At 39.9% G+C, this 122323-nt stretch overlaps 10 protein-coding genes across 20 annotated transcripts; 6 read left to right on the forward strand and 4 right to left on the reverse strand.

The window, feature by feature from the left end:
* The first annotated feature begins 1969 nt into the window (after positions 1 to 1969).
* bace2 (beta-secretase 2) lies at positions 1970 to 13318 on the forward strand. The gene is made up of 9 exons (XM_020642848.3): positions 1970 to 2518; positions 6441 to 6529; positions 6782 to 6998; positions 8392 to 8523; positions 9120 to 9254; positions 9553 to 9654; positions 9995 to 10144; positions 10255 to 10423; positions 11824 to 13318. Exons 1-9 carry the CDS (start codon positions 2225 to 2227, stop codon positions 12063 to 12065), a joined length of 1530 nt encoding a protein of 509 aa, XP_020498504.1. The 5' UTR covers positions 1970 to 2224; the 3' UTR covers positions 12066 to 13318.
* A 132-nt stretch (positions 13319 to 13450) lies between these two features.
* On the reverse strand, positions 13451 to 20059 carry LOC114920746 (transmembrane protease serine 2-like). 4 transcript variants are annotated; one of them, XM_065960221.1, is made up of 13 exons: positions 19660 to 20059; positions 19360 to 19459; positions 18740 to 18832; positions 18491 to 18604; positions 18180 to 18309; positions 17972 to 18082; positions 17835 to 17878; positions 17056 to 17218; positions 16787 to 16959; positions 15985 to 16086; positions 15025 to 15167; positions 14212 to 14364; positions 13451 to 13752 (listed from the first exon to the last, which is right to left on the reverse strand). In XM_065960221.1, the coding sequence occupies exons 1-13, from the start codon at positions 19672 to 19674 to the stop codon at positions 13735 to 13737; spliced, it is 1359 nt and encodes a 452-aa protein (XP_065816293.1). In that variant the 5' UTR covers positions 19675 to 20059; the 3' UTR covers positions 13451 to 13734. The 4 variants fall into 4 exon arrangements, with proteins under 4 accessions (XP_065816293.1, XP_029134968.1, XP_029134969.1 ...); XM_029279135.2 differs by having other exon boundaries at positions 19360 to 19480; XM_029279136.2 differs by lacking the exon at positions 19360 to 19459.
* Positions 20060 to 20182: 123 nt separating this feature from the next.
* atm (ATM serine/threonine kinase) lies at positions 20183 to 45819 on the reverse strand. The gene is made up of 63 exons (XM_020642885.3): positions 45695 to 45819; positions 45337 to 45450; positions 45094 to 45212; positions 44474 to 44619; positions 44071 to 44235; positions 43773 to 43938; positions 43448 to 43680; positions 43017 to 43186; positions 42700 to 42878; positions 42123 to 42494; positions 41795 to 41998; positions 41479 to 41580; positions 41050 to 41284; positions 40834 to 40965; positions 40543 to 40668; positions 40347 to 40433; positions 40058 to 40244; positions 39109 to 39302; positions 38939 to 39018; positions 38583 to 38738; positions 38264 to 38339; positions 37807 to 37949; positions 37568 to 37685; positions 37292 to 37462; positions 36954 to 37129; positions 36613 to 36856; positions 36128 to 36243; positions 35867 to 35993; positions 35108 to 35307; positions 34833 to 35007; positions 34400 to 34558; positions 34092 to 34224; positions 33884 to 33979; positions 33619 to 33790; positions 33375 to 33516; positions 33117 to 33293; positions 32799 to 32976; positions 32564 to 32669; positions 32237 to 32395; positions 31997 to 32105; positions 31550 to 31638; positions 31330 to 31432; positions 31017 to 31165; positions 30791 to 30895; positions 30576 to 30695; positions 30173 to 30407; positions 29883 to 30053; positions 29596 to 29715; positions 27736 to 27956; positions 27407 to 27614; positions 27171 to 27296; positions 26880 to 27020; positions 26628 to 26766; positions 26190 to 26272; positions 25583 to 25723; positions 24774 to 24890; positions 24457 to 24606; positions 24145 to 24310; positions 22064 to 22150; positions 21647 to 21761; positions 21176 to 21239; positions 20931 to 21073; positions 20183 to 20844 (listed from the first exon to the last, which is right to left on the reverse strand). Exons 2-63 carry the CDS (start codon positions 45406 to 45408, stop codon positions 20664 to 20666), a joined length of 9276 nt encoding a protein of 3091 aa, XP_020498541.2. The 5' UTR covers positions 45409 to 45450; positions 45695 to 45819; the 3' UTR covers positions 20183 to 20663.
* A 341-nt stretch (positions 45820 to 46160) lies between these two features.
* Positions 46161 to 55159, forward strand: npat (nuclear protein, ataxia-telangiectasia locus). 2 transcript variants are annotated; one of them, XM_029279129.2, is made up of 17 exons: positions 46161 to 46352; positions 46545 to 46663; positions 46752 to 46812; positions 46896 to 46968; positions 47065 to 47105; positions 47416 to 47661; positions 47920 to 47995; positions 48598 to 48721; positions 48870 to 48961; positions 49107 to 49188; positions 49332 to 49428; positions 49548 to 49664; positions 50156 to 51559; positions 52054 to 52154; positions 52497 to 52590; positions 52732 to 54044; positions 54450 to 55159. In XM_029279129.2, the coding sequence occupies exons 1-17, from the start codon at positions 46316 to 46318 to the stop codon at positions 54528 to 54530; spliced, it is 4158 nt and encodes a 1385-aa protein (XP_029134962.2). In that variant the 5' UTR covers positions 46161 to 46315; the 3' UTR covers positions 54531 to 55159. The 2 variants fall into 2 exon arrangements, with proteins under 2 accessions (XP_029134962.2, XP_065816434.1); XM_065960362.1 differs by having other exon boundaries at positions 48598 to 48700.
* A 621-nt stretch (positions 55160 to 55780) lies between these two features.
* Positions 55781 to 73233, forward strand: vmp1 (vacuole membrane protein 1). 3 transcript variants are annotated; one of them, XM_020642889.3, is made up of 12 exons: positions 55781 to 55805; positions 56336 to 56443; positions 56791 to 56923; positions 57276 to 57366; positions 57871 to 57981; positions 64779 to 64946; positions 65209 to 65340; positions 66964 to 67044; positions 67259 to 67375; positions 69670 to 69731; positions 71356 to 71455; positions 72190 to 73233. In XM_020642889.3, exons 2-12 carry the CDS (start codon positions 56365 to 56367, stop codon positions 72331 to 72333), a joined length of 1218 nt encoding a protein of 405 aa, XP_020498545.1. In that variant the 5' UTR covers positions 55781 to 55805; positions 56336 to 56364; the 3' UTR covers positions 72334 to 73233. The 3 variants fall into 3 exon arrangements, with proteins under 3 accessions (XP_020498545.1, XP_020498544.1, XP_029134961.1); XM_020642888.3 differs by lacking the exon at positions 55781 to 55805 and adding an exon at positions 55860 to 56094; XM_029279128.2 differs by lacking the exon at positions 55781 to 55805 and having other exon boundaries at positions 56268 to 56443.
* A 979-nt stretch (positions 73234 to 74212) lies between these two features.
* On the reverse strand, positions 74213 to 77628 carry tubd1 (tubulin, delta 1). 2 transcript variants are annotated; one of them, XM_020642852.3, is made up of 8 exons: positions 77032 to 77623; positions 76809 to 76956; positions 76121 to 76337; positions 75806 to 76037; positions 75475 to 75639; positions 75241 to 75369; positions 74814 to 74997; positions 74213 to 74475 (listed from the first exon to the last, which is right to left on the reverse strand). In XM_020642852.3, exons 1-8 carry the CDS (start codon positions 77180 to 77182, stop codon positions 74370 to 74372), a joined length of 1332 nt encoding a protein of 443 aa, XP_020498508.2. In that variant the 5' UTR covers positions 77183 to 77623; the 3' UTR covers positions 74213 to 74369. The 2 variants fall into 2 exon arrangements, with proteins under 2 accessions (XP_020498508.2, XP_065816435.1); XM_065960363.1 differs by having other exon boundaries at positions 76809 to 77628.
* A 431-nt stretch (positions 77629 to 78059) lies between these two features.
* rps6kb1b (ribosomal protein S6 kinase b, polypeptide 1b) lies at positions 78060 to 87180 on the forward strand. The gene is made up of 15 exons (XM_020642863.3): positions 78060 to 78243; positions 79483 to 79526; positions 79625 to 79745; positions 79871 to 79939; positions 81418 to 81565; positions 82843 to 82900; positions 83010 to 83110; positions 84262 to 84352; positions 84514 to 84604; positions 84722 to 84829; positions 84934 to 84996; positions 85106 to 85183; positions 85429 to 85536; positions 85891 to 86003; positions 86208 to 87180. The coding sequence occupies exons 1-15, from the start codon at positions 78175 to 78177 to the stop codon at positions 86461 to 86463; spliced, it is 1518 nt and encodes a 505-aa protein (XP_020498519.1). The 5' UTR covers positions 78060 to 78174; the 3' UTR covers positions 86464 to 87180.
* A 1592-nt stretch (positions 87181 to 88772) lies between these two features.
* Positions 88773 to 93289, reverse strand: slc33a1 (solute carrier family 33 member 1). Of its 4 annotated transcripts, none has more exons than XM_020642856.3 (10): positions 93195 to 93289; positions 92871 to 92898; positions 92189 to 92624; positions 91918 to 92071; positions 91632 to 91827; positions 91325 to 91524; positions 91021 to 91205; positions 90803 to 90920; positions 90018 to 90233; positions 88773 to 89927 (listed from the first exon to the last, which is right to left on the reverse strand). In XM_020642856.3, the coding sequence occupies exons 3-10, from the start codon at positions 92581 to 92583 to the stop codon at positions 89760 to 89762; spliced, it is 1632 nt and encodes a 543-aa protein (XP_020498512.2). In that variant the 5' UTR covers positions 92584 to 92624; positions 92871 to 92898; positions 93195 to 93289; the 3' UTR covers positions 88773 to 89759. The 4 variants fall into 4 exon arrangements, with proteins under 4 accessions (XP_020498512.2, XP_020498513.2, XP_020498514.2 ...); XM_020642857.3 differs by having other exon boundaries at positions 93034 to 93260; XM_020642858.3 differs by lacking the exon at positions 92871 to 92898 and having other exon boundaries at positions 93195 to 93281.
* Positions 93290 to 96390: 3101 nt separating this feature from the next.
* gmps (guanine monophosphate synthase) lies at positions 96391 to 108152 on the forward strand. Its single transcript, XM_020642878.3, has 16 exons — positions 96391 to 96548; positions 97782 to 97954; positions 98070 to 98184; positions 98569 to 98666; positions 99786 to 99889; positions 100109 to 100302; positions 101025 to 101190; positions 101368 to 101519; positions 102192 to 102365; positions 102558 to 102663; positions 102754 to 102869; positions 103819 to 103944; positions 104869 to 104984; positions 105075 to 105205; positions 105902 to 106074; positions 106187 to 108152. The coding sequence occupies exons 1-16, from the start codon at positions 96522 to 96524 to the stop codon at positions 106286 to 106288; spliced, it is 2073 nt and encodes a 690-aa protein (XP_020498534.1). The 5' UTR covers positions 96391 to 96521; the 3' UTR covers positions 106289 to 108152.
* A 1414-nt stretch (positions 108153 to 109566) lies between these two features.
* vmn2r1 (vomeronasal 2, receptor 1) lies at positions 109567 to 117301 on the forward strand. The gene is made up of 14 exons (XM_020642873.3): positions 109567 to 109822; positions 110423 to 110714; positions 110793 to 111035; positions 111129 to 111320; positions 111436 to 111561; positions 111774 to 111958; positions 112514 to 112637; positions 112723 to 112950; positions 113175 to 113298; positions 113482 to 113642; positions 113752 to 113947; positions 114143 to 114378; positions 114464 to 114663; positions 116033 to 117301. The coding sequence occupies exons 1-14, from the start codon at positions 109599 to 109601 to the stop codon at positions 116352 to 116354; spliced, it is 2853 nt and encodes a 950-aa protein (XP_020498529.2). The 5' UTR covers positions 109567 to 109598; the 3' UTR covers positions 116355 to 117301.
* Positions 117302 to 122323: the final 5022 nt, after the last annotated feature.

Consider the following 122323-nt stretch of genomic DNA (forward strand, 5'->3'; position numbering starts at 1 on the left):
TGACAAGAAATACACCGGAAAGAAGATTTTTTTTGTGGTCATAGTCTTTCCCCACATTATTCAAGTTATTGTAACTATAGTGATTAACTTCAATGAGAAAGTGAGACAGAGAGAGAGGGAGATGGGATGAACATGTGACACTGTAACTGCGGAATTCAGAGCAAGACACTGGTAGTCTCTGTGTGAAACAGGCAGCATGGAGAAGGCCTGTGACATTGATCCCGTCTTACCACTGGGATCTTCTTCCTCTCTCTGTGCCCTGTCTAAGCAGAAAATGTGACTATCATGGCTGGAATATGAAACAAACAAAGAATTTCTGACTTTCTAACATATCAAATAAATGTTGTGTCTTTGACATCGCCTATATTATTTTATTATATCATATTATTATTATTACTCCTAACCAAAGCAAGAGCTGGAATTATTAAGCCTATTGTGCAGAACAATCGCGTACCAGCAGTTTAGGCTTGAGCAAAGAACAAACTACAGAGGCATGTGATTGCTGTGTGCATTAGGCTGATTTGTAATATTAGTAACTCATGCCAAGTAACTCATTTATTTGACTGTATTGCAAAGTCCAAACACTGCTGTGTTTGGCTTGGTAAAAAAAACAACCTATATCAGTTCCTAACATCATTAGGAGCTTGAGTACTGTCATCGAGTTTGCAGTAGTATTTTGAGACTTGAATAGTCTTTTAACGGTACTCGGTGGCATTAAGTAAAATGCAACTGAATGGGCATATATTTTAATTATCAGTGTGGCGAATGTTTGAAATATCAATATGGTTTATACCTTGTATTCGAAAACATTGGATATACTTTAGGATCCTCACAAAAATGGTCAAAAACAAAAAAACAATGCAACAATTGTAAATGGCACAAATACACAGCCTATTGTGCCACACATCTAAGAAAACTTTTCCAAATGACCCCAGTCCTGTAGAATTAAAGTTGTCTGGGAAATATACCAAAGTGTTATTGAGAATCATATTTTAAAGGGTGCAACTTATAAATTGTCTTCAACACTTAACATTATAAGGAGGCTAGGCCTACACAAAGCAAAACACACTGAGAAAACATCCTTGCCTATAGCCTGTAGTCTACAATGCTTACTATGAGAATCTTTGAAAACTATGATGTAGGCCTGGCCAAAACACAAGGGGATTTCCTTTTCTGTGACTGAACAGAATTGCAATACTAGACTACCATAACAAGGCAACCAAAGGCTATGGCCAAAGTATAAAAAATTGAATTTTCATTGTAGATGCACACAAATTAAGCGAATCAAAAACTGTGAAAAAGTGTTGATTTTTTTTGTCACACTGTTAAAAGGACAGACCACCACCCGAACTATTGCTGGTCTGGCGTGTTCACATCAATTATTGTAGTGGTGGGGGTTGTTAAAATTCATGGCTGGTTTAATTCTGTTCATCCAGGATGTTTTTGACAGAAACGTCAAGTCGCAAAAAGTAACACCACTATTAAGAGTAACACCACACTGCGTTACCTTAGAAATAAGAGGGAGTAAAAAAAAAAGAAAAAAAATGCATAGTATGGACACACACACACACACACACACACACACACACACACACACACACATAAAACCTATAACATATATATCATTATAATTATTATTTAATACAGTTGTGTCGTTTTACTTCGAGAAATTAAAAAAAATGTCACCTTCCACTTCACATGAAACAAGCACTACAAAAGGAAGTGTTCAAGTAGGCTAGTGGTAACACTAGGCAAAGTTATTTGCTTACCTTATTTGATTTGAAGTGTGTTTCTGAAATGTCCTATGTCCCATTTTTTCTAATATATAATATTTTCTTAAATAATTGTGTTTCTCGAAAACATGTTCCAGGCGTATGGATCCATACAAAAATCATATAGCCTACATTTACTTTGAAAGTTTACACAACCGGAAGCCACGCCGTTCGTTTCGACCGGCTTGATTCATTGTAGGAGTGGATGAAGGAACAACTCTGGAAAGTTCAGCGACTGTAGGCAAAGAGTTGAAGTCAGTGGCAGCAGGCTTTCTGTGAGAACATGTCAGCGTGTTTGTCTTTATTTGACGGTCAAGAGTCTTTGCTTCCATGATGAAGACCTCCGCGCTGTTGGTGATTTTATGATGGCTAAACTCAAAACTTAACTTAGGAAACTTTGAGCCTGGAGCTGCGACTTTCGCCACTTTCCCTGTCATTGCTATAGAAACAACATGGCAAACAGTAATTCTCTCGTGATAAGGGCATTTGCTTTAAGTTTATTTTTTGTAGTATCCAAGTGTTTGTTGTCTATACCGCTCAAAATCTACACAGGGAAGTATAACTTATCCTCGGCTGTGGATTTGACTCCTCTGCGACAAGTCCTCTTAATGTCTGATGGAAACGGCCTCTCTTTGGCCTCAGATCCAACCGGGACCGTGAACTTTCTGGACATGGTCAATAACCTGCAAGGAGACTCTGGAAGAGGCTACTACATAGAGATGTCCCTTGGTACTCCTAGTCAAAAGGTACTTTAAAGTGAAACACATTTGTTTGATAGGATATCTGCATCATACTGTACTGGTGAGGTTAAAAACAACTTTAATTCTTTTAACAAAATGTATTTTACTTTCCTTTTGAGTCATAGTATCCATAGAGTGTGATGGGGGGGGACCACCATGTGACCCAGAGAAGTAGGCAGAGTGTGAGAGTGGACTGGGTGTGTTTGTTTCACCCAAAGGCTTATATCTAACTGTCCATGCAATGTCTTTTATTGTGATGAATTAACAAGTCTTTTAAATTACCCAGCAGAAGAAAAAAAAAAAAAAGACTGGGGTCATGGGAAGAAGAGCCTCGATTATTTTTCTCTCTCAGTCATTGTTATAGAAAAATCAGCTGTTTATTTCCAGGCCTGTGGCAGGACAGTTTATTAGCTGTAGGGAGCAGCAGCTGGCTCAAGTCTTTTGGGCCCTGGGGTTCTGTAGACTACGACCCCGCTCACATGCACTCACATGATGCTGCCTGGGGGGGGGACTACTGTTGCTTACCAGGCAGCTGATGAGGATTATGAGGCTCCTGGGGAGCAAAGAGCAGCCCTGAAACTGTAAAAAAAAAAAAAAAAAGTTTCAGGGAAATTTTCTACCTTTTTTTGATTGGATGGAATATGGTTAACATGTTTCACTGCTCATTATGTGAAGTGCCCCAGATTTATTTAGGCTGACTAAATGTTTCTGGAATACTCATTCTCTATCCTCACAGTCACAAAAGTAATGCTACATGTTGCCATTGTGTTGTAAGTAGATGTGTTTGAAATGGAGCTTAAAGGCAGAGTTATATTATTAGTGACTTGACCTGCTAATTGTTGGCATCTCAAATTAAACTGATCGGAGCTTTTAAGACTTTGTATTGGCACAGCTCAAATTCTCATTCTCACACACAGGCTTATCAGAGCAGTCGGTCACTGTCCTGTGTAAACTTCTGAGAAGACAGTGTTGCCACATGGTCAGAGTAGTTCCTGTCTTATTTATTTTTTTACAGTCTATGGTTCCTACACAAATTAAAAAATCAGCCCAATGTTAACATATGGTCTTTAGTTACCTGTAGTTTTTTAATATGGTAAGATAGAGTTTTTCTTATATTTCACAGAGAGTAAGTAAGAGGCGATCTGATAACCAGTTGCAATTGCAGCGTCAAGGATGAGTCAACTGTTGATTTCTAACAGACCTTTTTCACAACAGGAGGAGAACAGGTGCAACAACTAAAACGTACAGAATGAGGTCTCTGATGTGTCTGTTTTTATCAACTGTGCCAAGGAGCTAAAGAGTGAACTAGCATGTATAATACCAAGGCACTACAACCATTTTAAAAAAAAAACAAAAAAAAAACATTATCATGGAATAGTAGTTTTAAATGACCCGCTGTGTGTTTCCCAAAATGACAGTTGAGAAAAATGTCAGTGTCAGGTGACTTGTTTTCCACACAGCCCGAGGAAGCTCAGCAAGAAAGTAAACACTGATGATTTTGAACAAACATTTCTTTGAATGTTGCATTTTTAGAAAATAATGAGTCTGTGCTTGCAGATTGGGTCATGTTTGTGGTATAAGTATCTGAAGATAAATTATAATATATTTTAATAAAGAAAAATTTGAATATATATTTCTGTATAATTTCATAATTTATAGATAATCTACTGAGACACACTACAGCATCAGAATCGTATGCTAATTTTTATTTCAAAGATTTTGGAATGGCAGGAGTTACAATGTACAGTAGAGATGAAATAGTTTCCCCTCATGATATTCCTCCCTCTTTGATATTCAAGCTGTTGCACACTGCGAAGTGAGCGCAGCACAGAACCTCTCTATTAGTTATTCATGACAGCAGCGCTCAATCCACATTGGTTCAGATTGTTACAACGTCCTGTAACTCAATGCTATTTGAGCAACCCTCTTAATATTATTCCAACCAAATGACGATGTGATTACAGGGCCGTGGTGTTAAATGAGGCACCATTCAAATGAGGCACTAATTGCCGCATCTGTTAGCATATGGCACAGCCAGACTGAAGTGTCGACTGGAGAGCCTCACATCTGCTAATTGGTACAAACAGGTAGCAGATGCACGTTGCCGCCATGGAGCCATTGCCAATTAGGCAATAAATGCTCAACTGCAGCCTGCCGCAGCAGCGGGGGGAGGAGATTTGCCTGAGGCTCAGCAGCTGAGCTAAGGGAGGAAGGTGTAAGGGAAAAGAAAGCTGGTGTGGATAAAGAAATGCCCCAACTCCCCCTCCTTGACCATTAGGTACAAGAATTTTCCAATAAGGCCTGTTCGCCAGGTTCAGGTCGTGTTTGAATGGCCTGATGCCATCTGCAAGACAGCAGTAGGTTTACACAAGGCACAGTCACAATGGTGGGGAACTGATAAGCCTGACTCACGCAGACAGACAAACAGGTACTTCCTGTGCTAACTAAAATACTTGATAAAGTATTTCATTATTACCACTTTTTGTTTCATAATGACCTGACCTGAGCATGACAGAAGTTTTTTTTTTTTTTTTTTTTTTATGAAGAAAAATTATGACACTTTGAAATTGAACAGTAAAAGGATAAAAACGTTTTGCTGTAGTTTGTCATGGTTTGTATGATAAGCTTGGGAACCACCGCTTCTTAAAATGATTGTTGGAATTCTTTGTTTGTCTTTTAAAACACTCTTATTTGTCTAACTAAACTTCTTCCTGCTGTTCTGGTTTGTCTGAAACGCCGCAAGCCACCGCAAGAAAAGTGTTGATGGATGATTTGTTGCTGTAATGTTTGTGCCTGTGCTTCCGAGCACACTCAGTGAACACATGGCGTTTTGATAGTGTGTGTGTTATGACGTCATTGAAGACCACTGTATAGATCTCTTTGTTGTGAGTCATCAGGTGGCTGTGGGGCATTAGGTTTATGGCCCGTCACGGTGGGGAATGCTCACTACAGAGTGTTAATGTGGCCCGTGCTCAGTAGTAGGAGGTGACAGAAGTCTTCTGGCTAATTAGTCCCCCCTCATTGACTTGATGCCTGGAAGACAACATTATCTAAGTGATGGTAGCTGGTGCCAACCATGCACATGACACATACCATGATGGGTCCCACAGTCATGTTAGCACTACAGGCTATGTTTGACTCATAGATCACACATGAGAAAGCTTTTATGATAGATGTGCATAGTCATTTTAGCTCCATATCAAAGCTTTTCACACCGGGAGGTGACACTGAAATGTTTGCAAATGACTCAGATTAGGTTTTTTTTTTTTTTTTTCATACCTAAGCCAAATTCATATTAAATGTCCTGCTAATGCCAAATCCCATGAGATGTTTACATAATCATATTATAAAAACAGCTTTAAGGTGAACACTTAACTTCAGTTTTGAGTTGAATATCCGTGACATTAAAGGCTCTGCATTAAGGAATAAATAGCTTGCGACGTAGCTGACAATAAAAGGTGTTAGTTCCCCTCTTTCCCATGTAATTATTTAATCAGGCTAACTCTTCAGGTGCATGTAGACTCTACAAGGTAAACATGACTACTTCTACGTTAGTGGATTATGTTAAGTTATGACGCATATGGGACAGGAAGTGTTGATTAAAGTATGTTTTAGCTCCACCATAAAGATAAACATGGAGACACCCCTAGAGGAATTACAATTCCCAACTATTTTGTCTGCTTATGTATTGATCATTTCTATGTTTTATTTCCTTTAAGCAAAATTGTTGCTCTCAGTTTAAGCACAAACAGAATTCAGACTTGTGTAAATTGCATTTTTTTTAAAGTCCTCTCATCAGTGTATCATACTGTCGAAAAGCTGTCATTTTGTAGGCTGAGCCTTAGTGGATCTATGATGTAGGTTGGGCTTGTCTTGTAGGGGATAACTGTAATGGTTTTTAAAAACCACTCTGCTTTGTGTCTTTCAGTTGAACATCCTGGTTGATACAGGCAGCAGTAACTTTGCTGTGGCAGCCTCTGCACACCCATTCATTACTCACTACTTCAACACTGCGCTGTGAGTGGCTGAACACTTTGTTTAATAGTCCAATACATCATCTGCTTTTATCACCCACTGTGATGGTATTTTTTATGTAAATGCTATGTATTTCATTTTCATTTGAATTTTACAAAAATAGTAAAGTTTCCACTCATAGATTTATCTGTTGAGGTAACCACTTTGTTACAGTCCTACTCCTTATTTGAAACATTTATCTCTGTATCAAAAGCCTTTATCTCTTCACATCTGGGCTTCTTCCATTGTGTTTAGTTCCACTACATACGAGTCAACTGGACGGACTGTGGCTGTCCGGTATACCCAGGGTAACTGGGAAGGTGAACTTGGCATTGACAAAGTCTCCATCCCCAAAGGCCCTAATGGAACCATCATCATCAACATAGCTGCCATCCTCACATCTGATGGCTTTTTCCTTCCTGGGGTCAACTGGCAGGGCATCCTTGGACTGGCCTATCCCATGCTGGCACGGGTGAGAGATGCTCAGAAATACAGAAAGAGTTTTGTCATCGCTATTTAGAAATAAGTTTAAATTCCTGTTTTAGTGGTTTTAAACTCACAGTCACTCTAAAAGAAAAGATTGTAAATAGGAACAAAAAGTACAAGTGGCACCTACGCGTGTTGATTGCCTTCAAAATCATTACAAATGAAATGTTGAAATCAGTAATCGTTGTTTTACTTAACAGGGTATTTCATTGTTTTTAAGTAAATTTACTTTATCGATTTTAAAAAAAGGTTAACAAACATGTCAACTGGAACAATGGATAAATGCTCACAAAGGGGGGAAATAAATCAGGTTTTATCAAGACAATCAGTTGGTTCTGCATTTCATTTAAAGTGCCCCACATCTTTCAATTGACTGAATAACTTTTCAAACTGCGATCTTATCTTGGTGTAGTCATGGACATCTCACATGACCTCTAGAAAGTTTCATGTTCATGTGTTATTTTTAGCAACCAGTGGAGTAATGTTTGTTTTTACTTTAGTTGCCCTAAGATGCTCTTCATGAGGTTACCATACCTTTAATACAGGGATATTTTTTATTTTGACTGGGTACAAAAATCATAGTTGTCCTTGGTAGCAGCCATCACATGCCGCCTCTCCACAGACAGTGATGAAACATTACAAAATCAAACTTCTTTAAGTGTTTGTATTGCTATTTCAATTCAGTAATAATAATAATTATAAACATACTATGTTTGTGTTTTAGATACACAGACCCAATGTGCTCAGTATCAGCTTTCCTTAATGTGATCATATTTTTGTAAAAAAAAAAAAAAAAAAAAGAAGACTGATGTCAGCTTAATCCTGCATAATAGATTATTTTATTCAAAGCTGACTAAAGCAACCTATTGGATCAATTACTGGTAATTAAGGAGCAGAGTTGCCCACACAGGTCACTTTGTGCTGCTGGTGTCCCCTGAGTTTTCAGATTCATCTTGCCTGAGGGCTGTTTGTCATGGTAACACAACACTGACATTAAAAACCCGTATCAGGACAAAAAGCGAAACAACATCCTTTTTTTGGAGAAAAGGTGAAGTGTTAAACATTCGTACACATGCACACTGGTCAGAATATCGCATCATTTCATGAAGATTTTTATCACTATAAACTCGGCTGCAACTTAAATATCTCAAAGGTGAGGCAAAAAAAAAAAAAAAATCTCTATACCAGTAACAGAAATATTTTTTTATATTGAAATATTTTTGCTTTATGAATTCTGCTACTTTAACAGACTGAAAATACATTAGGCTACACTAAGTCAGTCTTTGTATTCACACAAACTAAATGCTTGAAATGCAAATTTAAAAGTTCAAATTAATTGACTAGGGTTAATAATTACACATTTCCTGTCTCTCAAATAGCCTGACTCGTCCGTGGAACCTTTTTTCAACTCTGTGGTGAAACAGCTGGGAATTCCTGACATCTTTTCGCTCCAGATGTGTGGCGGTGGACTGTCAGCCAGCAGCACAGCAGACTTGGCAGGAGGCAGTCTTGTGAGTGGTTGGGAGAGGGTGCCTTGGGGAGGCTTTCTGATAAAATTTACATATACAGTAAAGTCGGTTGTAACTTTTCACCTTAACATACTTGTCGTTAAATGGTATCTGCTTCATGTTGTGTATGTTTATGATACAGTTTATTTAAAATGTCAGAAAGATAATTGTAGCATCAGTATTATTTGCTTCACTCATAGAGGAATGAGATGTGGCTGAGCAATGCTCTTCTCAGAAAAAATCTATTCTGTCTCTTTGGATCAGACATGCAGTAGCAGCTGAGCGCATTTAGAAACATAATGGCTGGCATCATCCATACCAATGTGGGTTCTCTATTGGAAGCCAAGTCTAGTTAGAATGACTTTAATTAAGCAAAGATAGTATCCTGCTGAGAGCAGGTCTGTCACTGTTACACAAACAGCCTAGGTGCCTCGCTTGCTAAGTCTTCACCATGTGTCGCCTGATACAGGCAGATGGATAAAATGGCAGGGTGCTTTTGTGTTTGTGTACGGCATGCATGTGTTTGTGTTTTGGCATAATAATAAAAGACGTTGACAGTTTGATATTTTAATAGTAATTGTGATCATATCCTTCCTCAGATCATGGGAGGGGCTGAACCAGCTTTGTACTTTGGGCCAGTGTGGTACACTCCTATAGTAGAGGAGTGGTATTACCAGGTTGAGGTTTTGAAGCTGGAAGTTGGCGACCAGAATCTGGACTTGGACTGCAGGGAGGTAAACTTCAAACCATGCTCACCCTTCTCTACACAGTCATAAATTATATCTTTGAGCTAGAAGCAGGAAATCAGTTCTGGTTGTTCAGTAATTTTTCTAGAATACTTTATTTTATCAATGTCACAACAAGGAAATAAAACACTAACTCAATATTAACAATGCAAGGGCATTAAGACATTTTTTTGTGGTTGTGTAAGAACTTCCTCATTTTTTATTTTTATATGTATGCTCAAGGTCTTGTGAAGGGGCCGGTTGAACTGAGACAAACCCTACCTCACTCTTTCTCCCTTTCTTTTAGTATAACATGGATAAAGCTATAGTTGACAGTGGGACGACACTGCTGCGCCTTCCTGTCAATGTCTTCAATGCTGTGGTGGCAGCCATCACCCGCAGCTCTCTGGTAGGCTGTCGTCTATCCACAGGAAGTGATGAAACATGTCAAAGCAGAAGAGTTGCAGGGGAGGATAAAAAACACACTCAATGTTCAATGACATCGTAGATTTTAGAGGAATGATAAAGAGTTCCCCTGATATAAAGAAGTGTGTGTATGTGTTTAAAGCCATTCTGTTTTCATGTTTTGTAAGTGCACACACGTAATGCTCAAGGTTAATTTGAACCTGTACCAGTTTTCATTATTGATTAGTCAGAAAATGACAGAGAACAGCAGAACCTGTATTGGTGCTGTGCTCACCGCCTTGTCTTAATACATGTCTCTTTGCCGTTTGTTCTCTTTGGTCCAGATCCAGGAGTTTTCTTTAGGGTTCTGGGAGGGCTCAAAGCTTGCCTGCTGGATAAAAGGAGAGACCCCCTGGAGATTTTTTCCAAAGCTATCCATCTACCTAAGGGCAACAAACACAAGCCAGTCCTTTCGCATCACTATCCTGCCACAGGTGCCTGAACACAAAATGAATCCTTCCCCTCGAGTTTCTACATCCACACGAAAAACATTCACCAGCCCTCTTTTGTCTGTTTATTTGTTTATTTGTTTATTATCTTACAGCTATACATTCAATCAATCACAGACGTGGACGGCACTTTAGATTGCTACCGTTTTGGCGTGTCTTCCTCCTCTAATGGCCTGGTCATAGGTGCGACTGTTATGGAAGGCTTCTACGTGGTTTTTGACCGCACCAAGCGGAGACTGGGCTTTGCGCTGAGCAGCTGTGCAGGTGAGGGTTCAAACAACGCAGACAGAAACAAATGAAACTTAATTTAATATCATGTTTTTAATTGGATGGTTACAATTAGTTTGCCAATTACAGAGGATATACTGGATTTCTGCTGTATTTATGTGTAAATAGTCGCACATTCTGCCTTTAAGCTGCAAACAGAAGGACAGAGAAATGATGCAAAAAGTTCTACAGGTTGTCGACATTTTCATCAGCTGCAAGGCTGACAACACCTTATTTTCAAATGTGTTGGTAGTCTCAATATAATCTATTTTTAAAGTTTGTATGTGTTTGACTTAAAAGTTCTGAACTTTAGAAATAACAGCAGGAAAGACCTTTAACACAGGTTTGCACATGACTCCATTCTTTATCAGTTTGGCTTCAGATCGATGTAGGCATTAGAGTCAGTAAAGTAAAAGTGTACAAAAAGAATGAAATTACAATATAAACATTCAAAGATTTAACCTACAGAGGAAATATGTTACTTTATGATTGTTACATGGAGTATTCACTTGACTCTCTTGCATGTTGTATCCACCTAAAGATCATTTTGGTTATGATAGGGCTCCAAGGCTTCAGGAAATGTAACTCTTTTAAGTGTTCTGATTCATTTGAAACTTACGGATAAAGAAACTTTGCAAAGTGCAATGTAGTATAAAGGAAAACTTGCAGGTTCACTGATTAAGTCCATGAGAACATTCTGCTCATTATGCCTTAAACAGGTTAAACAGCAACAGTGTTACTTCCTTTTGGTTCTGTGTAAATATGAGCTCTAACAAGGCTTCCCACTCTCATGTAAAAGTACAAAGATCACTTTTGTTCTGTATTAGGCCAACTTCCTTGAAGCAAATGTAGGCTGAAGGTTAGGGATAAAGGCTTGTGACAGTAGAAGTGCCTATTTCCTTGGATGGCTGGTAAACTCTAGACAGAGAACACTCCCAACAAGTAGAAAGATCCTCTTTATTAAGTCTAGTCCAGTCTAAGACAACTGGAGCTGCTACAACGCAATGAATATAAATAAACTGAACTGTAACACAGTGTACTTACATGTCAGTCATAAACTTTTTATTATAGGCAGAGTATTAATAAAAAAGATATCTTGTGAAATAATCTCATAAATTTAAAAAAGAGCCTTTTAATCTGTCAGTCTGAATGTTTTCATCCATTAAACTTCTAGATGTACTGTTTTATTCAGGACTGTTAAAAACACTTCAGAAAACAACACTTAAGAGGTATATATCCATATGGGTGACATACATTATTTCTGGGCTGGTGCATTATCAAACACATGAACACTAGGTGTGGGGTTTCTTTCACTTTATGTTTGAATTTCCACTTCTGATTTGGCTCACCAGGTCAAAACGTAGCTCTGTAACTCTCTGTCTTGTGTTTCTCTGCAGTGAATGGGGGGGTGGCTCTGTCTGAGATCGCAGGGCCCTTCTCAGCTGCAGACGTGGCAGCCAATTGCTCTAGCGGACCACTGAAGGAGCCTCTTCTCTGGGTGATCTCCTATGCCCTAATGGCAGTCTGCGCCTTTGTCCTCATCATCCTGCTGCTTCTTTTAGTCCTGCCCTGCCGACGCAGACACCACTCAGGGGAGATAACGGACGAGTCCTCACTGGTCCGCCATCGTATCAAGTGACTGAGAGGAAAGGGACAGGCAGATAGGGTGAACAGAGTGCAGAACCCATCCACAGCAGTGGAGAAAGGTGCTGGGCTTGGGCTGCAGCAAACAGTCACACTCGGTTCTGAATGCCTGACAGAGCTTAGACTGAACTCATCAGGTTTCCCCATGGAGGTAGAAACAGACAGATCAATGGCCTCTTGAAGGGAAATCCACCCTAAAACCACCTCCTAAAGTCAGATGTTGCAGTAATGTATTTACTATGTCAATGTATCTTGTTGCATATCTTTCTTGTTCTGTAATTCTGTTCACTGATAACTGGTTATATTTTACTCACTGGTGCATTTTCGAACAACATTTCTAAAAGGCATATAGCCTCTAAAATGTGCCTTTACAGTTGATAATCTTCCACCAACTGGTCTTTTTTTTTTAAAGATCTAATTTATTCCTGTGATTAGTTAAGACATGTATTTAGTGCCATACTGTATTGCAGAGTCAACCCTCACATCTCATATGCAGTTTAATGATTGCCTGTGTGTGCTAAAGTCAAGAGGAAATCTGCCCAATCAATCAGTCAAAATTGGAAGACCATCACTGGAAGTGAGAAACGGGTTTACAGCCCTGATTGTGCCTCTAAGTCTCAGCTGACTACAAAGACAAAATGATACACTGAACCAGTAGTATGAGGTTTACTCTGTTGAATTGCACTTTGTTTTTAAAGTCAATCAAAAGTGTAATATGAATCTAAAGATCAAAAATTCTGAATCTGTTATGAAATGTGTTGTGCTTATGTAATTTTGCTAATCCTATATACAACTAACTTTATATTTAATTCTCATGGAAAGTGATTGTATTATTATTGCGAATCTTTGTTTTTTAGCCACTAGACTTTGAATGATACATATTCATACTGTTCACTGTATAAGGATTATTGAAACACATGGCTCGTTAGCAAAGCTGACTGATACATTAGCACTGGGAAGTTAGTCTCTTTACACACTGTCAGCTAAAGTCAATAACACAGCACATAAAACCTGTTCCACTGCTGACACTGTGCTGCTCAGTGGAAGACTGTCAGTCCAATGAGTCACTGTCTGCCAAAAATTTAAAGTTGTAAAAATTGAAGGTACACTTGAATCGTTCTATGTTTACTTATTTCAAAGTGTAGTTTTTGTGCCAAAAATGTCCTTGTATTATAAACAAAGAAGTTGTGACCAAATCGTAGATGTAAATCATATTAAATTAATAAATATTTTTTTTGTGAAGGGTTACTCAGGACCAAAGCATTCTTTGGAGTCAGTGGGAATAAGCTTGATGTGGTTGGTGAGAGACATCTTGTGTTGGCACATGGTATATCATGTTTAGTTGTATTATAATAATATGGACACCGAATAACATTTTTACAGGTTGAAGTAAAGACTTTTTAATATATTTCACACAACGCAAACAGAAACAGTTACAAAGACACCATGTGAAAAGACTGTTCCTAAGCACTTTCTGAATGAGACCAAAGTCTGAATTAGCAGTGATTGAGATGAAGACAGTGGCCTACACAGTTACATCATGATGGACATGAGTTGTGTTGCTATTGAAGATATTGTTCAGGCATTGATATAAAAATTACTCTCTGCAAATTGTAGAAAATTGTAAACAAAGATCTCGTATAACACATTTGGACTTTTCGTCTTCATTCATCTTGATGCTTCTGTAAACAGAGAAACAAACAAATATACGTTTATTGTTTCATTTTTGCACATTGTTGTTTTGTGAATATCAGAAGATCACTTTATCATACTTAATGGTTAATACTGTGACTGAAGTCATCGTGTAAGAAGCTTCCTCACTTTGCTACAAATATGTAAAGATTTCAGAGAAGTGCTTTTTTACATTTGATGACTGATTAAGAATTTATTTCAATTAAAATTATTAAAATTATTTAAATAATTTTCTGTTAAATAACAAAAGTTTTGTTTTTCTTGTTATAAGTCAAAAGAAATAAACCAAAATTATGATTTTTTTTTTTTAACTAAATAATGAAGTGTGTCAGTAAAAGACACTCATATTTAAGGTCGACAAGATGTCAATATGTTAAATACAACCGCCACAATGTCACATGTAAATCCTCATAATGATCAGTATTTTGTTAGTCTGTATCTTTTATTACCCTCATCTGTTGGAAGATCCAGTCCAGGAAAAAGGGGATTTTGCCATAAACTCCCGGTCTCTGGTGCTCTGTGCAGTCTTGCCCCCTGATGCAGTCCCCTATGAGCCACCATACTCCATCCTTCAGGGCCACCAGAGGGCTGCCGCTGTCAGTCTGGGAAAAAGATTTAGCACTAAACTGAGAAAAGTTTTTTTATGAACTATAAACTCTATAACATTTATCAGATTCCCACATTCAAACACAAGTATGTGTATTTAACACTAAATATTAGTCATTCAGATTGAGGAGCATGTAAGGTCCTTCAAGGACTCTCTGAGTTCAATGAAAAGAGCTGTTTAGTTAAGCTCCAAAGTGGAACTGTTTGTTTAATTTTGTTACCATGCACTTAGCACAGTGCTCGCCTTCTTTGAATCCTCAAAGCAAGTTATCTAAGAGCATGTAAATGTTTTAAATTCTTTCAGAAAAAGGGGCTTAAATGAAATAGTTCAAACTATTGCAGTTATATCTAAATAAAAGGGTTTTTGCTGTTTATTTGAACACTGATTCCATTAATGTTTTTATAGGATCTCTGGAATCTGAATCTCTTGAGTCTGTATTGAAAGAATAGTTTGAAGCAAATGCTTAAACAATGAGCCCTGAAGGCGTTAAAACAGTCTGGTAGTCACTATTAAACATATAAACCACACACTGTGACATGTTTTAATATATGTTTATATGTATGTTTTAGTCAATACTATAACTGTATTAGCTGGTTTTAGCATTTCAATGTGATATTCACACCTCTTAGAGTAAGAGTTAGTGTGTTTGTCTTACACCACACATATTGCCTGACGCCTCCACCTCTCTGGCACATAACATGTCCTGTGTTATTCTTCCATTGTAAGCCGTGGAGCTGTTGCAGTCAGCTGCATCTACCAGAGAGACCTGAGCCTCCATCAGGTACGGAGAGCCAGAGTCTGTCAAGCAACAAGACATAACAATAATTTACTGAAATTAACACATTGTCCTGTATCCAGTCTGTCATATATTCTTTTAACAAGTTTAGTTTTTTCATATGGTCGTATGCTGAAATCTATGGCAGCCCATTTCAGCCAGTTAAAAAAATCTAATCAAAAACTTGGCTTTCTTTAGAAAAAAAAATGTGGCAATATTAAGTAATAATTTATGAGATAAAAAGTCAGAATTATCAGATGAGCAATTTATTTTTGTCACCAAAGCAAAGTTGTAGATATCTTTTTAAGTGGGCATCCATAGAGATCAGCAAATCTTAAGCAAAAAAAGCAAACAGAGGTTAAGTCCAAGAGTGCCATCTAGAGGTAGTAAGCTCTATGAAGCCCATTCCCATCAGTTAAACCAAAAACCAAAAACTTGGCTTTCTTTAGAAGAAAGTCTTGTCAAGTCTGACTTGACATTTTATCTCATAATTTCGACTTATTATCTCATAATTATGACTTTTAAAAAAAAATTTCATCATTATGACACAGCATGGGCTATTTCCTTTTGCCAACAAAGCCACGTTTTGGTTTTTACTTTTTAACTAGCGGAAATGGGCTTCCATGGAAATCAGCAAATCAGGAGCAAAAGAAAAACAGAGTTGAAGTTCATGAGTGTTATCTAGAGATAGTTTGCTAAAAGTGCTTATCACTTTCGAAAAATCACAGAACTTTTTGATGTTTAAACACTTTAAAACATTGAATCCTTATATTATATGAAGACTAGATTGTAGCCTTCATATTTATCTTGTTGTTCATCGTCACATGAAGCCTCTCTTACCTCCATTGACTGTGCCAGAAAATCGTGATATCCAGCCTTTCTGATCATCAGTAATGTTAACACCAACATTTGGGAGGCACACAGGTCCAATATGACTGGAGACTAGCAAAGAAAATAATATATATCTGTTAAAATAATACAAATGTGGATGCCCTGTGCACAGCACTGTCAGTCCTTGTAGCTTAGGATAGGATAGGATATATCTTGGTGCAGTTGATGGCAGGAAACATCATCTAGACAGCAACTGAGAAAATTAACCTCAAACAAGAAGGCTGAATTACTCATTTTTATTCAATTACATTCTCAAACCAACGCTGTTCGACCGTATGATGAAGCCATGCAGGCGTAAGGCGTTGTTTGTCGGATAATGTAACTAAATAAAAAGAAGAAGTAATTCAGCCTTCTTATGTGCGTTGAATCTTTTCAATTGCTCTCAATACATATCTGTTGTTGTTCTACGTCCAAGAAAGGAAACATGTGGTTCTTCATGACTAAAAAGGTATCATAAGTGTGCTGTTCTGTGCTCCCTGAACACATCATTACTGGCTGGTAAACACAGTTTAACAAATGGAATATCATATGGTACAACAAGATAAACCTAATGACATGGAAAACATCAACCGTTCAATGAATCTTCCCTTCATGACAAAACAAATGTTCACTTGTTGTTGGCATTTTTTCAGAGGTTCTGATTGATCGTTTCAAAGCCATTTTAGAGGATGAAGTTAAACTTACAGGTACTTCTGACATATTATCCACCTTTCTTTATTCAATAAGAGAAGTCAAGTAAGAACATGAGTACCTGTGTGGTCCAGAGGTTTAGACAGCCTCATCAGAGCGATGTCACTCTTGAGAGTAAAGCTGTTGTAGCCTTCATGGGCTATGACGTGGCTAACAGAGTAGGAAGGGTTAAACAGAGTGCCCAGCGGTTCCACCACCCCAGCATACACTGCCCAGTCTCCAGGGCTTGAGACACTGCAAGTGGACAGAAACAGCAGAGAGTAAATTGATCTTAGCTGGATCAAAACACAACCACTACTTTAGGAATTGAGGGGAAAACCAAAGCCTCACCTCGCCACACAGTCTGCTGCAGTGACTATCCAGTAGGGGGAGATGACCGCTCCTCCACAGCGGTGGGAGCCTGCAACCTGCAGGCTGACCTGCCACGGCCAGGACCCTAGGGAGGCAGGCTGGCCCCCAGAGGCTCTGCTGGAGTTCACCCCAGTCCCACAATCTGAGACGAAAACTGCTGTTAGAGAGGATATGTTCCACCGGTACGTGGCTTCTATAAGCAGGTATACAAGCCAAGAAAAACTACCCTTTATAACCAGGGAGAAAAAGCAAAGCAGTGTTGTGACAGACTGTACAAGGAGGAGTTTAAGAGAGAATTTGAAACTCAGGAGTTGTCTCCTGATGTTGGCTGGTGTACAGTTGTGTGTCCTTTTAAACAAATCAGTAAACAACACTCTCTCCCCCTGATTTCCATAAAAGTTGAAATTATTTCACAACTCAACATGCGTTGATGTTGTTTTACCCAAAACGTATAACAAATAAATTCAAAGGTAAATTAGGAAACATCTACAGGAAATTAATCAAATAGACTTACATGAACTACATCAAGCAGATCACAAGCATTATTGAGAGTTCAGCAAACAATTAGACAAAACAAAGGGTGAAATGTTTCAACATTTATTTATATTAAAAATATAAAAAATACCCTGTGAATACCAAAATCATTAAAAAAAGAAACAATGGAAAACTGAATACAGTCACATAGCCCACGAGTGTTAACATATATATATATATATACACCTAAATGTTATGTGTTCCTAGATTGTATAATTACATACCAGTACAAAACAATGTCACCCCACTGTTGTTTGGACAGGTATTGCTGCAAAAAAAAAAACATTTGAGGTGAAAGTAGTGTTCATATTTCATCAGTTTTTACAACTCTATACTTGTTCATTGTCACCATCTCACTAACCTGAGGACAAGCTGTTGCAGTAAGGATGCAGCAGGGTTGAAGTTAGACTTTACTATAAGGAATCCATCTTTGGAGTCAGTCTGTTGTTGGCCTGATTTAAAATATGTCTTCCTGCCAAACCACACAATGGAAAATCCAACTTAATTTAAACACCAACATTCTTTACATGTTTCATTTTTTTTTAGAAAAACCTGTCTGAGAATCTTGCCTGCTGTATCCGATCTGCCTGCAGCTCGCTTTACCCTGCAGGTCACTCCAGCCCCGAGAACAAACAGTCCTCCAGTTTTTACTCTGGGACGAATAGATCTGAAGTAGGAAACTTGAACCATGCACCCTCACTGACCACAGAAACAAACAAACAAACAAACAATCAATAAAATAATGACATTTTATTACAAGTTAAATGTATTTAAAAGAGAGCAACAAACAGTAACAGATAAACAGATGTAGATAAATGACAATGTAATGTTTACATACGCACGCACGCACGCATGCATGCACAGGGATTAGACTGTTTACCACAGTTAGCTTCATCTTGGCCTGCAGGGCAGTCCATCACTCCGTCACACCACTGAGACTCCCACACACAGCTCCCATCACCACATTGCATCCCGTGCACACAGGGAGAGGAGACTGGGAGACAAGAGGAGACAGAGGAAGTGACTGGTGAGGGATTAATGATACTGTGTGTGTATTAAAGGTAAAGGCGACATGATCATTGTTGTTGCAAGTGATATGTTGCATTTGGAGGGGAAATCCTGCACTCACAGTAGTAACCAAGGAGGACCCCAGCCAGCAGGAGGAGGAGCAGGAGGCTGATCACAGCAGCCACAGTGAACTTTACACACCTATGTTTTACATCTGGCAGGAGGAAACACACAACTGTGACTCAAAACACATTTTCACTCCACTTGTGCTTTTGTAAAACATGTTTAGAAATGAGTCTTCAGCATGTTCGAATACTAACTGGCATTTCAAAGCACATGTAGATAGATCTCATCAGTATGGTCATCTGAATGAACTAAAGTTGGGGTCTAACTTCACTTCACTTATTTTACTTCTACATTTACAGAAATGAATGAAAACTAAATGCACACAGCTATATTTGCTTGCATACTATTTCTTTAAGAAAAAGGTTTCTGTTTCTATGTTTAAATTAAAAAGAGACAGAAAAGTCAGCTCACAAATGTCCACTGAAGTTTACTTTATCCGGGTAAGAACAGCAAAACAACGGGCGCGTTTCAGCATTAAGCCTTCATCAGTCACTTTTTAGTCTTTTTGCAGTCGTGCACCTGAAATGGTGTTTACTGTCGAGTGTGCTCCTGTTTTGCTGTTTATGTTTAAATGACCAAAGCAGTATTGTGTTAGTAAACTGAAAAGGTGAATACCTTTGTGTTTGGGAATGGAGTGGCTAATCTCAGGAGGATTCAGGGCCAGATGATGCACATACTGAGGATTTACATCTGAACTGCTAGATGGAGGACATTTCTGAGGAGCAGAGTCCAGATACTATTGAAAAAGCATTAATAATGAGAACAATCGTTCATCAGAGATTGAATAATCCAAAAAATGTAAAATTGAGAATAAAAAAAATTGTATTCACATGTATTTCTTAACTAAACAAAATGTTTCATCCTACTATTAATATAGTATGAACTGATGAGAGTAAAATGTAAATGATCACTTACCAGATTGGTTGTCATTTTCTATTTAACCAGCAGTATTTTGAAATCCACAGAATGATGCAGTGGAGAAAACGTCTTCCTGAGATAATCAACACTAATCTCAATAATCAGACATCAATCTCATGAGAAGATCATTTATGAACGTCCACTCACAGATCCAAAAGTAATTAAGTTATAGGAGAGACTCTGCTCTTTAGGTCACTGGAAAGATAAAACTCATACATGTAGAGTCTCTGTTCACATTTCACCACTCTGTTCTCTGTATCCTCACACTGATGAAATGAAGGCGTTTGTTTGGGCTTAAGAGTTGCCCCTCCTCATGCCTCATTGGCATTGGTTTAAAGTTTCGCTCCTGAGCACACAACAAGTACAAAAAGGAGAGTTATCTTGTATAAACACCCAACAAGTGTTATATGCTGGCTGTCAGGAAAAGTGACTGAGTACTGTCCCTCTGACTACATCATGGAAAGGTACTACGCTTAATGAAATGAATACAAGACAACACAAAAAGCTTCAACACAAAAGCTTAAGAATCAGCTGAACCTCAGCTGGACGTGCACTTCAGCTGCAGTTTATTTTAAGGCAGATAATATGATACATTTCAAAGGAATATGTCATTGGTAAAGACCTTTGTGTATTTCTGGACAATAATTGTTTCATTCTATAAAACACCTACACATGTTAAAACGTTTACATTCAATCAGTTGTCAATAGGAAACTGTCTTGCCTTTACAGTGAGCATGTCTTCCCTATTCATTTCGGCGACACAGTTTTTGGTCCTTTCAAAAATATACAGAACTTCGAACAGTCACAGATTGCTCAAACAACCAAATTGGTGACCTCGGTTGTTGCAAAAATAAATGCATGCATTTGACAAGGTGACTTCATTTTCTGTTAAAGTGCAAAGCAGCAGGGTGACACCTGTAGACATTTCAACTTTTAAAACAGTTTAACTATATAACAGGATTTTTCTGGCGCAGGCAAAGCCTTTTGCATTTTTTCCAGGTTTACACCCAGGCCTGCCAGCCAGAAAAGAGTCTACTGAGGTTTTTGGGGTCCATGGCTTGTTGGATGAGAAGGTTGACCTGCCCCCCGACGCTGAGCACCGTGCCCTCCTCCACCCCCTTCAGCTTCTCCTGCAACCTCAGCAGCACCCGCTCTGCCACTTTGTTGAAGCTCTGACTGTCACTGTTGAAGGTAGAGAATGAGGTGAAGAGGCATAGCTTTGAGAGTGACACAAACAGTGACACACACACACACACAGACTTACACACCTGGATTTACGTTGGTTGTCGATGTCCTCTCCACCCAGAGTAGAGCCGAGTGTTGCGTTGAGCTCCTGCTGTTCGTCATGCTGCAGGTAGAAGGCTTTTAATGGGTTCATGGTCCAGTCGAATAAAGGGTCATACAGCAGCACCTACACATGAACACAAAGGCAATGAGGTAGGGCAATTTCAGAGATTTAAGAGCAGCAAGGAGATGTATGTATCTGAGTGACTGTCACTTGATATTTTTTTACCTCTACAATAGTCACCAGGGCTTCCTGAGAGCTCCTCATCACCTCCATTGTCTTCTCACAACATCTGGGCAGAGACAACACAGTGAGTTCAGCCAATGAAACATCGAACATTGACAGCAAAGCATACTGCAAGAAAAATCAAAGGCTTGAAGTATGTGTTTTGTAATAGCTTTAACAGATGTTTATTGTTACACTTCTTTCATTTGAATTAATTCACAGAGTCTGCAAACCAACGTTTTTTTTTTTTAACTTCTCCTACAGATTTCTTTTTTTTTAAAACCGTTGTCATGAATATTATTTATGATGGCTGACTGGAAGGCAGAGTATCAATCTTAACACACGTGGCATGATTTGGAAAAACTTCAGGACCACGCCAGGTAATTAAATATGTGCTTTGAGGTAACTTTGTTTGTAGCTTGATTAAGGTTATGATGTTAAAAGTTGTCCTGACAACAACGATCTTTTCCACACCTCCTGAAAACTCCCTCCACTCCTGTGATACCCATCCCGTCCACAATGTCTCTGGACAATCTGAAGGGGACGGTCTCGGGGGTGGGGAGGATCTTCCCCTGCTCAAAGGCCACACCTGAACACCAACAGCATGCAAAGAAAAAAGAGGAATGTGTCGGTTACAACAGTTTATTCTTAAAGCCCTGATATAAAAAAGTAGAGATTTGAACTGCGCCGGCTACTTCAACAAGTATTACGCTTCCCAGTTTAGCTCCCAATTTTCTTTGTCTTATAATGGTTTATTAGAATCACTATTGTCTCATTAAAAGATGCACTTTTATCAAACTTTTTCTAGATTTAGGATAGGTCGACTTGTCTTACGTAAAAAAACAGGAATAAACTTTCCATGTTAACAATTTAATGAGAGAATCGTTTTACCTAAATCAATGTGCACCAGCTCAGCAGTCTGCTCATCAATCAGAATATTCTGGATGTGTCTGTCTCCCAGTCCCACGATGTAACCAACTACAGGGAAATCAGAAAAGTTACAGGTCGTGTTCATTTTATACTCTCAGAATGTGTTCTTGTATCACCATGTGTCACCACAATCACAAATGACCTGACTTCAATAACTTATTAAATTAGTTGTCACAAGGCTTAAGGCTCATCACTGCATATAATAAACATGACTTTAGACTGACACCACCAACAAAAAAAAATCATCATTTCTAATTGAATGTAGGCCTGCCTCCATTACTGTCTAGTTTCAACTGACTCTTCTTAACACAAAGACTTCTTTTCATATTAAGTATCACTTTGATTTGACCCTTTTTATGTATACCAAGGACAGAGGATAAACATTGGAGAGGGGGGTTATGAAAAAAAAAAAATGTTATGGCAGGATCATGATCACGGCTCTTTTTCAAACTGATCTTAAAGACTCATTTACAAGTTACTGATCAGCTCAATATTAAATGCACAAATAAGCTGAGAAGTTGAGTCTATTTAAAAAAATGTCTTTTGTCTTCAGCAACATTCTGTTGGTCAACACAGGAAATAGTTCAATATTATCCAATAGTTGGCAACAACAGGAGTGGGGGTCTTGAGGTCTCCCTCAGAACATTTATAGCACCAAGCATGTCTTTCCATACATTCTAATATTTTTTAATGCATTTTATGAGCCTTTTCTGCACCACTTTAAAAGTATGATTGAGTATTGTGTCCTCTTTTGTGTCTTTAAATCTATTTTAGTGTTCATCAGGTACATTTTCACAGAGTGATGCATTCATTTGAAAATCAGTTCTTATGTTTCTGTTCTATTTTAGCCCTGCAGAATTCCTACAGCTTTAGCTTCATCAAAAGTATCCTTTGTTCATATGTCATTGTTTATGACATTACTGGATTTACTTAGGCACAATGTGATTATTTGTGACACATGGTCAAAGTAAGTTTTACTGAAATCTTGAAGTTTTATTCATAGAGGGGTCGGGATAACGCTGATTAACAGACACACAGTCACCATGGTTACTCACTCTCACCTGCCTGCTACACACTTGAGAGTAAAAAGAGACTGACATCACTTCAAGCAGCATGCATGGAAATTGATAATGAAATATTGGAAATAAATGATTGTACTTTGGCTCAGACCAAACTGATATCATTGCTTTCCTCCGTTTCATTTCTCCATTCCGTTATCACTACAGGTGAGCTTTGAGTGAACAGGCTTGTTAGTAACTTGTAAAAAACCAAGAGAGAGCAGAAAAACACAGACAGCTAAAGTCTAAACAACAGGATTATATCTCTGATCGCTGACTGTTTGTCTGAGCTCCACTCTCTGTTCGACTCGAAGCAAAAAGTTCACGATCACATCTTTTGGACTCATTAAAAAGGTTTGTTGTGTCGCCATCCACAGTGCAAACCTTAAAGGGGACATATTATGAGAAATTACTTTTACAGTGTTTTTGAACATATATTTGGGTTACCCGAGTGTCTACAGACCCACAAAGATGGATTTATTTCACATTTTGTGAAATAAAATCATCCAGTCCTTTGTTTGTAGTCTGCATAAGTCTTACAACACAGAGAAAAACGGAGCGTTCAGAGAGAGCTGGTTTATACAGGGTCACAAACCTCCTCTGGTGCTTGATTCATGTTATATTTTGATCAAAGCACAGCACAGATGTTTCATTTAGACCACAGGGGACTGTTTGAAAATGTAGAAAAGGGGGATAATATGTCTTTTTTAACTGTGTAAACTATGCTAATAACAGTTTCTTGAAACAGTTCCAAATAACTGAGATGGATCTCTTTTTACAGACTTACTATGAAGTTTTGTTTTTAATTTTTTGCCATGAATCCCGCTCTGCTACAAGGCAAAAGGGGAGGAGCATAGAAACGCTCTACGAAATGCAACAGATAGAATGTAATACCATATCTCTGCTTTGGAAAAATGTTCAACACATTCAAATCCTTTCACGATCTAAGATCGCACACCTTGATAAACATTCAGCTGTCTGTACCTATAGAGGAAGTGGCCACACTGCGAGTGTAAGCCAGACGTTTCTCCATCCACACAGCAGGGTCCAGGAAGCGTTCCATACAGAAATACCTGAAGACCGGCCTGAAGTTCTTGCACACCTCGCTGTAGGCCTGGAGCTTTTCATCAGACGATAGTCTCTGAGCTTCCTGTAAAGACAGCACAGAAGGAGGTTAACAGGATTCTAGTTTCTGTCAGGTGGGAAGATGCCACATCTAGCTCTGCATTTGCACACATAATAAAAAGGAAGGGAATAAAACAGATAGACAAATCATTTAAGAAACAAAGGCAGTACCTGCATCTTCTTGCGGCAGGTGAGATTGGGCAAGTCCTGAGGTCTGAAGCGTTTATGGGCTCCTTTATTAGGATCCGCCAGAAACTCCCCAATAGGCACAGTGCCTGAACACCACTCCAACAAGCCGCTCCGCTGTGAGAACGGCACCACCTGGGACAAATTTGATTTGAGGCAGTAATGGATTTTCATGTCAACCGCTTTGGTCACACAAAGAAACCAAATAAATCTCTAAGAGCACAACCAAGTCCTGATATATTATTCTTAAATTAAAGTGAACAAGTGAAACAACAGACGCATAAATAAATTATTTGTTCTACCTTGTATCGTCTGATGTTGAGCTTTCTCTTGCGAGTGTCTGTGTTGCGCTGCAGCAGCATGGAGCACATGCTGAAAACCTGCTGCATGACTGCGTCCTGTCGAAGGTCGTCTTGACCCTGGGCGCAAAGATCCCCAACAAACAAAACACATACAGTAAATTATAACATCCAGGAGTATTGAGAAACTTAATTTATATGACGTAGGACTTTATTAATGCTAATGCCATGGAAAGTATAAATACAATAAAAGATTTTTCCCTATCATGTGAGCTCTGGTTTTCAATTGTTAACTAGTTTTGACCCACAGCATTGCCAACAATATTTAAGCCTGTAAAATATCTTTGATATAGAAGACATCAGACCCTGTCAAATACCACAGAAAACCCCCACAAAATATCATACGGAGGTAAAAGATCAGAAAAGCTGTTCTTTTTCCACGAGCCTCTTGCTTGGAATAGGGTTAATTATTAGTCTTTAAGTGTCTTACAAGTGTTCCCACAAACACACACACTCACTCATGCACACAGTGAAGAATGTCCCCATTTCAAAGACGTGAAAGTCTGTTTGTGTACTAAAAAAAAAAACTTCATATCCTGGTACAAAAACAAAATGAATTATTAACAACAGTCAAACTGAACTGAAAAAGAACTGAATTTAAGGTTGGTCAGACTTAATTAGCTTTATCATCAAAGTGAGGGCTATTGTTTAGATTAAAAAAAACACACATGGGCGACAGAGAAAAATGTCTTTGCACATGTTTGTAAAATAAAGTCAACCTCACCAAAAGGCAGACAAACATCCACACCCACCTTCACCAGCTGTCTCCTGCTCTTGCCGTCTGAGCCCATACAGTCCAGGATCTTGGGCAGGTTGACTCCTCCAGCCAGGTGATAATGGGGCACAAAGGATCTGACAGTAACCAGGTTGTCATAGCAACCGGACGGATCCACCTATTAACACAAAATACACAATTAATAAACAGGCCTTAATATTTTGCGTGGGACAGGAACAAAATCATTCAAAATAGCCAACAAGTCTTACGCAACATGGACACAACAGCTGAGATCTTTGTTTTCAAATGACTGATGCAAAATAAATCCACAGATCATATTGATGTGAAATTCAACTGTTATATCAATCAAGTTCAAACAAATCAATTTCCTTTCAAGCTGATGTACAGTCTTTATCACATCTCTTGGAGCTTGCTGTGGCTCAGTGGTAAGTCTTTTCTTAACGAGAAGGTCGGGGGTTCCATCCCAAGCTCCTGCAGTACTGATGGACACCTTACATAGCAGCCTCTGCGATCACTGTGTGCACGTGCTTTGAGTGGTCTGACTTGAAAAGCGCTATACAAGCTCAAGTCCATTTACCTCATCTTAAAAATGATGAAAGTTGGGACGTTCATTAATGTTATACCTTGATCTCCATCGTGGGGATGGCAACTTCATCTAGGTCTTTGATTTGCATGATGGGTTGGTCCGCAGGAATGGCAATCGCCCCTACAATGAAACAAACACATAAAGATTTAAGTACCTGTTCTACTCAGACAAACTAACACAACGCATATATTACCTAACCTATATTCATAACCTGATGAAATGCCATGAAGAGTTTAGATGTGTGTAACGTCCTTAAATTCATTTGGCGTTCTTTTTCCAAAAGGTGAAGTTGGTCAACACCAGGGCTGGTTTTACGGTTTGAATGGGGCTCTCCTCAGTGAGCGTACACACATCACAGACAAAGAAAACAAGGCAAACACACACAGTGTCTGGATTCAAGAAGTTCAAGAAAAGAATCCTAGAAGCTGCGCAATCTGTTAATGTTTGTGTACATGGCTGGCTTGATCGTACTCACTCTTCTCAGTCTTGTGCTTGCTAGCGTCCATGTTAGCCAGGATGATGTAGGCATCGCACAGACGTTCAATCCCTCTGACCATCTCGCCTCTCTCTTTCTTGATTGCATGAATGATCTTCCGGGCCACATCTGTACGCTCCTGCACAAAAAAAAAACTGCTAACATGAGAAGAGGTGCTAGACCAGAGGTGCTTAGAGAGCCCTGCAGTCATTGCTTGAAGGGAAATGTAGAAGCATCTCAGGAAAGTCTAACCAAGTCAAATGGTGAGAGCTGCTGTGGAGCGCTCTTAGACAGCCGGGACCTGCAAACGTTCTGGTCTTTGTTGGCGTTTACCAAGGCGAGGATGATGAAGAGTGTGTGGTGAGGGTGCTCCAGAGATGCTCTGTAGATTAGCTGGGATGAAAGAAATCAACTTGAGTCGGGAATGCAAATCTATTGATCTGATTACTTGTGAATTGAGTAATACATGTTTGGACATATTTTCATGAGACTGATTTTATAAAAGGTATGTGCTTAACCAGAATTAAGAAAGTTTTCTGTTACTTTACTGAGGACATCATGGAAGCCTGTATCCTCAGTGTTGCCGTTTGCCATCTTGGTACCCATTCGAGCTGCCAGCTGATACATGAGAGGCAAAAACTTATAGGAAGGGATTTGCTTTACCCCTTTCTAGAAGACAAAAAAAAAACCAAGAATATTAAAACATTGAACTCATCTTTATTAACTGACTTTCATTGCAAACTAAAAAAATGAAAAATAAATCAGGTGTGATAACTAACCTTCATCATTGCATTTACCGCCGTAACATCAGCGTTCTCAAGCCAGAGGGAAGCCAGGCGGAACACCCAGGTGTCGTGCTCCTCACCTTGCCCCAGACATTGAATGTAGTTCTCCACCGCCTTACACAGGAAACGCTGCTTATCCGCCTGCAGGTTGGACAAGGCCTTCTCATCCATCTCTAGCTCTTTCTGTACCCTTATAACGTACCTGTGAAGTGAGATTGAGTTACCTCAAGGATTACTTTTTATATAGTCCAGCAAACTTTTTATAAAATGGTTATTCCATGATTTCAAGTTTATGGGGAGAAAAAAACTAACTCAGTACAGACCTGTTTTTTATTGTCACTTTACGCTCCTTGATTAAGTCCACTTCTTCTTTGGCCTTGTTCAGCAGTGCCTGCTTGTTCTCAAACTCAGAGGAGGTCATGTATGTGACGATGCTCTGGTACTGAGCGTCAGAGAAGCGTGCCAGAGACAGGAAGGCCTGAGTACGCTGAGCTTCCAGCCTCGAGTCCTGGACTCCAGACTCCTCCTCGATCACTTCCACTGCCTGATAGAACAGCACAGAATAATAATTTTACATAATTGAAAAGCTCAATCAGCTCATGGGACAGAGGGAGGTTGGAGTTAAAAAAAGTAAAGAAACAAGAGAACTACTTCTGCTACATAGTAAATATGGTAAATGGACTTGAGCGTATATAGCCCTTTACTAGACTTCTTCTGACTACCCAAATCACTTTTACACCACAGGTCACACCTACCCATTCACACAGTGACGGCAGAGGTTGCTATGTAAAGTGTTCATATAAAAATGTCAAAGAGGCATGCAGATCCAGGAAAGTTGAAGTACTGGGTGCTGGACAAAAAAACATCCAAACATAGAAAAGGTACTGAGTCTGTACACTAGATGCTGCTCCAATTAAATTGAATTTATGGAATATCACGACATGTCAGATGAAGGGCGAGGGCCCGAAATGTTACAGGTGATACTCAATTTAATTTGATTTAATTGGAGCAGCTTCTGGTGTGCAGACTCAGTATTTTGTCTATGCTATGTAAAGTGACCATCACAAGTAACTAATCCCATTCATACCCCGCCGACGAAGCAGAGGGAGCAACTACGGTTTAAGTGTCTTGCCAAAGGACACATTGGACATGTGGCTGCAGGAGCTGGGGATCCAACCCCCGACCATCCGGTTCAGAGATGACCGGCTCTACTAACTGAGACACAGCCGCCCCAAAAGCTGCTACATGCACTAGCAAAGTTCAAGAAATAGCACTACAAAACAATAAAAATATCTTTCAGTATGTCAGTGTATACAGGCAAAATACTGTAACGAACAGCGAGTCAATTAAGTACAGCTTGAACACAGATTCAGTCTTTGACTCTTTATAAGCAACTTGGAGAATGTACCACTAGATTCCAGTGCAAACAACTGTGGTTCAAACCATCCACATTGATAATAACAGCTTAATGACATTACATTTAAATTACCTTACGTCCATCATCCCATTACCCACAATTCCAGGTGTTTGAACTAACATGCCCACCTGCCGGGATGCTACAACAGATTAAAACCAACACTGGCATATGAGTTATTTAATTTCATCCAAATAAATGTGCTTTACATGAAGAACATAAAATGCAAACAGAAGAAATTTAATCTTGGGAGGCTGTGGCTCAGTTGGTAGAGCCATTGTCTCTCAATAAGAAGGTCAAGGGGTTCGATCCCCAGCTCCTGCAGCAACATGTTCAATGTGTCCTTGGGCAAGACACTTAACCCTGAATTGCTTGAGTATGAATGTGTATGAATGGGATTAGTTACTTGTGATGGGCTCACTACATAGCAGCCAATTCCATCAGGGTGTGAATGGGTAGGTGTGAAAAACGCTTAGAGTAGTCAGAAGAAGCGCTATATACGCTCAAGTCCATTTACCATTTCTTAACATCATTGTTGTTGAGTGTGTATGTAAGTGAATGCTGGCTGCCTGGTGATTGGTAATCATTTTACTTTTTTGACACCTTATTAGTTTCTGTTTCTGACTGTGACCCACAGCTGCTACAAGAAAACACTTCTGCACTCCAGCTGATTTATACAAAAAGAGAAATCTGTTAATACTCTCAAAGCAAGAGAGAGGCTTGATATCTGTCCATAAAACCAGCCTATAATCCTTTAACTTCCTCCTACCCTCTCAAGGTACTTCTCCAGAATAACTCCCGGGCTTTCCAGGCAGGTCTCAGCCAGCCAGTTCCCACACAGCCTGAGGCTCTCTGTGTAGACCGGGACCAGAGCAGGATTCATATCCACCTGGGAAAGAAATACTACATTTAAAAGACAGTTTAATGAAACTTCCTGAAATTTCAGATTTAATTGAAGGTAACAAAATGTCCAATGATAAAGATGGTTGGAGTGTAATAGCATTGTAACACACACCAATGTTCCGTTATAACCAAGTCAATGTGTTTGTGCATCACCTTCCCCTCCAAGTTGTGTATCATCTGTCTCAGCAGGCCCAGAGCAAGTCCCTGCTCGCCCTTTGCCCAGAACACCTGGGCTTCCTCCAGTTGCCATGACGACACAGGCAATGACAACCGGGACTCTCTGGTACCTTGCTGCTTCATCTGGAAGACTGCACGCTCTGCCAGCTGGACAATAATCACAACACCGTGAGAACTTCTGTGAGAAGTTTATTTTTTAACATAATGACAACTTAGAAAGGAAACATTGTCTTTAATCTGACCACACACTCAAGTTCACGTTCTACCTGTGTATTCCCAGCCTTGCGAGCAAGCCGGCAGAGCTCCATGAGGTGGTCAGTGAGCACTGAGCTGAGGTACTGAATGCTGTCGGGGTCTTCCACCCTGCACATCAGGGTGTGCTGGGCAACAGAGCGGGCGGCAAGAATGGGCTCAACCAGAGCAAAGTCACTGTCAACAAGCAGTTGCAAGTGCTGTCGCCACTGGCTGCAAACTTCCCTCAGGGTCACATCTGAGAAGGGCCTGGTTTAAAAAGTACATCAAACAAACATTCACTACAGCAGACAATTTTATCAGCCTACATCAATATGGGAAGGGAAAAGACTCAAATTTCTAAAAAGCACTATGAATCCTCAGGACCCTTTTCAGTAAATATGCTTGTTGTTACTCGTGTATGAATGCTTTTATCACCCAGAAAAGAGTTGTTTAACACTCTCCAGCTCCCTGATGCTCTGCAGGTTCCTGAGAGCGGGGTACAGAGAAGAGACAGCCTCGAGACTTCCTCTGCACAGTTCCTCCACCCCTGCACTCCTGTGGAAACCCGCAAGAACAGAGATGGGTGATTTATGTTGCCAGTGGAGAATTCAGATTGAGTACAAACTTGAGCACCTAAATGGCTACCATACCTGGCCTGTTTCATAGTTTCGTCAAATATGGAGAACTCTTTGTCTCTCAACGCTTGCAAGGAACAGAACATTGATTCATGGAAGCCTGGTTTTGATTTGTCACTCCTGAGAAACAAACAAACAAAAAAAAAGAAAAGGTATTTAGTGAGCGATTCCTTCTAAATCTTTGATGAGACGTCTCAGTTTTATATGTCTCAGCTGTAGCCGGCTTTCTGCTTGGCCCCACCTTTCTGTCAGTTCACAATCCCACTGCATGTTCCTCCAGGCAGCCTGAAAGCGAAGCTCGCTTAGCTCAGCTCCCCACTCAACTCCTTCACTCTCTAGACCCCTCATATAGGTGGCGAGGATGCGGCTTAGACCAAAGTTCTGCAGGCCCTGTGGGTGTGACGAGAGAGAAGACATCACCGGTGAAAAAAGCTACAAACCTGAAATGTCTCATCAAGTAAACAGAACATTCAACACAGTAACTTCACATTCTGGTTAACGTACTATATAAATGTGTATTTTTATCAACGGCTGATGCAGCTTCATCATCTTACCTCTACAATTCCCACTTGTCGCACGACGTCTGGCAGAGTAGAGTGGAGGTCATAGGAAGCCAGGGCCTTCCCCCACATAGCCTCATGCTCATATGTACGGATCCTATGAAGTGTGAAAGCACACGTTTTGTATGTCTGATAATGACTGACAAAAGCAGAGCCATAATATTAAAAAGGTGTGCAGGTTTTTACATATTTACAGTACTTATTGATTTCTCACCTTGTCAATGGACTGGTCATTGTCTCCCCACCACAGCCATACAGACTATCAGGCTCGCCGATGCTACGATACGCCCCGATCAGAAGCTCCTACAAGAGAAACATTACAACAACCCATTATAAATCCCAAACCAAACCCAGTTAATTTTGTCACAAAATCTCAAGTTTTTGGGCCTCTTCCAGTCCTTTAACAGCAGAGCTGTAACAATCTCAGTTAAATATTGTTCTAAAAAACATAGGACAAATAAGTACGCTAATTCCTTAGGTTGTGAATAGTGTTGCAAGTTTTCTTGTAGGCCAACCTGGAAGGCAACACCATTGCTCCTCTGATTAAAAGGCAATGGGTTGTTTTGCAAAATGCTAGCTAATTCATAGATTTTAACTCATTCATGCAGTGCTCAATTTAGATTTTGTATGGGCAAAAACACATGTGACATTGAAAACATACCTGCAGACTGATTTTGGTGTCCTCCATACTCTTCTCAGTCAGGCTGGAGATGGTGAAGTTCTGGCTATTCTCATCAAAATTGATCTTGCGTGTTGCTCTAGACTTGGTTCTGCAGAGTTTGTAATACATGCATTAAGAAAAAAAAAAAGTAGATGCTGTATTTGTACTATTATCTGGTTAATATCATCAAACTGTGCAAACATACGTATAACTCCTACAGTACAATGTCTTCTTGTTTACCTGTGACTTTCCTCCATATTAGCTTTGATCTTATCAACATAGATCTCCGTGTACAGCAGAGCGGTGAAGTGAGCTGAGCAGGACTGAGCAGCTTTGGCAACCTCCAGGTAGTTCAGTTCCAGCCAAAAATTGGAGTCACACACGGTGCCACAGGAGGAGCTGGAAGAAGCCAGTGTTTGTTTTAGAGACAGCCCAGACAAATCATGTCATTTAACAATAGTGAACACATATCAGTCTGCCATTGGCTGAGCATGTCCAAACTAATGCAGAGTTCCCTGAACAATCACTTTAATCTAAATCCTTTTTGAATAGCATAACATTGCAAACCTTTTAGCTTCAAGTGGTCTCTGTTGGTGTCTCAGATAGTCAACAACAGCAAGCATGGTGCGCAGAGAGGTCTTGTCGTACAGACTGTGGCTGGCAGTGTCAGGTTCTGTAAATGATTGGAAATGCTTATCACATAGATTTCTTCCATTAACTGTCAAAATGAGGGCAAATAACTGTGAATAAAAAAAAAAACAGTGATTAATGATAATTACTATGTGGCACACTTCTGGCTTACCAGAGTCAGAGTCGATGGGTGTGGCAGACCGACTTGAGGCCTGAGCAGTTCTGGAATAAAAGCTGAAGAACTCTTGAATGTGGGAGGACAGCAACTCCCTCCATGAGCCGTCAGAGTCCTCAAGAAGGATGGAGTGAATGATGAGGGGCAGCAGCCTCTGACAGCAGTCCACCCTTACCTGAAAACAGACAGAGGATTTGGGGTTATAGAGTGTTTGGAATTCAATTTTCTAAAAACAAATCAAACACAATCCAAGATTCTTATAATATAAGCGAATGGTTTACAGAGAAACACTGATGACACTGATAATTTGCTCACCAGACACAGAGGACGAGACAGCAGCAGAGCCTCACTCCTGACTCCTCCACTGTCGAGCAAGGATGTGCACAGAGTCTTCAGCCAGGCCTTGTGTCCACCTTCCTGGAGAATCCAAAACTCCTGGCTCTCCAGCTTCTCCCTGGCATCCGTCCTCTCCTCGGTCGACACAACTGCCACCTATTCAGCAACAACAGTTGGTGAATGGACCCAGTGGACAAGGAACTGTTTACAGTACTGTAAAAGACATCCCTAACCCACCTTTGTTTTGGCCTTTCTAAAAGGATTGAGGTAAGCGAGCATGGTGTCTCTGCTGTCTTTGTGTTGCTCCCAGAAGTCGACTCCAGACTGAGTGGCGAGGATATTCTTCACACACTGAGCAGCTGCCTGCCTCACCTCAATACTGAGGAAAAAAGAAACACACAGAAACAGTCAACACAATCTTGTTGCTCTTCTATGTTTATTAATGAAACCTTTAAACCCTGTGATTGAGAAGTAGCTGTACCGCTGCTGGGTGAGTGCATCGTTCAAGCAGTTGAGAATGATGTACAGACACTGTGACTCGGTACAGGTGAAGAGAGACACTGCTCTTTCAAAGAGGGGGTCTCTGCCATGAAGCAGGGCAATGGTGGAGAAATCCATAGGACCCAGTTCTCCCAGACAGCTGCCTGCTACCTCTGTAGAAGAGTTGTGGTTTTTAAAACTGAAAATGATGAAGCAATCAAGACTTAGCAGAGACTTTTTTTTTTTTTTTTTTTTTTAACTCATACCCAGAATTTCAGCTCCTCCGGGGTGGTTTGCTGCCAGTTTACAGAACTGCAGCAGATTGAGAACTAGCTTCACCAACACAGAGTTAGTGGGATCAGCTACAAGGAGAGACAGCAGTAGAAGAAAAATAAGCAGACGACATGTAGAACAAATCTCTTTAGGCATATAACAATACACAACTTTGAGAATTTTTGTTGCCTGCCATCTCACCGTGGCACTCTTTCAGCAGCTCTCCAATCTGTCTCTTGTTGTCACGCAGCTGTCTGGTCAGCTCCTTCAGACCCTCCAGCCTGGTCAGAGGTAGGCAGTCACAGGACGTCACAGACAGAAAATGGGATATCTCCTGTAGTTAAACAACATGGAGGATTTAGATAAGTAATGACATTCATTTTTAATTGATGCCAAACAATGACACAAACCAAACCAAGCCTGATTTACCAGGAAATAAAATCTACATATCCATCAACAGAACATATTAAAACAGGATACTATTACTTGGATTTTCAATAGAGCGTCACCTGTCGGAGCGTAAAGGTCCCATTGTTGTATTTGAGCTGCCGCTGAACAGACCGCAGCTCTTGGAAATCAGGCAGGTCAGGAAAAGGCTCCAATCTGCTGATGGCCCCTTTTAATTTCTGCTTATTTTCTATCACAAGAAATCGCAACAGACTGAGCACCTGGAAAACAGAGAAATATAAAATGCAGGGCGCACAAATGCTGAAAGCAGTGAATATATTTATCTCAGTCTAGATCTACAGTAAGTGTATTACAGGGAGCGAGACATGTGGAAAACCTGGGGGCTTATATCCACTATAACCTGTAAGTGCAACTTTTGCAAAATGCTGTCCTTCTTAATTATTAAGCATGTTGTGTTTTTTAAAAAATATATATTTTCTTTAAATCAGTCAATTGAAATACCAACATTTCTAGAGTTGGGTCACTGTGACTTACCTGCTGCGAGATGGCAGGCAAGCTGGTCACCTGAGCTGTCAGAGTCCCAATGATGACCTGTAGGTGGCAGTCTAGAGCATCATCACAGAACTGCAGCGCTGCCCCACACACAGAGGTCAACAGATCACAGCACAGAGAGAGGCTTCTGATCGAAACCTCATCACACTGAACTGGTCTGGGAACGGGACCGACACAGACACAAAATGATTCCACTTCAGGTGTGAACACAGTGTCTTCTATTGTGTTTGTAAGCTGTTCAGTACACGTGTACCAACCTGCTGTTGATATGGTGAATGAGTGTATAGATGACGTCTCTGAGGACAAAGGCCCATGCTCCTCCCAGACCGTCCTTCACCTCTCGGAGCAGCAGGTTGACAAACAGGTGATACATGAGGAGGATGCGATGGAGTTCATAGCTGTTGGTCGTCTCTGCAGCTTTTTCGCACACTGCCAAAAGAATCCTCTGGATGGAAATCTACAGTCCAGTAAAGGGACCACAGTCACAGAAATATTTTGTTAGATATGGGAAACAAAAGCAGTGAAACACTCTAGCCTTGTTCACACACAAACTCCTGAAGTTTTCAGGATGAGCTGCATGTTTGACCACGAACAAAAAATTTTTACTTAAAAAAAAAAAAAAAAAACTTTTTCGAGAGTTTCTCCTGCCAGCCCTGAAGTAATTTTACCACATGAAGCCTAAGTGAGCTGATGTTAGGACGCAGCATGATAGCATGATTTTTTTGCAAGTATGTTCTTCTCCACTTTTCAGTTGATATTGTGATTTTGTCGAATTACACATAGCACTGATATAAGGCAAATATTGTCATTATAGTGTCATTTAGTGGTCTCTGTTGCTCTGTCTGAAATTATTTTTAAGTCATATCTTGCCTCAGGAGTCCCCCTGCCCCCACTTCCCATCCAACAGGGATAGTCTCTATTCTCTATTAAATGTTTAGGAGGCTTAAGAAAGGTAAAACCATTCAATCAATGATTTGATAAGTTGTGTACAAGAGGTGATAACTCAAACCTCTTACCGGAGTTTTTGACAAAATGGTAACCAAAGACTTTTGGTTTGTACTGTGGCACATGCTTAGATAGTCCAGCGTAGCTTTAATGACATAGGAGCTGAAGTATGGTGGGTTTGGTGCAGGGTCCAGTTCCCTGAGGGATAGAAAAAGGTAATTCAGTCACCAGACTCTTTCATTATATAATAAATGTAAATGTATAGAAATATATAGACTACAGACTACATGAGTGCACCAAATCTTATGTTATATCTGCATAACTTAAGTCACCCTATAAAGCGTTTCAGGTCTCCTCCGTCTCCTTCAGCCCCACTTCCTTCATAAAGCGTCATCAGCAGCTCCACTACTATGTCAGCCAGGTTACTGTGGATCAGGTTGTCAATTTGCTGTGTAAACAAGCCAAAAAAAATTCAGACTATTAAGAAAATGAAGCATTAAAATACTTACAGACACACTACAGGGCATGCAACCTGGCATTACCCTTTTCCTATTTTTGTACCAAAAAAGCCCAAGTCAGCAAGTTTTATATAATTCAAATATTTTACATAAAGGCCTCTGTAACATAACATTATGACAACCTCACAAAAGCACTTTCCTTATATACTGAACATAAAAATGATGTTTTCTCCTTCCGTCTCAATTCACTATTTTAGAAGGTTGATATATTATTTTTTGTTTTGAATGTTTCATTATATGATCAAATAAAAATAACTGACTCAGTTCTCACAGAACATGAAGATGAGTCGGATGTTTACCTGTTTTCCCAGACAGTTGGCATCCTTAAGCAGATCGTACACTCTATGCGCCTTCTCTCTCTGCTGTGCAACATGAGGATCCTGGCCAGACGGGGCAAAGTATGGCAGGATATTCACCATGATCTTGGGGAAACAGTCAGCCAGCAACTGTTTCCAGTCCTTCCCAAGATACCTGCCGATAGACTTCACCTGCTCAAAGTCATCCAGGATGACCAGGTGGGGGATCAATACCTGGTAGGAAGAGCTGTGAGGGGAATCAGGGTGACAGGGGTGTCGGATGTTAACAACTAACCTTGATGATTGTGTTCATGTGGAAAAAAACAGGTGAGTAATTTACTCACTTGTAGAAATCTTTGACTGTGTCGTGGTCAAGGAGGGGGTAGGGAAAAGATCCAAGAGTGTAGCGGTCATCAGACTGTCTCTGCGCCAGCCACTCAGCCACCAAGTAGTATAAGTGAGAGCTGACAAATGTTTTCACACTCCTGTAGCCCAGCGACCTGGATACACTGCACAACATCTGTGGGGAGGGCAGAAAAGGTTCATCTTAAAGTGCTCTTCCATTGGTTATTTGTTTTATAGTCAAGAAGGCTACTGAAATAGAAAGCTCTATAAAGCGTTGGATTCTATAATAAAGCTGCGTTTAGTGTTTCCAACATACACAGGGCCCTTAAAGTGTTACCTTTTTGATGAACTGTTCCTCGACATTGTTCTCCTTGTAGGACTGGAAGAGGGCAAACAGAGCCTGCTTTTCACAAACTGGGCTACAACACAGTACAACAGACAAACTCTTCAGCAGGGTAACTTTGCGGTTAAATGCCTCGTCCTGCTGGTTCTCTGAAGAGCTGGTTCTCTGTGGAGGATCAATAAAAGAAGCATTCAGAAATCCAAACTGAGGCAGAGCAAAAACACAGAACCCTAGTTCTGATTTTGTATTATATCACATGAGTTAACTTACTGGGAGCCTCATTCCTTCCTGAGCCTTTAGGTAAATGGCCTCAAAAGCTGCCTGCTGTTGTTTGAGCGGCAGCATTTTCCTCTTATCTGGGTGCTCTGGGTTCCTCTCTAGAAACAATCTGGATAAACAGGAGGATAATTCTGACAGTCAGATCGAAGATTCACTTAATGACCTTCACTCTTTGATTTAATCTTAAACTTTTTCTAGTGGTGCTTAGTCCACCCTCCAGCTAAAACTACCTTTCCAATGACACGGCTACAAGCATGCGGACTTGGTGGTGGGTATCTGCAAGGTAAGATGGAAGGATAGCAGATATGGGATGGTCTTCCTCGTTCTCAGGCCCTCTGATGCTCAGGACCGCCCACTTACAGCACGGATCAGCCTATCAGAAGAAAGAGATTCCAAAAAATACAAGAAGGACTTAAAGAACGAGACATATATCGGTAATCAAGAGGATATATGTGAAATCTTGAGGATCTATTTTATCATTCTGCAGTGTACAAGTGTTTAATTATCAACTGCAAGATTTGATTTCTTTAACAATTGTTAAAGTCAAGACACAGTGAAAGTAGCTTTTCAATCAGAAAAACTCCAGCTTTGCTTCCAGCCAAACATATAAAATAGCTCACTGTGGCTTATATAATTGAATTCACAACATGTTGTTGTTCAGACCAATAAAACAGTAAGAGAGCTTACCTCCAGCAGTGCAACAAAACATCTCACCAGAGCAGCTCGCACAGTTGCTATGCATTTCCCGGTTTGGCTGAGGAAACTGAAACACAGAAAAGGTTTTAAGTCAGTATCAAAAGCCAGATAACATGCATGTAAATGTAACTTTTGTAAATGTATGAAGATTTGCATAAAACTACAACTTGTGTTTGAAGTCTTGTACTGTAGTTGTCAATTCAAATGAAACTGAAAGTAACTCGGCCATCAAACGTTTACTTCCTGCTACCAAAAGAGGATTTCATTAACACAATCAGTTGATGTTGAATAAAAACATAAAAACACTAACTAGAATCCAGACACCACTTGTAGCAGAGATCCCTGAACATGTCTCATTTCCTCTGCGGTGTGTTGGGTTTCTCCCAGGCTCTTTATGGAGGGTATTAAACCCAGCAGGACGGCAGCACAGAGCTGTTGGTCCTGTCGGTACTGTGAACACAGTTCCCTGTAAATACGGGACAACAAACAAAACAATTAGGTAAAGCACATGATTACATTTAAATTCATTTTCTAATTATGAAACAAAAAAGGATGGGTTTAAAACAAATCACTCACTCAGAGAGGCATGCTCAGAGTTAACATTTTGTTGATAACACTTCCATATCAAAATGAAAATAAGTAAGGGTCACAGAAAAATGTCCCTACGCTAGAGGACGAAGCAGTGAGTCAAATTCCTCGGGGGAGAGCGAGTCACCAGCTGGCAGCTTCTTCAGCAGGACCAGATACTGGAAGAGATTCACATACATAAGCATTCATCAGTTGCACCATTACTTTCTTGTGCAACCATGATTCTCAACATCAGCCGCTACACCCACCATGTTGAGGTGCACGGCTTTGCCAAAGTCAATTTGCTCCAACAGCAGCAGCAGCCTGCGCCGCACCTCCTGTGGTTTGAAGAGAAGACGCTGGACAGGCTGGACGGAACCGCATTCACACAGGAACTCCAGGACTGCAAGGAGAGCCAGGTCCTGGAGGGCCATATGATCATCTGCTAACATACTTTTTGCACCTGAAGTACAGAAGAACAAAAAGAACATCGTCAAAGAGATTATTGTTGCTGAAATGCGATTGGAAAACATTCTTAAAGCTGTATAGTAGTTTCTATCAGAGGGGAGGTTGATTGACTTGTAATGGTTTCCCCAATTTTGCCTTTAAAATGTCACAGATTGATACTGGAGATACATGATCTGCTGTTCAGGTAAGCTAATTCAAGGGTCCAATTTGTGTTGTAATGTCACTATAAATCAGGGGTGGGCAACTGGGGGCCCCCATCAACCCTCAATGTGGCCCTCAGGTCAATTTTTACACATGAATTCATTGGAAACATGAAGAAAACATGACAAAATCTGCCATGAAATTGTGAAAACCAGAAATATGTCCATAATAATATTTGATCACTGGTATATGTTGAGTTAAATTTGAGACATAATTGACTGTAATCGTTTTTGTATACTACAGTTTGACCCTCTGGCAATGAGAATTAAATGAATGAGGCCCTTGCTGTGACCAAAGTTGCCCATCCCTGTTTTTTTTTCTAATCCGAGGGATGACTCTGGTTTAGAGAGCGAGTGATGACGTGTGGTCGCAGCAGGGGTCTGTTGACCAATGAATCCTGCTTTGCTAAAGGTTTGTGCAATACCACCGTTGCTGAGCGCCTGCTCTTGTTGGATTAATGTTGTTACTCTCAAAAAGATGTAACACGGAGTATGTTGTACACCTGTTTTTAAAAAATAAAGTGATTGATAAGATGGAATGACACGTTACCTGGCCCGTAGGTAGTGTCACTGTTGTCTCCTGTCTGTCTCTGGGTTCCATTGGTGCTGCTGTGGGACTCTTCATCATCTTCAAACAAGTCAATGTTGTCCCCTTGTTGGGTTTTAGTCATGTCCCAGTCACCATCCATGTGAGTGTCTTCTTCCACAACACTGACTCTCTTAGAAGCACTGATTAACTGAAGAGACAATGTCGTAAGATTATATTACATTGTTATTTTGAAATGATGGTAAGTTCTTTCACCCAGGGTCACATAAATCATACATTTCTTATGACTAACCAACATTTTGCAGATCTCAGCCAGTTCACTCAGGAGACTAGCAGGCAGGATCATAAGGAAGAGACTGTAGGAGATGGAACAAACATCCTGCGGAACAAAGAAAAAAAAAGATGGTTGGGTTGTCTAGACTTGATTAATCTTACTGCAGCTGATATTTCAGCATGAATCAATCTGTCATGATGCAGGCGTCCTTTACCTTGTTTTTTCTGCAGGTGGACTCTGTGCAGAGCTTCATGACGGCTCTCAGTGTGCTCATCATACCTTCCTCCGTCATCTTCACTTTCACACTCGAAACAAAACCGCTTAAGTCCTGAGCCAGAACCTGGTAACAACAAAAAACAAAACACAACCAAAACAACAACATTTCAACATTAACAATGTTCTTCTCTGATGTAATGTTTTGGGGATTGTTTTGGTAATTAATCATCCTAAATCAAGAATGATAACCTACTAGAAATGTACATTTAAATGTTTAGATGCATGATACCTTGACTTTAGTGAAGAGCTGTGATTGGCAGGCCTTCTCCTCACTCAGACAGCCAGTGGAAATATAACCTGCTAGAACACCAGTCAGCAAACTGGAACAGCGCACCAGGCACTCCGGAGGGACGGACTGAGACTGCACAGAGAAACTCAGAATTAAAACCACAATTCTCTGAAACAACAACACAGACAAGTAAACTCAGTATGAACTTCCACTCACATCAGGAGAGTAGCAGTTTAGAAGGTTGTCAGCTACACAGAGCAGTGATTGTTCCAATTTGTTACTGAGGCTTGGGACATCAGAAAATTGGGCGTTAGTTGAAGCTACGTTCACAGAATCCTCAGTCTCTTGCATGTCTGAGGGCAGCATGCTGAAGCTGAACTGCAAATACAGCCTCTCGATCTCCTCCAGATTGTCTTTGGCATTGGAGGAGTTTTGTTCTTGGAAAAAGGAACTACAATAAAAGATAGAAAATGGAATACGTTAAAATATTGTCACAGTACAAAGAAGATGGAGAAAGTTGATACCAACACTGAATGTCTTTTAAGATACAAAAAACCATGATGCCAAAAGAAGATTTTGCAATAAAGGGGTACAAGCGGTACTTAAAAGGTAGGTAGTTTTGGTCTTAAGGATTATTTCCCTCACCTTTGTACTTCATCGATTCCCTGCAGAAACATCAGGCCAGTTCTTGTGTCTTTCAGGGTCAGGGAGACCAGGAGGTTTGCTATTAGATTGTAACAAAAGTCTCTGCAAACAAGAAAAAAACATATAATTCCAGACCTAAATCCCAACAATCAAAGAAAAGATGGCTATATCCCGACAAAGACTGTAAACGTTTTTTAAACTGTACATTTTCTGTTTTTATAAATGCAAACAAAGATTCCACCAGAGAACACCAGTATGTAATTTATAATGTAATAAGACAAATTAAGTTCACATGAAAAGGCAACGCAGCACCAACCTGCAAATAATAGGGTGTGGTCTTGAGCTTTCCTCCATCTCATCGCTCTGATCGGACATCAGCAGCCAGGCTGTGAGGGCCTCCTTCAGGGTAATTGACGCATGTCCATCTGTAACTCCCACACACTCCCACGCTGAGCCCATGGTTAGACTTTTAGGGACCTGGAACTTCAGCAGAGCCTGGGCTAGACAGAGAGCAGCACTCCTGTGTGGCACAGAGAAAAGAGGGCTACTAAATGCAAAGGCATGATGACTGTGTTATTAGGATGACTCAATTTGAGTATTAACAAATACTCAAAGTTGTATATTTAGAAATGGTGGACACTTACTGAGATGGTTTACACACTGATCCAAGATAAAGCTTCCAGAATTCTCTGTCTACATTGATGAGTCCTCCGTGGACTATAGAGCTGAGCAGGTCCAGGCTATCGACCACTGTCTGAGGTGAACTGACCCCTCGCAGTGCAAGAGCCCACACCCGACCCCACAGCCTGCCCAACTCTGTCCTGTGGACTTGGACCCTCTCTGGGTAGCGAGCCTGGCACAAGGCCAAATCCCTCAGACAGCGCATTACATACGTCCCCCTTTCTCCTTTCCGCTGCTCTGCCAGGAGCTGGTACAACACAGACAGCAGTGGGACCAGCTCCCGGCTGGGCACCATGGATGGGTACTTGGAGGTGAGCACTGAAGTGATCTGCAGCCTGACAAGAAAATATAAGCTGGGTGAAATAACTTGAAATGATCTTTGGTCATTCATTAGATCAATCAGAGAAACATCAGGCTACTTTGTGTTTTTCTGCCAAAAAAACAAACAAACATCAACAATAAAGACAACCATTCAAAATGTTGAACTCATTACATTCTTGTTTGCTTTTAAAGGTTCTTTTATTGATGTGATTTTCATACCATGGTATCACATCAAAGTCACTATGCTGAGGCTGAAGACTGTCCCTGAGGATCCCCCAGCCCAGTTCAATACGTCGTCGCTTGCTAGCTGCTCCATGCGTCGGACTGCCCATGGGGGTCGCTCTGAGGGAGGCCTGAGTCACCTCCAAGACGTGGGTGTCATCATCATCCCTGAACAGCTATATGCAGGAAAATAAGTGCGCTTTCATATATTCTGATATTTCTCTTATACAAAAGTGGCTATACCATTTCAAAATAATAACATGAATTAACAATATTATGTTCTCTCTGCACACTTGAGACTTGATCGCTGTTACCTGGTGACAGATGTCAGCTGTGAGCTCAGTCAGATTGTCTTTGACAGCGATGTGTCGTGTCCCTGTGACATACTTCCCTCTGCTGCCTATTTGGCTGATTTCTCTGATTAAGGCATCATACAAGTTGTAAAGCAGACATCGCCATTTGGCCCAGTCCTCTGCATAAGCATCTAAGATATAAGAGAGAGAGGAAACGTGGTTATTGCTTTTAGACAGACATACAGTATCTGTTTGGAAGCTTTAAGATATTTTGCTTTAAACCATGAGTTTACATTTTGATGTATTTTTGCAAAGAAATCCCTGATTTCAGCCACTAGTTGAATAGATTCAAGGTAAAAAGCTTTATACAGTGTTTTGGTTACTGCAGCTTGCAAAGATTGTTTTGGATGGGAATCTATTAGTGTGCACTCTTGGCTGACAGAGATTTCTACCTGTATCCTGTGTCTTGGCTCCTTTGGGGTGATGAACACAAATCTGCAGTTTAAAGAACTCCACGATCTCCTCTTTGAGAGCTGCGCTGGGCCTCATGTCTGCCCAGACATACAGTATGGAAGGCAGAAGCTCCTCTCCTAAATGACACACCTTCATCCGACAGTTCATAGCCGCGGATCTTAAAAAGATGTTGAGAGCTGAGAGGAGGTGAGCAGTCAAGTGCTTCTCTTGCCTTAGATTGAGAAAAAATATCAATGATAATAAAGAAGTGCATTGTGTTCGTATGTACATATTCAACTGGTGTACATCATGCTCATGTTGCACCTGGCATTCAGCAGTGCTTTGGAGAAGAAGCTGAACAGAGAGTTGTTGAATCCATCAGTCTGCATGCAGCAGCCCTGCACCAGCGTGTGAATGACTCTGCTAACCAACACACGGTTGATGGACTTGGATGAAGAGTTGTAAAAGCCACAGTACAAATCCAAAAGACCTGAGGATCACAACAATGAAGAAAGGGCATTCAGTAAACTAAGGCAAGATGGCATTACAATAGCATAATTGTTTATGACATTTTGCTTAAATTGTTATATAATCAATCTATAATGCAGATGAATATCCCAACCTTCCCACTGCTGTGGAGTGATGTCACACCAGTACTTGCGGACAGAGAGGACATCCTTCAATAGAATGCTGCTATAATCTTCTCCATAGGCTGAACAGCTGAATGAACTCTGAAGGACATCCATCACATGTCTCAGCAGCTCACTGCACTTTAGACTAGGCCTGCCTGCAGAGAGAGAAACACTCAACTGCAGCCTCAATATGTTCAAAATATTCATCTAGATTTTTTGCTGTATGCTGCTCTGTTACGGTTACAACATATATGATTTCAACATACTGTGTACAAGATACACAGGTAATATTATATGAAACAGTTTTATATCCATTCAACTTACAATTGTACTCTTAAAATTAGACTTAAATTTGCCGTTTCAAACTAGATCTTGCAAAGATAGTGTCCTTACGTTTGTTTGCATAACGAATGAAGTATTTGATCAAGCTGCACGTGTCAGCCATCTTCTTCTGCCGTATGGCCAGAGTAGTTGCACTGACATTGGATTTACTTGATTGCATACTTTCTGTCTCCTTCTGGACATAACGCTGCAGAAATCTGACATGGAAACAAGAGCACACAAAACAGAATAAAAAGTACATAATCAATCAAGAGGATTCTTTTTTTGACAAATGACTGAAGCCAAACAAAAACAAGAATTCTTCATCAAGTACTTAATTTGAATATGTAGGATTTACAGGTATGCATAACATTTTTGATTCCAGTTATAAAATGCCAATGACTATTTGGTTTCTAGGCACAATAAGGTTTGCCACACCTGGCATTAACCTCTCACATTAATCTGTGAATGACAAATACACAAAAGTTACAATAGATTAATACAGTGGAAACACAATAGACCCATTTTTTTTTTTATAGAAAAATAACATCAAGCCTAAAAGTCTAAGTGAAGATGTGCAAGAATAGCCCACATAATCACATAAAACCAATGTATGACCAGTATTGCAATGGAGAACTGTATTCGTTATATTTGTCACATGTGAAACAGTGCAAATATGCGTTGACAGGTACCTGAAAACAGCATCCCATGTGAGTTGCTTGGAGCCTTTAGCTTTAATACCAGAGGTACGATCCAACTCCTGTACAACCTCTGGAGTTTTAATGAGCCGCCTGAAGCGTTCAGCTTCTTTCTGGAGGCACAAAGAGAAGACACAACTATTACAGCATATGACTTATTAGTAGTGCTAGCAAAGGCTTAGAGCAAGAGATCTCAAATCTGTTTCTAAAATGCATTTAGAAAGCAGCTGTGATTACCTTCCTCTCTGTAACTTTGTCATTCTCCAGCCCTCTGCAGCAGACCAAGAGGTCATGAAGGACAAGACTCATGCTTAACAATGTATGGGGGACACAGCTTGCATCAGTAGACTCCTTTGCATGACAGGAAAGGATGTTGACAAGAGGGAGTTAAGTTTTTCACACACAATCGGCCAACAAAAAAACAAATAGCCTTGATGACATCTCATTTCAAACACAAACTATCTACATAACATGAGACGTGAAAATCAGAACTCACATTTGGCCTTGTAAACAGGCTGCTTTAGCAATAAAACAGTAGTGACAGAGTAGTTTAACTTAATTCACAAATGTTCATTCAAGCACTCAGTTTACTGACCTCTTATGACTGCATTGCATGTCACCTCGGACTTTTAAATAGACGCAGATGTAACATGTGGTCCTATGTTGTTTGAGTAGCATGCTGTTGTGTTCCTGACAACTTCTCCATCTTGCCGTGCGTTAGCAGACACACACCCACACACACGCGCACGCACACGCACAGCACGCAGGAAATTCCCGCCCCGGCGTCAACAGCAAAGAAGACACGTCACTTCCTGGTTACGGCTTGAAGCGAGTATGTCCTGTTACCTTGGTCTTAAAGTTATAATAACAAACAAACTGCTTTGTTGGATAAAATAATAATTAATTAATTACTAACACATAAACGTTATGTTCAATACGAACAGTTTAACGTGTGTATGAAGTGACGTGGGCGTAATGGCAGTGTGAGTTTCCACGTTGGACTACAACTACCACATTTCCCCACAGCATATTAGTTTGAAACTTCCGGGTTATACGTGCTTGAGTTCCCCGCCTTTTGAGTGAGCAGCAGCGTCGTCGGGAAGTCTTCACAATAACACCGAGGATGGTTTTAATTTGACGCTTTTCAACGGATTCGCGAGACTTTCTTTGAACATGTAGTTTAAAGTTTATTGTTGAGCACCAAACATCAGGAGTCATGTTGCTGCCGTCTGACGTCGCCCGGCTTGTTTTGGGTAAGAGCTGTAGCATTAGCCAATTATAATATTTGACGGTAAATAAGTTTCCAGAAGCTTATAATCGTTTATTTTGTACAAGCTGATGGTATACATGATATAAATGACATACTGGATACTTGCCTATGCAGTTTGTCCTTGAAGCTATGTTTTCCTCTAACTGGTTGTTCATAAATGCTCCAACCTTCACAGGGTACCTTCAAGACGAGGGACTGTCCGCTACGAGCAAAGCTTTCATCAATGAGAGCCCAAATCTGAAAGAGTATGCCGACCACACCACAGAAGACGGGACAATTCCTGCGTGTGTGTTTGTAAGTGTCCTCTCTCACAAAGTGGAAACGTCATAAAGGTCCACTTTGAATCTCACGACTCATTGTGTTTTCTCTTCCACACACGCAGTCTGTCTTTGGAAAAGGCCTCACAACCATCTTAAATGAGTATGTTGCTGCCAAAACCAAAGGTTAGTTTATCTTACCTTTACAGAATGACATCTGTAATGTATTGCTCAGTCATAGGATAAGTTTGTGTTGTTCTTTTGTGCAGAGTCCTCTCATGAGGTACCTGCCATGATGACTTCATTGTGGAAGAAGCTGGATTTTACACTCAACCAGATCAAGTAATGAGTTTCATCATCAAAGTGACTGCAAAATGTTAAGGGAGGCCACATCTATCAGTGTTTTCATTGAGGGTTTTATTCATTATTTTTCTTTAGATCTCTGCAAAACTCCCCAGCTTTATCTGCAAGTCAAAGAAGTAAGTTTGTTTCTTCTATTTTCATTTCATTTTTGTTTTTTTTCCCCTCTCATGAATACTTAATAGTGTACATTTCTGGTACATAAATATTCCCTGAATATTAGCAGGATTTGTTTGTTGTACCTTTCAGATGCATGTGTGAAAATGCAGTTGACAGTATCTAGTGAATGTAGATTAAGATCCTGTTACTATGTTGGCAAAATTAAGCCGTTGAATCCACTGTAAACAGAAGACTAACAGTCTGTCAGTAAGGTTGTTTTAAGTTCTGTGTTTTCTTGGCTTTTTATTTGACTACCTCTGTTTATTACAGCACGTTCACGAGTTGGACTGGCAAACATGGCTAGACAGCGAGCCTTGAGAGTGACTTCAGCCAGTGCTGTTGTCTGCTCAGCAGTTTCTGAATCAAGCTCCATCGTCAGCCCTTCACACATCTCCCACAGTATGCTGGGCCACTCCACTCCTGTGAGCTACAGTGCCACCTATGTCAGACCCACTACTGGCAGTGACTCCCACCAGCAGATCCAAGATGATGTCAGCCGATTAGTAGCTACTACCAGTCAGTATCAGAAAAACTTGGTTCATGTTGTTCATGTTTTATGTGATTTAGAGGTAGTTAAGGTGACCACTTTGGAGGCTGTGGTGTTTTGTTTACAACAAATATTCCCTTTTATTTTACTATCTATTATTATATTGCAAAGATGTAAATAAAAAAAAAAAAGTTAAATTAATTTGAGCTAAAGTTAGGTTTAGTATTTGTGCAATTCAAGCAGATTATCATGTATGTTTCCATAATGTGTGAAATGTGTTATTACAGGTGATTCACCTGTACAGATGATTGTCTCAGAACAACGGTTAAATCCAGGCTCGATGTCTCCCGGACGAAGGAAATGGTAAGATATTTGTTCATGATTTTATTTTATTTGTTAAAAGCCTAAAAAGAAAAAGTGCGACTCACAAATGACAGACTGTCTTTTTCAACTGCAGTGGCTTAAATATGCAGATTTCTCAGAACAGAACTAAAATGCAGAAGTAGGGTGTTAAGACATTGTTTTATGTTGTTGTTTTATTGTTATGGATGACATTTTGTGATGTTACCATTACTAAAACAGCAAAGAGTCAGTAATGGCTGAACTACATTTAGCTGCTTCTTTTACCAGGTCATTATATTACGCAAGCTGGCTCATTCTCAAAATGTCCATTGACTCATGCCAATAAAATCTGCTCTGAAATAGAGCTCTGTGTTGGCAGTAAAACGCGTTAAACCTTTTTTATTATGGCAAATCCTTATCCATGTTGATGAATACAGGGGTGTTTCTTCAATATAAACATTTACAACTAGTAGTAATAAAACAAACAGTTTTGTGTAGTGTTTGATTCTGTTTTATGTCAGAGAGGTGTGTTTTCTTGGCTCCCTATGAGATTGCCCTTAATATTGTTTATGTTTTTTGTTTATTTCACCTACTAGTACTCTTGTCATTTATGCTGCATTCAGGGACACCCCAAGGAAAAGGAGTGGTGCTCCAAGTGGGTCGAGTGGCCCCAGCAGAAGTGCCATGGCTGTGGGTGGTCACAGTGCAGAAGCCCAACCTGAGGAGGTAGTTGATGAAAATTTTCCTGTGAGTTGAGCTATATGTTGGGTGTTAGATGTTTATTCATTTATACACTAATGTTGGCCAGCTTCAATGGGACAAATCTCAGTGGTTCTTTTTAGTCATGATTCATCAATTTTGTAACTGTACATAAAACCAATGGTTATCTCCACAGCAACTTGTGATACAAAATGCACGTGACAAGATACTGGGAGACAGATCGTTACAAGAGAAGCTTGCAGAGAACATTAACAAAATCCTTGGCAGGTATGTGCTGAGTTAAAAGTGTGCAAAAAAGCAGTTGTGAAAGATTTCTTTACCACCTTGTCAGTTGCAGCCAAAGCTCTGTACAGAAATCTTGTGGCACGCTTGGATCATGTCAGTTTTTCTTCTGTTGTTTCTCTCACTTTAGTGACGCAACACCCCAAACATCAAAACCCCCTTCAAGTACAGTGGAGGCAGACCAGTCTATAGATGAAATCTTAGGATTACAGGTGCTGGAAACTTTACATACTAATGACAGTATATTTTCTTACTTTTCACTTAAATACTCAACAGTATTACTTTATTAAGCTGTTGTTATTTCCCTATGTAGTAAAATGTTGTTTTTTTTCTGACATACATTTATTCGCTGCAGGGGGAAATCCATATGAGTGACGACGCCATTCATGACATTTTGGAGCAAACAGAGTCCGACCCAGCTTTTCAGGCGCTCTTTGACCTGTTTGAATGCAGTAACTATGACCTACTTTATTTACATTTTTTTAACATGTTGAAGAGTCCTGTGTCTGTTTTCTTCAGCTGTGTAAAAGCACTTTGAAAAGCCAATTTAATGGCCTTTTTGTATTTACAGATAAAACGAAGTTCCCTGATGGAGAACCAGAAGATGGAAATAATAATAGTAGTCAACAAGACGGTGAGACTGCTGGACCTTCAACCACAGTCAGACCTTTTCAAAATGATGTACCAGGTATGTTCACAATCTAAAAAGAAAACAGAAGACACCCTTGGCTCTTCTCTTACATCTCGAATGTCTAAAACATTGAAGTGAGGTAAAGCTTCATGTTCTAACAATGACACATAAATGTGAAGTCTGAGCCTTGTTACAGTTTGGTTCTGATTGTTGTCAATCAAAAGTATAGTTGTCCAGACTGTCCACACGTGAAAACATGAAGAAAAGCAGAGAGGTGTGATATCTTCTAGTTACAAAGAGTGACAGACAAGTTGGTGTGTGAAGATGAAAGAAGAGCACTTTAGTGAGCAGACCTAAAAAAGTGTTTTAAAGGTGTGAAATGGATGCAAATGTCAGATGGACACTTTTGGAATGTTTCAGAAAATTAGAAGCACCTTGTCTCTGTTGTTTATTGCAGATCTCTAACAGCTTTTTGTGTAGGACTGAGCTACTTTGAATACACTGATAAGGGCAGAATTAATCATCCAATCATCTGTTTAATTTTTCAGACGTAACACAAAAAGAGGTTAACAACTTGGATCAAACGGCAATCGCGGTAAAGATGAGAGCGCAAGACCAGAAAGAGCGCAAGACCAGAAAGTCAACTGCTCCCACCTTGTTAAAGAAAACGTTTATTGGCCCCAGCAGCAGATCATCGAGAATAGAAAACAGCTCTGCCAGATTGCTAGTGAGTCATGGGCAGCACCGAGGTGGTTCTTCTGCAGGGAACTCAAACAGAAAATTACAGGCCTCACTTACCAATAAGAGTGATTTTGAAAAACCAATGGACATCGATGGACCTTTGAATACACCTCCTGCTCCCTTAAACATTATGGCTATTCTGGAGCCTGCTCCAAAGGACAGCGCTTTGACCACAGCTTCTCTCAGTGACTCAACTATAGTTACCTCGTCAAGAGCCTCTGCTGCATTTGCTCTGCCAGAATTCACATTGTCATCTTATGTGGACAAAAAACAGGAGTTTAAACAGACACAAGGAGCTAAAGAGCAACCTGCTACAGTCTGTGCATCCACTTTTAGTAATCCACCTGCGTGTTTGTCTACTGTACAAGATGAGATGAAAAACCCTCCAACACAGACTTCTTACCTACCTCATATGTCACTCTCAAGCAGTGGAGGAGACAACCAACCAGTGTTTACTCTCTCGACGTTAGAATCTGCCTCATCCACATCTGCTTCCAGCTTTACCACAGGTACAACTGTGTGTGCCGTGCCCTTATTAACTTCCACTACCCCATTACTCCAAGAAACAACCGGCTCAACCAAATCTGCTCCTGCGTTGCTTTCACCTGCTTCATCTGCATCACCCGTGCCCACCCCCTCTTATGCCCCAGTTGTTGCTGAACCTGATCCTCCAAGTGACAACCACACCACCCCAAGCAAGGCTGCCACTGATTCTAACATAGTTTCTTTGAAGATCATCATCAGTGATAACCAGGATGAGCATTCTTCCAGTGAGATGGTCTTGAATCAGGCAGTTTCAAGTATACCTAGTGAAAAGATACCCACCATATACCTTTCCTCTCCAGCTAAGTCTCCTGCAGGCCCAGTCCTTCCGAAAGCCAACTTGGACGAGGCAGCGCTGGCAGTAAGTGGCTTACAGAGCTCAGAAGGACATTTGAGTCCTCTCAGCATTAAAGGTGGGGCTGTAGTTGCCTCCCCATTAACTGGGACATCACAGGCTCAGCCGAACTACATTATTCAACTACCTCTGGACACCACTAACCATGCACTTCAAGGAGCCACCGCCAGCTATTACCTTGTGACTGATCCCTCGTCCACTGATGTTCAAACCGGACAGATGCTACTTTCTACTGGTGTCTCCAAGGGACAGCCTTTGCCCACCAACCAGTATGGGGTGACAACACCAACTTGCACTCAAGGCTTCACCGCGGGTAAGAGATCCAATCCATTTTTACTATGTTTGTAGTTTTTATTCTGATTTTTGTCTTTTGGCTTCACAAACTTTGAGTTACACATACAGCAGACATGCTTGCTTCATCACAGCTCGTCAGCAAGTGATCACATAGAGTTCACTCCTTGTAAAGTACAGTATACATTAACACAGTGTCAACATGTGATTGAGGTGACACTGAAAGAAACTTCCGCAAACACAAGGGTTGAGCAAAGTTGTCTTTGATCCATAATTGCGCTGACACTGTTAACTAATTTTCTACTGTTGCATTTCCAAAAACAAATTATACAGGCATTCATAATTTTAGAGTCATATCCAACAGGGCAAAAGGAGGGTAAAGGAGTCTACGGATTTAACAGTGTAGGGCTATCATTCTTCATGTCACATCATCTCTTGTTTCCTGGCTGAATGAGAGGTGGCTTGTCTTTATTAACTTTACAATTAATTTATAGAAACTGTGCTCTTTATGTGCAGGGTCGGCACTCATCTTACCATCACCTGTTAAGCCCATGATGCTTCCTGTTTCTGTCATGGGTCAAACAACTCTGGGAGCGGTCCAGGTGGTGTCGAATCAGGTAATATTAGTAACTTTATCAATACTTCCTGTCTTATTATTTCTACCATCATACTGGTGACATTCCTGATCATTTTGGTTTCCTTAAACTTCATCAACATTTGAGAACTTTTCTTTGAACAACACTTTGGAGTATGACAAAGTGTCTTGATACTGTATAAACTGTCATCCAGATTATGTACCATTATTAGGGCAATCATTTATTGCTTCACCATTGGTAAGGCTCACATCATAGTGAAACCAAAAGCACCTTTCTCACTCTACTTTGTGATTCTGTAGACCTTCAGAAACACCATTAAACATTTTTATTAACAATATATTATATATCATTATATATCTACAGCTTGTCGCCATACCAAACCCTGTACCTGTGCAGAAGTCACAAACTGTCAAGACCAAACATCCAACAGTAGCAGTCAAACAGTCCTCAACTGCAGGTATGTTACAGTTTAAATTGGAGAAGTGCCACCTGCAAGCAAAGGGCCTTTTATAATTGAAAATGCCACAATTACTTCTAAATGTGATTGCATAGGATGTTTCTTTACCTTTCTGTTCTGACCTTGTTTTCTTAATCCCAGGCACGGAGCAGCATCTGGTCGGTAAGTCAGTTCAACCTGTGTCAGCTGAAACCACAGGCCAGCAGAATACAGAAAAGGCTTCCAAACATAGGAGAATTTTATGTTTCGACTCTTCTGCAGAAGTTCAAAAACAGTCTGCGAAAAACACTTTACCTCCAGCTACAAATAGATCATCAGCACAACCTGTTCAGCCGACTGTGAAAGAAAAGTCACACCCAGCCATGCAAACAAAGCCTAATATATTGGGTGGCAACAAACCCAAGAGGAGGGTTCACCCTGTCAGATGTTCAACAGATCCCCAGCCTGGAGGAAGCTTTGTGAAGGAGGTGGAGATGTTAGTCACTCCACAACAGCACCAGAAGGAGAACCCTGGCAAACAAGGCAACAGACAAAACCAAGAGTCTCAAAGTGCAAGTACCAGCAGGGTGGATGAATCAAAGCTTGAGCCTTTAAAAAAGTCAGACCAAGACCGAAAATCACAATCTATTGATCGGAAACATGGTCACGACAAGGATGGTGAGGGAGCAACAGAAAAGAATCCTCATAGATCTAGGTCATTGTCCTCTGAAGATCCACTGAAATCAGGAACTATAATTGAGAAAGACGAGAGCAGCAAAAAAGAACTTGGAGAAAAAGCTCCTGCCAAATCACGTGAGGGGCATACAGAGAAGAGGACTTTCTCTCAAGAGGTGCCAAATGTGACAGCCAACAAGGAGAATGAAATTAAGGGGAGCACACAGGGGCAGTCAACACCTTCATCCTCAGCATCAAAAGACATTAGTTCTCCTGCTGTATCCCAGGCTACATCTAATCCACAGTCCAAGGCTACTAAGCCCCCCTCAAAGACCAGCTCTCTGGCCAAACAGGCAGCGGAGATGCTTCAGGACATTAAGGGGCAAACCTTCCCTTCCACTCCAGTAAAGAGACCTGGAGTTGGCCTTTCAGACCTTAATCTTCCACCAACCCCTGTTACTGATCTAAACACAGATGAATTGGCTGACTGTGCAAGGACTCCTTCTCGACAGAGGAAAGGCAAAGATAAAGAGGGGACTCCCAAGCATCTAATGCCTGCCAACACCCCTGACATCCCCACCTGCAGCCCAGCCAGTGAAGCTGGCAGTGAAAACAGCATTAACATGGCTGCTCATACACTAATGATTCTTTCTCGTGCTGCCATCGCCAGGACGGGCACTCCGCTAAAGGACAGTTTGCGCCAGGAGGGAGTCGGAGAAAATTCCCCCACAAGCTCAAAGAATGCTAAGAAGCGTAAACCGTCTTCTCCCACCGCCAGTCCTCCTGCAAAGAAAGACAGAGTGAGTATAACATGGATTTTTCAAATGCTTATCATTTTTCCTGTTATGTTCTGCTTCAGTAGTATTCTGATTTCAGGTGAAGTTAAATGTTGGGGTGCAACTGAGGAGTATTGTCATTATCCAATAAATGTGTTTGCAGTAGTAACAGTTGCTTATTGCTTTTCTGATAGAAAACAGATACTAAAAATTCTTCTTTAATTTTAAGTTTTTCAGAGATTAGTACTTAGAGAAGTTTTTAGTTTGTCATTTTGATCTGAATTTTCAACTTTCCTTTTAAATCATTATTCAGTCCCACAGAAATGAATTGTTGTTGCCTGTTTAATAACATCAAATCAAGAGGATTTTTTTTTTTGCCATGTTACTATTTTTTTTTTTAAATGTATGCATGTGTTTATATATTTGCAGGAACGGAAGAAAATGATGGATTGCTTTCCCCATGACTTGGATGTGGACAAGTTCCTATCTTCCCTTCACTATGATGAATGAAATGGCACTAAAACACGACAACAGGAAAGGGCTACTGTATAACTACCTGGTTAGGTTATGATCTATGAATAGAACAAGCCATCTGCTAAACCTGTGCCTTTGGTTCCTATTGGTAGCCTTGCTCAAGACTTTATCAGCTCCTTAGCCAATGAGTGGCTTGATTTGGTTGATTTGTCTCTGTTGTTTGTGATCTGCTTCAAATCATGTTCAATGTAGCACAGGGGCAGCCATGGCACTTTGTTGTATTTTATTATCTATATGCTCATTGTTTTGCACTACAGCAAAACAAACACACATGTTTGTGGGGCATTTAGACATAATGGGTGCCTGTCGTTGAAGTTAGCGATTCAAAGCATTTCTTTTGGTCAATATTTGACTCCAGTTTGAAGAATTCTGTACACACTGACAGGTTTTATGTGGAATACATTTTGAAATATGTTTCTTTAAGTTATACAAAATGAGGAGTTCTTCTTCTTTCTCTTTGATTTCAGGTTTAACAATCATAGAAGTCTGTTTTATTGTTGTTCTTTTTTCTCAGACTAAGGAACGGTTTATGTGACAATAACTGCAAGTGTTTGAGTTTGCATACTAATGCCACATTTCATGTTGCAATAAAACAAAGAAACAGTCCTGTGTGTTTTTTTACAGTTGTATATTCAGTGTAACATAAACTAGTGGCATTTCTTAAAACCTCTCTGCAAAATGTGTTACTGCTAAGAGGATGCAACAATAAAATATTTTTTCAACAAGGTGCGGGACAGTAAAAGGTGGTGTAGGAAAGTGCAGTATATATTATCTGATAGTGGAGTATTTACAGTGTGCAGGCATTGCATTCAGTACTGTAAGAACCTTCAAAAGCATGCCTGTCTGTTTACCTGTTGGACCATAATGAAACTTTATTACTTTATAAGTATTCACATTTTTTAAAAAGTAACATTAAAATCAGAGGTTAACTGTTAAATTGACAAAGTTTTTTTTGGCAAATCTGGCAACCTCTGATTGGCCCACCAAGCAATGTACGGAAATACGTCATTATTTGAATTTCACAATGAAGGTTGTTCGTCTAAAAGTTAAGCAGTATAAATTGAATCTGACGTCTAAATAAGTGATCATTTCTGCTTTATCTTGTTTCTACTTGAACAATAAGAAGTTTTTTTTTCATACCAATTCAATAATGAACGTATTAAAATAAAACCTTTGAACACCTGAAGAGAAATGCGTATTTAACTTTGACACGTCCGACGTTTGTTTCCGGGTGAAGAAGACAGGAAAGAGGTACGAAAATCATGTAATGTCATCAAACATCGCTTTATTTTAATTCTGCTCAGCGTATTTGTTTCTTTATTGTAACAGCGCAGAGACACGGGAAGTTTTTAGACAACACGAATCACAAGGCCACACGTTATTGTCTTGAAAACACCTCAGGCCGATGTAGAGACTGCTGTTAGCATGTCGGCTAACCGGTTAGCATGTGGATGATGATGTGAACGTATTGGGCATATCCTGTTACAGAACGACCTAACTTCAAAACGACGTGTATTTCTATGACATATACACTTTTAAGGTGGGAAGCCAGTTGGTAATAATATCGAATTGGGCTTGTAGTTGTGTAAGTTGTTTTGTCTTTGGAGTAACCATGTGATCTGAATGTCAGCCGGCTTGTTGATGAATTGACAGTCTGCTATCATGTTGACTTGGAGCGTCTGATAAGGATTTATTTACTGCCTGAGCCCCACAGTGTCTGTCATATTTCTTTGGGACAGTAGGAAGCAACACTCACCAACTCGTCACCTGCTTTCTCTTAGACTGCCTGACCTGCTAACCCGTGATTGACATGGCAGCCAATGGAGCAAGCTGTGAACAGCCTCAGAAACGTGGAGGAGCTAAAGACAGACACAATGGCAAGTCCACAGGTTCGTAGTTATCAATTTAAACTTTTTTTTTTTTTTTTTTTTTTTTACCAGTGATGATGAAACCCATGAGTGAAGTTAATGTAGTGTTAGGTTGTTATCTCTGATGGAAAAGCGATAACTACCACCATGAAGTTTGAACAAGTCATAAAAAAAAACACTCAGGCTGGTTCACTTGGCTTACTTTCCATTCTTAAGGGGGAAACAACCTGTTGTAGGACACAAGAACAACCAATTTCCTTAATTTGTCCTAATGTGTTTAGCTTTACCAATTCAACAGGATGAAATAATACCTGCAGATACAAGTATTCTAGTATGTCAAGGTGATTGCAATTCTGTTGATTGTCCAGACTCCTCAGTAAGAGAGAGGCGACAGAAAGAAAAGGAGGATCGCCTGTCGCTGGTGGTATGGAGGAGGCCTGTCACCACACTACATTATTTCCTCCTAGAAACCCTCGTCAAGCTAAAGGAGTGGACACTTAAGTAAGAAGTTATGCAGTATTTACTTTAATGTGCTTTTTGTTTGTGCGTTACTCTGCCAGGATGTTTGTTGGTATGCATGCGAGGGAAGATTGGCCTATTTATTTTCTTGTGACACAGTAGTTATCACCAGTTGGCAAACCAGACATGCACTTTGGCCTGAACTGTCCTTGAAGAAATCTGCAGTTGTATATGTTTGCATGAGCCTATGTCATCACCTAACGAATGAAATATAATGACATGACAAAAAATAAATGAACAGACATATGAAAACATAAACCTTTTTTTCTTTTCAGTTTTTATGTTTGGAGCTTGTGTTTTTACCACTTTTGTTTTCCCTTTGCCTTCCTGTCAGGCTTTGGCAACGACGTGGTGCGGTGTTCTTAGTTTTGGTGTTATGCTCTCTGTTCTCCATTGCCTACTCCACTGAGGGAACACACCAACAAGTAGGCTTGAATGATTTGCTTTTTTAGTGATGTTAATAATCAACATTATTGCTCAATTGCTGACCTGTTTAAAGGTTAATGATAAGTCACTCTTTCGGCCATCTTTAATCTTTTCTAGAGGAAAGCTTAATGAGATCTGCACTGTTGTCAAGCAACTCTTGATCATGCAGTCAGTCAGTCAGTAGAAAGTTTTGTTTTGAGTCAAGCATCATCTGTCTTTAATGGATAATAATGAGTTTAGTAAACATACAATCATTTACCGGTACTTATTAAACCTACTGTAGGTGATTTACTGTGTACGTTAGGATGAAAAAAGAAATGCAAACAATTGTAGAGCCAACAAGCTATTCCTTTTAATAATAATTTCATGACTACAACCAAGATAACTCTTGAATACATTGTGCTAAGTTTTTTGTTTTATAATTTGACTCTTTTTTTTAATAGTATTTCACTGAGAATTTTCTGTGTTTTGTTCTCTTCATTGGTTCATTTTCTTCACTGAAGTATGTTGAGTATCTGGAGAAGAAGTTCCTGTGGTGTGCTTACTGGGTAGGCCTTGGGATTCTGTCCTCAGTAGGCCTTGGGACTGGCCTGCACACCTTCCTCCTCTATCTGGTAAGAAACTACTTTTGTTTGTTTGTTTGGCAAAGGTTTAGATTTCAAGAAGTCTTAAACTGGGATAGTCCAGAACACAAAGACACGTCAAAACAGAAAACAAATGATAACTTCCAGTGGGGAAAAAGACCATTACAATGCAGAGGCAACATTTTATTTTCAACAAGGAGAAGCTACATCACCCTGAGGGCAGAAGAAATATGAAGAAATATGACATTTTGAAACGAGCATCATTGCAAACAGCTTTTTAAAATTCAAAGCCACTAATATAGGGGTTCATGATACATTTGAACTAAACTTAAACTATTGATGCAAATAAATCATTAGTCAAGTTTATTGAATAATAAGGGGGTAATTTAAGTTTTGCTAGCAGGAGAATTAGCATGAATTATCTGTCAAGTCACACTTTAAGTATACACTGTGTAGTGTGAGGTTATAACAGATTAGGATTTTTCATTGGTTTTTATTTTTATTTAATTTTGTTTTCAATTTCATAGTGATTAGTTTTAGTTTTTTTTGTAATGTTGGGTACTTTTCAGGGGTGAGACTCATACAGGCTAGACAATATCTACAGCAACTCAAGATCATAAATGCCACGATGTGAAGCCTTGACTGATAAAATAGGCTCGGTTGGCCTAACATCTCTTGCTATAATGCTAGAGGTTAAAGTAGAAATTATTGTTGGAGATACATTATATAAAGGGTAAATGCATGCTTTTCATATGTGTGTGCATGCAGACTTCATGCCACCCTTTCATAAGTCAATGTCCCAGGTGCCCCCTCCACTCCAAAAATGGTGGAAATGCCCCTGCTTGTCAAACTAGCACGTTTGCTCTTGCATTCACATCATGTTACTTCGCTCAGCAGCTGATAGAAGAATGCAGGGTTGTGTCGATGGGACAGAGAGAGTTACTACTCTAAGGTATACGGCCATCTCTCCTTTATCGATCTCATCCACACTGACTGACATTTAAAAGTTAGACTGAAAAACCCAAACCAACATAGGAAAGAAAAGAGGTATTGCTGAATGCTCCTTCTAAGTCTGATTGTCTCTTAATTGTCTTGAAGGTACACACAGTGTTTCTGTTGTGTGCTGCCTCTCCATGTAGCTCAACCAGCAGGGATCTCCCTCCCCGCTATTAACAAGAAGAGATAAAAATCCATGCAGATAATCAAAAACTGTGGATTTATATCAGCAGAATTAACATCACAGCGAGTTCTGTAAAACTGTCATGCATTTGTCTTCACTTTCCACAGCAATAAATTCCCCAGTGTCCATTAAAATAAGCTATTTACATTCTACGGGTGAATAAAAAGCTGTTTTAGTATTTTATGTTTCAGACAAAGAGATCAAGTAAGTTCTTCGATAAAGGCTAGTATAGCCTTAGAAAAAAAACAGTTTTTACTTCTGCAGTTAACAAGCTCATCCAAAATAGAAATAGCTGTGCCTCAGACAAACCATAAAGGATGTGTCAGTATGCATGTGTCCATGTAACACACTAAGGACATTTTCTCTATAATTTTATTTATTTTTTATTTTATTTTATTTAGCCTTTATTTAACCAGGAAAAAGTCTCATTGAGATTAAAAATCTCTTTTACAAGAGTGTCCTGGCCAAGACAGGCAGCAGCACAATTACAGGGTTTCAGACATAAAACACTTAACAACAATGAACATGAATACACAAATCACATAAAGAACCATTCATCAGAAACTGTCATAAGTCATCAGCAACAAAGCGATCAAAAAGGGCAATACGAGTTAGCTAAAACATCTACAGTCAGATATTTCTGCCTCCAGATCATTAAGACGACCTTTAAAAACATTCAAGGAAACCAGCTCCCGAAGATTTAAAGTATCTTGCACCCGATTCCTAGAAGAGGGAGCAGCATACTTGAACGCCCTTTTTCCTAATTCGGTACGGGCTTTAGGGATGGTTAGAAGGTGTAAATCCTGCGAGCGAAGATGGTAACTTCCATTACTTTTTTGAAGTATGTAGCTCTGTAGGTAGGATGGAAGCAGACCGAGAATATCCTTTATAAAAAAAATATGCCAGTGATTTAGTCTACGTGCAGACAAGGAAGTCCAAGCAACCCGAGCATACAAGGAGCAGTGGTGAGTAAGGGCTTTTAGATTGGTAATAAACCTCAGTGCCCCATGGAAGACAGTATCCAGCGCATGTAGGCTTTGTGAGGATGCGTTCATGTAAATAGCATCGCCATAGTCTAGCACTGACATAAAAGTGGCAGCAACAAGTGTTTTTTTGGCCTAAGCAAGACTTACTTCTAAAATAAAATCCTAATTTTAACTTGAGTTTTTTTTTTTACCAATTGTTGAATGTGAGGCTTGAAAGAGAGAGAATCATCAATCACAAATCCCAGATGTCTGTATTGAGATACAGACTCAATTTCAAAGCCCTGAAAGGTGGTGATAGCAGGAAGGTTCAGTGGCTTTGATTTGGAGTTCGAGAACATCATGAGTTTCGTTTTATCAGCTTCTCAGCACAAGTTTTAAGTCACACAAGGTACGTTGTACAGTATTAAAAGCAAGTTGTAGCTGACAAAGGGCCTGATTTGGTGTAGGTGCAGAGCAGTATATCACAGTGTCATCAGCATAAAAGTGGAAATTTGCATTAATAACATTTTGATCAAGACTATTGATATATATGTATTGAGACTCTCGTCTCGAGCGGTAGGCCCGGGTTCGCTTCCACCCGTGGCCCCTTTCCGCATGTCATTCCCCACTCTCTCTCCCTGGTTTCCGACTCTATCCACTGTCCTCTCTCTGCATTAAAGGCACGAAAAGCCCAAAATAAATCTTTGGAAAAAAAAAAAGACTATTGATATATAAAATGAAGAGTAGTGGTCCCAGGACTGATCCCTGGGGCACGCCTTTGGATACTAGGGAGCTAGAAGTGATGCCTTCTGCCTGCACGCACTGAGATCTTCCAGAAAGGTAGCTTTCAAACTAGCAGACCACTTTGTAATAGTCCTACGCTACTAAGTCTTTGCTTTAGTAATGCATGATCCACAGTATCAAAAGCCTTTGATAAATCAATAAAAACCGTTGCACAGCGGTGTTTGTTGTCTAAAAATTCTATAAAATCAATCAATAACTTAACAGTGGAATTAGTGATGGCTATGAATCAAAACTTCCTCTAAATGGAAGCCTGATTTGGTAAAAGTTGTTGAAGTTTTGCCTTTCCTCTAAAAGGATTCTTCAGTTCATTATAAACGGAGCTGGATTGAACAGTCACTTATTGTGACCTGGATGAGTGAGAACCTTCACAGACAATGGCTGTAAAGAGAAACGTGTCGCCTTTACCCACTATAGGTCAGGGTGGTCTACATGTATCTGAAATATGCAGGTACATTTTTTTACTAGAACTTATCCTAACCCCTGTGTCTGACTGTAAAGCTGCCAGAGGATGGCGTAATTGTCAATCATCACATTCATTGTCTCATGCCTCTTTAAACTTTTTCCATTTTATCACACATCTGTCCAAGGCAGACCAAACAGGCAGTCACAAAACGACTGTAGAAATGAGTAACCGATATGTGTCATTTGTCTTGGTCGTGGTTTAAAAAAAGGAGAATTTAGCAAAATGAAAGAGAGGAAGAAATTCTGCAACAAGGTCCACTTTTGGCTGATGATGTGGCTTCTGTTCAGTAGAACATGTGCAGATGAGGCTACAGCTGACTCAGCCTTTTCCATTTCAATGAAATAATGGGAAAAGATGTAACCCTGACCTTCCTGTTTTTCACAAGATCTGCACTCATTTCATTAATGCTTTACAGATTGCCATGTGTTCCTTTAGTTATTTTCTTCTATTGTGTGATAGTCTTTAGACCCTTTTATGTACTGTGCCCAACAATTCATTGCTAGTTGAGTAGTTGAGGGGGCTCTTACTGAGTATTGTATGAGTGTCTGTCTACTTGGGTCTGAATGTGCATGATACAACTTAAAGGTGTTAGTCTCCCTCTCCCTCTTCTTTGTTTCTATGGGGGTCTCTTTCTATGAGAAGGTACTGTGTTCTCCCCTTTATGGTAAAACATGGCTGCTGTATTTTGTTAATTTTCAACATTTCAAAATGTTATTGTGGCAATGGAGACAATTTGTAACATTACTTTTTATTACAAATTCCTCTTTTCTCCCTTTTTTTATTTATTTGGTTTGTAAAGTAGATCCTATGATAAGCCACAACATGGTGCTTTTAATATTTATTCATTTTACAGTTCACCAACCTAGTGGTCCAGTCATTTTAAACCCACCTGGTTTACATTCCAACATCCTCTTGAGTGCCTCTACTTTCTTCTAGTGTGCATTTCAGATACACTTATTCTCTCTTTAAGCCCCTTATCCTATGTCATAAGGGTGTGTTGTTGTTGTTGTTCAGAAGAACCTTCAGGTTGCTGGTATTCCAGGAAGTCTCTGTTAAGGAAACAGCTTATCTCTGTTGATACAAGGAGCGTCAGAGTAACTGGTCACCAGGTCCCCTTTGTCAGACTGTCACCCATTTCTATTATCTATGTAAAGCATCCCTACACTCCTGTGACTGTTTTTATTTTCTGTTTCTGTCATCTGCTCATACAGAGACCATTTCCTGTTTCAGTGTGCACTGCAGTAACACCTATGATGTTCATGTTAACAGTGCAACCACTCCCAACACTACTGACATGATGTCAGCCAAAACCAGGCAACTCCATGTGTTATATTTGAAGGAGAAACCACATGTCCCACCAGCAGAGTTAAACTGTGACTTTACCTCAAGCCTGAAACATTAATACATCGCCCCTTAGAGAGCATGAGATCATCATGCTCATGGGAAAGGGGATTCACACACCAGTATGATCTTATGATTCATCTGGATGTGTAGGAGGTTATTGTGGAGCATTAAAGTACTGGCTTCTAGACATACAAATGTCAAAGAAAAGTCATGCCCCTTGATTCTTTGCTTTTACCTCTAGATTTGTTGATTTTAAGCTTTTAACACTTGTAAATATGTGCAGTTTTCCCCCTCTAGTGATGGAAGTTATAGTTGGAACATCCTCCACTCACTTTTCTCCAACCTTCTCTTCGGATACGATTACAAAATCTGGGAGAACACTGACCCCTTTGTCTTGAATTTTGTATTATGCCCAAACAACGATTCTACATTTTCGTAGTTCAAATCAAGTGTTTGATTAAAATGTAAATTCCTAAGATAAGATCCTTGGAAATAATTGTGGGGCACCGGTGGTGTAGTGGTTAGTGTGCGTGCCCGACAGTATGTACTGTAATCCTCCAAGCGCTCCTTTCCTTCGTGTCATTTCCCTCTCTCTCCTAAAATTTCCGACTCTGTCCATTGTCCTATCTCCTAATAAATAAATAAATAAATAAACAGACAAAAAAAGTAATAATAATAATTGTGGGGTTGCTGGTGATGCATATGGTGAAACAACACCAAAAACATCCATCTTGCTCCATCGATGGGTCAAAATGTGCTGATCTTACTCATGATGCTCAAAGAATGAACCTATGTAGCTTCACCTTATCAGTAACCTTTAATATAAAATAAATAGAGTAACTACTACTGCTGGTGATGCTCTAGAAACAAAAAAAAGTCAGCAGTTTGTGCTTTTAAACACTTTTGCTTTGTAGATTTTAGGGCTGTGCTCAAAAAATCAATATGTCAATTTAGCTTGTGCTCCTTGTAAATACATGTATGGATGCAGATGTTACCGAATCGATATGGCTGCAAAGCTGTGACAGTTTTGAAAGACAAGTGACCAATGGTGCAGTTCATAATAACACCATAGCTCTGGGATTCAAATATTATATTTTTATTTTTAGGATCTTTTGAGGACCTGAATTAAAGTATTTTAAGTTGTAGAATTCGTAATATGCCTCTGCTGTTATTCTCAACAATAAAGAACAGCTGTTGTAGTGAATTCTGTGTAGGACATGGTCATTATCCAAAATCAATGTATATCACGATATGTATCATATTGTGCTCTCTGTATCATATCGTGGGAGATACTCAGCCCTAGTAGCTTTAGAGGTCCGTTAGAACACTTGTTTCCTACATCAGGATGAGTTTTTTATTTTTTCATTTAGGTTCCTTCTTATTGGTCACTGATTGAAGAAGTGCTTCTTGTGTTTATAAGAACAAGGAAGTCCACTGCAGCACCATCTTAACGCCAGTCTCAATTAGTCTATCACAATTTGGTTTGACTCACTGCCCAGTTTCTTTTTGTTGACACTGACTTGTTGTGTCATGTTGACGTGCTATTAGACGAAGTTCTGTTTGGTTTGAGACAGACTTTGTTATGTAAACAAAGCGGCCTGTGTCTTCTTACTCAGAGTGAGCTTGAGAGATATTATATGGGTGTAGCGGTTGCAGTCAACACAGACTAATACTGTGCTGTCAATCGACTGTCAGTGTGTCCTAGATCACTTTAAGGAGACATAATAGAGTAGCTGTTGTAGTCACAGGTGGGCCAGCTGTTATGTGGCCAGGTGGCTCAGCCTAACCAGACATCTTCTCATACCAGTAAAAGATACTGGGTGACTCAGCTACTGATAGTGTATGTCTGTGGGCACATAGACTGTTTCTTAAGGATGTAGTTGCAAGAGATACTGTATAGGTTTAAGCTTGGTGGACAAAATAAGCTTGAAAATAAGTAAATGATGACAAATAGTTCTGGTTATCTTTAAACACATAAGAATATTACATGCTATGTTCCAGTTTGCCTCCCAGTTGGCTCTTAGTAAATTAAAGCAGTTCATCATTTCCATCCGTCCCATCTCTGCCTTAGGGTCCTCACATAGCATCAGTTACCCTGGCAGCATACGAATGCGGCTCCACAGACTTTCCAGAGCCTCCATACCCAGACCAGATTGTTTGTCCCCATGGTGGAGGGCTGGAAGGAAACATCTCCCTCTTCTCAATCATGTCAAAGGTCCGCTTGGAGGCCTGCATGTGGGTGAGTACAAGTCGTTCAAATAAACAAAGTGATCCTCACAGAAAAATGGCAAGAATGTTTGGCAGTGCCAGCAGATGATGCAATTGTGACAGGGGAACAATAATGAAATGAAATAATTGTCTCATAAGGACTTCTTTATTTTCACAGTGCTTTTGTCTGCGTAAAAAATGCTATCATGCTTATCCTGTAGCTTATGCCTATGTGTCAGTGATAAATAAAATAAGAAAATGCTGACATCGGACGAATACATTTCTTGGTTTAGGGGGCAGGCACTGCTATTGGAGAGCTGCCTCCATATTTCATGGCCAGAGCGGCTCGTCAGTCAGGAGCCGACCCAGATGATGAAGACTATGAGGAGTTTGAGGAGATGCTGGAGCAGGCTGAAGGCGCTCAGGTCAGAGTTTCACACACTAATACTCTTAATCAATGACATCTGATGGAAACATGTAGTTTAAAATATGACCTCCTTTTTAGCAGGTCACAAAGATTAACACACTCGATAGTTGTAAAAAGTATTGTCAGCATCTGATGTGCTTTGCTTTTCACATTTAACCCAGATTCACCCCTCTTATCTCCCATTTAAAAAAAACACAGCAGCTATACTTAGTATTGAAGTAAATGTGGTTGTTGAAGTAAAAGTGTACAAACTTTGCACACCCCCAAAAATATAATTTGATTATATGGGATTTAACCATAAGGCTCATCTGACAATGGAGTCACTGTCCAGTGATTGGTTAAAAAGTAACATGTGACTTCAGTGAAGCCACTCCTTCCTTACACTTCCAGTAAATCTGTCTGTTTCTGGGTGAGTCACCCTGAGCACAGCTCCCCCTTTAATCATCCCTTTGCTCTCTCTGCCTCCCTTCTTCCCTTCCTCCTTCTCTCTTCTCACCGGCCTCTAATTTGAATGACAGACAGTTCTTTCAGGAACTCATTTCACATGACTGGAGCAAACTGAGATCAGATGCTGAGTCAGCTGAACAGAAATCAGAGAAACTTAGTACATTGTCTCCATCACCTATTCTCACGTCACTGGTTCTCACTGGCTGAATAGGCTTAAAGGGCCACACATCACATGTCTTTTATCACGGGGATCAAGTATTCAGGATGTGTCCACATGGGCATTTGTCAGAGGTCTTCTAAGCAACAATTATACTGACGAGTCAGAGATACTGACTTAAGGAACACATATGCAGATAACATATTCTATAAAAAGTTTTGTCTAGTCTGGATAAAAGACTTACGAAAGAGGCGAAACAAAAAGGACTAACAGAAAAAACGCTTAACATGCAAATTCTGGAAGGATTGAATTAATTAAACGATTATATTATTCCAGTGAGTGTTACCATTTAGTGACATAGATGAACATGAACTTGTTAACTTCATTGCGTTTTGTGACACCAACACTGAGAAAACAAGATCCTAAATAACTACACAAGAACCAAAAGTTGCATAAAAAAAGAATCTACATAACTTAAAGTTAAAGATGAACACAAATGTGAATTTGATAGTTTGGATGAATACCAAACTGGGGGAAAAAAAAGAAAAGAAAAACACTTTCAAAATGTGTCATGGATGAGATGCCAGCTCTTAAAACTACCTCTTGATCTTCCTTAAGCCTCAAATGTGACCTCCATCATGTAACCACAGACATTTCACCCCCACAAAGATGGAGATTGGATGAAAAGCTCAGCACTATCAAAGTTGTTAGTTTAATGCCACCAAATTCATCAAACAAAATGAAAATGATACAGTGCTCCGAAATAGCAGGTATTCTACCACAGTACTCTCACTAGAGCTTTCATTTCTTATAATAACATTGCAGACATTTGTGTTTGGTTGTGAACCACACATGTGTGAGAAGTACAGCGTAGTTATATCAAGCAGAGAATATAAGTGTGTTTAAAGACACTCATGGTTTAAAAAAAACGTGTTGCCTTGTTGCATATGAGGTTTTAAAGAAAATGGCTCATGAATGTCAAATGTAATATTTGAAAAATGTTTTAAATGTTTGCAGGATTTCGTCACAAGAGCCAAACTAGGAGTCCAGCATATGGTGCAGAGAGTGGGATTTTTTGGGATCTTGGCTTGTGCCTCTGTAAGTTTTTATTTATTTATTGCACAGTGTTTAAAATGTCCTCACTTTTCTTAGAAATGTTTGTTAGAGGATTGATGTTGCATTCAAGATGTCTTTCCTAATGTTAACATTTGTCACCATGGTTGTAGAGTAAACATTGTAGGACATAGAACTATAGAAATCTGTAACTTGCAAAACGGTGAAATTGTTATACTTCCTGGTTTGTGTGTCTCAGATCCCTAATCCTCTCTTTGACCTGGCTGGAATAACTTGTGGCCATTTCCTGGTTCCCTTCTGGACGTTCTTTGGGGCAACTCTAATTGGGAAAGCCATCATAAAGATGCACATACAGGTTTGTAGTTTTAAACTAGCAAAGTAAAGATTCAGTTTAAATAACCCATTCTTTTCCATTTTCAAAGATGGTATGTGGTACACAAAGTGCCCAATCCTCACGGGCTTATAAGACAACAAAGAATTCAGTTGCAGTGGTTCACATTTACAAATCATAACATTACAAAGTTGCCAGCTCCTGTCACAGTTCAGTCTTAAATAACATGTCCTGTCTTTTTTCCCAGGCTTTACAAACAAAGTCTGCTATAACAAAGGTTCCTTTTTTAAAACACAACTCAAGTTTTTCATATTCGTCTAGCCAAAAGAAATCAACATAAATTGAAGACATTCTTTTAAAAAGAACATCCCTGATGTCAGCATACATCGGGCAGTAAAACAAAAAGTGAATCTCTTCCTCCTAACTCACACAACAAACTCGGTCTTCCTCTGGAATGGAATTAAACCTGTCGGTCTCTAAAGCTAAATGCAATGTTCCTGAACGTAGTTGAGCACAGAGGGATCTTTGTCTTTTGGTTAAATGAAATTTAGCATAGGCTATAGCAATCCTTTATGAGACAGTATGTTCTTGGTTTGCACCATATATCCACAGACCATTTCTCTTTGTAATTAGAAACATAATATTTTTATCTCCCTAATATCACAAGTCAAGTTATTTAGAAAAATAAAGGACATATTATTATGGAATACAGATTTTATCTCCTTTGCCCATGGGTGACAATGGCAGGGTATCCCAAATAATAATCTTTTTAGTGAGTCTCTGATCCGACATCTTTACAAGTCTATTCCAAAGCCGAAGCATTTCACATTTGTGTCTGATGTTTGGAGGCTCCTATCCCATATCTCCATTCACAGCGAGGACTGGCGTTAATTTATGGACTCCCAAGAAGGACCTCAGAGCTCTCTGATGTACAGAATTGCAAATTAGATGTTCCGGGTACCCCCAGACACCGGAGGCATAATCAGACACTGGACACACACATGAATGATAGAGTTGTGTATAAGTCTGAAATTCCAGATTACCACAGTGTTTAACTTTGTTCAGTACATATCCCAGAACTCGACCAGCTGACTGAGTTAAACACTCACAGCTTCTTTAAAAGTCATGTGTTCATCCAATGTCAAGCCAAGATATTTATATTGATCAGCATATGATAGCACTGTTGTGCCTAAATTAAAAATAACTGGACTTCTTACTCATGATTTTTACCTGAAATGTACTACCTGTGTTTTGTCTTCATTTGCCACTAGTCTCCATTTCAAGCACCATTCTGCTACAATATTCAGCATAATTTGTAAGTCATCTTCATGTTCAGCTGGTGACAGATTCACTATAAAAAAATCCCCACAACCTCAGAGTGTGTGGGAGAGCAAACTTCTAATTGCGCACTTCTTGTTAACCCTTTCTGACGGTGTTCTTTGGGGATTCCTTGTTCTGGTTTTAGCTCTGGAATGCATCCAACCCAGAAACGCTGGCTCCAGATAAAAGGCGGGAAGCTTTTAAGAAGTTTTAAACAAGACTGAATTTTTTTTAAATTCACTCGATCAAAAACATGTTTAAATTACGGACTGTATTGTTTAGTCTACCACTTTAGTGACTAATAAAGGCCTATACTAAGAGAGGCTGTCTGTGTCTATGGGTGAGTCGCTGAGTGTCTTAACAAACTAAACCTCCATCTCTTGGTGGTACCAGCCAGTGATCTCACTCTGAGATCTTTCTGTTATGGAGGATGTAAAGTGGACATGGGAATGTAGACATGAAAGAAGGAAAGAGGCTGCAGGGGGGCGCTCTTTGTGTTTTTTATTTATTTTTCTCCTTCCTTGAACCTTAAACCTCATGGACAGCCCGTGTCACATCCTGTCTGACTTTGTCCAGGGGGCCATGTGTCATGCTGTTTAAAGCTGATCAGTTTCAGGACCGGAGACGAATATTGTGGTTTTGCTCCCCTACTTTGCTGCATTGCAAACCACACAAAGCCCCTCACTACCCAAAATTTAGCTCACTGCCAGCTTTGAGTTTTGTAATTAGAGTGTCTGAAGACAGTGACAAATGGAGTCTAAATTTCTTGCAGCTTTTCCACCAAAATTCAGAATCAAAATATGCCTGCTTATCACTCCTTACTATAGACCCTGGTTTCTTGGAGACACTTTTTTTATGTTGCTAGTTTATTACTTTTTTAAATATTCAACCTGCAATCCTTTAAAACAATAACACTGTTTTGTTCTGTGTATTTTTTTCCACTGCACACAGAAAATAATTCATTCTAGCTTGATTATTTCTTTCTTGTTTTCCTATAGAAACTATTTGTGATCATCACTTTCAGCAAGCACATAGTGGAGCAGATGGTGTTACTCATTGGGTAAGTGTCCAGTCATTCTTTTGTGTTTGTGTGCTGAAGTGGGGGGGGGGGGGGATGATGGGGATAGAGACACCTTGTTTTATAGCATCATTGTCTTTCCCCTGGTTTTTGTGGTTGCCAGTGAATTTGTTGACCATTTTAAATGTATTTTGACCACTGATTGGGAATCCTGAATATTTACACTGTAGAGGGTGTACATGCTCACAATTCTCGTTTTCCATACAAAGCCCCCCACTCAGTCCCTCCCTGCAGTGTTGGCAGGCAGGCATGTGAGGTCCAATCTGAACATGTTGAAATGACTCACCAAGCTCAGCTGTAAAGGTTTCCCCAGTGAGGCAGGCAAAGAAACAAACACTTTTTGTTGAACTGTTTAACTAATGGCAGGTTGAGCTTAATTATTGGGGTAATATACCAACTGTTTATATCAAATTAAACTACACATTTTAGATGGTAATATTAACCAATGATTAAAATAATATGTTAGAAGTTTTTTCAGATGTGATGCTAATTTTAACAAGGTGGATCCTACCTACATGTCCATTCAAGAGCTGGTTGGATGGTATTAATGTATTGGCTGTTAAATGTTTATTTACACATACTTGTTCAGGTAGGAACTTTCTATTCCATATTTGGATCTCCATCTGGTCATACTGGGTGTCTTGTTTCTCTTGGATTAAAATAAAATTCAAGGTTCTTTCCCATGAAACTCAGAAGGCCCCGGATGACTCGCTATGATTTGTTCAAACAGATCTGATACAGGATGTTTTTTTGGCACCGCTTCGTGTATTCATGTGTGCGTAAAAGGGGGAAAGATAACTAAAATGAGGGAGACAAAACTAGTTGGGTTTATTTGGAATCCGTTATTGTACATTCCATATCTAAGCCTTGTAAAGTCTAGTCTACCATGACTATGCCTTGACCAGCGGCAGAATTTAATTTATGTACTGGGACCGCTGTGTCAGAGCATTTGCCGACTTGTATATTTTCTTTTCATTGTAATGATAAGTTTCGCATCATGTCAAGATCCTGTTGAATTGAAGCACGTCTGACCATATAGTAAAACTACAAACCAATACCTCAACATTACACCAATTGACAGAATGGTATCCATTATGATAGGCCCCCTGGTGAGCTAATCTACATTGCCTTATAAGGACATGAGCCCGCCTTGATTTGATATCTTCCCGCCCAGAAGGCAGCAATGGTGGTAAAGTTGATGACATCATGTCGACTCACTTCCTGATTGAAGGGCTGACACAGGCTCCTATATAGAGCCAAGCAGTATAAAAAGAGAGCTGAGGAGTTTGTGCTTCATTCTACCCTGCTGCCTGCTCAAGGGAGGAGATGGAAGCTCATAGAGGAGGCCCACATGTAGGATGGGGCCTTCCATAGCTGTTGCAAGGATGCTGGATCAGTGAGAACCTGTGGTCGTGTTCAGGCAAAGAGAAGCCTTCATGAGCTGCTTTTTCAGGGTCTTTTAGGGAACACGTTTGGAGAGGCTGAAGCTTCAATGATGGGCTCCATGGTAAGGAGGCTTTCTCAAAGAGTAAGTGAATTGATCTTCTTTCTCTTTGTCTTTTTCTTTCCCAATTCTGTTGGAATTTTCTTGGGGCTGCAATGTCAGGTCTGTGCCCAAAGTGGGGCCAGCACTCCAGAAGCCCTTCAGTCAGTACCTGGAAGCACAAAGGAACAAGCTGCACGATGCTGGAGGAAGTGCACCAACGGTAGGAACAATACATTGTTTAACTATTAACCATTCTATCTCCGAAATGTGAGCTTCATTGATCTAATATGTTTGATAGTATGAATAAATAAATGTCTCACTGTTAAGTTAAAATGATAGACTGAAATATTTTATTAAAGATTCAAGTGCTCTTGGTTGATCCATGTTGGGTCTCTGAATAATCAGTACAGACCTGCTCTTTTTGTAAAGAGTTTTGAAATATTTGTGACTATGATTTGGCACTATATAAATTAAAACCATTTGATTGGATCAAAAAAAAAACGTCGTCCCAACATAATGGTTTAGCGGTATATTTGGACATTGAGAAATAATTGTCATTGATTTGGACACACTATTTAGCTGCAAATGTATTTTTAAATTAAACAGAACTCATTTGTAGTGCTGTTTCATATTGACAAACATTGAGGATAATAAAATATTTGCAACAAGCTAAACTCATTAGATGTGAAGTTATTGCTCTCAAGGGGGAAATTAGTGGTAGGTTTAAGTGTACGTCAGACGCAATACTCCAAGAGATTTGTTCTGTATATTTTGAAAGTTTGTCTTTATCTTTAAATTCCATTTATTTTTAATAGTTTGCTGCCGTCATGTATGCATAGTGCTGAGTATTCCTCATTTTCCTCGTCCTACCGGCTTTGTCTGTGTGAACTGTGTTCTTTCTGTATATTTCTATGATGACAGTTAATCATATGTATTCTCATTTTGGCCTTCCAGGATGAGAACTGGCTGTCATGGGTGTTTGAAAAGGTAGTACTGGTCATGGTCTGCTACTTTGTCACGTCCATTGTCAACTCCATGGCTCAGAGCTACGCCAAACGCCTGCAGCAGCAGAGGCACTCAGACGAGAAAACCAAGTGATGACGACACAAAGTGGTACAAACCTCCAAGTGACTCTTTCCTCCTGCTGCTGCTGAGAAAAGCCTCCACTCGGCCCCAGCCAGTCACAACTTAACAACCCCCCTCCTCCTCCCCAGTCAAATCCATTGTCAGAGGCTGAGCGCTAAAAAAAAAAAACAGGCACTATTTGTTGGTGTGTGTGTTTTGGAGGATGTATGTATTTACTGTTTGTCCCTCTTCTTCAGGTTTTGTAGTTCTTCCTCTCATCTCACTCTTTTAGTGTGTGTAGTGTGATTGGTTCCTTTCTGATCTTAACTTGTTACTTTAATGTTAAATTAACTCATTCATTGACCTCAGAAGTAAAGCCGCTGTTGGTAACTGCTGTGTTCAGGCTTTGACCATCAGATGCTATGCCTTATGCAAAACGGGAGGGTCTGACCTCCGGAAATATAGTTCTTGACTTCTAAACTTGATTTTTATTTAATTTTTGTACCATAAATGTATGGATGGATCTTGACTTGTTTGTGCAGTGTGCTGCCAGGATAACTGCTACTTGTGGTTTTTATTTTCAGGGTTTAACTCTTCATGTATTTGTCCTGTTGAACAGTAAGAACAAGGGTTTTGTTGTTTTTGTTTCTGGAATTGTCAGTTTAAAATGACAGAGAAAAAGCAATATCAACTTTGCGGTGTGGTATTGACGGTTTGCACATTGTGTATATATCTTAATATCTTTTTTGACAGTATGCGCAGATGTGTTTCTATGCTAATGGTCTATGTGGACATAAGTTGACTTGAACCAAAACAAGAAAAAACAAATATCATTTGTAAAGTAACATTGTACTCTCAGCTAACTAGTCCCATTTCTATTCTGTACATTTAGGTCAAAACTTGGAACGGATCACATAAAAAATGTAAATCATGGCTTGTTTTGTCATTTTTGTAGGAGAAGCTTAACTTTGTAATGTTTGAACTGCTCTGTGGGGATCTTTTCATGAAATGTATTTTTTAACCATCAAAACAAATCAGTTGCTCAATATTCACTTTAAATTGATCATCTCTGAGGTAAGTGAACAGTTTGGTGCTAAAACCAATTTTTCATTTTTACAATATTTCATTTTTGTATTACTGGAAAAAACAATGATTTTCAAAATAATCACAGTTAAATTTGCCTTTTGCTGTTTGTTATTTTTTTTATCTCTTTTGGTTCAGAGTCTTCTGACCAACTGCTTGACCCTGAAACCTGAAATCCCGGCTGTTTCTGGGACGAGTCCTGCAGAAAACACACCTGGCTGATTCTGGTGGATTCCAGCTTTATGAAAAGAGGTTCCCTCTTATCTCGTTGGTAGTGTCTTCATTAAAACCACTTTCCCACCCCATCAGCTAGCTTATCAGACTGGTGTTGGCTGTTTAATGTGTACGGCAACAGCGGTCTGTAGGCTGGCTGAAGTTGTGGGCCTTCAGCATTACATTGGTGCCTCATACTGAGACTGCATGTCCACAGGTCCATTTGTGGAAACAACAACCTGTTTGGTGCACACTGATCATAAAAATAAAGTAGTTGAAATTTGAATTGATGGCCTTGTCACTTTGCTTTGTGCAGTTCGTCTTCTACAGATTTTTTGAACCACTTGGAAGCCCATACACATTTTAAATTCTTAGCCTCTATTTTTCTTTTAACCTCAAAATTCACTAAGCTTATTTTTTGCCATTAAATGATCTTCCATGGGTGATGGTCCAACTCGACTCGATTGAAATCATCACTTATAGGGGGTTTAAAAGCATCTTATCTTACAGGAGATGACTAAATCTTTTGGATCATTGAGCTTCAAGTGCAGTGAACACTCCTTCCCACTTAACATGTAAACCTCAAAATGTTGGTATTGCACTCAGTAGACCAAAGAATTGTTAAAACAAACTATATATTTTTATTTACACGATAAGTTTTTAGTATAAATAAATGTTCTTAGATGTCTGATGGATTTCTCTTGTCCACATACAGTTCAAAGGCAAGCTGATGCCTTTCCCATACAGTCCCAACGTGTTTATTTTTTTTTAAACTAAGACAATTGACTGTAGCTTGAGATGACCTGCTCAAGAGACGTGAAGCTGTCTAGAAAGTCCTCCTCTGAGATTCCAAATTTAATGTACTGATGGATGTAGGCCCTGTAACACAGAACAAAAGGGGAATGAAAATAGAAGACCAAATAATAAACATTTAACATATAGAGGTAAACACATTATAAACCTTGAATCATAATTCACAACACTGCTTTGCTCAATTGTCAAGTGGTAAAGATGTATCTGTTTGAAACATTCCTTTTTATATTATTTTCTTTTTATGAAACCAATAAGCCTGTTGCATCTTGCTGTAATTTTTGTATATGCATTTGCACTCATCCTACTTTGCACCACAGCTGTAGGATGTACATGTATAGGCAATACATTTGTTGTATTCAAATAAATATTATCTTCGCTTTCACTGAGTAAAGCAGCAAACTCACCTTGATGCAAACATATTCCATGCTTTTCCAACCATGTTATCCAGGGGTCTGAGCAGAGCCTGGCTGTTACTGACCAGTGTCGCAGACTTTTCATACTTATTAAAAGGCACTGGGGACTTCCACATATTGAAAGCTTCTTCTGATGAGAGCCAGGAGGTGTAAAGGGCTGGGTCCTCAAAACCACCTGTAGACAGGTCAAAATTCACCATGTTGTTCTGCGATTTCTGATCAATTAAAATGTTAAAAGTCTGTTGTACGACATTTTATGTGTCGCTTGAATCACAACAGCCTGAACTGGAAGAATGGAAATCCTTAAATAAAGATCATGATCTTTCATAGAATTATCAAGGTTTGATCAATGAGTATAAGAAGCCTCATTTTGCCCAGTTAGCCAATTTATACAAAACATTACAGCCAGTTCTCTGACCTGTCTCTGCACTGTACACGTCTTTTCCTCTCAGTATGAGTAGGTTGGCCAAAGAGGTGTTAAAGCTGGGGGCTATAAGACTCCTGGTCCGCCCTGAAGCTCCAGGTAGCTGCACCTGCCAGTCTATACCTGATACAGAACAATTAAAAGACAGATTCTTACAGTATATATATATATTTCTTTTTTAAGTGTTACCATATGTGAGTAGTAGATAGGACTTAAGGGAGAACATGCCTTCCTCCATCTTGCTGTTGGAGATGAGCATTTGTCGCAGGTGTTTGAGCAGGCCTGGCCAGCTGAATGTGCTGTAGGCTATGGAGGAGCTCGGCATCTGAGGTATTGTACTCACACTGAGCAGCTTGTACTCTGGGTGGCAAGTGAGCGCACTCACCAACTCGCCTGAGAGACAGAATCAGAAGACGAGAAATTATTCTTGTTAAAATGTATTAAAACTTTGATTTTCTGCTAATTTACAGAATTTCAAAACTCCCCTTGTCTAGAATAAACCATTTAGAAATCCAGGGAACCTGCCACATGTTTGTCTTTCCGTCTTGTCCTGTCTCACCTATAGGATTTCTGCCGTAGACTCCGTCGGAGTCAGCAGTGAGAGTCGGCTGAAGAACACTTCCCAGCTGGTGAGCGATGACCCTGTTGACATCACTGAAGGAGATATGTTTGATGTTGAGCAGCTGACTACAGATCCTGTGCACCGTGTCGTTCTCATGCACAAGAATGGCATCTGACAGCTGGTAGAGATGAGCCAGTGTCAGCACAGAATTGTAATTCTGGACAATCACCTGAAAGGACAAATCAAGGGGAAAAGTTTTCTAAGCGTATTATTCTAATAGAAAAGGTAAGCAATTGACATAACTCTGTGTACCTCTCCAGTCCCGTATGGCCAGGTGAGGTGGTTGAGGATGAAGGACTTGGGAAAGATGTCTCTGAGACAGCGCGTTACATAGGTACCAACCCCAGAACCTGTTCCCCCTGCTACACTCATGATAGCCATGAGGCCAGCCAACCTGTCACAGCGCTCCACCTCTCGCCTCACCAGCTCCTCCACCTCATCTCTGTGACGAGGGCCAAGGACGCAAAACCTATGTACAAAAAGCCCATTACCAGTTTTGTATCATATTTTTAAGCACACAGTTTTCTTGCTTTGTTCTGTACTTGTCGATGAGTTGGAGTTTGTTTATTGAGTTTTTATTTTGAGATAATGACCATAACTTTGTCCCAAATGACCTTAAATTAAAAAAAAAAAATGTTTTGGAAGGCAAAGCTAGAAAACCTGACTCTGCAAGAGATGTTTTTTAATTTTCTATAAATCATGAAACAAATTGATTATTGATTAAGTTATGTGCATGCTGATCAACACTGAGTCTCACTTTGCTAAGAAATCAAAATAGACAATAGACAATTATTCCAAAAATCACAACAGTTAGTAAGTTTGCAGGTCAATATGTTTATCTTCATTTTAACTGAGCATAATCCTTTAAACAGACTCTCAAGGACAAAGACAGAAGAGTCTTGAGTGGGATAGGATTGACGTTTTCGTTCAATCTTCTTACCCATTGGCCCAGTTGTTTCCAGAGCCCTGCTTCTGGCTGAAGTATGAAGTGTCTCCATACCTCCACATACCAGATCTGGAAGCTCTACAGATGCACTGGTTAATAACTTTGGGCTCCATGTCAACAAGAATCGCCCTGGCAACCAGCTCTGACCAACAGAAGGACAGAAACAGGTAAGCAGTAGTGCCATACAGACAGAACACACATCCAGAGTAGCTCATACCTCCATGTGCAGTCTGGTGGAAGAATCGCTCGCAGCTGGCTGAGCCGTACAGCCTCCTCTGTCCACCACGCGCATCACTACAGGTGAGGTCAAACAGCTCGTGACCCACCTGGTTCCCGCACTGGCCGAGCTGAACTGTAACCACGGACATTTCTCAGCCTGACCGCGGCACGTTTAGGAGCTGTGCAACTCGTACCAAGTACGTTCAAACATTGGGCACGGCATTTCCGGCAACATCAGAAGCTTTCAAAATAAAGTTATCATTACTGATTGTGTGAAATCGTTCCAATTCTTGAAATTGTTGATTAGTCTTGATTAAAAAAAAATAAAAAGTTAAATTATACTGATAATCTTGTAAATAATAATAATAACAATAATAATAATTGTTGGAGCCATGGATTGATATAATTGTATTTGTGGTATTTATTTAAGGTTAAGGTAGTCTGTTATATATTGGTGTTTTGGGTTATTGATTATTATATCATTTATTAGGATTATATTGAGTCGGGGGATGTCGGGTCACATGGGTATGGGCGGAGATGTGTTGATTTAACTCACCTGTTCACCTTTTGTTCTCAGTGGAAGAGAGGGGGTGAGCTGGTTTGCCGTATTTTTTGTTGACCGCTATTGTTTCTGGTTCACTGTGATTAAGAGTTAATGCACGTTATTATAAGTTAAGTTGATAATCTTTTTTTTTTTTACGTTAATAAAAAAAGTCAAACGTATTTTTACGTATCACAGTATTCTTTAGAAAGCGCGTCGGACAAACACATCAGGCCTAACCTTAACCTCTCAGCGGCTTCATATTCAGGAAAGCCGCTATAATAATAATTATAATAATAATAATAATAATAAATCTGTCTTTTTGTCAACAAGCGTGTTATCATAAAACCGTGCCCAAAGTTTTAGCACTACGTTGCATTTTATGTAAATGTACCTGAATGTAACTTGATTTTTCTGAAGTATCTCTGATGTGAAATTGTAAAAAGAAGGCGCTCCGGTTACCGCCCCTTTTGTTGGGTGTTGCAGTGCGCATGCTCAGTGTAGTAGCCGGTTATGGCGGCGGTGTGTGTTTGTCCATGAGGTGGGGGACGCCTGCTATTCTTACGGTCTGTGACAGAGCGATCCGAGCGAGGCGCTGCCATGGCTGGAGTGTTTGACATTGATTTGGATCAGCCGGAGGATAATGTCTCCGACGATGAGATTGAGGAGGTACTTTAACGTCAGATGTTGAATGTAACGACGAGAGTTGCCGCTGCAGAAACTAATCATGCACTGCAGCTAGCTAGCTGTTAGCCTGGTAGCCTGCCAGCCTCCACCACAGGCCTGCTCCTGCAGCCGGAGCTCAGGCCTTTTCTAATGGGGTTAGCAGAAGCTAATGCTAGCTCACCACCATTAGACTGGCTGTGATCCTGACAGAGCTGTCACCTGTACAGTTTCTTTTCCGGGAGAGATAGTGATGAAATGAATGCGTCGTTAACGTTGTCACTGTCTAAAACCATCGCTGTCATGTCGGAGTTGAGCAAGCAGAGCCTTACTTGGCCAAAGGTGTTGCAGTGATAAATGTGGCTCGGTGTGCAACAGTTTATTTTGGCACGACTGTAACAGAGAGGGTCTGTGTGGAGTTAAACTACCTGTGTGTGTCTAATAATGATGCAGCAGCAGCTCAATGTTACAGATTGTCTATTAAAGACTACATATCTTTAAATAATATGAGCAATACACTGCTTTGTGCACAAAAACATTGTCGACACCTGCTGTTACAGAAGTACAGTAATTGAATTTTATCAGCTCGGTGTTCAGAAGTTATTTGCACACTTCTTTTGTTGAACAAAACAAAGTTATTTGTGTCTTCTTGCTTCATGTTTTTGTTCGGTTAACATGGATTGGGCAACTATTTCATCACTGCAGTGCAGCCCGTGCTTGTCAGTATCAAATCACAGCTTCTGTGTGAATATGAAACCAAACAAACACTTTATAGCCAGTTCGATGTTTCGGCCAAACTTATTGTGCAAGAGGTGCTTAAGGGCTACAATTAACGCATTATTTGTCATCATTGATAAAGAAAATGACTGAGTGTGATAAAAACACACTTCACATTCATCAGGATTCAATGTTCTTTCTAATCAAAAGTTAAAAAAATAATAATAATAATAAGAAAGGCAGAAAATCTCCAAATTGGAGAGCCCAGAACAAGAAACGTTTTGGCGTGCTTTTTTTTGCTTTTAAAACCTCTCAAATGATAGTTGCAAAATAGTTGCAGGTTGAACTGTTAAATCAGAAAAAGTTAATGTTTCACCTTTAAATGTGGGTGATTGCTTTTTATTGCTTTTATTAGTCGTGTTATAATGCCAACTCAGCAAGTATTCAATAGTAGCAACTTAATATCTGGATTTATTTCAGCTTTATTCTGTACATGATGCATCTATTACCCTCTTATTTTCCTTTTAGGCACAGTTCAATGATATCATGGATCAGTGCAGTGGATTTGAATTGTAAGTATTCAATACATGTCCAACTGTGCCTGTGATCATGTATGATTTTGGGGCTTACTCGGAGCGTGAGCGTATTATGACCCATCTGTCCTCCGCAGCAACATGGATGACTGTGAGAAGATTGAGATATCAGAGGACAACGTCAATCAGGGAACAGAGAATATCAGACCAGAGTGCTTTGAGCTGCTTCGGGTCCTGGGGAAAGGAGGCTATGGAAAGGTAGCACATCATTTGAAAGGACAGTTCACGTGCACCCTCTGAATTGGTTTTCGATCTGTCCTGCAAAATGCAGAGTTTTTCATTTTACAATTTTGAATATGTTTATCACTTTTCCTTCTGTGCAGGTTTTTCAAGTAAAAAAAGTGGTTGGAGCGGCATCGGGCAAAATATTTGCCATGAAAGTTTTAAAAAAGGTACTTGTACTATTCCTTTATCAATACACTCAGAAAATCAATTACAAACAATGGCTGTATAGGTGTTTGTATACTGTTGACATACTTGTATACCTGCTATTACAAATAAACATTAACTGTGTTCAAATAATGTCTGTCCTTGAAGCCACTGGTGGGGTAAGATTTCACTTCTAGTTGGTAGATTGCCATCTGTGCTGCGCTGTTGCTGCAGCATTGGCACTTAAAACACTTTGCCTCAGCCAATTAGGTTCTGCTTGATTTTCACACTGCTTCTGCTCGATCGGCTCAACTGACCCCAGTGACACGTCGAAGACCCAGTCTTAAAGTTAAACTTAAAAGTGACAAGCATTTAGTGTTTTTGTAGAGCAGCATTGGTGAAGGCCTGCAGGCCAGAGCCCCTGTGTCTGAAGCTTTTTAGAGAGAGAAATAAGTCCTGACTTGCCCCAAAATTGTCAGTGAAACATACACAGCCAAGAATATAGGCTTCAGAGTGGAAGCCCGTTACCAGCTTGATCAAACAAATATATATTATTGATGTCTTCCCCTGGAATTAGGACAGGGACAGAGGGGTCCTTACCTGTTTGTTAGTCCAGCAGTTTGACAGTGGTACGACAGATATGTACATTCCTGTGCAAATGAGAAACACATAACAACTCACTATTAATTCAAATGACATAATGATGTAATGTGTGGTCTTGTTTTCCCGCTTCCCATTATTTTAGATGTGCTCTGACTATTTTAAACTACTAGGTGTTATATACCAGTCATGGCAATAACCAATAAAATAAGAACTTTGATTCCTTGTTCTGTGTGTGGGTACCTTAAGAGGAACTCTCCACAATGTGTTCTGTGTATTTCCTTGTTATTTTGCTGTACTCCATTTCTTGGCCTGTAGACAAGGCTTAAAAACTAATGTCAATAATAATGTCCAAGAATAATAATGGCAGGTGTTTATCAGACATCCTAACCTGTTAGATGGAGATACGTATGAAAATTGGCAAAATCTCCCTTTAATTACTACTGTAAGGGTTAACTACAGATAGACTTAGATACCTGATAAACATCAGTCAAAGATTAACAACACAGGTAGTGGTTATAGCATAGTAGAGCAGTGTTGTTGACAAATAGTTATGTTTTTTTTATAGTATTTTTTTTCCTCCAGCAAAGTGATAAAGGAGTTATAATTGGGGGCAGCCACTGTCAGAGCTTTGCTAACTTATGTAAATGTTATTTATTAGTTTACCCAGATGTGGAAAGTTGACTCCTCAATCTCAGTACAGTACGGTAGTTAGTTGCCTACTCTGCTTCTCCAAAGAAGTGAAAGAAGTAGTCTACCCTCTTAGGCAAGTTGCTTGTAATCCAGTGATGTGCAGCCAAAATGTCACCCCTGCATTGTTTAAAACATGCCTATTCTTAGTTTAATGATGTTTCCTATCGTAACTAATGTTTGTGTGTTTCTTGTGATCTCGGGGAAACAGGCTATGATTGTACGCAACGCCAAGGACACAGCTCACACCAAGGCGGAGAGGAACATCCTGGAAGAAGTGAAGCATCCATTCATTGTTGATCTTATCTACGCTTTCCAGACTGGAGGGAAACTGTATCTAATCCTTGAGTACCTGAGTGGTCAGTATTATACACACAAACAGATATAACACCTGAGAAAGAAACACACTCTGCAGACATTGTATGTATGGAAGGACTCAAAGCATCCTTCAATGGGCTATAATAGGTATCTGGTGATGGTGACAGGCGTTTTTTTATTTATTTTAGGGCTATTTGTGCCTTTAATGGAGAGATAGGACAGTGGATAGAGTCGGAAATCAGGGAGAGAGAGTGGGGAATGACATGCGGGAAAGAGCCACAGGTCGGAATCAAACCTGGGCCGCCCGCTTGGAGGACTATAGCCTCCATACATGGGGCGCGCACACTAACCACTACGCCACCAGTGTCCTTTTTTTGACCACTTTTATCATTAAAGTAATGTTTAATAGACATTCTAATTTATTTTCTCATCTGGGCTGGCGGTGACAGAAGCAACAGTGACTCACCTTAATCTAGCCCATTCTCTTCCTACTTTCTATCGCTTCTCCTACTGACATTTTTAGCAGGGGGGGGGGGGGGGGGGGTTCCTCCAGTACAGCCAATAGTTTCTTCTACTACTTTCGATTTGTGGGCACCGGCAGGACCCACCTGAGGCCAACTGAAGTTGGGCTTCCACACCAACAGGCGTGAGGAAAAGAGGGAGAAGTGGTGACATGCCTGAGGCTTAAAAGACAGGGCTGTCAACCGATACCACTTCCTACTATCATTCTTTCTAATGTTCAGTCACTCTGATAACGAAGCTGATGAACTGTGGGCAAATGTGAAGTTTTTGGCAATTGGGAAGTCTTTTTGCCTGGACAGAGACCCCAGGCTGACTGGTAATACAGTCGGGGAGGATTTGTGTCTTACCATGAACAAGAAGTGGTGTAACACAGGTCTTAAGGGAAACATTGTGTGTACCCGACATTGAACTCTTGCCTGTATCCCTACAGCCTTGTTATTTACTAAGCGATTCCTACACTTGTTTGTTACGTTGGAGTATATTCACCTGAAGGCTAACGATGATACTGCCACTTTTACTATTGTGAAGACAGTGCAACAGCTACATGGGATTGTGCCTGATGACCCAATTTTTATTTTGGGTCATTTGAACAACTGTAACCAGGTCTCTTAGTAACTTATCAATATGTAATGTGTACAACACGACCTATGACATGTCTGGACCTTTGTTTTGGATCCTTCAAGGGGGCTTACAAATCCCTTCGAAAGTGCTCCTTTCTGTCTGATCACTACACAGTTTGTTTAGGTCCGTCCTGTAAACTTGTCCCGGTGTTAACCACATAAACATGTGTGTGCAGGAGGAGAACTTTTCATGCAGCTGGAGAGAGAAGGCATCTTCATGGAAGACACAGCCTGGTGAGTAATGATGTATAATGTTTTTTTGGCTGATGGCACCTTGTTTAGAAATATAGCTGTGCATGAAGCTAGTCTTGTTGAGTGACACAGGTTCTATTTGTTTGTATAGTTTCTACCTGGCAGAGATCTCCATGGCTCTGGGCCACCTGCACCAGAAGGGCATCATCTACAGAGACCTAAAGCCTGAGAACATCATGCTCAACAGCCAAGGTGTGTCTTATTGTGTACACGTGTGCATGTAAGGAAGAAACTCCATCTTGCTTGCATTCATCCTAAAGAAGGTTAGGTTTTCTTTGTTTTTAACACAAATATGCATCAATGTAAGGCAGAGAAAAAAATATGGGGGGGGGGGGGGGGGGGGATAAACCATCTTTATGTGATAAAATGCATGCTTATTTGTTTTTATATTTATCCCAAATAGAAACATTTATTATTAGGGCTGTCAGCATTAGCTCGTTAATCTGTATTAATTTAGGCCTGAAATTAATGCATTCATATTTTTTTTTAATTGCATGGTGTTTCCTGATAGTCGCCTTGTGGATACACCTCCACAGTGTCTCCATGTAGTCACAGTGATGTAGAAGAGCGACACTGCTGCATCTTTGAATGTCTCATTTCACTTTGAAGCTCAGTTGTCGAGTCAAAAGTAGGCCTGGGTGATAAAACTATAACTATTATTATTTATTATTAAACCTATAATGACAGCAGAAGACGTGTGAGGCTAAAACGGGCAACACAACAAACCTTTTCCACCATTTGAAACAATATCAGCCATTAGAACACACTGAAAGCAAGAAATGACCAAACGTCCCAATCGAGTGTTAGTGTACCGTAGTAGCAAACTGTCATATCAGCGTTTTCCAGCACCGTGCACTGTGCTTACTGAAATGTTCCTCTGTTCAAGTATAGTTTGTCATGACAGTAAAGAATAATTAATTATTCTTAATTAAATTTAAAAAAATAATTAAATCCCAATCAACCATCAGGTTGACCATCAAAAATCTCTCTTTACATTTGAAAATGATCATGATTGGACATTCATCATGACACATGTGATATCATTTTTCATCATATCGACCAGCCCAAGTCAAAAGTCATATTCACCTCATGACATCCAACATTTCCCTTTTTTTTAGCGTTCCATTTGGCTGTCTTAAAGTAACGTTTGATCTACCAGAAGGTCCTTACTTTATTTCAAAATAAAAACACAGTTGTATCCAAACAGCAAGTCAAGTACTCTCAGCCTCAGACAGCGCAAATATTATTTTTTTTTAAATTGAGCGATTAATCGTGATTTAATAAATTTAAAAAAGTATTGTTTGGCAGCTCTATTTATTATCTGAATGTTGTTTTCCTTCCAGGTCATGTGAAGTTGACAGACTTTGGTCTTTGTAAAGAGTCAATTCACGATGGCACTGTCACCCACACTTTCTGTGGCACTATTGAATACATGTAAGTTGTTCTCTCTGTTTTCTTCTTGTCTTTTAACGACTCCTTCTCTCATACTTTAACATATATATAACTATGCATTTTGACTCCTTCTATTTGTACAGCTACCGTTGACTTATTAGCATTAGATATGTAGTCAAACCTGTTCATTGTCTTTGCTGCAGGGCCCCTGAGATCTTGATGAGAAGTGGACACAACAGAGCGGTGGACTGGTGGAGTCTAGGAGCTCTGATGTACGACATGCTCACAGGAGCGGTCAGTTAAAAATGCACAAACCTCCTCAAAACATTTGACTCTATTGGGTTCTTTTGAAATATAAATAACTGCTGGGAATGTTTGAGTAACCCCTTTCCCTCTCTATGTTGACGGTAGCCACCGTTCACAGGTGAAAACCGAAAGAAGACCATTGACAAGATCCTGAAATGTAAGCTCAGCCTCCCGCCCTACCTCACACAAGAAGCCAGAGATCTCCTGAAACGGGTATTGTCCTCTTTGTTCAAAAGCTTACCACCATCTTTGTTTATTCAAAATAAGCCCGAGGTTGTTGTGCGAGTATTCTTCTGACACCTGACTGCTGGTTTTAGCTGCTGAAGAGAAACGCATCGTCGCGACTGGGAGCAGGAGCAGGAGATGCCACAGAGGTGCAGGTGAGTACAAGAAACAGGCTCCATGTCAATTAGCCTAGTCCACTGCAGAGCATTAGACAGCATTTAACTGATCTATATCATTTGTCAAAAAAAAAAAAAAATGTCATAGGCTCATCCTTTCTTCCGGCACATCAACTGGGAGGATCTGCTGGCTCGGAAAGTGGAGCCTCCCTTTAAACCGTTTCTGGTGAGTAGAAGAGCAGCAGAGCAGAATACAGTCTGAGTCAGAAAGCTCTTTTTGTGATTGTAGATGGGGAAATGAGAGAATGTTAAAAGTAGAAAAAGATCACTGATAATGCTACTTCACCTTAAATTCTGGTTACCTGACTGACTTCAGGTGGGTAATGAATCCCAAGTCATCTCTTGTTACAGCCTGACTCGTTAGTTGGAGCATTAGCTCATGTTTGCCCTCTCTCTCTTCTACCTCTCCAGCAATCAGCTGAAGACGTGAGTCAGTTCGACTCAAAGTTTACCAGTCAAACACCAGTCGACAGCCCCGATGACTCAACTCTCAGTGAGAGTGCCAACCAAGCCTTCCTGGTAACTCCTTTGACTACATTTCAAATCGTTCCGTTGTTCATTTTGTCCCTGACATTTTAAAAATACACGTCGTATTGAGAAAACATTGAATGTTGTGAGGAACATGGTATAAATCACAAATATTTTTTATGTTGTAGTTAGGCTTGTATTGTCTTAAATTCACAAACAATTCTGGTGTCATACTGCATCACAGTGCAGGAGAAAAGATGCAAATCAAATTCATGGCTACAAATATCAGAGTCACGGCAAAGATGACTTCCACAGCTTTGACAATTGCTCTGAATCAGGCGCTCATTCTTATTTGCACCTTATTGAAACTGAAAGTGATTCGTCTCTGATGTCTTTTTTTTTTAGGGTTTCACATACGTAGCTCCATCAGTCTTAGAAAACATCAAAGAACGGTTCTCATTCGAGCCAAAAATCCGCTCACCTCGAAGAATCGTGGACAGCCCAAGAACACCTCTCAGGTACATCATGGTGTCTGCGCTCTGCAGCAGGAGTTCCACAGGGTCTAGTCTTCCTTTTAATTTCTTACCAATAACTGTCAGTTATTGTTGTGTTTTCTTGATTTTAACATTTTTAGGCTTTTGTCCTTCACTTAAAGGATTCCCAGATTAAATCCTCTACAGCGTTGATGTAACAAAATGCCTCCTCTCCTCGTCTCTTTTCAGCCCTGTAAAGTTCACAGGGGGGGAATGCTGGGCCCGGAGCCCCCTCCTCCCTGGAGCTGGACCGAGTGTCCTGCAGTCCCCACAGGACCAGGCCATGGAGCTGTCCACACCAGAGCAGATGGACGTCACATCAAACTCCGAGGCCTCAGCCCCTCTCCCCATCCGTCAGCCTGCCGGGGTCAACCTCGCTCAGATGAAGCAGCAGGCCTATCCTGTCGTGGCCAAGCGGCCCGAGCATCTACGTATGAACCTATGACCCACCGCACCTCTTTAGGAGAGTTTATTTCTTGACGTTTTTTTTTTTTTTCTTTGTTGACATTTTTTAAGAAACAAAGCAAAAAAAACCATAAGGATGTTAGAGACAATTAAATTCTTAAATTGCACATCCGCACACTACGTATACTGTCACAACCTGGAGTCTGTGCGTGGGCCTGGCACTCCAGCGTGCTTCAGTTTAAGTGTTACCGGCAACATCACCATCTCACCTCTTCTCCGACGACACCTCAGGTCTCACGACCTTCGTCCTCTGATCCACTCTCTGATGTATTGAACTGGAAATGTTCTTTTGGGAGCTACCGCCTTTTTGTTTGACTGGGAAATCAAAGGCGTTGCTGTATCACAGTGCATACAAGCGGTTTTAATCTAATATGCAGTCAACAGAACAAGATGACGTTCAAAGCGCTTTCTGCTATTTGATAGAATGCCGGCAAGGACATAACGTTCCTGCTATGGGGAGATTCTGACAGTGTAGACATAAATACTCCCTACTTCTGAACAAAATGATATTAATTAGGCTTATTAAGAAAAGAATAAAATAAATAATCATTTTGAGCAGCATACACACTGGGGTTCTGGTATTGATGAAAATAGCTTTATGTCTACAGGTGTTTTAGAAAATGGATGAATTATTGTACCATTCATAAATGATGAATCAGATAGCCTAAATTAAAAGAGAAAAAACATGTTGACTTTTTTACATTCTCCTGGCATTGATTTTGTGGATGGCGTGGAATGGTTTATTTGATATGGAAACTTCAGTTCTCTTGCCCTTCAAGCGTACAATGCTTTGGATGTGTCTACAGATTGGTTGAGACTTAGTTGAGCTTGATCACCTTCACCACCTAAAACATGAAACTAAGAATGGCACTGCTTTGCAACAATCCTCTCTGGCTGTGGGCTCAGCAGAGACACCACTGACCCCTGGAAAGATGCGTACCAAGACACAGTGGCACCAGTTGATCTGGACACGGCCTGCAGTTGAGGTTCAAAGCTCCAAATACTCAAGACAGCATTTACAGCCTCTTGCATCAGTGTCCACTTCTTTAGGAGGGATTTATAGGATTCCTGAAAAGTAAGGAAATTATAATAAAATGTGAAAAAACCCAGAGTGCACTGTTTCTTTTTTGTGTTGATAATCATCTGTATTCAAACAATATAAGTGAACATAAATCTTTCAAATCGTAGTAACAATGCATCCTATAAACGTCGACTTCCATCACGTATGTCATCACAAAAAGCACTGCTAGAAGCATATGTCTCTATACTGTCACCCTGTGCTGTCCTTTTTTGTTTTGTTATTTTGCCGATTTGGACCCTGCATTAACAGAAATTGCAACGTAAAAAAAAAAGATTTCTTTAGATTAATAAACATTTTCCCCATCACCAAAAAGTAATCGAAGCAAACTCGGGTAACTGATCTGAAAACCAGAAAAAAAATAAAAACCTAAATACACGGCTGAAGTGAGCAACCAAAAAGGCAAATCAAATCAAACCCACAAACGTAGTAATGCCCCGTTACATTTCAGGGTGAAACCTTGCCTCATAACAGTTACCTCCTGACAAAAAAATGTACTAGAACATCCCAAGAAACACCAAAGCAAAGTGAGGTTGTATAAAAACAAGTCGCAAGGGATTTGAGTGAATTGCAGCAGAAGAATCGACTGAAGACAAAATAAAAACATTGACCTTCAATGTGTAGTTCACAAATGACGCATACAAAATCCTAAATGTAAAATAAGTTACAAATTCGGTCTCCTCTCATATCCTGACATGAACCCTGGTTGTGTGCTTCAACATTAATGATTGACAAAGCAGTGAGATATTCAACGCTGGCTTTGGAGAAAATACTGAAACTTTCACTATTATATACTTCTCATGTTTAACATCAAGGCTGTTTCTCTGGAACCAGCGTTGCTGTTTGGTGAAAGAATTCAGGCTGGTGTTAGTGTCCTACTTAAACGGGATCTTTTTTTACACTGCAAAGCTTTGTGAAACAAGGATTACTGTTACAGTATGTCGCATTCATAGTTGCCATACATGATCACAGCCTATGCACGTAGTTTCTCTGAATATTCTCTGGATTAAGTTGTGAGACCTACCAGGGTCTAGCTGGAAAAAAAACAAACTATTTTGTACATTAATTCACAAAATAACTTAAGTCTTGTAAATGTAAATAGCTGAGTGAAAACAATTAACCAAACGAGATTAAAATGAAGAAGCTGCGTCATCAAAGACTACTTTGAAAGAATGGATTTGTTCCTATGATGAATAAATAAGAGACTGCTACAATGTGTAACATTCATGATATCTTGGTTCATTTAAGGATCGATTTGTAATATAGTTAATATTGGTTATACGTTTCGCATATTGTGCAAATAAGTCTTTATATGGAATGTGTCCTCAGCCTGGAGAGAAAAAAGGCAACAATAACTGGGGTAATAAAAGCAGTCCTCGTGTATACCTAATGGTTCTTCTCGAGCCCACCCTTTGTAGTTTAAACATTCTTGCCCAATACAAAAACTAACCAAGGCACAAATGACTTCAGATGGGGCAAACAATGAACAAATATATTTAAAAAAACAAAAAACTCATTGGTACATATCTGAGACAATGGCAGCAACTGGGTTTAACCTGCTCTGGCAACAGATTGGCTGACTCAAACAGCAAGTGCATACATACAGTCAATTTGTGGTAGCACTTTTTTCTGTTTTGCCTTTTCCCTTAAGTATCCTTTTGTTACAGATATTCTATAAACAGAAAGGCAAAGTCACAAGAGCGGACTTAAAAAAGCTCATATTGTGGCTAATCTTTTGGTTAAGGCAAACTCTGCATAGAATCAACTACTTTTTACTTTGTAATTTACTACATTTAAACTCAATCAGTATATCAAAGCAGGTCAAACCTATACACGCAATGGTTTGGTTTTGTTTTGAGCAGCAGAAAACAGTTTCAGCAAAGAAAAAACGTGAATTAAAAATAAAATGTCTACGCTAGTCAGAGATGTTTACATTGGAGGCCTCTGTTACAGTTTCGGAACAGGAACAGCAAGAAAAATACTTCCTCAGAGACAATCGCTTCCTTCTTCTTTTACATGAGCTTCGGATGACAGAGGTGAGAAACGGGGTGTTCTCTGAATGTAGCAGCTCCAGCAGCTCCAGCAGGACCAGAAGGACTGAACCAGACGGATTAGGGTGGAACTACAAAATGTCCACTGTCAGTCATTGTTTGAAGAGAGCATGAGGGGGAAAAAGTTTGTGCTTCTGTTGAGTCTCGTCATTGATCGGCTCTGCACCTCCAAGCAGCTGGGCTCTGGTCCTGCAGACGCCTCATTTTCTTCCCTAACCATACCCACCAAGCTAAACCAATGACAACACACACCACTGACTCCACATAGTAACCATCCAATGTCGTCACACAAGCGCCGCCTTCCTTAACACAGAGCTGGAGATGAGAAGGGGGGAAAAAAGTAATTAGTTCTATGTTCCACTTTGAATATTATCTTGTAGCCCCCCCCTTCCCCTTCTTTCTTACCCCTGACTCCTCTGCAGAGCCACAGCTCTGCCCCACAGCCCCCTGACACTCCTTAGAGGTCAGAGGATCCACCAACCACAAAGCCACAGTGGATGGCCAGTTTCCTCCGAGGTTAGTGACGGTGTTCAGCAGGGTCATGTAGGTCCCCCCGATGATGGGGTCACTTACTTTGGCATGGAAGGCCATGCAGGCCACATACATACTGTACAAAGCCACCTGTAACAGAATGGGAACCATTTGTTCAAGTTGATCAGTTCAAAGAAATGTAAAAACGTTCTATTCAATCTTTGTTCTTTAGTATGTAATACATTGATCCTTATAAACTGATAGCAAACAAGTCACAAGAGGTGTAAATGCAATCTCCCTCACTCCAATAAACCAAAACTGTTGTGACAAATGTCAATCAAATGCAGATGTTAGAGGGAAAGTCAGGGTATGACTGAAATCAGTAGAACTCATTGTCTGGAAACCCCTAATGTCTGTATGAACATGTTGACATGTTCACTAAACAGCTGCACATTTTTACCAGCAGATGGCATGAGAGTATAAGTTAAGGGTTAACTGAAGTCAGTTGTAGTCATGCTTTGTGCACCCTAAACAATGTCTACAGTGTTTTATGGAAGTTGATTCAATAATTCGATAAATATCTGAACTTTGGATCAACCAATGTACCAACAGACTAACATTGTTATTTTGCGAAAGGCCCATCTGCAAGTTGCTGAGAACATGTAGGCAATGCTAGAAGTGTAACATGAGAAAGCAGGAGAGAGACAGAAATGCCAAACCTGGTGTAATGCGTAGCTAATCAGCACAATGGTGAAGTAGTACACAGGGAACCCTCCTTCTTGTTTTACACTGGGGGTCCACCACACCAGCAGAGCATACTCCAGTCCTATGAGCAACCTGCCACCACAACACAACAATTCCTTTAGCTGTTTGCTCATCAAATGTGGCTATGCAAGGATTTTAGTGTCAGTGTTTTTGTGTGTTTGTGTGTTACAACCTGAAGGGGAACGCCTTGTAGAAGACATCCAGAGGTCTGGGCCCTGCGGTGTATTTACTGATGATCACAGGAAGAAGTATCTGCAGAGGAACCATGGGCACTGCCAGCAATGCCAGCTGCTCCTTTGGAACTCCTGCTTCCACTAACTTCAAACCTGTCACGGCGTCGGCTGCAGAGAAACCAACCTGAAACACACAGAGGACATCTTCACTTAAAGAGGAATAGGCATTTAGGCAGCAAATTTGCCAAATCAGTCATATTTCAAAAGAAAAACCAAATCATTATCAAGACATGTTCCAAGTACTTTAGCCGTGAGAAGCAGTCCACAAAAGGTGAAGACTGTGGGCATTTTGATGATAGAAAACAGCAGCTTGTAGGTTTCCATGACACCCTGTGTCTCCTCCTGCACTCTCCTCTTTCCTTTGGTGTGCTCATTTTCACTTTTGATGAGGGCAACCAATGTTGTAGAAACGAGGAACACCATTCCCCAGAAGAACAAGAAATCTGTATCAGGAAATTGGAAAGCATTACAAAGTATACTCATTTCACAAACCGCAGTTCTCTCATAAAGCAGCACATTTTTTTTTTTTTACATCAGGGGATGATAATACCTGGCAAAGTGACAATGCCTGTGTCCTTGGGCACAACTCTGAGGTACTTGTTGCAGAAGTCTGCCGATTCCAGAGCCAGAAAGAGCACATTTCCCAAGAAGTAGCCGGCTGTCTGGCCCACAGAGTTACATGTAGAAGCATAGCCGACGTTCTCTCTCGATAACATAGTCAGGGCCCAACCATCCACAGCTATATCCTTTGAAGCAGAAAAGATGGGAGAGATACTATCAAGTTGACTGTACTTGTCTTTCTGTATATATTTGTTTCAGTGTTTATGATTTCTTACCTGTGTCGCTGCCAGGAAGGCAAGCATAAAGAAGACTGCAGTAAGTGTTACCACCTTTGGGCCTCCTTCGCTCTGCAGCATCGAATTGACTGACATAGAGAGGTAGATCATAAAGAGGCCAAGCAGGTACTGCGTTGGCACCAGCCATGACTTTCTGCAAAGTGATGTCGGAGATGAATCAGGAAAGACATTAGCAGAGTAGAAAAAGAACCCACATTTCCATAATTGTATACTGTTTAAAACATCAAGAGTATACAAGTGTTCTTCTTACCTTCTACCAAACCTACTGAAGTAGAGAGCATCCACCAGAGGTGCCCAAAGAAGCTTGAGACTGAACGGCCAGAAGACAAAGCTGAAGAAGGCTTGGTCTCTGTAGCTTACATTCTTGCTCTGTAAGATTAAAGGAATACTACCAGCAAGTCCAAGAGGAATCCCCTGAAGCACATAAAGGAAGAGAAGAAGCAACACATTCCCCATCTCGCCACGAATCCCAGGCTGGACTCTGTGTCTCCTGTTCTCAGAGTCTGACCCACTGATAAGATCCTCTGCTTCATCTCTTTCTACGTCTGGTTCAGAGGAGCTTGATTCTCCCCTGTCCATGCCCCTCATGGTCACCAGCTTCCTCTGTCGCCCGTTCTTGTGTGTGGTCAAATCTGAGTGCTCCATGTTGGAGCACGGGCATCAAACCTGGTGTGCCCTTAGAAAATCTGCAACAACAACAACAACAAAAAATGAGCCAGGACAATTAAAAAAGTTTAAATGACTGCTCATTTGGGTGCCATTAGTTTATTAGCCATAATCAACAAGACAGGCTGCTCAAAGAATTCATCAATAAATAAAAATACAATGTGCACAAGGAGCAGAACACAATATATAGATTACAGTAAGCAATTAAGCTGAACTATGTAGCAGAACAATCAAAGAGTGTGTTAGTTTCAAGTAGTCAGTGTCACCTTAAAAATTACCAGATGTTAGGTTAACCTGAAAACAGAAGACATAAATTAATAACAAAACGACTAAACAATACATTTTCAGTAAGATAAGAAGAACTAATGCAAACATAAGATGGGTAAACGAAAGTGAAGCCACACACGCAGTAGATGAGACCATGCATACCTAGTGATGATGACAGCATGCCGATTCAAACAAACAGATCACAAATCACTGAATTAAAGAGACAAACACCGGAAACTCAGGATGACGCTGTGGACATTGAAACACAATGTCGCTCCAATGTAATGAAAGTAAGAAACACACAAAAAAAAAAAAGTTACTACCGTTTAATACCGAAAAGATTACATAGGTGAACGTCAACACACACAGAAGAACCAGGAAGTGCAGCGAGTGCGACGTCTGAATGTGTCCTCCAGCTACAGCTGACGTGTCAAAGCGGGAGTGAACATGGTTCCGCTTTAGTGCAGATTCACAGTGACACCGTAAAAACTTGATTGTTGTTGTTGTGTAGTGTGAACAGCTCAGTCTGATAATTAGTCTGATAATCAGTCTAATATTAACAGTGTCTACTGTTGTGATAATAAAACGGGGAGGACTGATTGATAATAATAGAGGTTGAAGTTGAGCATGGTCTAAGATTCACTTTAATATTTAGTAGATCTAATAGATGAAAGGCTGATATCAATGGTTGCAACACCAAAATTCCCTTTAATAGGCATATAAATGATAATATATGTAAAGCTGTTCATAATAGTTGTGGCTCTTAGATTCACTTTAATAGTTGCAATAATGATAATAGATGTAAGGCTAATAATAATATTATCAATTGTTTTAGCAGTAGGCTCTACACACCAACGATGAGGAGGAACCTATGAGACAAGGGAGCGCACACGTTCCCAGGGGAGATATATGGTTAGTAATTGACATGGTTATTGAAGGTTTACAGAAAGTGACATGCAGTAATATGATGTGACACATCACAGCGAGAGCGGTAGAGACAGGAGCTCAAGGTGGCAGGTGTCCTGGCAGTCTAAGCCTATAGCAGCATAGGTGTTGGTCCGTATCTGAGCCAGCCCTTACTATAAGCTTTATGAAAAAGGAACGTTTTAAGCCAACACTTAAAAAGTACAGAGGGTGTCTGCCTCTCGGATCCTGCCTGGTAAAATGATTCCATAGGTGAGGGACCTGATAACTGAAGCCTCTACCTCCCATAGTACATTCAGAGACTGTATGTATTAGACTGTACTGCATTCTGAGTGCAATGCTCGAGAGGGGGATACAGCACTATTCAATCTGTAAGATAAGATGGTGCCTGGTCATTAAGATCTTTAAGTGAGAGGAAGGATTTTAAATTGTATTCTTGATTTTATAGGGAGCATTTTTTATCCATTTGTGATTGGAGAGTGAAGCTATTCATTTTTTTTGCCTATCCTAATAGTTTTAAAACTAACACACTGAAACCTTCTCAATCTAAAGAACATTTACCGAAAGTCATGGTGCACCCATTAAACCATATTTGAGTTAGAGGTAATGAATAACAGCATGCTATGCCTTGTGGTTGCTATGAGTGCATGTGAGGCTGCTTATCCTCATAGAAGACATGTGACAGTACAACAAGCACATTTGGGTAGTTCAGCATGTGATGAGGCTGAAGTTGTGATCATGTGAGAAGGTCTATGTGAGTGTAAATATATGAAAAGTGTCCTGATATGGAACAAATAAACATATTTTGTTTTCATTCTAGAATATCATTTGAACCAGCACACCGTATAGCTAACCACAGGAAATGTTTATGGCTAAATGAGCAAATGCACAAAATTGTTCTGAGGACCCCTAGAGGCCCAATGTAAGTCTCAGCAGGTTTGTTGATATCGTATTCATTTCAAATATGTTTCTGAATATCCAGCAATTTAAGCACAATTACATCCTGTACTGTAATCAGTGCATTTATTTTAATTAACCAAAATAATAATGGGTCAACAGAGGCCAGCAAATCTTTAACAGGTTAATTCATCCATGCTCACGACTAACTTTGTTGTAGAGGAAGTGCTGCTGCAGTGGTTAAGATTATGTCTTTTGGCACTGTTTAGAAATGAACCACTGTTTGACTGGTTTATAAACTACCAGCCAATCTAAAATTATTATATTGTAATGCCCTTGATAATAATTGTTTTCAATTGCTGTACATTTTATTTCCCACAGGATGGCGCTGATATTTTGACGGTGGGCAGTCTGACATACAAATTTGCTGAGGACAAAGTGGAATATGAGATATGTCTGTTTGACTTACTTGTGTATTTGACAATGACATCCCACTTAATTTTCAGGGAATTCCAGCTTTGATGTCTGTGATAAATATCCTGCATGTACAGAAAGAATGTCGTAAATATATTAGAATAAACCAAATAACAAAAACACCTCTTAGGGACATTCAAAGGCAAACACAAATGCCACATTCAATGATTCTGAAGGTAACTTGTTCTGTAAAAGAACATGAAAAATTTCTCAGTGTACAGTCACCTACTCGTAGAAAAGTGGAGTAGATGTGCTAAAGTACAAGGTAGTCCTCTCACATACTTGCTGCCTAAAGCTTACAGAGTGTGAAGCGTAAGGTTTGTAGATTCACTTTATCTGTAGATTCTATAGATTGTAAAGCAACATGAATCTCTTCGCCATTTTACTTGTTTCACATAGTGCAGCTACTGTTAGGTGACGTTACAACATAAACTGTGGTTGTATTAGTCTGTTGGTGGTGTTTTGTGGGAATGCTTCATGTTGCTATTCATTGTAGTCAATAAAGTTCTAATTAAGTGGTCTATGCCTACATTTCAGATAAACCATCACAAACTACAAATCTGACATTCCCACCTGCAATCATGTTTTATCAACTGGTTAAAAAATATTCTAATGTTAAATATGAACAGGCCAACTCTAAACTAAATGTATGTAGGCGAACTGTAATGTTAAAACAAGAAGAACATGCTGTTGTTCTAGTAATAGGACACAGGTCGCTATCTAACGGAGAAAATAATAAAGGCTTAAGGACAATTTCATGGTCATTTCAATTAAAAGATATATTTTTAATTTTGCTTTAGGCAGGACTCAGGAGCAATGGATTGGCAGTAATATCCTTGGAGATTCTGTGACACCTCTGTGACACATACCCTCATATATAGGGTATATAAGAGTATACCCATAGGTTAAACTTTATGTCATATCTTCACATAATAGCTCTGTTGAACCCAGGCCTAATTTAAACTAAAACTCCAAATAGTTGTTCGACCATTATCAGTCAAATCCCACTCTGCTCTCTAAGCCCATCCCCCGCTGGACCAATGTTCGTCACTGATTTTTTATTTTTTTTAAAGATTGAACTGTCCGCTCCACCCATGAAACACAGACACATTTATTTAGTCTGTTCCCTAAGTGAAAGTTATTCCCTCTCCGGAGAAGGACAGACTGTGACAGCCCATCGCTAAACCAACAACCCGACCTGCAGCTCTCTCTCTCTCTCTCTCTCTCTCTCTCTCTCTCTGTCTGTCTCTCTCTCTCTCTCTCTCTCTCTCCCTCTCTCTATCCCTCTCTCTCTCTCTTTCAGAGCTTTGAGACCCGGGACTCTGAGGGGAGAGATCAGTCCATAACAGTCCTCCATGGCTCTGTGCAACGGAGACAGCAAGGTCAGTGCAGCTTTTACTACCCACTCCTCCGGTGTCGGGCAGCCCGGTTGACTTTGTGTCAGGACTGTAGTCCCTCCCGGTTAATTAGGGCCTGTGTGTGTTTATCTGAAAGGGGGAAAGTTAGAGAGCATGTAACATTACAACCAGCACTGAGTACGCTGCTGCTGCTGCTGTGTGCCTGTTGCAGTATCTCAATAACATGTTGATTATAGCGTACACTAGCCAGACAAGGTATCTGAATGATTGTAACAAAACACCTTTCACACATTTGACCACTTTACTCGGTTTATCTTCTCATGGAGGATTCATCTAGCTCCCTTTGCCTCCGAGCACCGCGTGGGTTTTAGCATAGCAACGCTAACTTAGCCACTTGATGCTAACAGGCTAATGGCTAGTGTTTATACTATCCGTGGGCTATTTGTTATACATCTTCCCTCGGAATATTCCTACTAAATATAGGTGTTTTACTATGATTGCTATGCCATCGTTTTTGTAAAGTGACTTTGAGCGTATGTGGTAAACTCGTGTGTTTTAATGTGGCTGTCAGTAAGTGACAGGGTTGCTAACGTCGTCACTAAGCTAGCACTAACTTACTGCTCTGTAATGCTGACATGAAGTGTGCTGTGAGACTATCATGTGTTTTTAATTCTGTGTTTACAGAGGAGATGATTGAAGTGTACCTCTAGTAAAGGAATCATGGAGTTACGGTGAACATGAGTGACTTTAATAACATCATTAGATTGTGTTTCTCCTCTCATCTGCTCAGTGTTGTATAGGGAGATAATGGTCTGGTGTATTAATCATCTCAAATCTTTACCTAACTCAGTTGATCTTCCATCAATGTTAGGAAGTAAAACACATACAGACACACAGATGTAAAGTGCAAAGAGGCTCCTCACTTTCCCCTGAATGTGTGTTTCATGTGATTCTACTGATGGGCTGAATGGTAACAGCACGTTTCACTGAAGTCACTGAATTGGAGCTCACATGTCCATAATTATGTTTGGCCTTAATTTAGTCACATTTTCCGGGTGGATGTTAGAGATGAAGCACTGTTTAGACCGGGAGGAGGTTACAGCACCCAACTTCCCACTCAAACCGACAGCAAACTTTACACTTACGCCTGTATGTGTCAAACACAGCTTTGAAAAGCTTCATAGTGTATCATGAACTGTGTCAGCCCTGTAAACATTACAATTGAGTGTTTTTTTTTTGTCCTGTGTGTGTCCACAGCTGGAGATCAACAGCACAGAGCAGAATGGGTCATGTGAAGGAGCGGTGGCGATCCTGGATGCCGGGGCCCAGTATGGGAAGGTGATTGACCGTCGGGTGCGAGAGCTGTGTGTGCGCTCTGAGATCCTTCCTTTAGAGACCCCGGCCTTTGCTATCAGAGAACAGGGTTACAGGTGAGCATGAGACATATTTTTTTGCCTCATTATTTTACTAGCCTTGTCTGTCAGTATATAATTCTGTTTTATCCTTGATTTGGTTTGATTGTTTTATCTCTCCTTGTCTTTATAGGGCAGTCATCATTTCAGGAGGCCCAGCCTCTGTTTATGCAGAAGATGCCCCCTGGTTTGACCCTGCCATATTCACTATAGGAAAGCCTGTCCTTGGGATTTGCTATGGGATGCAGGTATCTATGCACGTACATAAATACACTCTGTGAAGACATATTGTAAGGAGTTTTTTTTTTTGTATTTTAATTCTGAGTAGCCTCACTTTATTTAAATACACTCTGTGAAGACATATTGTAAGGAGTTTTTTTTTTTGTATTTTAATTCTGAGTAGCCTCACTTTATTTAAGTTTGTTGTTCTGCTCTTCTATGCCAGTTGGGGCATTACCACACACTTTGAGCCTAGCAGAGGGGAATGACAGAATTAAATCAGAAGCCATCAATTCCAAAGCATCTTCCTCCATATATCAGACAGCTGTTGCATATTTTGAATCACACCGAAATGAAACTTTTATGTCAAACTGTTAACGTTGCTTTGTGTGTTGTGTTTTGTTGTGCTGCAGATGATGAACAAGGTGTTTGGCGGCACAGTCCATAAAAAGAGCGTGAGGGAAGATGGAGTGTTCAGCATTGGACTAGACAACACTTGCTCTCTCTTCAGGTAAAACGGTTGCTCAAGTAGATCGCAAGCAAACAAGTATTTTTTAGTAGTCTGAACAGTAATCCAAATTGGCCTTATGCAACATATAACTAACACATTGTAAGACCTTTTTTTTTTTAGAGGAAAAAAGTCTGAAACATACTGAAAGTTTTAAGTTGAAGACGGAACATATAGGCGTCTTTAGGGTAAAAACAACATGTTGCACATTGGTTAGAAAAAATGAATTCACCGAAGACAGTATCACTTGAAGTATTGCCCCTTGAGCTGGTGTTTGCCTGTGCATAGAGCCAGAGAAGGATGGTGAAGGAGCTATTATGTTGCAGTATTTCATATCACAGTTTACTACTGGCAGTCGTAAAACGGATCACAGCTACAATAATAATAATACTCTTTATGCAGCACATCAGTTTCATGCTTTGCATTGTTAAATTGCATTGTCCCTATCAAAATAAATCAATTCAATCTGTGATCCATTCAGAACCGTGATATTTTTGATCCGTTGCACCTCTTAACTATTGGCATGCAAAAACAGTAAAAAAAAAGATTTGTAGACTGAAGCTGTGTGTGGATAGGGCTTTAACAACCGATTTGTTAATGCACATGTAGCTGACTATAAAGCACCACATTATCTGACAAACCTGAGATTTCTTCATTAAACTCTAATTTAAGCAACTACTGATTGTGCTTTCAGAAGTTGATTTCATTGGTCCATTGAAGAAGGCAATGTAATCACTTTCACTCAACTCTAAAAAAAAAGAAAAAAAAGAATATTCAGTAATCACCTCTAGATCAGTCAGCACGCCAACAGTACCATTTCATCACTTGCGTGGTTGAGGACTGAATGTTGGGAGTTTTTCTGTAAAATAACTGCTGCTCGTTCATCAGTGTCACATGTGTACAATGTGTGTCATCAATGTTTGTCATCTAATATCTCTGCTGGTTGTTTCACAAATACTGATGTGTCTTAAATAGATGACCACTGTCTTTTATCACTGTTTGTGCTTAACATTAAGGTGAATGTACTCAATGAAATAAGAGTTTGTTCACATAACTTCTGTATGTATTTTATTGAACACAACCATCTTCCTTTGACATCAAGCTGTGTATTTATTTGATCAGAGGCCTTCAGAAGGAGGAACTGGTCCTGCTGACCCATGGAGACAGTGTGGATAAGGTGGCTGATGGCTTCAAAGTGGTGGCCCAATCAGGGAATATAATTGCCGGTGAGCAGATTATGGGGCAGACTGTGACCCTGTTTGTTTATTTATTTATTATTTTTGTTTATGTTAGAAAGCCTAAAGTTGTATGATTTAAAGCTCTTTTTTATTTAATCTATCTGAAATCCTCATGTCAGGCTTGTGGTGTGTGTTATGCTAGTCCTGTCTACAGAGGCATTCGAAGAGTATAAATAGGAAAATGTATGAATTTTTCTTTTCTGACAGGAATTGCTAATGAACAGAAGAAGCTGTACGGGACACAGTTTCACCCTGAGGTTGACTTGACGGAGCGAGGCATGGAGATGCTGCGTACCTTCATTTTCGAGATTGCAGGATGCACAAGCAACTTCACTGTCGAAAACCGCCAACAGGTCTGCATTGACGAGATCAAAGAAAAAGTAGACAAATCTAAAGTGCTGGTGAGTGAATCTGCAAAACGTTCAATCATTTTGAGTGTGTAATTGTGTGGTGATGGTATCCAAACCAGCTGTAGTGCTGATTTATTTTTAATTTTATTTTTAAAGAAAGGGGTTGGGGGACTGAGATGTTTCATCCTTCTTTGACCAAAGTCTTATGCTTGTGACGCTGAATGTAATGTGTGGTAGCTGCTCAGGCAGTACTGACACCAGCAGCATCAGTGCGAAGTTAAGAAGAACAAATTAAACCCTCAAATGAGACCGTGTTTTATCTGGAAAGAGGTATTCGACTCCCTGAGGGGCTCCAAACTGGGCCTCATCTCAGGGGTGTAAAGACAATAAACGAGTGCTGGAAAAAGGCTCAGAGTACAGGAGTTACATTTAAAGATATACACGCACATTCTTACTCTTGTTCCTGACAGCGACAGTCACTGTATTTCTACTCTGTCATAGTTTGTTACTACAGTTGCTTTTGGCCATTGTGTTTTATTTTTTATTGATAGGTGGTTGTCTCTTAATGTGAATAAATGAAGTTTTTACCTGAAGTTATCTCCTCTATTTAATCAGTTCTTAATGTTTATCATTTTACAGCGTACCAGCTGTCAAAATACAAAATGTGTCCAAAAAAAGAAAAATGACGAATACAATGGAAGGCTGTATGTGTGATGCCACTACTACAAATCGTCTGGCTTAACATTTTTGACTCTCTCTGATTATTTCTTCAGGTGTTGCTGAGTGGTGGGGTTGACTCAACAGTTTGCACAGCTCTCCTCAACAAAGCTTTGAACCAGGACCAGGTGATAGCAGTCCATATTGACAATGGCTTCATGAGGAAGAGAGAGAGTCAGAGTGTGGAGGAGGCCCTCACCAAGTTGGGAATCAAACTCAAAGGTGGGGACAGAGAGCAATAATTACTGTGATAAATGGTACCATATTTGTGTCAAGTTAAAATTCCATCATAATAATAATACAAGATTAGTTGTCATGTAATACAATTTTGTTGAATATGGACCTAAATCATGTCCTCATTCTTCTACTCTGTCTCCTTTTAAATGTTGCTCTATTTAGTGGTAAATGCTGCTCATACCTTCTACAACGGAACAACAACCCTTCCCATTTCTGATGAAGACAGGACACCACGAAAACGTATCAGCAAAACTTTGAATATGACGACCAACCCAGAGGAGAAAAGAAAAATAATTGGAGATACTTTTGTAAAGGTGGGTTCTTTTAATTGATTCTTTTTAAAGGTTGTACCTGTCACATTTCTATTTGAACCAGGACAGTCAGCTTTAACGTGATTTTCACATGCAGTTAAGTTTGGAAATAACACATTTATTTTTTTAAATCACATTAACCGTGTGCTATTTTGTTCCTTTGGCACACTTTAGTTAAGTCATGCAATGTCCTTCTGCTCCCACAGAAATGGAAAAGAACGACAACACTGCACCTATGACTGGCTCATTACACTTAAAAAAAGTCTATTTTACTGTTCCCTTTAGCTTTTTTACATTCAAGGTTTTCATTTTATTTTCAAATAAAAGCTGATTTGAGTCCCAGTAGGAAGAAAAACACCCTTAGATTCAGGGTAAAAAAACAATATATGAAATGCTAAATAATGGAATATGTTATATGGTATTACAAATGGTATTCATCACGATTAAGTATTAAAATTCAGCAGTTAATAGTGATTTTGTAAAAACCATTTGACAGCCCTTATTTGAACATGTATACACTGCCTTGCTACCATTCATTTGTAATTTATCTCACCATCATTTCAGCTGAATACTGGTACTTTACATTTGTATGCATCTGCCAATATTGCTTATTTTTTGCCATTGATGTACCAGTTCATTGTTGTATCTGTCTAAATGAGTTGTCTGCTTACACAGGTGGCAAATGAAGTAATAGGGGAGATGAATCTGAAGCCAGAGGAGGTTTTCCTTGCCCAGGGTACCTTGCGGCCTGATCTCATTGAGAGCGCCTCTCATCTTGCCAGTGGCAAGGCAGAGGTCATCAAAACACACCACAACGACACTGAGCTCATCCGCAAACTCAGAGATGAGGTACTGCACACACAAGGCAAAACTATCATGCTGTGTCACTGATTTAATACAGCATTGAAACATTCCTTATCCTTCTCATGTCTGTTGTTTTTGGTCGGCCCTTTTCTAGAAATGCACAATTATGCAACACCTTCCCTTGTTCCCAATTTCTCAGTGTAGAAAAGCTTATGACATTGCTTTATGATTCTCCAGGGAAAAGTAATCGAACCGTTGAAAGATTTCCATAAAGATGAGGTCAGAGCACTGGGGAGAGAGCTGGGCCTGCCAGAGGAGATTGTCTCCAGACATCCTTTCCCAGGCAAGTCCATACACAAATACCTGTAAGCAGAATGCTTTCCATCTTACCTTAATATGTAAATCACATTTTTTATCGCTTATTTGCCTTCAGGTCCTGGTTTGTCTATCAGGGTGATTTGTGCAGAGGAGCCCTACATCTGCAAGGACTTTGCCGAAACAAACAACATTCTGAAAATTGTCACAGACTTCTCAGCAAGTGTCAAAAAGGTCAGTGAAAAAAATAATTTAACCCGTGACCAATAATGTGATATGAATGACTGAATATGCCTCTTACGGCTTAATTTCAAAATCTTTATGTTGTGCTCTCAACAGTTTAAACATGTGAAGGGTGCACATTTGAATGACTGCTTTCTGAAAAGTCCCTCCTGCCTGCTGATCCTCATATAGGCTCATATACTTTGAAAACACAAATTGATTGCCTTTCAGTTGATCCTTTGATGACATATCTGCATTTTACCAGCCTTATAATTAAGTAAAACAAAGAGCATGTCAGTATTTTCTGTTATGGTCAAAAAATGTCCCTTCATAAAAAAGCCTCTTACTTGAATACTGTAAGCCTTGATTTGAAATCATACAACATTACAAAATAAAGTGGCAGGTAAAAAAACAAGCGACTGGTAGATTTTTTTTAATTCACCTGTCACAGTGGCAGGTAGGAAATAAAAAGTTCATTTCCAACCCTGCTTTAAGAGTAAGTCAGTGTGTAGACTGTTCACATATATTACTAGGAATCAACTACAGAGCACTTCCCTAAAAGTTTTTGGAAACTCTCTCTTGGAAATTAAATGAGTGAAGGCAAATTTTAAGAATCAGATGAATGTTATTCAAAGTCAACTCTGTAAGTTTATGATGTAGATTTGAATGTGCAACCTCTGCTGGTTGTTTGGCCAAATTGCCACAAAGCCGTATTTTTATTATGATTTTGCAATGTTTTTTTTATTCCAGTTGTGTTGCACAGAAGTGCTCACATATGGAACATTGCCTTTAATGATGTACATTTATTTTTGCCGCTTGTCTGACTGTAGAGCTGAAGCTTGGATTTTTGTCCAGGGACATGCAGAATAGCTGCTCATTTGTTTAGTCAATAAGATGTACAGCGTTTTCTGTTACAGTTTAAAGAAACTAAAGGAGAAGTGTCTGTGTCTTTTCTTCCCAGCCCCATGCTTTGCTGCAGAGAGTCAAGTCGTGCATATCAGATGAGGAGGAAGAGAAGCTCATGCAGATCACCAGCCTTCATTCACTAAATGCCTTCTTGCTGCCCATCAAAACTGTTGGCGTCCAGGTAATCAAGCTGGTTAATCAGTTACTCTGTATTTTCCACTTTAAAAAAATGAACAGTTCTTAGAATTTAGAGATTTCATTATTCTTATCACATGGTAATTAAATAGTATCAATGTGCAGCCCATGTGTTTCTAACTGCAGTGGGATAGGTAAAGGGTAGCAGGGGACTTTGTAAACGGTCTTAAAGGCCCAGTCAAAACTTTAAATGTTTTTTTTTAGGCTTGGCCAAACATGAAGTTGATGAATTGAGTTAGGAGCTGCTTGTTATTCATGGTTGTGGAAGGTTCAGACGTTTGTAAAACTGCACTTAAGTCCATAAACAGGGGAAGCTGGAAACAGTATGTCCTTCTTTTTCTGTTAGTCTCGTTGTCTTTCCACTGTAATTTAGAGGTTAACCACGAGACACACCCACCCACCCACACAAAGCCACTCATTTTCTTACTCATTGACTTTCTCCAGCCAAAGAAGGTTTTTTTTTAAGACCATGTCAGTTTTTCAACTCCTCTGCTTTCCACCAATGTGAGTCTTTATTGCCTAAAAAGGGTGTCTTCTGTAGAAAAAGATAACTTTGGTTAGAAAACCATCACTATTCAGTTGTTTATCTGGAGCTCTGCCTTGAGAGAATATGATCATGAACACTTTGAATACATACACGTGTATATTACTGCAGTCAGACAGTAAATGTTTGTTTTTGTCACCTTTTAGCCTACTTCCTGTTTTTAGCCAGAGTTTTAAATTTACTCTAAACCTCAGATTGGTGGGCAGACAGGAGACATGAGACAAACACAGGCACTTTTTACTGCCTTTTGGAGTTTGTTCTAGTCGAAAAAAGGAACATACATTACTGTTTAACACTTGTTTCTAGCAGGCGAACACTTTATAGTTAAGCATGTTTGTTATTAACTTGTTATTCTGTGTGTCTCAGGGTGATTGCCGGTCCTACAGTTACGTGTGTGGTGTCACAAGTAAAGAATCTCCACATTGGGAATCTCTCATGTTCTTGGCCAGACTCATCCCTCGCATGTGCCATAGCATCAACAGGTAGTGCACAAACCTTTGCTCTCAGTGATATGCTTCTATAGACTCTTGCTGTCGCCTATAAACACACTGTCACCTCTCTCTTCTTTCCAGAGTTGTGTATGTATTCGGTTCCCACGTGAAAGAACCACCAACAGACATTACCCCGACCTTCCTGACCACAGGTGTTCTGAGCACGCTCAGACAGGCTGACTTTGTAGCTCACTCTATCCTTAGAGAGTCTGGTAAGAGTCTGTGTGTACAAGTGCTTCACAACATTGATTTAGACATGTGGATTGAAATTTCACAGATTATTTTGAAAGGAATTGAGTGTGTTTACAACTTAAGTAAATGTAAAAGAGGAGCAGCCAAAGGTCCATCTGACAACACTGTTTGTGTAGAGCCGCTCTTCTGTTTCAGAGGCCAGCATCTTATCTTACCATTGTAATTGAATTGCCTGCATACTTGCATCTATGTAGGGGAAATTAACATTTCCCATGGGGCAAACCAAATCTTTGAAATGTTCTCCATTGAGGAATGTTCTTTTGTAAAATGACTGTACTTTTTTATGACCTGAGTTTCATTTAGTATGTCATAAAGCTTACCTAAAATGTGTTACAAGGATTAATAAAGATCATTTAGTCCCAATTTCATAGACAAACAATTCATAGTGTTATTCAAGCACTGATACTCCATTAAGACATTTAGTTTCTGAGGTATGAAACAAACCCGTTTTATTTGGTTATTCATCAATTAATTATTCCAGGCAGCACGAGGCACACTGAATCTATTTATCGAAACATTGAATGTGGGGCATTCAGGTTTCTTCTTCTTTTTTTTTTTTTTTTACTATAGCAAAAAAATGATGCCTCAGAGGTGATGCAGCTACATTCCTTATCAGAAATAAGAGTTCCCTCACTTTGACTATTCCTCTTTTTAAGGCTATTCCGGTAAGATCAGCCAGATGCCAGTCATCCTGACACCCCTGCACTTTGATCGTGACCCACTGCAAAAGCAGCCATCCTGCCGGCGCTCCGTTGTGGTCCGCACCTTTATCACCAGCGATTTCATGACTGGCATTCCCGCCATGCCGGGCAACCATATCCCAGAGGAGGTATACCATCATTTAAACTCAAAAGTTTGTCTTAGAAGAATGTTGGATGTTGAATTATTTTCCCCTTTACTTTTCTCTCCAGCTGTATTGATGTAGTTTTCTGTTTCCCCAGGTGGTTCTGAAGATGGTGAATGAGATCAAGAAGATCCCCGGCATTTCCAGAGTCATGTATGATCTGACCTCCAAGCCACCTGGCACCACAGAGTGGGAATGAAACCCATTACGACGTACCCATAGAACACACACTCACACACAATGCACAAACACTCTCAACAGATAACAGAGAGGGCTGGTGAACTCCCCCTTTTCAGTCCCCCTTCCTATTATTCTCACCCTGCTCCTCTTCCCACCTCCTGTACCTCCACCCCTCTCTTCAACATTCCCATGGAAGGCAGACCGTACTGTGACGGGCGCACATGCAGAGGCGCCTCTACTCTGCTCTCCTCACAACTCCTCCTTGGTCTTAATATTTTTGGCGATAGGGATTGATTAATGTTGGTTATTGATAATATATTGTCATTTTTTGATCCATGTTCAACAGTGTTTTTTCTTCTTTAATGAAAAGGTAAATTGCTGCTTCCTTTTGTAAGGTCAACCTTTAAAGACAAGCGGTGAGAAGCTGTGAAAGTTCACAACGTGGACTTTAATGTTGCATCAGATTGAGTTACGGGATGAGCTGAACATGAAAAGCAAACAGTAGTGTCAAGGAAAGAAAAAGAGCAGAGAGAGAGAGAGAGAATGAAAATGTTCAGTTATTTTTTTTGTCTGGTGTCTGTCTTACCATTGTAGGTCAGAATGTTCTCAACTTTAGACGATCCTCTGATGGTTAGTTTTCACTTTCTGCCTCTATACTGTGCTATGAAGAAGGTCGTCTGTTTAAGGTAAATTTGGACAGATGACCCTTGTGACCAATCAATACTTTTTAAGCTTTCTTTCTTTTTGCCAAAAGTGGATATGCTGTGGTGATGTATAATGTTATGGGCTCCTCTGACGATCTGTCAAAGCTACATTTGTTGAAAAGATCTCTTGACTTGTTGCTGAACCCTTTGTGGACAGCAGTCAATCCAACATAAGCTTCAGTATGAGGACTAGTATGCAGCTGTGCAGGAGGCCAATATGGTGGGTGACTTTGTATGTGCCTGTTTAATTGCTTTTGTTTATTCCTTTGGATATTTCCAGAAAGGAGGATATAACACTTTTTTCTCCTCATGCTGCAATATGTATGCTTTTTATGAAGAATAAAAATGGCAAGGGGGCTAGCTATTAATGAAATTATAAGTACAGTAGAGTTTATAACTACATTGTGTAAATTGCTGTTGTCATTTCATCACCATTTGGCTGCTGCTTTGTTGTACAAGGGCATATTTTTTGCACATTTAGGCTTGTTTCCACCTTTTTAAGTATTGGCATAATCAGCATTACATCCACTGAGAACTTCACCTCATAAATGTGTCCCTATGTAGTGTCAAAGTTCAGGTCATGAGCACAGTCTGTTGCCATCTCTAATGTAAGCTCACTGTGTCTGAGAAAGCTTATTTTTTCTGTCCTACACTGTCAAAACATTCAGCACACCATATCCCTTGTCATATCTCAGTGAATACAGTGCTCAGGTTTAACTGAGTTTTTAAACATGTATTGTACCTGAAATAGACACACTCGGACGTTGTGGTTCTTATGCCTCCAGAATATGATTTTGTGCCTCTCTTCCTCTGTTAAATCCTTAACCTTTAGTGGCGAAATACTCCCAATGCAACATGAATTGTTTTTCCTAACTTGTCTGAACTGCTATTAGTGTGTCTCCCCCTCTTCTGCCTTTTTCTAAGTGTGTATATTCTGTTACTGAAAGTATGTCTCCATTATAAACAACACCTAGAGGATAATGGACACAATTTTGTAGTTTACCTGCAATTTCAATAAGATTAAGTTATGCAATTTAATGTTTGTTTTTTCAGTTTTGTTCAATAACGCTCATTCTCCTTTAGTCACGTGCCTCAAACCAAGCCACTGCATGCAGTTTCATCGATGATGACATTTGTAAAATGGAAAACTGAGCTTTAATAAAGATCTTCATGTTGAAACTTGTATTTATTTTGTAATAACAGTGAACACATCAATAAACATGTAGTCTGTAAATAAAGATATCAATTACAGTAGAAGTAAGCTGTCAGCTTAGTGGTATATTTGAACAAATTCAGTCCTCTATTAGAAGTTACAAAAAAAGCAGAATCACTGTTCAAATATAGCTTGATACAGTAATCTTCAAATCTAAGTGTTGAAAACATGATTTACTTTTAAGGAATGACTTCAGGAATTTAATCTGACTCTAGATCATAAGAGGTCAACAGTCAGACCTCTAGATCATGTAGATCTTCCTTTTGCAATTTTTTCCTTTTAAACATAATCTGATAAATGCCAGTTTCACCTTAAATCATACAAGTTTTTCAAACACCAGATGAAAGGGCACCTAAAAGAATATGTACAAATTTGAGTAACATTTGAAAATTGCAAATGCATAGTCATCTTGATCAGGGTGTTTTTATTGACTGCCCTTTTTCTCCTCCTTTACCACGTGCCTCTACAAATGTCTACACAAAGCCATGTCTGACACTTAACTGATTTATCACAGCGCTCATCAGTTTCTTACATCTCTCATGTGCCTCAGACATCACACTCAAAAATGTATCACTTCATCAGCAAATTTTCCAGATGTATCTCTCCTCCTTTTTTTTTAGATTTCTACTTTTTAGTGATAATTACTATTTAGTTTCATTTCATGTAATCATAGTCATAAATGACTGCCGTGGCCAGCCATATCTTTTTTAAATGTCATTTGATGAAATGAATGCCTGTTTGTGTGCAGTTAGTCTCTGTTGCCCAGCAGAGGTCCCTCAGTGTGCTGGAGGGTTCAGGTGTGTGTTTTTCCCCACTGACTGAGAGACAAGAGCAGACAAGTGCAGCCAGTCATCAACACAGCACAGAAAATGCACTCAGGGGACAAAGGCACAATTTTGAAACAGTAGCTGCGCAACACGACTGCACAAGTTACCACATGTTTCTGCTAATTAACTCCTGGCCTTTGGCGGTTTATCCTCTGAGCTGACCTGTTACTGACTGATACACTGATTTTTATTTACAAAAGAGGGAAATAACTGAGAAAAAACAAATGAAGGGATTTTTCTTTAAAGCTAAAAGACATCCATTGGTTTTTGCTTGTGTATGATTGGTTGTCCTGCGAAGGCACTTTTTAAAAGACCCTTCATTTTGTACATCTTTTTTTTTATTGTTTTGGAATATACCAAAAATGACTGTCCTTTTCTTTTTGTTATATAAAATAAAGATGTATAATAAGTCAGTCAGTGATAGTTATCCAATGTCCTATATTATTTTGCACTGTTGAATCTCAGGCTATCTCATGCAGCACATCTCCCTTGAGAGCAGGTAGGACACCTGTCACACTTTGCTGTTCATTTTACTGTCTGAGTCACAGCGAGAGCTCTCCTGACTTGTCACTGCGTCCTCGTAGCATGGAAATCATTCGCTTTTTGCTTGGACTATGTGTCTTTTTCTACTTTCACAGATCTGTTTCAGCAGAGGCCACATGCAAGCTGAAGGCAAAGTTCAACCTGAGCGGCTACAAGAATGTGGAAAAGAAGAAGGTTGTTATTGGGGGCATGTTTCCTGTACACAAGCGTATTGCATCCAGTGATGGCAACACTTCAAGGGTGCCTGTCTCCTCAGGGTGTGAGGGGTGAGTAGAGCAATGACAGAACTAGTCATGTGTCCCCTTTTATCACTCTGACTTTGTTGTATTTTTGTTTTTGTTTCATTTATTGTTAAAACCTATTAAAGTTGTCACAGGTGAGTGAATCTCTTTGGGTTACATTTTTTAATATTTCTTATTTGCTACATTTAGCACTTGATTATTTAAATCTGATTGATGTAATAATATGTCTAAACCAAACAGTGTGGTCTCAGAACCTTGTGATTTAATTACAGAAATCCAGACAGAGCAGAGCAGCATCTATGGGACCAATTAGCCACAGCAATCCATATCATTATGGAGGCAAGCCTTCACATTGCAATTTGCAACTATCATCAGCAACTCTGTGTACTGCCCTCTTGTGGCTAACCTAGGCGATAACAAATAAAAAGTCAGCAGGTTGCATTCATTTGCACACCATTTTAATTAATTTATTCTTTCTGTTATTGTGATTTAAATAAACAGATAACTTTCACAAAACTTTTTTTTTTACTGTGGGTAAAAAACATTTAAGACAAAATATGCAATTATTTCTAACTATCAGAGTAAAATATTCTATTATGACATTACTCACCAATCATCCTTTAGGTTTAACTTCCGCACCTTCCGTTGGACCCAGACCATGCTGTTTGCCATTAATGAAATTAACAAGAGGAACGACATACTGCCCAACACAGACCTCGGCTACGTCATCTATGACTCCTGCTTCACCATCTCCAAGGCAGTGGAGGGCACCCTCACTTACCTGTCAGGCCAAGATGAGGCTGTACCCAACTACCGCTGCGGGACTGGGGCACCTCTCGCTGCTCTAGTGGGCGCCGGGGGCTCTGATCTTTCCATTGCCACTGCTAGAATACTTGGACTCTATCACTTCCCTCAGGTAGGCTGGTTCCGAGTTACAATGAGGTAGATAAAGATTAGGACACAGAACCCAACTGCTCTACACTGTCGTCTGCAGGTCAGCTATTCTTCATCTTGCTCCGCCCTGGAGAGTAAGTTCCAGTTCCCTACTTTCCTGAGGACCATTCCCAATGACAAGCACCAGTCTACAGCTATGGCCCAGCTGGTACTGCACTTTGGCTGGACTTGGGTAGGCACCATTGCTGCAGATGATGATTATGGCAAGTATGGCATCAAAGACTTCAAGGAGCAGGTGGAGGAAGCTGGTGTCTGCATATCCTTCTCTGAGACACTGCCCAAGGTGAGCAGCTCCATCCCACCTGCAATTGGGACTGTGTCCTATCATGACATGCTTGTCTTTTCTACAGGTGGATATTGTTTTTGTACATTTCAGGTGAGTTCCCCGGAGGACATTCAGCGCATCGTTCAAACTGTAGTCGAGGCCACAGCCAAGATCATCGTGGTTTTCTCATCAGACGTGGATCTCAGTCCACTTATTGTTGAGCTGCTCCGGCATAATGTGACCAACCGCACCTGGATTGCCAGCGAGGCCTGGGTGACCTCCGCTCTTATCAATCAGCCAGACGTGAGTACTAAGATGAGTTATTAACAGCTCATGGAAACACCGACTGATGTTTGATCTCTAATTACAGATTTTGAGCTGAGGTAGAAGTAGGTACATTGTCCATGTGTTTATGCAGGTGAGCTCGGTGCTGGGAGGTACTTTGGGCTTTGGAGTAAAAAGGGCAAACATACCAGGCCTTCAGCACCATCTACTGGATTTGGACCCTTATGATGACCCACTTGCTGAGGAATTCTGGGAGTTGGTGAGTTTATTAAGCTGAATCAAGGTACTGATGGTTTCGGGAGTATACTCATACTACACATCTATTTGCCTGGTTCAAAATCTGATTTAGACTTAAATGCAGATAGTTATCATGTATAACATTTTAGAAACACTTTATGGTAAAATAAAAAGCAACTTATGTTCCACAAATCTAATGAAAAGTAAAGCTGTTACCTTATGTTTGTCTTCTAGTTGTTTCCCTGCACATTGAACTTTAGCAAAGCAGCGAGTCATGCCAAGCAAATGGCTGAAGAGGTTAACGGAACACTTTCCAGACCAGTGAGGGGCATTCCTGAAGGGCTATGTACAGGGCGTGAGTCTCTGGCACAGCTCAATAACACTTATTTGGATGTTTCCCAGTTACGAATAACTTACAGGTCAGTTCTTACTGATTCTAGTTATTGACATGTTACTCTTCAACTCGTATCATCCCAACTACTAACCCTCAATCCTCTATACCCTCTACCACCATTTAAGAGCCAGTTCCACCAAATTACAAAATGTATACAGTGCATGGAGGTAGTTGTGGTTTTATTAGCTGGGGTACCTGCGCAAAATATCACTTGTGCTGCATAAAGCAATGAAAAAAATATATATATTAAAAATATACACAGAAATGTGTCCTTTACCAGAAATAGTCCAGGATACAAAACACACAATACATTGTGAATAGTTTTAACAAGCACTATGAAATAAAACAATAGTTCCAGATTAATTAAGCCATTATTTGTGAAAAAGAAAGAGACTTGCAGGTGTTACTTGAAGTGAAAACATCATTCAGGAGTGGCAGCAAGTGAAAATATGTTTTTTTTTTCCCCCAGTGTTATTTTGTTGAACTTATCCTTTAATTATAAAATCATATAATTGAAATGTGGATTTCTGATGATTAATAATCATACATTTGTGTACACTATGACGATGTTTCCTCAAAGTGTGTACAAAGCCGTGTACGCTGTGGCCCATGCTCTGCACAACCTAGAGCACTGTGAGGCGGGAAAGGGTCCGTTCAATGGGAAAAAAGAATGTGCTGACATCACCAAGTTTGAGCCGTGGCAGGTAAGCTTGTGTGTCAATGTGTCTAAGTACAACCAATTAATAAATGTGTGTAACAGGAATGCGGCTTTGTCTGCTTCTTTTTCAGCTGATGTACTACTTGAAGAATGTGCATTTCAAAGTACCGAACACAGATGAAGAGCTCTACTTTGACAACGGGGATGTAGAAGCATTTTATGACATAATTAACTGGCAGATCAATAGTAATGGGGAGATATCCTATATTACTGTTGGACGCTACAATGGCTCAGCAGCCCCAGAGGACAGGATGACCATAGTGAATGACTCCATTGTGTGGAACAATGAAGTTTTGCAGGTCAGCAGTAGATTGATGAAGACAACAACAAACCACATACTCTTCTAGATAATTATTCCAACACCATCTGTACTTCCGAATGCAAATGTGGAGCAATGTGTGTGTGTGTGTGTGTGTGTGTGTGTGTGTGTGTGTGTGTGTGTGTGTGTGTGTGTGTGTGCGTGCGTGCGTGCGTGCGTGCGTGCGTGTGTGCGTGTGCGTGTGTGCGTGTGTGTGTGTTGCAGCCTCCTAGGTCAGTGTGCAGTGAAAACTGCCAGCCTGGAACCCGGAAGGGAATCAGACAAGGAGAGCCGGTTTGCTGCTTTGACTGTATCCCATGTGCTGATGGAGAGATAAGCAACATGACTAGTCAGTATAAAGCTTTCAAAGTGCATCATAAAGTCATCTTTTCACATTTATGTCCTTGACAAGTTAGAGTTAGAACAACCAAACAACCATGTGTTTGCTCTTACAGAAACTGTTACCCTATATAAAGTTGCTGTTGCAGCTCAGTCTTGAACTTGCTGCCCTCCCTCCCTCCCTCTTTGACAGATGCTCGTGAATGTGTCCTGTGCAGTGGAGACTACTGGTCCAATGAGGCTCATGATGCATGTTTACCAAAAATCATTGAGTTTCTGGCCTTTGGAGAGCCACTGGGGATCACTCTCATCGTCATCTCGGCCTTTGGAGCTCTACTCACCATTGCTGTCGGGGTGAGACTTGCACAGAAGAATGAATTCCTCATGAAGAAACTCAAACATGGCCTTTTTGTTGTGAGTAAGGGGATTACGTTGGGTAAGTTTGCTGTTCTTCGTTTTTCAGGTGGTGTATGTTGTGAACCTGGGCACCCCTCTGGTGAAAGCTAATGATGCTTTGTTGAGTTTCTCACTGCTCTTCTCGCTGGTGGTGACCTTCCTCTGCTCCATCGTCTTTCTCGGAGAACCTCAGCACTGGAGCTGCATGACCAGCCAAGTAGGACTGGCTCTGGGCTTTGCTCTCTGCCTTTCCTCTCTCATGGGTAGGTACATGGTCCAAAAGGTACATACCTTCCTTTTAGCTGTACTGTTTTGTGTATATGTGTGGATACGGACTGCACATCTGTGCAGCAAGTTTAGTCATCTGGACCATCCTAATTTCAAAATTGTGAAATTGTCAAAAGTGATATTTTTTATTCTATCAGTGCATAATGTTACATTCTGTCGTTCTACTTCAGGTAAGGCGGCTGTATTAATGCTGAGAGCTCAGGCTCTGAAAGCAGCCCGTGCAAGAAACAAAGCAGCTGCTAAAGCTGCAAAAGCTGCAGCTGAAGCAGCAGCCAACAGTGGAAATCCAGATGTCATTGTAACCAACACAATTCATAACACTGATGCTACTTGTGCTAAACCTGAAATAGACACTCTCACATGTGCCCACCAGAGGGCGATAGCTTCCGTGGCAACATTAATACAGGTAAGGGAGGGAGGGGGAACTTGAATCCAACCATGAACTCTTAATCCAGATGCTGTTATGATACTATCATCATTCCTCTACCCAGGCTATAGCATGCACAGTGTGGCTCATCATCCTTCCTCCACATCCAGTCAAGAACACCTCTGCCCAGAATATAAAGATCATTCTCGAGTGTGATGAAGGCTCTGTGGTCTTCATTTGTTGTATCTTTGCCTATGACATCCTGCTGGCTCTGCTGGCCTTCATCTTTGCCTTCATTGCCCGTAAACTGGAAGATCACCTCAGGTAGGAAACATAGGGGCCATGTTTTTCTCAAAAATAAAAATAGGATCAGAATGTTTAAAAGTTACAGAACAAAGAAGGAAAGATGAACAACACAGCTGTTTCTTTCCATTTCCAAACAGCCAGACCTCTCATCACACACCCAACAACATAACAATAGTCAAAACAAAATAAGAGGAAGCTTGTTCGATTGTTCGATCACCACCAGCAGGCCAAGGCACTGAGCCCCACAGTGCCTCCGAAAGCACAGCCCACTATGGAGTGTAATTTCTAATGACTGGTTAGACAGATGGCAAATTGGCACTTTACATAGCAGATTCTGCTATCAGTGTCTGAATATATGTATTAAAGGATAATGGTGACATGTAGAGTAAAGAGAACTTAAGTGGTTGGAAGACTAGAAAAAAACTTTTAGTGCAGTCAGTTCACCAATCATTAGAATCTACTTTTGACTTTGTAATTAACTGTCATAAATTCATGAATTACTATAAGATGTAATTGTATTGTTTAGGGGACATTTTTCATGGGGACAAAATAATATTGTGTTACTTTCCTGTTTTACCATGCTTAACACAGCCTACTTTATCTAACTTATTACTAGCTGTACAAGGAATCAAATACCTACAGTATACTCTTACATTATATTATATAATACAAATTATTTATCACTGGAACAAATTCAATTTTTTTTTCTTGAAATCCAACCTGAAACCACCTTTCTGCTTGGATCAGTTTAATTCTAATGAAGTGGATCAAAGGTATCACAATCCGTCTCAAAAGTTCTGAACTAAACATCCTGGTCACAACCTAAACTGAATTATTTGGATTAATAATCTCATCAGATGTCAGGTTGTTATCCATTCCTGTAGTCGGCATCTTATCAAATTACCAAACAAGGGTGATATTTTTCACATTAGTAATTCAATCAATCTATACAATGACATCCATTACAACTAGAGTAGAATAGAATATACCTTTATTGTCATTGCTATAAAAACAACGAAAAACAGTTTAGCATCTCCTGTCATTTGCAACACACACAGATACACAGCTCACACAGGGCAGGTGGGTAATAAACAAAGCTCTATAATGGTTCGTTTCTAACTTAATTAATTCTAATAGTATTACCAGTTTCAAAGTTGATCTTGAAAATAACTTGAGTCAAGGACACCAACTTAGATATGATAACTAACAGTTTAAATGTAAGGTGACATGTTATGAAAGATTTTCCACTCCTATTTTCACCTCCTCATCTTTTGTCTCAATGCAGATATCAGCCACATACAAACCCCACTTATAACCTGTTAAATGTAAAACGTTAGAGATTTAAATTTAACCTTTCAAATGCATGATTTAATACCCTGTCTTTCAGTGAGGCCAAGTGTGTGACATTTGGCATGCTGGTCTTCTTCATCGTTTGGATCTCCTTTGTCCCGGCGTACCTCAGCACACGAGGAAAGTTCATGGTTGCTGTCCAGATTTTTGCCATCCTGGCATCCAGCTTCGGCCTGCTGACCTGCATCTTCCTGCCAAAGTGTTACGTTCTTTTGATCAAACCTGAACGCAACACAGAGGAGATGATGAGGCCTCGCGCCAAACTAAGTGACGGAATCTCGACTGGGACCTCAGCCTCACTCGCTACAGCTGCTACTGAGGTCAACGCTACAATCGCATCCACTGCTATTGATGATTAGCAGAGCAACAAAGAACTAAACAGAGCCACTAGAATTGAAATGTCAAAAATGTATGGCAGATCGGCCACTGTTTCATCGGGCATCTGGACCAGCTGAATAGGGCCTCATGTTTATTCATGTGTATTTTACAGTCAGCAATTGTAGCCTTTAATTCATAAATCAAATAATTTAGATTTATAAACTCGATTGATGTCAATATGCAATGCGTAAAGAAAACTTCTACCTCTATATACAGCATTTTAAAAAAAAGCTACTTTAGGATGCAATTGTAAGCAATTTTGACTTCACTTGATTTGTTACGATGTCTATTAATCCTGTTAATAAAAATCCAGCATGTTCAGAATTTTACTGTAGATGCTGCTGTTGTGGTTATGGTAGTGTAATTACTTAACATTTGACATTTTCTTTTAATTAAAAGCAGATTCAGTTTTGAGCCGATTAAATTAAGTTGTTGTTGTTGAAAACATTTGTTTCGATGATTTCTCTCGACACTTAACTTTTATTCGTTAAAACTATCAACACCGTAAAAGGTGCTGAGTTTCTGTTGGTTAAGTGTCTACTCAAAGCAGTTATAAGAACATGTACAATTATCAAAATGATATGGCTAAAATAACATAATGAGTGACTGCTTCTGTTCTAACTACACCTTACTTCACAAATCCAACATTTATGGTAGACCATTTGTGCCTCTGTTACATTGCGTTCCTTTACTTTTTAAAGTAGTGCATGTTTTCTTAAATATAAGAAGTTTCTAAATGTAATAATATAATATTGTTATTATATGTAATTTACTTTTTAAAGCAATATATCATAATGTTTTTTTTCATTTCTTGTACCAAAAAAGAGATTCAAAATATTGCATTTTACTGCATAATTTAAACTCTGTTCAGACTTCTCATATAAAAGGAAGACTAGTCAGTGCTATTGAGCACTTGAAACTGTAATGTGCTAATAGACAATTAAAGAAGAGTTGGTAACACTTTATAATAACCAGCATCTATAAAGGCTAAATAAGGGTAAGTAGATTAATTAACCTTTAGTTAATAATTATTTACTGTTAACAAACAATGAAATGAGAGTTAATAATGTTTGCTAACTATCTGAAATGCTATAATTTATGTTATGTTAACAGTTTATTGATGCAGACATTATAACATTTTAAACACTACATCAAATGTTTGTTAATGATGAACAAATGATTAGTAAACCTTTACAAGATGGTTTATAAAACATCTATAAACATTGCAGAGACACATGGACCAGATATTTGTTCATGGTTTGTAAATATTTGATAAAGCGTCTATTAACATTATTTGGATGGTTATTATAAAGTTGGAACTGAAGATTGTAATCCCTTGTTAATACTTCGTAAAGCATCTATAAATATATTTAGATAATAAGGTAATTAATACTTTATCAAGTACCAAGTACTAAACTGTTCTTTGAAATTGATATCTGGTAATACATGTATTATTACAGATCTGTTGTCTAGACTAGAGAGGTTAATATACTATCTATTCTATTCTATTTACATTTATTGACCCTTTACAGATGATAGGTATTATAAAGTGTTACCGAAGAGTTTTCAACTGGGCTGTGGCTCAGCTGGTAGAGTCTGTTGTCTCTCAACTGGAAGGTTAGGGGTTTGATCCCCAGCTCATGCAGCAACATGTCGGTATGGTATAGTATGAGATAAACAATATATTGTTTACTTAGAATTGTAAGACAACAAGATTAAAGTAAGCTTATATAACAAAAAATAGTACATAATAAAAACTACAAGACTGAGAGACGTTTTGTATTAAGTTATATTTGCGTGTTTGTGTGTGTGTATTGATTGTCCCATAAATCATGAAAGCTTTATTGACCTTATATTGCAGAAGAGGATGAAGCAACATTCTTGTTGTTTCATGCGTCACATATAACTATTGTATTTTTATTTTCTCTCCATCAGCGGGCAGACAACCTAATTTTTCATGTTTATGTTTCCATGCTTGAGATGCTGTTTTGTGTCAGTGCAGGTGCTATTTTCCCTTCAGTCCATATATTGTGTTTTTGTACTTGTGTGTGTTCTCTTACTCGTGAGCACTTGGCTTTCCAGGAATTTGAAAGGCTTAAACTGAGACCAGCCAAAGCCATCATTGTGGACAATGATAAATGTTCCCGGTGACAGAGCAGTGAAGGAATGTGACAAGAGAGGACAACAGCAGTCGTGCTAAATCAAGACAAATGTGCGTATAGGCATCGCTGCATATGTGCGTGCTTATTATTTCACCAATTTTTAAAGCAGGCAGGCTCTGCTTAAAATTAATCTTACAATTTCCTTTTGTTTTGTATTTCAGGTCAGTGTGCAAGAAATATTTTCCTTCATGATATTTTTAAGATTTTAGTTAGAAAATAAAAACATATTGTACTCCCAGTTTCAAAAAGACTTTTGTGACAATTTTTTCACATTTTATGCTGAAAGGACCCGACAGTCACCTTGTGATTGACGAAGAACTAAGCGCTTTTTGTTTGTTTTAGTAGATGCCCCTAGGGAAGCCCAAGAAGGGGTGGAGGATGTGATCCCCATACCAACAGACCTACTAGTATCCACCCATGCTGACGATCAAAGGACAACGAGTGTGGAGTGTGTCCGTGGCAACACATGTAAGAACCTGCATGGATGGAAGATTCACCAAACCAAGAAGAGATGTTTGGGCAGGGAGCAGCTGGTGAACCAACAGGACACCTTGTGAGAGGCAAGAGGAGTCAGGCGTGAAAAAAAAACACACGGCGCAGAACCTCTGTGCACCTGGCGCTCCAAGCTCAATTAGGTCTGTAGATCTGGTAAAATGGCCGACAGCCAGGGTGGAAGCATAGCCCCAGTCTGATGGGGACGTGAGCACACTCCTGGAAACAAGGAGGGTGAAATGCAGCACAACCATAATTGTCAGCCTGGTAGCAGAGAGGTTTGGACTGGAGGACAGAAGACAGGGTGGAACCTGGTATGTGAAGAACTGACGGGCCACAAAGATCAGCCAGTTCTGGCAAGAACTTAAGTCTCTGAAAAGCCACTTCAAGTAGGCCGCAGAAGAAGAGAAAGCCCCCCCCCCCGATGGAACTTTGCAGTGTCCTGAGGAAGAAGCTCATCACTCTGTGACACAAGCATCGAGCACAAGAGAGGACCAGGAAGCAGGTAGCCGTTATAGAGGACTCCTTCAACATCTCCAGACAGCTGATCAATATCCCTCCCAATATCTCAGCAGCACGTACTGAGATACTGATAGAGAGAATGACCTGGATGTGTGCAAGACCCTGGGGAGACCATCAGCACCAAGCACAGAGTTTGACTGCAGTACGCCCAGTTGGAAGAAGGTGCAAGAGGTTGTAAAAACAGAAAGATCAAGCTCAGCCCCTTGAGAGAAGAGGCGAAACATCCTGCAAACCTTATCACCTCTTCAGACACTCACACATTCATCTGACCCCCTCCTCCCTGCGAATCAGCCGGGGAAGAGAAATCTTTGATTTTATCTCACAGACCATCAACTCCTCTGACACTTACCACAGTACCTCCAGCCTAATTCCTTCTGTGAGAGCTTTCTCACAAAACATCCATCAAACATTAACTCTGGTTTAAATCTTACTGAGTTTACTCTAACGGAGGATTACATTGAAGGAAGTCCGCTCAAAGTCTAATGGGTTGATTATAGCTCCTAAATTCAAAATAGATCTTCATTTTATTTTAGCGTTACTTCTTATAATTTTATCGTTGGAAAGTCATCACACTCTTTGTCAATATCTTCATTAATAACCATTTTAATCTTAGTTTGCCTGCATCCATTCTTTCATTTATTCATCATTGATATTTCTATTGCATATATATATTGCAACCATTTTTAATGCTTATAGTTGTTGTCCTGAGTTCATGCCTTTGCTTGGTCAGTGGGCATCTGTTTTTAAACGTGCATTATAAATAAAAGTTATTATGTGTAAGAGGGGGATCGGGTTACAAGTTTTCTGATTTCAAGTTATGAAATCACAGTTCCAAATGTCATAGCCTATGTACATGTACATGGTAATGTATTCACAGGGTTAGGGGATCAGGGTTATTGGCTTTTGAGCTCAATAGGAGGGATTGAATGCGATTCTTCTGAGTCATGCTTCCTTGTATATTCGATATTTATTGATGAGGTGAGGAATGCTGGAGTAACATGTTACTCCAAAGCTCCCATAGGAGATTGAAAAGATTAAAGTCTCTTGTTCATATTTTGAGAACATTTCAGTCACTTTAAACATTATTCAAACCTTCAAAACCTCTTGACAAATTGTATAATTGATAATACAATTTAATTCATACTGTGCATTTTAAAGCTGGCTTTTTTCGTGTGGGTGTGTGTTTGTTTTTATGTGTGTGTGTGTGTGTGTGTGTGTGTGTGTGCGTGTGTGTTTTTCAGTGCCCATATATTACGTGTTTGCTTTCTACACTGTATCAGTTTGCCTTTTGGGGTTCAGGGTGATGGACTTGAATGACCAGTTTTAACCATGCTAGAATTTCTCACTTAGTGGCTACTTTACACTGAAGTCAGATTGGATTCACCTTGTGGGACGAATCACCTCAGGCAGTGCCCTTTTTGAAGGACTGTGTGTGTTTGCTCTCTCAAATGCACCATATGCTGTTTACTTCAAATGACCTATAGTGAAACACACTACTTAATAAAATACTTTAATACTGGGAAGTGTTCCACTTTTTTCCAGAAAGAGCTCAGGCATGCAATATGCTGTAAAGCAAATACATAGCTTCAACACACTAACTATCATGTTATCCTGTGATACAAAAACGAGACTTAGTTATCGAGCGATCTACTATTTTAAGGCTTCATGAAAATTTAAGCTAGTAAAACTTTCTCTTGAATCCATGCAGATTACCTCAAAATATGATGGGTAGCAGCAGTGACTTAAGAAAATGGACTTCCCGCTTAACTTCTAGATCTTGAATGTTTTTTAAATATCTCACTGGTCTTTGTATTTAGCTCAGTAAAAGAAAGGTGAACTTCAATAATTTCTACTTTGTAATCTTGCTGTGACGAGTATCCATTAGTTTAATCAGATCGTTATGATTGACATTATTTCATCATGAAATGTAACTACTACATTTAAAAAACAGCAACTGGTGTTTCCTTCACAAACGCTAGCTCTAGCTTGAACCTCTCTGTGTATTTGGCTTAACTTGTGTTGAGCAGTTTGGCTGCACTAGCCCTCTGCTTTCCTGCTGCAGCTTCCTGATATGAATAAGCATCTTACCAGCAAGCATCCCACTTTACTACATAGCAATGACTGAATGCATTGAGCTCATATGTCTCACCAATTTCCCTAAATCAAAATGGTGACCTTCTTTTACATGTTCCTGTTTTGCCTTTTTCATTTTTCTCTCTGGTGCGTTCAGACAACCCTAAAAAAAATCAACCAGGTATATGTGTGTATGGGCTATTTAAGTCAGAAAGTTCCAACAAGTCTGCTTGACATTTTTCAAGAGGAGAGCCATAAAGGCTGTTTGGTGTTAATGTGTTTGAACTTTGAACTTGTAACAACAAACACACAAATGGAACCATAAAGAAACTCAAACCTCACACGAAGCCTCCATATGGGAGTTTACAAGGAATTGTGAATTCGAGGAAGGTGGCAGGCGTGTACTTTTTGTATTATACAGTTATACTGCTTTGGCAAAAGTGTAGGTATAAAATAGGAGAGATATCTAACATAGTATGCGTCTGTTCTCACATATTTCGACGGGTTGCAGTTTCAACATTGTTATGCCTGGCAAAGGTGTAAATTAGTGTTTCTCCTATACTAGCCTGGAGTCCAATTACACAAGGAATGGTGTCAAGATACTAAGAATCTGAAATGGTTGAGGAGGTGTGTATATATATAGAGTTGTTACTGTAAAAACCTTTAGGATTAAAAGATACATAATGTGTGTTCCACTGATG

This window comes from Labrus bergylta, chromosome 11 (genome assembly GCF_963930695.1).
Source record: "Labrus bergylta chromosome 11, fLabBer1.1, whole genome shotgun sequence".
NCBI lineage: Eukaryota > Metazoa > Chordata > Actinopteri > Labriformes > Labridae > Labrus > Labrus bergylta.

What these genes read in the sequence shown, in the direction of transcription:
- bace2 (XM_020642848.3), top strand. Translation starts at nt 2,225, where the DNA reads ATGGCAAACAGTAATTCTCTCGTGATAAGGGCATTTGCTTTAAGTTTA. An exon ending in TGGACTTGGACTGCAGGGAG is followed by an intron (nt 9,255 to 9,552) that starts GTAAACTTCAAA and finishes CCTTTCTTTTAG; the next exon opens with TATAACATGGATAAAGCTAT. An exon ending in GCATCACTATCCTGCCACAG is followed by an intron (nt 10,145 to 10,254) that starts GTGCCTGAACAC and finishes ATTATCTTACAG; the next exon opens with CTATACATTCAATCAATCAC.
- LOC114920746 (XM_029279135.2), bottom strand. An exon ending in GCAGCAGACTGTGTGGCGAG is followed by an intron (nt 16,960 to 17,055) that starts GTGAGGCTTTGG and finishes GTCCACTTGCAG; the next exon opens with TGTCTCAAGCCCTGGAGACT. An exon ending in TAAACCTCTGGACCACACAG is followed by an intron (nt 16,087 to 16,786) that starts GTACTCATGTTC and finishes TTTCTTTGCTAG; the next exon opens with TCTCCAGTCATATTGGACCT.
- atm (XM_020642885.3), bottom strand. Translation starts at nt 45,408, where the DNA reads ATGAGTCTTGTCCTTCATGACCTCTTGGTCTGCTGCAGAGGGCTGGAG. An exon ending in CACTCCACAGCAGTGGGAAG is followed by an intron (nt 43,939 to 44,070) that starts GTTGGGATATTC and finishes TGTGATCCTCAG; the next exon opens with GTCTTTTGGATTTGTACTGT. An exon ending in TACACAACTTGGAGGGGAAG is followed by an intron (nt 29,716 to 29,882) that starts GTGATGCACAAA and finishes TTTCTTTCCCAG; the next exon opens with GTGGATATGAATCCTGCTCT.
- npat (XM_029279129.2), top strand. Translation starts at nt 46,316, where the DNA reads ATGTTGCTGCCGTCTGACGTCGCCCGGCTTGTTTTGG. An exon ending in ATTAACAAAATCCTTGGCAG is followed by an intron (nt 48,962 to 49,106) that starts GTATGTGCTGAG and finishes CTCTCACTTTAG; the next exon opens with TGACGCAACACCCCAAACAT. An exon ending in TCCAGGTGGTGTCGAATCAG is followed by an intron (nt 52,155 to 52,496) that starts GTAATATTAGTA and finishes ATATATCTACAG; the next exon opens with CTTGTCGCCATACCAAACCC.
- vmp1 (XM_020642889.3), top strand. Translation starts at nt 56,365, where the DNA reads ATGGCAGCCAATGGAGCAAGCTGTGAACAGCCTCAGAAACGTGGAGGA. An exon ending in ACACAATGGCAAGTCCACAG is followed by an intron (nt 56,444 to 56,790) that starts GTTCGTAGTTAT and finishes TTGATTGTCCAG; the next exon opens with ACTCCTCAGTAAGAGAGAGG. An exon ending in CTAAAGGAGTGGACACTTAA is followed by an intron (nt 56,924 to 57,275) that starts GTAAGAAGTTAT and finishes CCTTCCTGTCAG; the next exon opens with GCTTTGGCAACGACGTGGTG.
- tubd1 (XM_065960363.1), bottom strand. Translation starts at nt 77,182, where the DNA reads ATGTCCGTGGTTACAGTTCAGCTCGGCCAGTGCGGGAACCAGGTGGGT. An exon ending in GGCCATACGGGACTGGAGAG is followed by an intron (nt 76,038 to 76,120) that starts GTACACAGAGTT and finishes TTGTCCTTTCAG; the next exon opens with GTGATTGTCCAGAATTACAA. An exon ending in TGGAATATGTTTGCATCAAG is followed by an intron (nt 74,476 to 74,813) that starts GTGAGTTTGCTG and finishes TCTGTGTTACAG; the next exon opens with GGCCTACATCCATCAGTACA.
- rps6kb1b (XM_020642863.3), top strand. Translation starts at nt 78,175, where the DNA reads ATGGCTGGAGTGTTTGACATTGATTTGGATCAGCCGGAGGATAATGTC. An exon ending in TGTGGCACTATTGAATACAT is followed by an intron (nt 84,353 to 84,513) that starts GTAAGTTGTTCT and finishes TCTTTGCTGCAG; the next exon opens with GGCCCCTGAGATCTTGATGA. An exon ending in GTGCCAACCAAGCCTTCCTG is followed by an intron (nt 85,537 to 85,890) that starts GTAACTCCTTTG and finishes TTTTTTTTTTAG; the next exon opens with GGTTTCACATACGTAGCTCC.
- slc33a1 (XM_020642856.3), bottom strand. Translation starts at nt 92,583, where the DNA reads ATGGAGCACTCAGATTTGACCACACACAAGAACGGGCGACAGAGGAAG. An exon ending in TTCAGTAGGTTTGGTAGAAG is followed by an intron (nt 92,072 to 92,188) that starts GTAAGAAGAACA and finishes ATCACTTTGCAG; the next exon opens with AAAGTCATGGCTGGTGCCAA. An exon ending in TACAAGGCGTTCCCCTTCAG is followed by an intron (nt 90,921 to 91,020) that starts GTTGTAACACAC and finishes TTGTGGTGGCAG; the next exon opens with GTTGCTCATAGGACTGGAGT.
- gmps (XM_020642878.3), top strand. Translation starts at nt 96,522, where the DNA reads ATGGCTCTGTGCAACGGAGACAGCAAG. An exon ending in GTTGGGAATCAAACTCAAAG is followed by an intron (nt 101,191 to 101,367) that starts GTGGGGACAGAG and finishes TGCTCTATTTAG; the next exon opens with TGGTAAATGCTGCTCATACC. An exon ending in GCAACCATATCCCAGAGGAG is followed by an intron (nt 106,075 to 106,186) that starts GTATACCATCAT and finishes CTGTTTCCCCAG; the next exon opens with GTGGTTCTGAAGATGGTGAA.
- vmn2r1 (XM_020642873.3), top strand. Translation starts at nt 109,599, where the DNA reads ATGGAAATCATTCGCTTTTTGCTTGGACTATGTGTCTTTTTCTACTTT. An exon ending in AGAGATAAGCAACATGACTA is followed by an intron (nt 113,299 to 113,481) that starts GTCAGTATAAAG and finishes CCTCTTTGACAG; the next exon opens with ATGCTCGTGAATGTGTCCTG. An exon ending in CCGTGGCAACATTAATACAG is followed by an intron (nt 114,379 to 114,463) that starts GTAAGGGAGGGA and finishes TCCTCTACCCAG; the next exon opens with GCTATAGCATGCACAGTGTG.